The sequence below is a fragment of the Dendrobates tinctorius genome, unplaced genomic scaffold (assembly GCF_039654945.1).
Source record: "Dendrobates tinctorius isolate UK_male_01 unplaced genomic scaffold, ASM3965494v1 ptg000211l, whole genome shotgun sequence".
Taxonomy (NCBI): Eukaryota; Metazoa; Chordata; class Amphibia; order Anura; family Dendrobatidae; genus Dendrobates; species Dendrobates tinctorius.
The window spans coordinates 5,562,018-5,706,196 of record NW_027361878.1 but is presented as its reverse complement, the minus strand read 5'-3'; the positions used below and the strand labels follow the sequence as shown (position 1 = coordinate 5,706,196).

The window sequence follows — 144,179 nt, the reverse complement described above, 5'->3', positions numbered from 1 at the left end:
TCAGGGAGGTTTTAAGATAAAACACAATTATGTTAACTGGACAAATACCTTTCAACATCAGAATAAGACCATGTTCAGACGGTGCTCTGTAATCCCAATTCAGGGCTGAGTACACAGAGTGGCTGCTCCCACTGGAATCCGAAGGTCCTTGTGCTGAAGAAGTATTCTGTTGTAATCCAAGTGAAAAAACGTCCAAAATTGGTATCAAGGGTTAAATGGTAGAATGCCCCTAATGTGATGGCAGATAAATGACGATGCCCCGGCCGGTGACAATCGACCACCCTGTTAGCAAAATCACACCGCAGCACAGTTACAGACATGCTGTGCAAAGGCTGAAAGCCGGCAAGGAACAGGACCTTGCGTGACGTCACAATCACGTGATAGGTCACGTGATCGGCTAAGGAGCGCTAGAAAGACCAAATTTCCTACGCGTTTCAGAAGACTACAGCTTCCTTTGTCAGGGATGGTCCTTGTTTTAACAATAGCGCTTAAATACCTGCCCCATATGCAGAGGAATATTAAACATTAAAAGCAAATAATTCTATTTCGCTATTTAGTCCATTTTGGCATTAAAGTATTCATTTTAAATATCCACTCACTTTCTTCTTTGGACATCTGGTTGATATAGTTGCCCTTTCTCCAACTTTTTTTTAACAATTTTGATCCCAGTTACCTTAATGTCTCTAATAGAACCTCCATGGTGTATAAAAAAGTGATTAGACAAAGGGTGACCACCAGTGAACTTCTTAGTAATATTTCAAAGATGTTCAGCAATCCTTATGCACACTGGACGTATAGTCCTGTCAATATACATTTTCCCACATGGACATGTGATCCCATAGATGACTCCTTTAGTTTCACAAGTGATAAAATCTATAACATTAAATTCAATGTATTTGTTGGCAATTACCATTTGTTTTTTCGTGCCTAATTTTTTGCACGGACCACATTTTTTACATGGAAAAAACCCACTTGGGGGGGGTCTTGATTCACCTATATTATTAGATTATTAGATTTCTTGGAATTGAAGGCGCAATCATAATCCCCAAATTGTTGGCTTTTCTGAAAATGAACCTCGGATGTGTTGGTAATACTTCACCCACAATCTTGTCATTTTGTAAAATATTCCAATGTTTCCTGACAATATTTTTAATTATGTTGACATTGGAATTATATTGAAGGATAATCGGAATTTCCTCTCTAGAGTAAAAATCGACCTTATCCTTTTCTTTAGGGTTCAAAAGTTCTTCCCTTTGCATTTTACCCACCAATTCTGTAGTTCTTATCAGGGAGTCCATATCATAGCCCTTATGTTGAAACCTGATATTAAGAGATTCAGCCTCTAATGAAATCCTGTTTTCTAGAACAATTTCTATAAGCTCTTATGAGCTCACTCTTAGGAACATTAAGGAGCCAATTCGGAAGGTGACAACTATCTAGAGCAATAAAATTATTAGAGTCCGTGGGTTTATGGTACAGTTGAGTCTGAATAGTGTTGTTTTCAATAAAAATTCTCAAGTCTAAAAAATTAACCTCCTTGTAACTGGTGGTGGTGGTAAAATTTAAAAAATAATGATTTTTATTTAACTCACTTAAAAATTCATTTAATAAAACGTCAACACCAGACCAAATAAAAAATATATCATCAATGAAATGACGCCATAGCACCTGGCTCACCCGCAGATCTCCACCTGGGTGGATGGTCTCATGTTCCCATTTTGCCACGTAGAGATTCGCGTAACTGGGGGCGAACCTGGTGCCCATGGCTGTACCCCACTTATGGGAGTAGTAGTTCATCCCGAACCTAAAATAATTATGAGTAAATATAAATTCAATATAATCTAAGATAAATGCAATCTGGTCCTTTGGAACCGTATCATATTTTATCATATCGTATCATATTTTAGATATGAAGTGCTGAACCGCCTCACATCCTTTTCTATCCTGAATGATAGTATACAATGAGGTGATATCGAGAGTTCCCATAATATAATGGTCTTGCCATTCCACCTCCTTTAGAAGTCTTAGTATATGGGTGCTGTCCTTTAAATAAACTGGAAGTAAGGGGATCAATCTTTGTAGATGACAGTCTGCATATTTTGATAAATTAGATGTTAAACCCCCTATGGCCGATATAATGGGTCTTCCTGGTGAGTTGACTAAATTCTCATGCACCTTAGGTAGATAATAAAAATAAGGTATACGTGGATGTTGGGTGCATTTAACCCTTGATACCAATTTTGGACGTTTTTTCACTTGGATTACAACGGAATACTTCTTCAGCAAAAGGACCTTTGGCTTCCAGTGGGAGCAGCCACTCTGTGTATTCAGCCCTGAATTGGGATTACAGAGCACCGCCTGAACATGGTCTTATTCTGATGTTGAAAGGTATTTGTCCGGTTAACATAATTGTGTTTTATCTTAAAACCTCCCTGAGCTTATTTCTTCAGGCACATTAGGGTTTTATTTTCGTCTATTACTTTTTATGGGTATTGCATGCCAAATTTTAGGGTGTTTGTTTTTGGACTTTAGAACACAATTTTTAGTGCAAATATTTATATATTTATAATTAATTTTATATTTCATTATTTTATAATTGTATTTGTGGCTTTAATAATAATAGACACGCACATTATTCATCCTTTATACAACAACTGTAAGAAAGGCAACTAATGCTACTGATCACAAACTTGCCGCAATCTCATTATACTATAAATTGTTTAACACATGAGAATTACAGGTTACAGAATAAAATTCTATATTTATATACATTATTAATAACAAGCTTATGAGGATCCAAAAATCCCTGGATCCAGCAAGGCCTTCCTAAAACAATAGGTACTGACTAGAGTTGAGCGATACCGTCCGATACTTCAAAGTATCGGATCGGAATGGATCGGCCGATCTTAAAAAAAAGTATCGGTATCGCCGATTCCGATACCGGAAGTCCCATTCAAGTCTATGGGACTTCCGGTATCGGAATAAGAAAAATCCTGTTTTTCCCTTGTACAGCCTCTCTGGGGTCTGTACGGGCCTTTCGGGGGGCTGTGCCGTCCTGCCAGGGGGTCTGTGCAGGCTCCGGTGGTCTGTCCCGGCCTGCCGGGGGGCTGTGCAGGCTCCGGTGGGCTGTGCCGGCCTGCCGGGGGGCTGTGCCGGCCTGCCGGGGGGCTGTGCAGGCTCCGGGGGGCTGTGCCGGCCTGCCGGGGGGCTGTGCAGGCTTCGTGGGGCTGTGCAGGCATCGTCCGATGGGACTACAAGTCCCATCGGGCGATGCCTGCTACCATGACAGTGATTGACACATTAGCCAATGATGGGACAGTAGTAGTCCCATCATCCGGCTAATGTGTTGAATGTAAAAAAAAAAAAAAAAAAAAAAATTACATGCTACATACATGCTACATACATACAACATGCATACTACATACATGCTACATTCATACTACATACTACATACATGCTACATTCATACTACATATATACTACATGCAACATACATACTACATATATACTACATGCATGCAACATGCATACTACATATATACTACATGCAACATGCATACTACATATATACTACATGCAACATACATACTACATATATACTACATGCATGCAACATGCATACTACATATATACTACATGCTACATACATACTACATATATACTACATACATACTACATACAATACATTCATACAATACATACATAGACATACAGTACATATAACATAGAGTAACATACTTACCAATACTTGTCACATTGTTCCCCGAAGCCATTGTCTTTTACGGAATAAATATTAACATAACAAACCACAAAAATACTCACCCACGATCCGAAGCAGTCCACGAGTGGGAAATTCCCACACAGCAATGGCATAAAGTGAGACTAGGGACTTTTTTTTTTTAAGTGGCGGAGGAATACAGTGCGAAAGGATACCTACCTTCCATCATTGGATTCCTGCAGCCCGTAGAGAACGGCAGCAACAGCTGATGCTGCAGTTCTCTACCCAAGATCGTCGTGGGACACACTCGTGGACTGCTTCGGATCGTGGGTGAGTATTTTGTAGCATGCATGTAGTATATATGTAGTATGTATGTAGCATGTAGTATGTATGTAGCATGCATGTAGTATATATGTAGTATGTATGTAGCATGTAGTATGTATGTAGCATGCATGTAGTATATATGTAGTATGTATGTAGCATGTAGTATGTATGTAGCATGCATGTAGTATGTATGTAGTATGTATGTGGTATGTATGTAGCATGTAGTATGTATGTAGCATGCATGTAGTATGTATGTAGTATGCATGTAGTATATATGTAGTATGTATGTAGCATGTAGTATGTATGTAGCATGCATGTAGTATATATGTAGTATGTATGTATGTAGTATGTATGTAGTATATATGTAGCATGTAGTATGTATGTAGCATGCATGTAGTATATATGTGTTATGTATGTAGTATGTATGTAGTATGTATGTGGTATATATGTGGTATGTATGTAGTATGTATGTAGTATGTATGTAGTATGTATGTGGTATGTATGTAGTATGTATGTAGCATGTAGTATGTATGTAGCATGTAGTATGTATGTAGCATGCATGTAGTATGTATGTAGTATTTTTTTTTTTTTTTAACATTTAACACATTAGCCGGATGATGGGACTACTACTGTCCCATCATTGGCTAATGTGTCAATCACTGTCATGGTAGCAGGCATCGCCAGATGGGACTTGTAGTCCCATCGGACGATGCTTGCACAGACCCCCGGACATCAGCACAGCCCCCCGGCAGGCCGGCACAGCCCCCCGGCAGGCCGGTACAGACCCCCACAGGGTGCACAGACCACCGGCAGGCCGGCACAGCCCCCCGGCAGGCCGGTACAGACCCCCACAGGGTGCACAGACCACCGGCAGGCCGGCACAGCCCCCCGGCAGGCCGGTACAGACCCCGGGCAGTCCACACAGCCCCCCGGCAGGCCGGCAGAGACCCCTGGAAGGCCCGAAATGACGGCGCATCATGATGCGCACACACCGCGCATCATGATGACGTCAGGCTGTCAATCAACTTTGAACTTCCGATTCCGATGCCGACTTCCGATATTGAAAAAATATCGGAAGTCGGTATCGGAATTCCGATACAGCAAGTATCGGCCGATACCCGATACTTGCGGTATCGGAATGCTCAACACTAGTACTGACTTCCGGAATGGATCCAAACTAAAAGATATTGAAACCTCACTACAGTATTTGTCCAATAATGGTACCTCATGTGTATGATTTGGTCAGACCATCCATTGCCTTCATCAGTATGAGCAATGGGGTACCCTTTAATTGGACAGTATTGTTTGGTCTCATCACTAAACATCATGTGTTGCTATACTGACTTAAAAAATAAAAATAATTTTTTTTATTTTCCTGGTTAATCAATACAAAAATATTTATTACACACCGGAAACATTACCTTATATTTCTTATATTTATAGTGTGCTTTCTCTTTTAGGATGTGTTAGTCCAGATAACGTACCACGCAAGGTTTGTCCATTTTCTTAATCATTTTATTACTTTTTCCACCTTAGTTGAAGGGATTTTTCCATTAAATACATGTATGGACAAGATTCTCAAAATCAGAGGTGCCCAGTATTTGATGTTTGTACTAATCATAAATAAATGCAGAAAATTTAAAGCGGCCATTTACAATACTGGATCAAGACCTCTAAACAACAGCTGATCATCTATATGTGAGCCGAGTGTTTAAAGGGAATCTGTCAGCAGTATTTCACACTCCAAACTATTTGTATGTGCATGTAGCGCCTTCAAAGACAAGTCCAGAAATACCTTTCCTTGACCATTCTGGTTCCCTATTGCTGAGAAATCAGCCTTTGAATTGATGTGCAAAATACTATGGTAGTTTTGAAACCTCTGGCACTCCAGCTCTATTCCCCACTTATCACCGCCTCCTGATTGACTGCTCCTTTGACTGGAATCACACAGGATAGAGGCCGTAAGTCAAGCAGCAAAAGGGGACACTGGGAGCTGAATAGAGCTGGGGTGTCCAGGAGGTGAATAGAGCTGGAGTGACAGAGTCTTCAGATCTACCATAGCAATTTACATATCAATTCAAGCACTGATTTCTCAGTAATGGAGGAGTGAACAGGCCATGTAAAAGTATTGCTGGACTTGTCTTTGAAAAAGATACATGCACAAAAATCTTTTATTTTTTTTGGGTGGGAGGTAAAATCCTGCTGACAGATTCCCTTTAAACAGGACATCCATTCTCATGTGTGCCCAGAATGATTGTTAATACAATCAATCTAGCAGCAGCACATAACCATTTTACACAGAACGTGCTGCTGAGATCAAACCAATGTGCTGTAGATAATGATAATTTTTAGATTTGCTTAAAAATCATCATACCCTAGGACTGTTCACTGTGGGCTGGAAGCTGAAATCTCCGACAATCAGAAGAAACATTTCTCCTGCAGTTACTAATGTAGAGGGAATAATATGGCATTCATTCATATTAATAAATGGTCTGATTACATTTTTAGTACAAGTGAGGGTCTATGCTGTAGCTCATACAGGGGTGAAGCCCAAGCTGGAGAATATCACCTTTCGATACATTCTTCCTTATACTTGGATCGAGAGCATGCTTACTACTACAATAGAGGACATTTTCTATTTGGAGATGTAACTGCATAATTTTAGAAATATTGTTGTAAAAATATTAAATTATTTTAGTGTATTTCTTTCCAGTTTGGAGAAAAATTCCAATTCGGCTGCCAGGATTGCATCTGCCGGGAGGGAGGTAGTGGAATTACTTGTCAAAAACACATGTGTGAGAATATTCCTACAGTACACTGTAACTTAGAAGGGTTCTTCCCCGAAGTCCAGATCAGCCCCACTGACCCTTGCTGCCAAGAGACTGTGTGCAGTAAGTACAGTTGGTCATGATTTCTTAAAAATGAAGTGATATTCTTAGAGGTAGAATTGAAGGGAACCTGTCAGGTCTGATAACACTATTTATCGGCAGATATGGCATTGATCTGCAGGTTAATTCCTTTATGAAGGTGCCAGGTCACTATACTGAAAGTGCGGCACCCAGGAGAAAATGCACTTTATTTCTTCCAGGAGCCACCGGCTTTCAGTCATGCAGGTGTGTCGGATCGATTACAGTCACTGCTCACAGCAGTGAAAATGGCAGTAGGAAGCATGTCCCGGCATTGACTGACAGCCAGCTCTGTACTGATACAGTGCCAAAATGTGGTTACAGTCGCCATTATCAGAGTTGTGAGCGGTGACTATAATTGCTCTCCAGGCACTGCCTGCGTGACTGAAAGCTGGCGGCTCCCGGGAGAAATACAGTTAATTTTCTCCTGGGTGCCACATTTTCATTACTGCAGCTTGGCACCTTCATAACACTATTAACATGCAGATTAACCCTTTATCAACATTTTAATAGGTCTGTTATCGGACCTAACAGATTCTCTTTAATGGCATATCCTATTGATTGATGGATGTGTGATTGGTGAGGTTGTGTGATAAGAATTGGGGGAGAAAAAGAAAAGCAATATGACTGCAGGATCAGACTACACAGGGTTTGTTTGTAGTCTGTTACTATGGAGATGTCTGGATGGAAACTGTGTAAAACAACACAGCATTTTTAATTAAGTCTCTGTGCAAACTTGCTTCTTTTTTAATTTTAGAAGCACTGGGATAATAACAATATTGGCTGCAATTGTTCAGTCATTAAGTCTTTTCTTCTCATAGTCCAGGGATTAGAGGGACTATTAGTGACCAACTTTGATCATGAGAATGAAGTAGCCACGGAGAATGATAAATGTCACTTGAATGTGACTATGCTGCCATACCGGAGACATCTCCTGGACACAAGCGGTGCTTGTGTCCGATGCAGTCAAAAACTCCACTGAGCAGACCCTCTGCCTGAAATAGAAGAATCTTTACTATGGTGCAGGCCTCAAAACAATGTGTGTTTTCATTTGCAGAGTGTAATATAAGTAGATGTGAAACCACAGCCCCCACCTGTGAACTCGGATATGAAGCTGTTGGTAGCATTCAAGATGGACGTTGCTGTATTCAGTATCAATGTGGTGGGTCCATTATTAGGAAACCATGACTAAATGCAAAATCAGTTCAATACTTGTATCTTCTCTTAAACTAGTCTATATCTATCATTTAAACTTGTTTCTTTATACTTTGTACCCCCTTAAATAAGCTGCAGAAGGATTTTGGGTCAAGATCTCAGAAGAGCTCAGCGTGAATGCAGGGTGGTCAGTGTACGGGCTCAATAGAGAGTTTATGAGCCCTTACACCGCTTTATGTGCGTTTTCAAGAAGGAGCTGAACTTTTTAACTTGATGAGATGCTGTTCTTTAAAAGGAACCTGTCATGTCAAGAAATGGTATTAATCTGCAGATATGAGGTTAATCTACAGGTTAATAGCATTCTAAAGCCATGCTGTTGCATTACTGTAAGCCCAGCTACTGGGAGGAAATTAACTTTATATCTCCCAGCAGCCTCCGTCTTCAGTCATATAGGAGCAAGTACGTAGCAAGGAAGTCTCCAGACCTGAAGTGTGCTTTGTTCAAGAGGACGGGAGCCATTAATGGGGAAGACTTTTTGTTTTTTATTTTTATTTGTGCCAGAAAGGCTGTTTTGTGTTTTTACTTTGCTGTATTCCTGTGTCTACCTCGGGGAGCAGCTGAGAGAGCCGACCTGCCACAGGAGGAATAAGTTCTAGCGGGGGTCTAAGTGCAGGTGTCGGAGGACGTTCATAAAGCTAGTAACATGCAGATTAACCCCATATCTGTCACATGACAGGTTCTTTAAGTAATCTTTGGGGGGCTGAAAATCCACTAATTAGCCACACCTGTAAAAATGCTATTCCTTTCTTCGTTGAAAGATTTTGCTAGGCTAGTGCTTTTAAATACAGACAGTTTTGTAGTTTACTGCTTAATTAAAGATTGCAGCCATTCTACAGATATGAGAGTCAATAATGAGCAGTCATAGAGGAGCGCTTAGGAAGAAACCCAGGGGCAGACTAGGATATCAGGTCTCCACCGCAGCTCCAGCCGAAAACCTCCGATGGAGGATAGGAGCAATGAGAAATTGTAAATGGTATTAGGAGCGCAGGGAAGAGACTCAGACAAGAGATGGGGTTAAACCACAACGCGTTTCGACGGAGGATTCGTCTTCATCAGGTGTGCTCCTAAGACCGTTTTCCATATTCTCATTCTAGAGATATTAACACTTTTCATTTGTTTACAGCTCGTTACCTAGGAGACCGCCCACCACTGCTTTGTAACTTGAATACTTTTCACTAAAGTCGTATGGATTTAAGAGGCATGAGCGAGTTCCTGCGATCCTGGCCAGCTTCAAAACAATCCTTACAAGCTCTGTAGAAGAGAGATGTGTACATGTTCTGCTGTCGAGCAGCCGTGGTCGGTCTCCAAGTCAATGAGCTGTAAACAAAAGAGAACTATTAATGTTTCAAGAGTGGATGAAAAATTTAAAAAAGGAAACATGACTAAACTGCTTGTATTTACAAGCAGTATCTGACAATACCCAATTATGAAAATGGGAATAACCCTTTATATACGTTATACATGGATATAGTGGATATATATAGGGAACACTTTTCCATTTGCAACAGGCTGTTTGTGCTCCCTTTATTTTTTTGAGCAGTATATATATGTATGTATATATATATAAACAAGTTGAAATGAGAGCTCCTTCAATAATTAAATATGATACATATGGAATATGATGTATTTTTTAGCATATGATAGTAATTGTACATGTAACATAACTCATGTTGCCTTAGACAAAGGATGTAAAATGAACTTTTCCTGTCTCTACAGTTGCAAAGAATGTTTGTGTGCACAGGAATGCTGAATATACGGTAAGGAAAGCTTGATCGATTTGTAATGCTTGTAGTTATATTTTAATTTTTCCAGAAATGTCAGGTAGGCTCTGAACGAAGCCTCCAGCGCAGACGCGCGTCTGACTGATGTTTGCGCCCTTCTGTATGTTCTATTTACGACAGAAGGAAAACTAAAATTTTATATATAAAAAAATGAACAGTACAAGGAAGCTGCTTGAAATGTCTCAAAGTTTTTGTGCAACTCATATTTTACGCCAGTCCGAGAAAGCGCAACCATTTTTGACAAGTAGTCGGAGCTTGATCGGGATGGGGCATGGCCAAGCACGCCTGAAAAATTCATCATAATTTACAGCACAATTTACTACAGAAATGTATGACATCCTATGATTGGCATGCATTTCTTACGCTAGCACAGCAGTTAAAAGAAGCACAGATTCATTAAGAAGCATGCACTTCTCAACAGATTTGACGCATCTTACTCCAGCTACATGCAAGATTTTTTCCACATTTTGAATGAGACTTGCCTATTCAAGAGCCCCTCCAGTGGGTGTGGCTGACAAGAGGGCGTGGTCTCGCTCCATACATGTATATAGAATGAGGCTGCGCCTACTGGCCGGGCTCTGGCCGGGAGTATGTATAACTTATACATACTGTCCGATCCTGGCTCAGAAACAGAAAGAAGTGGAATACTTGGATTGTAATATTTACACTGTATTTGGATCAATCACATTATGTCAATTCATAGACAATGAAATTAATTTCTTACTGATAAACCATGACATTTTCTCCCCCAGCCTGGAGCTCAGGTATATGCTGATAATTGCCAGAGCTGTGTGTGTACAGAAAGTGCAAACAGGACCACGGGGCCGAGCATCCAATGTACAGATATTTCGTATAATAGTCCGTGCCCATTGGTAAGTAGAAGTATGACAGCAAACTCAGCTCTGAGGGCAGTGGCTTACCCGGAAGCTTGGTAGACCCAATGCAAAATCTGCCCTAACTATCACGGTTCTTTAATAGATATGGCCCTCCCATATGGGTGAAGCAGTCCTTTGGGGTCCTTCTAGACCCCAGGGTCAGGATGTAACTGTAACCTCTGTTTGCAAGAGATCTTCATGGATTGCAATTGCAAATGCAGCAAATTCTATTTTTTTCTAAGCTACCATCAAGGTGGTCCTGCTATCGGGACCCTGGCAAATGAAGGCACTCAACACACCAGTAGGCTTTCCACCATCCCCTTGCCCAGGATGCTTTGCACCGGGAAGTTTGATCATTGCACTATTTAAAGTTAACCTGTGATGTCATTTTTAGCATCTAAACTGTCCCCAGTGCGTTGGTAGTGATGCAGTGTGCGTCACTAACATGTTTTTTAATTAAAAACAGTGGCGTACCGATGTACAAAAAGCACTTTATGTAGTTAGATCATACCTGCTCATTTACAGTAGTCATAGGGGTGCATATCATTTTCATTCAATCACGGGTGTTGATTGATGTTCCGGGTTGAGCGGACATCGCTAGAATCCACTGTAAAATCTCGAGCTTACGCAGTGTGGAGTGTGGGTCTGTGCTTGGGCAGTGTCAAGCGGACAGCTGCACTTGCGAAGTGTGAATCCATGCTTGCGTTGAGCCGCGCTTGTGCAGTGTGTAGCGTTGAGCCGTGCTGGTGCAGTGTGTAGTGTTGAGCCATGCTTGTGCAGTGTGTAGCGTTGAACTGCGCTTGTGCAGTGTGTAGCGTTGAGCCGCGCTTGCGCAGTGTCAAGCAGGGGAGCCACGCTGGCTACATAATGCATAAGTGCAGCTGCCCGCTGGACACTGCGCATGCGTGGAATTTTACAGCGGATTCGAGTGACTTAGGCGCAACCTGGAACATCAATCAATGCCCGTGACTGAACGAAAATGAAGTACACCCCATCACTAAATGAGCAGGTATGATAGAACTATAGAAAGTGCTTTTTGGACATGATTACTGCGCCATTATTAATGAAAAAAATTGCATCACTATCAATGCACTGGGGACGGTTTTGATTCTAAAAATGACATGACAGGTTCACTTTAATAAGTAATGATGTACGACCTGGTGCTTTTCTGTTCAGTTCCCCATCCCCCATGGTGCCTTTAAATATACAATATGCATAGACAAGATCATAGTATTCCCATATAGTGCAAAATCGTTGGATACTGTGCTTGGGAATAAACATGCCATCTTTCCTAGCATAAAGAGATGGAGGATGATGAGCAGCTTATGTTACTTATTAAAATCTTAATTTTGTTTAGTTTATTATTTACTGCTCATTGTCTAGGTTACTGGCCAACTCTGCTGACTAGCAGCGGTGGCTATACATGGATAGTGCTTACAAGCTAATTTTTATAGTGCTTGTAAGTGCTGCTCTAAAGCTATAGTAGATAGAGCAGTTTAGGGCACCACTAGCTCCCAAATCGGCCATCTTCAGTGCTTCTTTGCTCTTCCAATGCTTTAGAGGTTTAGCTGCATCATATAACATCATTAAGGAGCGCTGTCACTCAAACAGGAGCACATTGCCCCTCCAGCAAGCAGAAAGCCGGGAGGCTGGGGAGCTCCTGAAAAATGAAAATGAGACAACCCCTTAAATTCCTGGATCACCTGCCCATATGGGGCCAAGATATTTGATGGCAGCCCTGCCTTTAAAAAAGGCAAAGTTTGAAATCATCAGGATACCACCGGCTACATTTTTTGCTTGTTTAATCACAGGGCTTTGCACTGAAGAAGGGCACAAAACACTGCTGTGGGGGATGTGAGCAGACGCACTGTGTCCTGAGTTTCAACGGTTCCAGCTCTTCTTACCATCTCATTAAAGTATGTCTCTATAAATAAAATACCTATCTGTATCAACTGTAATAATCATCATCATTCTCTCTCACCCATGACAGCACCACGGAGAGAGGGGATCCACCCTTCAGGGACCTTCAGGGACAGGAACCTACAGATAAAAGGGCGGTACCTCTCCTCCGCCTTCAGTTGGGTTCCTGTCCCTGACAGGGGGACCCACAGTATGGCGTACCTGTGATTTCAGAAGAGTCCGGATCTGGGGCCGACCTGTCCAGTATACGGCAGCGGGGAGGCCCCTGTCGCAGCAGGAGCGGTGCCCGAAGTCGCCACCGCTGGGGCCGATGCAGGCTACCAGGTGAGCGGGGGTGAGACATCAGAGCCGCCGCTCCTGAAAGGAGATCGGGGCTCGCGGGGACCCGGTGGAAGTGCGGGCAGCGCGATGGTACAGAGAGTGCCAAGATACCTGCTGCCCCGGAAGTAGAAGAGCGGCTTCCGGGTTCCTGGAACTGACGCATGCGCAGGAGCATGCTCCCCGGCCAGCGCGGTGCAGGATGGGAGCGGTGACGTCACGGGGGCGGCAAATTTAAAAATGGTGGATTCAGAACTCCTGGCTGGAAGCGATCCTGATAATGAGGGATAGCGACCAGCAACAGGAGCAGCATGCCAGGCTGCAGCCCAAGCAGCAGCACCTCCAACACCACCACCGGCAGAAGGAACGAGACAGAGATGGCCGTTCCAGCAGTCACTCCATGCGGCGCAGTATGTCAGCGGCAAGGAGCAAATCGTCACCAGGAGATCAGCCTAAACAGGACCTGACTCCATCTCCCGAACCGGTACCTGCAGCCGCGCCCCTTTGGGGGCCTAGAACAGGGTCTGGCGGTCAACACATTAAAAGTACAAATAGCGGCGTTAGGCGCCCTCTATAACCATGATGTAGCAGGTGACCCTTGGGTAGCATAATTTATTAAGGCCGCAACCAGATCTAAGCCAATAGCTAGTCAAAGGTTACCGTCATGGGACCTGAATCTTGTACTTTCAACACTGACAGGCCCTCCGTTCGAACCAATTTACTCGGCACCCCTAAAAATCCTATCACTTAAAACGGTGCTTCTGGTGGCACTAACATCAGCTCGAAGAGAGAGCGATATTCAAGCCTTATCAGCAGGGCCACCTTTTACAAAAATTCTAGAGGATAGAGTCATACTAAAACCTGACCCTGCCTATCTACCTAAAGTATCATCACATTTCCACAGGTCCCAAGAGGTAGTCCTTCCTTCTGCCCAAATCCAAAAAATAAGGGGGAAGAAAAATTCCACACTTTAGATGTTAAAAGGTGCCTAGTACAGTACTTAGAAGCCACCAAAAAATGTAGGAAGGAAGGCATTCTCTTTGTGTGTTTCCAGGGTCCTCGGAAGGGGCTCAAGGCATCCAAGAGTACCCTGGCAAGGTGGATAAGGGATGTGATTGCCCTGGCATACTCATCCAGTGGAAATACCATCCCGGAGGGGCTGAGAGCTCATTCCACAAGGGCAATGGCGACCTCATGGGCTGAAAGATCTGAGGTAACAATAGAACAAATCTGTAAGGCGGCCACCTGGTCATCAGCTTCGACCTTTTTCAGGCACTATAGATTAGATCTAGCCTCTACGTCTGACCTGACCTTCGGGAGAAGGGTCCTTCAGGTGGTGGTCCCTCCCTAAGCTACCAATCTCTGAAATTCTCTCCGTGGTGCTGTCATGGGTGAGAGAGAATAGCTTAGTTACTCACCGATAACGGTGTTTCTCGGAACCCATGACAGCACCCGCTTATTCCCCTCCCCTTCACCAGTGTGGTGAGCACGTTTTACTGTTAGTAGAGTGTTTCCGTTTAGGCACGGTGCTTTTGATAAATAAGCAGTATTATAATATTATGTATATATTTCTGTTGTCTAACTAACCTGGAGACCCTCTGATGCTCTTTAACCAACTGAAGGCGGAGGAAAGGTACCGCCCTTTTATCTGTAGGTTCCTGTCCCTGAAGGGTGGATCCCCTCTCTCCGTGGTGCTGTCATGGGTTCCGAGAAACACCGTTATCGGTGAGTAACTAAGCTGTTCTTGGGCATAAGTAGTAGGTGGAGGCCGTCTGTTCTTGTTGCATAGTTATTTTTACCATATGCAGTGAAAATATTAAATATTAAAGCTTCTTTAAGCTCTCCTCCTCCTATCATTGTTTTTATCATCTTACTATATTGCAGTCATCATATTATACAGCACTGTGTACTTACAATTGCTCATTTTGTCTTTCTACCCAGCTAATTCTTCTCTTTTCTCTGCTCTCTGTAGAAACAGGAAGTCTCTTGTCCCTGCCTTTATCATTCCCCTCTTCAACTCCTGACCCAGCTGCTTCCTCCTCCCCCCACCAGAGACTTTTGCAGTGACTCATGACTCATACAGAGAAAATTGACCTCCTGTTTCTACATAGAGCTTAGAAGGATTTATCTAGTCTGTTTTTAATCACATGCTGTCATAGACCTAATGGAAAACAAAAAAATAACTGGGTAGAAAGGCAAAATGAGCAATTGTAAGTACACAGTGCTATTTAATATGATGACTTCAGTATATTAAGAGAATGAATACTTTTATTGGAATACTTCTTTATGAAGTCATTGCTTAGGAAGAATAGAAGAATGGAGTAGCAATTTACATAAAAACTTATTCTAGGATGAATGGAGCTCCACAGAGACTTTAGTCATGACACAAAATAAATATAAACTGCACCCTAATGCAAGCTAATGGAGTTACATTGAGACCACTAGAGTTTTTTGACCACGGCAAGCAAGTTTTCAAAAAGTTGGACTAGAAGGTAGCGCCAATCATATTACAGCGTATTTGCTTTGTGCTCCATGTAATCACTCTTAAATATTATATTAGATTTGTGGTATTTCCCACTGCAAGGGGGACATAAATGGAGGAATCCCTCTGTGCTGTATACTCTATAAGAAGGGACAGCCTTTAGTGAGCTAGACCACTGTATATACACTACCGTTCAAAAGTTTGGGGTCACCCAGACAATTTTGTGTTTTCCATGAAAACTCATACTTTTATTAATCAAATGAGTTGCCAAATGAATTTAAAATCTTGTCCAGACATTGACAAGGTTCGAAAAAAAGATTTTTATTTGAAATAATAATTTTCTCCTTCAAACTTTGCTTTCATCAAAGAATGTCCTCTTTGTAGCAATTCCAGCATTGCAGACCTTTGGCATTCTAGCTGTTAATTTGCTGAGGTAATCTGGAGAAATTTCACCCCATGCTTCCAGAAACCCCTCTCAGAAGTTGGTTTGGCTTGATGGACACTTTTTGTGTACCATACGGTCAAGCTGCTTCCACAACAGCTCAATGGGGTTGAGATCTGGTGATTACGCTGGCCACTCCATTACAGATAGAATACCAGCTGCCTGATTCTTCCCTAAATAGATTTTGCATAATTTGGAGGTGTGGTTTGGGTCATTGTCCTGTTGTAGGATGAAATTGGCTCCAATCAAGTGCTGTCCACAGGGTATGGCATGGCATTGCAAAATGGAGTGATAGCCTTCCTTATTCAAAATCCCTTTTACCTTGTACAAATCTCCCACTTTACCAGCAACAAAGCAACCCCAGACCATCACATTACCTCCACCATGCTTGACAGATGGCGTCAGGCACTCTTCCAGCATCTTTTCAGTTCTGCTTCTCACAAATATTCTTCTGTGTGACCCAAACACCTCAAACTTGGATTCGTCTGTCCATAACACTTTTTTCCAATCTTCCTCTGTCCAATATCTGTGTTCTTTTGCCCATATTAATCTTTTCCTTCTATTAGCCAGTCTCAGATATAGCTTTTTCTTTGCCACTCTGCCCTGAAGGCTAGCATCCCATAGTCACCTCTTTACTGTAGACGTTGACACTGGCGTTTTGTTTTTACTATTTAATGAAGCTGCCAGTGGAGGACTTGTGAGGCATCGACTTCTCAAAGTACAGACTCTAATGTACTTGTCTTGTTGCTCAGTTGTGCATCGGGGCCTCCCACTTTTCTTTCTTCTGTGGTTAGAGCCTGTTTGTGCTTTCCTCTGAAGGGATTAGTACACACCGTTGTAGGAAATCTTCAGTTTCTTGGCAATTTCTCTCATGGAATAGCCTTCATTTCTGTCGAGTTTCACATGAAAGTTCTTTTTTTCTTGCCATTTTGAGAGTTTAATGGATCCAACAAATGTAATGCTCCAGATTCTCAACTAGCTCAAAGGAAGGTCAGGTTTATAGCTTCTCTAATCAGCCAAACTGTTTTGAGCTGTGCTAACATACTTGCACAAGGGTTTTCAAGGGTATTCTAACCATCCATTAGCCTTCTTACACAGTTAGCAAACACAAAGTACCATAAGAACACTGGAGTGATGGTTGTTGGAAATGGGCCTCTATACACCTATGAACATATTGTATTACAAACCAGACGTTTGCAGCTAGAATAGTCATTTACCACATTAACAATGTATAGAGTGAATTTCTGAATCATTTAATGTTATCTTCATTGGAAAAAACTGCTTTTCTTTCAAAAATAAGGAAATTTCTAAGTGACCCTAAACTTTTACATGGTAGTGTATATGTACTGTATGTATAAGTCATGTAGCAATTATTTTTTTAATTTTCATAATTAATATTTTTATAAGAATTTTATGAACGTCAAATATCCAATATAACCATCTAGAAAAAAAAATCACTCACATTAACTAAAACAATTTGCTTGAGTCTTTTGTTACATCATATACTGTATATAGGGTAGGATAAAAGCCTCAGATGTGAAATGCGTATACCAGTCTAATATGTCCAGAATCTTCTGTCTCCATTCTCTTACTCTGTAAGTTACTATCCTCTTTTTCACTGAACAGTTCCTCTTCCTCAGCATTCTATCGGCACTATAGTTGCAGGAACCTTTTTTTCCTTACTTCCCAGCATGCATTCCTTCTGCTGTTGTCCAATAACTTGCTTGCCCTGAACTAAAAGCCTGCCTGCATGTTGATTAATGGATCGGAAAGCAGAAACTGAGAATTAAACATCCATCCCCAATTCTCGACTGTAGAACTCAGTGTCTCTGCTGCTAGTAACTGATTACACTTAATAACAGGCAGTGAAGAAGGGAGACACCTAGTGGTCAGCACTCTGCAATGATTTTTAGGCTGAAATGGAAAATTCTATCATTTATCAGGTTACAGTTACAGTCAGTGGTGTAACTAACACGGTCACAGCAGTCGCCACTGCGACCAGGCCAGGGGGAATCAGGGGCCCGGCAGGCAACTGTCCCAATTCTCGTGGGACAGTCCCGTTTTTAAACCCCCCCACCCGGGAGTCTATTTTTCCCGCACTGCACTGAGCCACCACGCCCCCCCATGCACCCCATCCTCGCCCTCCCAGAGCCCCACCGCAGCCCCTTACAGCCTGCAATGACATCGCTAGGCTATTCTCTAATGTGCGCACAGGACCTGTGATGAGGTCACAGGAGGGGAGGAGTCAGGGGTCACATTATCAGGAGCCTCCATGTCTGCAGGACTCTGCCATGCTGGTTGTCATGGTGCACTGCTGGATGAGGGTAAGTTTATGAATGGGGTCAGGAGGGGTTTACAGGGTGGATGTAGCATAGCTGTGTGTGTACGAGGTGCACGATGCGGAGCCGTGTGTGTACAATTTTGGACGGAGCGGAACTGTGTATGTTCAATTTTGGACGGAGCGGAGTCGTATGTGTACGAGGTGTACGGAGCAGAGTCATGTGTGTACAAGATGTACGGAGTGGAGCCATGTGTGTACAAGGTGTACGGAGAGGAGCCGTGTGTGTGATGTGTACGGTGTGGAGCTGCGTATGTACGATGTGTACGGAGCGGAGCCGTGTGTGTACGAGGTGTACGGAGCGAAGCCGCGTGTGTACGAGGTGTATGGAGTGGAGCTGCGTGTGGAAGAGGTGTATGGAGCGGAGATGTGCATTTATTTTGGCATGAGGGGGCCCCATTTGAAAGTTTGCATCGGGCCCATAACTTTGTAGTTACGCCACTGATTACAGTATATATTGTAAATGATTTGTCATTAGTTGGTGGATCTGTTGGCAGTAAGTCAAATGGTAACAGGAATCATCCATATATAATGTGTATTTATAATGCTTATTTCCCCAGCCTGATGAAATAATAATTTCTGAAAATAAGTGCATCGAGTACAGATGTTCTGTCATCAATAATCAGTTTATCACATCATCGTCACGCATCTCTTGCCCCTATTTTAACGAAGATGACTGCAAACCTGTGAGTACGATAACTTAAGCATCCATATGAGGTGAGGACACTTTTTGGGTGAAACTTATCATTCCCTGTATACCAGTGGCACTTGTGTAATTGTTGCATCTTTTTTGCGCCAGCCCTGACATTTTTCTAAACTATGGGTGGGATTTGGCAGCTCGTGGCCGGTGTAAATTTTATTTTCTGGCACATGGACTGCCCAAAAATGGACCAAATTTATTGAGAATCACATGGATGGATAGATTTTTCAGCTGCTATATGCTGCACATAACTACCCAATATCCTCTTATGATTCTCTGTCATGTGTTGCATCATGATGTCCTTTTTGTTTCATGCAGGGAACCATTAAACTATTACCTGATGGCTGCTGTAAAGTATGTAAGTACTTCTAATAATGGTCAATGGAAAGTTATGTAGTATTTTGTAGATGAAGATAAGCACAAGATACATTTTAGATGTTATACAAAAACATTTCTCAAAAGAGAATTGACTAAAACCAATATTCTAGGCCAGGAGGGATGGTAGGTGGTGATGAGTGAATATGCAAGATTTTATTTTGGCAGATTGTGGGAATTTGAAAGGGAAAAGCAATTTGTATTGAAGTCATTTGAGTCAAATCCAATGTTCCTTATTATCCTCTTTCTACACCCCAAAGCATAATACACAGAGTGTAAGAAAAAATAATAATACTCACCTAGCTGATCACCTACCCTGCCACTCCAGTTCTCCGCTTAGTCCAGCCTCTTCTTTCCTCCTTCCTCTGGTGCACAGCGTCCTCTTTGGGCATCTTAACTATGTGAAAGGACTTCCGGCACAAGGTAGACTGCTTACAGTTGTGCTCAAAATTTACATACCCGGCAAAATGTTTGCTTTCTTGGCGTTATTTCAGAGAATATGAATGGTAACACCAAAACTTTTTCTCAACTCATGGTTAGTGTTTGGGTGAAGCCATTTAGTTTCAAACTACTGTGTTTTCTGTTTTGAATCATAATGGTAACCAAAAACATCCTAATGACCCTGCAATTTTTGCCTGAAATCTATGTCTTCTAACAGACATAGATTTCTTTTCCTCAATCAGTTTGTTCCAGAATTGAAAGTGTGTCACTAAGACCAAGTGCACACAGTGGTATTTAGACGCTGGCACAGCCACCAAGTTTTCCCAAGTGAAGCCGTTGTTGAAGTGGCTTCACTAGCGGTCTTGCGAATGTTCTTGTGATGACGCTTTCACTCCATGCTATGAAGTGTAGAGCAGTCGTCTTCCTAGGAGAAGCCAATTAAAGAATGAGCAGATCACTTCTTTTTATCGTTCAGGGTTTCTGAAATTTGAAGTGGTTAAATCTTTAAAAAGTTAACTTAATCTTCTAGGTGTCAAAAAGACAGCGTCCTGCAAGATGTATGAATTTTATGATCATCTCTCACACAACAACTGTCGCACAGCAAACTTGGTGAAGATGTCTCGTTGCATTGGGTCATGTGAAACATTTTCCACGTAAGAACATGGTTCATCTATCTGTTTTTATTAGCAGTTTTTATGGGCAGCATGAATCCGACACCCTCTGTGTTATTGCAGCCATGCATTTTTTACCTTGCAATGCTATGATGTTTTGGAGAAAACATACTTTGATACTTTGACAGGTTTGCCAAGGGTTATGTATCTCAGATGATTAGTTAAAGGCAGATCTCCAGTAGATTCTTGCCACCTCACTCCCCTAGACAGATTAGTCTCTCCATATACAAACATACGCGTATGTGAGAAGCCACCAGGGACCTGCCTTGTAATAGTCATCTGAGTCGAATGGCCCTTGGGCTACTTTTCAAACTATGTTTTCTATTGGGGTGTTTCAGAATAAAGCAATCCTGGCCTGATTCATACTGGCCATAGTTTGGTGACCAGTTCCCTCTAATTTACATTTGATTATATTTGGTGTCCCTAAAGACTTAACACCAGATATTTGTTTATGTGGAACTCTTAAGGTGGAGTTTAGGTTACATCATGACAAGGTCTTACTCCATGAGGTTCTTTTCATGGCCAGAGAAAAGTGATAGATATTAGATGGATGGGAAAAAGAAAAATATAAATATATTATAAAAATATTGAAATTTTGGAAGGTATGGGGGAAGTGGTGTGATTTATTAATAACACAATATAGAGATAGCCCCTCTGTTCCTCAGCGAGTAGCAACATATTGGTGGGGGTCTGTTACAGGTGATTATTGAATTGTACATTCCGTTTTATGAGTGATTAGTAAAGTAAATTAATTTAACTATTTTTTTCAGGTACTCTTCATCGGCCAGAGCCATGTCCCATAAATGTGCCTGTTGCCAGGAGGTGCAGACCAGACAGAAACGCGTCACGCTTCAATGTTCTGATGGGAGTCAGGTAGAGCAGGAGTACATTGCAGTGGAGAAATGTGACTGCGTGAACACAGCATGTGAACCAATGAAAGCAGATGAGGAAGAAATGATCTTGGCATAAACATAATTTTAAGAAAGATAAAAAACATTGTAAAATTATCTGTAATTCTATCTACTTTATGAAGTGTCTTCATTTTGAATATTAAATCACTTATTTCATATTTTGTTTTGTTGCAAGCTCGATTAACTGATATGTAATGTAAGGGTGAGTTGGTCTTCATGGAACACGCACTTACATACGATAAAGCAGAAAGCTACTTTTTAAGATACAGTGCAAGGTATTATTTTGCTTATGCTTTGGAACCTCTACAACCACCAAAACCCTTGCCGTTTCCAGGAAAATATGTCAGGGGACTTCTCGCCCTCAGTTATATAAAGAAATATTGGCACAGGAGGAGGGAGGGTGGAGCTCAGCACGACTATCCAGGTAGTAAAAATTTAAATTTTCTTGAACTCAAAACATAAAAACTTCAAAACAAAACCTGATGCGGTTTTGGCACGTCAATGCCCTTAGTCATAACTTATGTCCTATGACTAAGCACATTGACGTGCCAGAAACGCGTCAGTTTCATGTTAAAGTTTTTATGTTTTGACTTCAATAAAATTTAAATTTTTACTACCTGGATAGTCATGTTGAACTGCACCCTCCCTCCTCCTGTGCCTCTACTTTGCTGCAATCACCGACTGGACAAGCACCCTCCATAACTACAGTGAGTACGGAAAGTATTGAGACCCCTTTAAATTTTTCACTCTGTTTCATTGCAGCTATTTGGTAAATTCAAAAAAGTTAATTTTTCCTCATTAATGTACACTTTGCACCCCATCTTGACTGGAAAAAGAACAGAAATGTAGATGGGTCGCCCTCCCAGGGCCGTGGGGTACTCGGTACCGGGCCGGTGTCGGCGGGATGTGTCACAGCAGTGGTGACCCGGTCCGTGGCCCTGGGTGCCCAATTAATGGGGGGGTTGAAATGGTGGTGGAATGTAGTTAGATGAATAGTTCGTGACGCCACCTGAGGTGTTAGGCCGACGCTGCATGCAGATCCTCTGAGACTGGTGGTGTGTTGCAGCCAAGATGGTGAAGCTCCCCACAGGTGGAGCTGTAGTCCCAGGGCAGTGTAGATGTGGAATTAGAGGAGAGGCACAAGCGGTGTAGAAGCTGGTACCCAGATGTAGCGGTGCTGGGTGCGTTGGCGCGAGAATGAATGGAGGACACCAGGGCTTGTTGTTCCAAAGCTTTACTCACAGTCTGTAGTATACACAGGTGCCTGCCTCCGTGCTGTGTCCTCTGGGTCAGGGACTCAGTTAACCTCCAGACAAGATGGAATGCTCCCTTCCAACGCTTCGCCAACATGTACCTTTCTGAACGTCTCCTCTATAGCGCCTTTAAGTGTGAAGTACTCCTAGTGCTGAATTACACTGGAATGCCTCCTGACAGATGTTCCCAAGAACTCTATTTGTACGGCAGACAGCTGTAGCCTGCTTCGGGGACTCCTTACTCATGAGTCCCGGCTCTCTATCCAAGTTTCTGTTGTGCCCCCAAGTCCTAGATGGGAGTAGTGCATTTACAGCCCACTACTCCACCGGTGTCTGCTGCAGAACCATTAGTGTCCATACAACCTCGGGGACCAGGCACTGGCCTTGCGCTTAGAACTTCTAGGCAGGGTTCTCTCCTAACCCACGTCCTCTCTGTTCCCTTTTACTCCTTTGTTCCGTACTAATCTCTCTCTCTTATGGAAGATCAGGTTGCAGTTCAATGTCTTTCTCCTTCTTTCCTTTCCCGTGCCAGCTGGCTCAGATCATTGAGGCAGCTGCAGCACTCCTTCCTCCATCCCTCTTCCAGGGATCCCCACTCCTCTCCGAGTGGCTTCCTTCCTCAGACTCTCTGTCTGACTGACCTGTAATCCTAAACCTCCCCGCTCTTTTATGTATTCTCAACTCCACCCGCCTCCCAGCACGTTTCGTGTTCTAAGCAGGGAGCCACCAAAGGTGCTCTGCTACTCTCCAAGCAAAGAGCCACAATGTGGCTTTGCTGAACTACTGTGTTGTGTGGGGTGCGGATGTTGGAGCGTGGTCAGGAGCCTCCAACTTACCTGGATGGTGGGGCACCACACCTCAGGAGGAGGTGCAGTACCTCTGTGGCGACTGAGCCTCAGGGGCGCCACATAGACATTTTTGTAAATTTATTAAAAAAGAAAAACTGAAATATCATATAGATATGTAGACTGTGAGCCCTTGTGGACAGGGTCCTCTCGCCTTCTGTACTTGTGTGTGTCTTGTATTGCTCATGTTTATTGTACTTGTCTATATTTGCCCCTTTTCACATGTAAAGCGCCATGGAATAAATGGCGCTATAAAAATGTATATTAATAATAATAATAATATGGTTATAAGTATTCAGACCCTTTGCTCAGACACTCATATTTAAGTCACATGCTGCCTACGCCTTCATTGGAGTCCAGCTGTGTTTAAGTAAAATGATAGGACTTGATTTATAAAGACGCATACCTGTCTATATAAGACCTCACAGCTCACAGTGCATGTCAGACCAAAAGAGAATCATGAGGTCAAAGGAACTGGCCAAGGAGCTCAGAGACAGAATTGTTGCAAGGCACAGATCTAGCCAAGGTTACAAAAGAATTTCAGCACTACTCAAGGTTCCTAAGAGCACAGTGGCTTCCATAATCCTTTAATGGAAGAAGTTTGGGACCACAAGAAGTCTTACTAGACCTGGCCGGAAATCCAAACTGAGCAATCATGGGAGAAGGGCCTTGGTGAAGGAGGTAAAGAAGAATCCCAAGATCACTGTGGTTGAGCTCTATAGATGCAGTAGGGAGATGGGAGAAAGTTCCACAAAGGCAGCCCTCCGCCATTCAGGCCTTTATGGCAGAGTGGTCCGACGGAAGCCTCTCCTCAGTGCAAGAAATATGAACGCCCGCATTGTTTGCTTAAAAAAACACATGAAGAACTCCCATACTATGAGAAATAAGATTCTCTGCTATGATGAGATGAAGATAGAACTATTTGGTGAAAATTCAAAGCAGTATGTGTGGAGAAAACCAGGCACTGCTCATCACCTGCCCAATACAATCCAAACAGTGAAACATGGTGGTGGCAGCATGATGCTATGGGGGTGTTTTTCAGCTGCAGGGACAGGATGACTGGTTGCAACTGATGGAAACATGAATGCGGCCAAGTACAGAGATATCCTGGTTGAGAACCTCTTCCAGAGTGCTCTGGACCTCAGACTTGGCCAAAGGTTGACCTTCTAACAAGACAATGACCCTAAGCACACAGCTAAAATAACAAAGGTGTGCTTCAGAACAATTCTGTGACCATTCTTGACTGGCCCAGCCAGAGCCCTGACCTAAGCCCATTTGAGCATCTCTGGAGCGACTTGAAAATGGCTGTCCACCAACGTTCACCACCCAACCTGACGGAACTGGAGAGGATCTGCAGGGGACAATGGCAGAGGATCCCAAAATCCAGGTGTGGAAAAACTTGTTGCATCATTCCCAAGAAGACTAATGGCTGTACTAGCTCAAAAGGTGCTTCTACTCATTACTGAGCAAAGGGTCTGAACACTTATGACCATGTGATATTTCAGTTTTTCTTTTTTAATAAAGTTGCAAACATTTCTGCATTTCTGTTTTTTCAGTCAAGATGGGGTGCAGAGCATACATTAATGAGAAAAAATGAACTTTTTTTGAATTTACCAAATGGCAGCAATGAAACAAAGAGTGAAAAATTTAAAGGGGTCTGAATACTTTCCGTACCCACTGTAAACTAATCAAGACTTTTCATTACACGGCGTGGTAAGCTAAACCTACCCTCTAAGAAATATTGGAGCTTGCTACAGCACAATCTTAAATATGGAAGTTTGTTAAAAAATCTTCCTAAGATAGCTTATAGAATAGGAAAATCATTGTCAAATAGTCTTGTAAGAGCATATATTAGTATTTGAAAGTTACCAAACCAAATGTTTTTGCGACCTCGAAATAAGGGTACATACCGGTGTTTCAATTGCCAAAATTGCAGTGCTATTATTAACCCCTTCACCCCCAAGGGTGGTTTGCACGTTCATGACCGGGCCAATTTTTACAATTCTGACCACTGTACCTTTATGAGGACATAACTCTGGAACGCTTCCATGGATCCCGGTGATTCTGACATTGTTTTCTCGTGACATATTGTACTTCATGTTAGTGGTAAAATTTCATTTAAATAACTTGCGTTTATTTGTGAGAAAAACGGAAATTTGGCGAAAATTTTGAAAATTTCGCAATTTTCCAACTTTGAATTTTTTTGCCCTTAAATCACAGAGATACGGCACACAAAAAACTTGATAACTAACATTTCCCACATGTTTACTTTACATCAGCACAATTTTGGAACCAAAATTTTTTTTTGCTAGGAAGTTATAAGGGTTAAAAGTTGACCAGCGATTTCTCATTTTTACAACACCATTTTATTTTTAGGACCACATCACATTTGAAGCCACTTTGAGGGGTCTATATGATAGAAAATACCCAAAAGTGACACCATTCTAAAAACTGCACCCCTTAAGGTGCTCAAAACCACATTCAAGAAGTTTATTAACCCTTTAGGTGCGTCACAGGAATTTTTTTGAATATTTAAAAAAAAATGAACATCTAACTTTTTTTCATAAAAAAAATATTTCAGGTTCAATTTTTTTTATTTTACCAAGGGTAACAGGAGAAATTGAACTGCAAAAGTTATTGTGCAATTTGTCCTGAGTACGCAGATACCTGATATGTGGGGGGGAACGACTGTTTCAGCGCATGGCAGAGCTCAGAATGGAAGGAGCGCCGTTTGACTTTTTCAATGCAAAATTGGCTGGAATTCAGATTGGACGCCATGTCACGTTTGAAGAGTCCCTGATGTACCTAAACAGTGGAAACTCCCTACAAGTGACCCCATTTTGGAAACTAGACCCCCCAAGGAACTTATCTAGATATGTGGTGAGAACTTTGAACCCACAAGGGCTTTACAGAAGTTTATAACGTACAGTGGTACAATTAAAAAATCATATTTTTTCCACAAAAATGATCTTTTCACCCCAATTTTTATTTTCCCAAGGGTAACAGGACCCTAAAAGTTATTGTGCAATTTGTCCTGAGTACACTGATACCCCACATGTGGGGGTAAACCACTATTTGGGCGCATGGCAGAGCTCGGAAGGGAAGCAGCGCCATTTGACGTTTTTGGCTGGAATTGAGATCGGACACCATGTCGCGTTTGGAAAACCCCTGATGTACCAAAACAGTGGAAACCCCCCACAAATGACACCATTTTGGAAACTAGACCCCCTAAGGAACTTATCTAGATGTGTGGTGAGAACTTTGAACCCCCATGGGCTTCACAGAAGTTTATAACATAAAGCCATACAATTAAAAAATCATATTTTTTCCACAAAAATGATCTTTTCACCCTCAATTCTTATTTTTCCAAGGGTAACAGGACCCTAAAAGTTATTGTGCAATTTGTCCTGAGTACGCTGATACCCCACATGTGGGGGTAAACCACTATTTGGGCGCATGGCAGAGCTCGGAAGGGAAGCAGCGCCATTTGACGTTTTTGGCTGGAATTGAGATCGGACACTATGTCGCGTTTGGAAAACTCCTGATGTACCAAAACAGTGGAACCCCCCCACAAATGACACCATTTTGGAAACTAGACCCCCTAAGGAACTTATCTAGATGTGTGGTGAGCACTTTGACCCCCCCAGTGCTTCACAGAAGTTTACAACGCCCGGGCGTGAAAATAAAAAATTCGTATTTTTTCCACAAACATGATCTTTTAGTCACCATTTTTTTATTTTCCCAAGGGTACCAGGAGAAATTGGACCCCAAAAGTTGTTGTCCAATTTGTCCTGAGTATGCTGATACCCCATACGTGGTAGAAAACTACTGTATGGGCACACGTCGGGGCTCGGAAGGGAAGTAGTGACGTTTTGGAATGCAGACTTTGATGGAATGGTCTGCGGGTGTCATGTTGCCTTTGGAGAGCCCCTAATGTACCTAAACAGTGGAAACCCCCCACAAATGACACCATTTTGTAAACTAGACCCCCCAAGGAACTTATCTAGATGTGTGGTGAGCACTTTGAACCCCCAAGGGCTTCACAGAAGTTTATAATGCCAGGGCATGAAAATAAAAAAATCGTATTTTTTCCACAAACATGATCAATTAGTCCCCAATTTTTTTATTTTCCCAAGGGTAACAGGAGAAATTGAACCCCAAAAGTTGTTGTCCAATTTGTCCTGAGTACGCTGACACCCCATATGTGGGATAAAACTACTGTATGGACACACGTCAGGGCTCGGAAGGGAAGTAGTGACGTTTTGGAATGCAGACTTTGATGGAATGGTCTGCGGGTGTCATGTTGCCTTTGGAGAGCCCCTAATGTACCTAAACAGTGGAAACCCCCACAAGTGACCCCATTTTGGAAACGAGACCCCCTAAGGAACTTATCTAGATGTGTGGTGAGCGCTTTGAACCCCCAAGGGCTTCACAGAAGTTTATAATGCCCGGGCATGAAAATAAAAAAATCGTATTTTTTTCCACAAACATGATCAATTAGTCCCCAATTTTTTCATTTTCCCAAGGGTAACAGGAGAAATTGGACCCCCAAAAGTTGTTGTCCAATTTGTCCTGAGTACGCTGACACCCCATATGTGGGAGAAAACTACTGTATGGACACACGTCGGGGCTCGGAAGGGAAGCAGTGACGTTTTGGAATGCAGACTTTGATGGAATGGTCTGCGGGTGTCATGTGCGTTTGGAGAGCCCCTGATGTACCTAAACTATTGAAACTCCCCACAAGTGACCCCATTTTGGACACTAGACCCCCCACGGAACTTATCTAGATGTGTGGTGAGCACTTTGAACCCCCAAGTGCTTCACAGAAGTTTAGAACACTTGGACGTGAAAATAAAAAAATCATTTTTTTCCACAAAAATGATATTTTTGCCCCCAATTTTTTATTTTCCTAAGGGTAACAGGAGAAATTGGACCCCAAAAATTGTTTTGCAATTTGTCCTGAGTAGGCTGATACCCTACATGTGGGGGTAAAACACTGTTTGGGCGCATAGCAGAGCTTGGAAGGGAAGGAGCACCATTTGACTTTTTCAACTCAGAATTGGCTGGAATTGAGATCAGACGCCATGTTGCATTTGGAGAGCCCCTGATGTGCCCAAACAGTGGAAACCCCCAATTCTAACTCCAACCCGAACCCCAACACGCCCCTAACCCTAACCCTAGCCCTAACCCTAACCCTAGCCCTAGCCCTAACCCTACCCCAACACACCCCTAGCCCTAACCCTAACCCTAATGGAAAAATGGAAATAAATACATTTTTTTTATTTTATTATTTTTCCCTAACTAAGGGGGTGATAACGGGGGATTTGATTTACTATTTATGGCGGTTTTTATATTTGGCAGCTGTCGCACGCTAAAAGACGCTTTTTATTGTAAAAATAGTTTTTGCATCACCACATATTGAGAGCTATAATTTTTCCGTATTTTGACCCACCGAGTCATGTGAGGTCTTATTTTTTGCGGGACGAGTTGACGTTTTTATTGGTACCATTTTCGGGCACGTGGAATTTTTTGATCGCTTTTTATTCCGATTTTTGGGACGCAGAATGAACAAAAACCAGCGTTTCATGAATTTCTTTTGGGGGGTGCGTTTACACCGTTCCGCGTGCGGTAAAATTGATAAAGAGGTTTTATTCTTCACGTCAGTACGGTTACAGCGATACCTCATTTAGGTCGTTTTTTTATGTTTTTGTCGGTTTTATGCAATGAAAACTATTTTATATAAAAAATAATCGCTTTATTCAGCGAGCTATAACTTTTTTATTTTTTCGCTGATGATGCTGTGTGGTGGCTCGTTTTTTGCGGGACAAGATGACGTTTTCAGCGGTACCATGGATATTTATATGCGTCTTTTTGATCGCGCGTTATTACACTTTTTGTTTGGCGGTATGATAATAAATCATTATTTTTTGCTTCGTTTTTTATTTTTATTTTTTAAGGGGTTCGCTAAAGGGGTTAACTAATGGGACAGTTTTATAGGGCGGGTCGTTACGGACGCGGCGATACCTAATATGTGTACTTTTATTGTTTGTTTTTTTTATTATTTCCAAAAAATGGATTTATTGGGGGAATATTTTTTTTTTCTAATATATTTGGCGATTTTTTTTTAATTATTTTTACACTTTTTTTTATTTTTTTTTTACTTTATTAAATAGTCCCAGGTGGGACATCACTGTCCTGTGACAGATCGCTGATCTGTCACATCACAGATCACTGTGACAGATCAGCAATCTGTCACAGGCATTGATGAAGACTTCCTCATGCCTGCGCTTTGCAGGCACTGAGGAAGCCAGCTTCCTCAGGCCCCCGAAGGCCCCCGTCGCCATCTTGGATTCGGGGGCCTGGAGGAAAGGAGCCCCCCGCAGCAGCGCTGCACATTGCGCTGCCGTGGGGGGCTCAGGGAAGCACGGAGGGAGCCCCCTCCCTGCCGATGCTTCCCTTTAACCCCCGGTACACCGCGATCGTGTTTGATCGCGGTGTGCAAGGGGTTAACGTGTCGGGGGCGGTCCGTGACCGCCCCTGACACATTGTGCCGGGTGTCAGCTGTGATAATCAGCTGACACCCGGCCGCGATCAGCGGCGCTCACCATGTGGGCGCCGCTGATCGCGGTAGACGTACTATCCCGTCCACGGTCATACGGGCCCGGGTACCGTGGATGGGATAGTACGTCGGATGTCAGGAAGGGGTTAAAGGTGACCACAAATTAGGCTACATAGTGAAAAACTAAAGAAATCTGTGGCTACAACCACTAATAACTAACTGTCACTATATGAATGGTCGTAACCATGGATACCTCAGTACTACAATGCCCAGCAGATGGGGTAAGTAACTTAGCTAATCAGGAGAACTATTCTACATTTCTAATTGGAGGTATTTGCTATTATTATTATTTTCCTTTTTTTTTATTATGCCCAGCACATTTTGGAATATGATCTGGAAGATGGGAATACCCCTTTAAGTTACACCACTAAATATTGCCTTGCAGTAACCCCATTATTGATTACAAACCAAGTAGCTAAAATCTTATGTTTTTCTTTTGATATTGCGAAGTACGCTGGCCTATGTGAAGAGTTCCGATAATCTGGTGGCTAGGCATATTTAGGACTATAAACACTGAATAAATAGCAGCTGGTATGGCTTGCACCCTTGTAACTTTTCTATTTGTTTAAGATGTTATTCAAAGACCAATAAATTACTAACAATACATTTTTCACTCCATCAAAAATATGGAAAGCACGTCAAAAACTTCAAAACCAGGTTTCGCCTGCCAACTACAAAGCAAGGGAGCGGGAGGGGATAACATATAGATATTTATTACAGCGGAGACACAAAGAAAAGTCTTCATTCCAGCACAAACGAGATCAGGTCTCATAAATAAAATGATATGGACGTCGTATAATCTTATGTCAACTGAAAATTACACGCTTCATTTGTTTGCTTTTATGGATGGGTGACACCAGAATATACAGACGGAGCTGATAAAATATTCCATCTACTGAACATTTATGTTAAACATAGCAACAGGAGATGGCTTTGCATAACACGTGAGGTTTGTGGAAGGCAATCAAGGAAAACCCTAAAATATGATTGATGGAGGTTCCATTTTTAAAGGGCAGATTATACAGTATAACGGGAAACGGTATCTGGCGGCTTTCCCATGAAAATGTAGACAGTGGCATAGAGCCTCCTCTTTGGTACACTTGAGATATATATTTTATCATTTTATTGATCTTTGTGTCTGTCCTTCTAGAAGGGTTTATCCTGGTTTTGAGTAAATAATTGTATAATAAAAAGTTATATCGATTTTCAGTGTGGACTCAAGACTGACGAATTTCACCAGCAGGGACTGCAGTTTCATGAGTCAGAATACCAGCGTATTCACTTTTAATCAACCTTACTGGTATCATTACACACATAGGACATATTAGTAATAGTATGATATTTGCGAATGAACCCAAAAAATAAACCCTGGAAAGAAGGGGTGTAACTATAAGTGTAGGGGGTGCAATCACCCTGGATGCTAGGGGCGGCCCAAAAGGTCACTTTTCCCCTAAAAGACTTTTACTATTAAAAACCTGTGATAGTTGAGGGACCTGTTGAAGATTTTTTGTAAATAAAAGGTTTACTAGTGTTCACAAATAAATCATAACAGTAGATGAAGTCTTAGATGGTTCCTAACATGAATATAATCAGTGGGTGAACACAAACAATCCCATTGACCAAAATCCACATACATACTTTTTGGAGTTTAAAACTAATCCTTCCAAGACTTCCATAATTAACAATATAATCATATTGTGAAGAAAATGAGGAAAGAAAGAAAGAAAGTGAAAGAGAAGAAAAGAAAAAAAGGGAAAGAAATACAGGATGTGTAAGTATGCAGAAGGAGGGTGGTCTCACACTTATTCAACCAAGTAGCTACGTGTCTAAACATAATCCAAGCTGCCCATGGTCCATACACTTTAGCCCTATTATCTAAGACTTGGCTTATTTTACATTAGGCCCACAAGTTTCAAGTCACGCCACTACTGGCAGGTGATTTTATTCCACGAGACTTCTGAAGATGCCACGTGGTGCCAAGAGTTTAGCCGCATGTATTTTAAAGACAACCTGTCACTAGGTTTGGGATCATGCAGTTATGTATGGTAATCACTTCTCTCGGATCCAGCGCCAGTCGTTAGATCTTCCTCCCACAACCACCAGCTACTTCTATTCCTCTGAAGATCTAGAGCCTCACTTTCCAGGGCATACAGTCCTCTTAGCCGCCAGTGTTCTGCCACCCATCATGGACTGCTTCTGACCTTGGGACAGTAACCAACACTGGCCATCTGTATTATACTAGACTATGTGACAAATCAAGCCTTACTATAAAGCTGCCCAGCTCTGTAATGATCGAATACTAATCTTTGTGACAAACCCACCTCTACTATACCACTGACTTGCTTTGCTCTAGTGGACTCTGTGACAATCCATCTCTCTGGGTGTACTCTGCTAAACCATTGATCAGTTCTGCATTGGTCAACTCTGCTATTTCTAAGTGTACACTGTCATATATTTGCATAATTTTGCTCTGCTCTATTGGTTCCCCATTGCTTCGTTGAGTTTTGTAATTCCCGTTGTTCCTTATGTTGCTCTTTTGCCATCACAGTTTCCATGTTTCCATCTGGATCTCCCTACTGCACCAATGTCATCTATGTGTCCTCCACAACAACTTCTCATCCTTCATACAGACTTCATTGGACAATGCATTGTAACATATTGATGGGATATTAGCTGGAAAACATAACCAGACATTTCTCTGCGCATCACTTGCAAAAGAATAAGTATTGAAGGACAACTTGGAATCTCACGAAGATATTAGTTCAGCGTCTACTCTACCTGTCTACTCTACATCAGCCTCATACTGACCGATACATCCATTAATGTCACTTAGTCCCCAAATTAATGTGATGGGAACAGGTTTATTTGTAATTATTAATAAAAAGTGGTCACATATGCCATAGTTTACACTTCTGTATATTAAAGGTAAGGAAATGGTGGCCTGATTGGCTATGGATGGTCTGCCCGGAACAGCTCATAGAAACTGTGTCCTTTATAAGTGTAATTATGAAAAGAATCTAATTTCAGTTGTTCTGCGCTTTCATAATAGAGAAGTTAATAGATCAACACTTCTATTGTGACGTCACTAGATTCTTGTAAATGGGATTAGCACTTTCAGCTACTTCTTGCAAAACTATTACTCCCCCGGCATAATGAAGGCTGAATCATATCATGGAAACTACTATAACATATTCTAATAAGTCCATGGCGCTTTCAGCAGATTTTCTGCAGCCATTTGGAGTCTCAAACTTCCTTTCTACAGTCTGCAATCATATAATATATAATATAATATAAAATCAAATAAAATAGCATAAATTCAAAGGGCACTTCAACAAAGTATTCGTTTCAGGATGCGCATACTTATGCAAACCACATTATTGTAATTTTTTTATTTTTATTTTCCTCCTCAAAAATAATTTAGTTTGTTTCTTAATGGTTTTGAACACATTATGGGTGACATTAAAAGTGGAAAACGTTCTGAAATGATTCTTCTTGGTGTGATTTTCTTTTTTGTACATGTAAAGATCAGGAAAACTTCACTTAGACCGCATATATATTTGAAATAAAATCATAAATCAGATCGTTGCTGCAAATTGAGTTTGACCACATTCCAGATTAATACCAGACGGTTCGTGAGAGAATCTACAGTGTTGTCCGTGGTCATCAGTTGAATATAGCAATAATTGTGCACACTTACCAATTTTGGCTAATTCTTACACTGTGCAAAACTAGACTACATGGTCTTAATATGCATCGGATTTATCATAGTGGTTCATACTGTTTGTTAAATATGACTAATTTTATCATTGTCTAATCTAAATTTCCATCACTTATTTGCTTGCATACTTTTTGCCAGAAATATGTTCCAAAATTTTGGGCCATTTTTGTAGTAGGTTTGGGTTAAAGTGCAAATTAAACCTACAGTGAATGAACACAATTCCATCATTGCTTTTTGGACATTGTTTTTACGATATTCACTCATTATCATTTATTCCCCTTATGGGCTAAATCAGTATTTAGCACTAGGGGAGCTGAAACTGCGATCATCCAGTTGCTTATACTACAGGTTGGGCCATTTATATGGATACACCTAAATAAAATGGGAATGGTTGGTGATATCAACTTCCTGTTTGTGGCACATTAATATATGGGACGGGGGAAACTCTTCAAGATGGGTGGTGACCATGGCGGTCATTTTGAAGTCAGCCATTTTGGATCCACCTTTATTTTTTCCTATGGGAAGAGAGTCATGTGACCCATCAGACTTATTGAGAATTTCACAAGAAAAACAATGGTGAGCTTGGTTTTAACGTAACTTTATTCTTTCATGAGTTATTTACAAGTTTATGACCACTTATAAAATGTGTTGAAAGTGCTGCCCATTGTGTTGGATTCTCAATGCAACCTTTTTCTCCCACTCTTGACACCCTTTTATGGAGCATAGCCTCCACATTGTCCTCTCCTATAAAATATTGCCTCCACAGCATTCACCGTTACAAACTATAACCTCCACATCATCTACCCTTATGATCTATAACCTCCACACTATATGCCCTTATGACCTACTATATAACCGCTATACTGTCCACCCTTATGAGCTATGGCCTCCACACTGCTCCCTTTATGATCTATAACCTCCATGCTTTCTTATAATAAAAATACACCTGTGCTTCTCCACAATGATAATGATTCCTCTGTGGGCTTCTTTGTAATGATGGCCACTACAGCCCCCATATGAAGTCTGATTGCCCCCACAGCTTTCTACACAGTAAGATGGACCCTACAGTCACCCATAAACAGTATTATGCCCCATAGCACCCCATACACAGCATGATGTCTCTACAGTGTCTCATACACAGTATAATGACCGCTCAGCCCCCCACACAGAGTATGATGGTGACCATAGCTCCTGAATGCACAGTATGATGTCCCACTATTCCCCTTTACACAGTATGATGATGACTAAATATAGTACGTATACTATGATGGCTTCTCCGCTCCTTATACACAGAATGGTGATACATAGCCCCATATACACAGTATGATGGCTCGACAGCCCCTATACATAGTATTATGGCCCCACATACCCGATACACTGTATAATGGCCCCACAGCCCCTATGCACAGTATGATGGCCCCAGAGCCCCTATATACAGTATGATGGCCCCACAGCCTCTATACACAGTATGATGGCCCCACAGCCCCTATACACAGTTTGATGGCTCCATAGCCCCTATACACAGTATTATGGCCCCACAGCCTCTATACGCAGTATGATGGCCACACAGTCCCTATACACTGTATAATGGCCCCACAGCCCCTATACACAGTATGATGGCCACACAGTCCCTATACACTGTATAATGGCCCCACAGCCCCTATATACAGTATGATGGCCCCACAGCCTCTATACACAGTATGATGGCCCCACAGTCCCTATACACAGTATGATGGCCCCACAGTCCCTATATACAGTATGATGGCCCCACAGCCTCTATACACAGTATGATTGCCCCACAGTCCCTATACACAGTATGATGGCTCCATAGCCCCTATACACAGTATAATGGCCCCACAGCCCCTTTACACAGTATTATGGCCCCACAGCCTATACATAGTATGATTGCTCTATAGCCCACCATTTACAGTTTAATGCCTTCATATCCACCTATTCACAGCATGATGACCCCACAACCACTATACACAATGTGATGGCTCAACAACCACCTATACACAGTATGATGCCTCATAACCCCCTATATATAGTATGAAGGTCCAAAACCCCATACATTTCACATTAAATTGCCAACACAGGCTCCCCCTGGATAATAATAACAACAATATCAAAAACCTTATACTCACTTAATCCCGACTCCCTGTCCACCACTCCCTCCATCTCCTATTCTAGCTTGTCTAGCAGTTGGCTTGCTCGGACAGTGCGATGCAGTGATGTCATGAAGCTGCATGATGTCTCCTGTGTGGCGCCGGTCTCCAACAGGTTGAACACTCGAAGTAGTCTATGTCCTGCCTGACTAAGAGGCCGAGCAGAGAGAACATGGCTCTCTTCTCTGTTACAGCTATTAACGGCATCAGCTGATACTGTCAAAAATGATGCGACCCGCTGCCTGACCAATTCTGCTCCAAGGGTGGCGGTAAAATGCTGCCCACTAAGAGTCACCTCAGACCGCCACCTGAGACAAGAAAGTCATCTGACCTCATGGCAGACGCAGGCCTGTCTGTGGTGATAAATCAGCACAAAGGAGTTCAGAAAAAGACAGATTAAAGAGCTACACTGTCTGAATGATAGCTATCTATTTACCTATCCTCATTCTATCTATCTATCTTCTATCTTTCTATCTATCTTCGATCTTTCTAGCTATCTTCTATCTTTCTATCTATCTGTCTATTATGTATCTATCTATCTATCATATATTATCTATCTATCTATCTATCTATCCATTGCCTATCTATCTATCTACCTATCTATCTATCTATCTATCATCTACCTATCTATTATCTATCTAATCTATCCTCATTCATCCTATCTATCGATCTATCTATTATCAATCTATTGTCTATCTATCAAATCTATCCTCATTCATCCTATCTAACTATAGATCTATCTATCTGTCTATCTATTCATTATCTATCTATTACCTATCTATCTGTCTATCCATTATCTATCTATTATCTATATATCCCTTATCTATCTATCAATCTATCTATCTATTTATTATCTATCTATCTATTATCTATCTATTCCATATTTATCTATCTATCTATCTATCTATCTATCTATCAATCTATCTATTATCTACAGTGCCTTGCGAAAGTATTCGGCCCCCTGGAACTTTTCAACCTTTTCCCACATATCATGCTTCAAACATAAGGATACCAAATGTACATTTTTGGTGAAGAATCAACAACAAGTGGGACACAATTGTGAAGTTAAACAAAATTTATTGGTTATTTTAAATTTTTGTGGAAATTCAAAAAGTGAAAAGTGGGGCGTGCAATATTATTCGGCCCCTTTAACTTAATACTTTGTTGCGCCACTTTTTGCTGCGATTACAGCTGCAAGTTGCTTGGGTATGTCTCTATCAGTTTTGTACATCGAGAGACTTGCCCATTCTTCCTTGGCAAACAGCTTGAGCTCACGGAGGTTGGATGGAGATCGTTTGTGAATAGCAGTTTTCAGCTCTTTCCACAGATTCTCGATTGGATTCAGGTCTGGACTTTGACTTGGCCATTCTAACACCTGGATATGTTTATTTGTGAACCATTCCATTGTAGATTTTGCTTTATGTTTGGGATCATTGTCTTGTTGGAAGACAAATCTCCATTCCAGTCTCAGGTCTTTTGCAGACTCCAACAGGTTTTCTTCAAGAGTGGTCCTGTATTTGGCTCCATCCATCTTCCCATCAATTTTAACCATCTTCACTGTCCCTGCTGATGAAAAGCAGCCCCAAACCATGATGCTGCCACCACCATGTTTGACAGTGGGGATGTTGTGTTCAGGGTGATGAGCTGTGTTGCCTTTACGCCAAACATCGCTTGGCATTGTTGCCAAAAAGTTCGATTTTGGTTTCATCTGACCAGAGCACCTTCTTTCACATGTATGGTGTGTCTCCCAGGTGGCTTGTTGCAAACTTTAAACAACACTTTTTATGGTTATCTTTGAGAAATGTCTTTCTTCTTGCCACTCTCCCATAAAGGCCAGATTTGTGCAGTGTACAGTGTGTGATTGTTGTCCTATTGACAGACTGTCCCACCTCAGCTGTAGATCTCTGCAGTTCATCCAGAGTGATCATGGGCCTCTTGACTGCATCTCTCATCAGTCTTCTCCTTGTTTGAGATGAAAGTTTAGAGGGACGGCCGGGTCTTGTTAGATTTTCTGTGGTATGATACTCCTTCCATTTCAATATGATCGCTTGCACAGTGCTCCTTGGGATGTTTAAAGTTTTGGAAATCATTTTGTATCCAAATCCGGCTTTAAACTTCTACACAACAGTATCACGGACCTGCCTGTTGTGTTCCTTGGTCTTCATGATGCTCTCTGTGCATCAAACAGGACCCTGAGACTATCACAGAGCAGTTGAATTTATACGGAGACTTGATTACACACAGGTGGATTATATTTATCATCATTAGTCATTTTGGACAACATCAGATCATTCAGAGATCCACAATGAACTTCTGGAGTGAGTTTGCAGCACTGAAAGTAAAGGGGCTGAATAATATCGCACGCCCCACTTTTCAGTTTTTGAATTTCCACAAAAATTTAAAAATAACCAATACATTTCGTTCAACTTCACAATTGTGTCCCACTTGTTGCTGATTCTTCACCAAAAAATTTACATTTGGTATCTTTATGTTTGAAGCATGATATGTGGGAAAAGGTTGAAAAGTTACAGGGAGCCGAATACTTTCGCAAGGTACTGTATCTATCTATCTATCTATCTATCTGTCAAGTAGTTTATACTCTGACTGCTGAGGCTTATAAGAGACTGATAGTTCCTCCTTGTATTCATCCCATTAGTAATCAATTTTCATTACTTAGATTACTTTTACTGAACTTCAAAAAATAATTCAGAAATTCAGATTCAGAAATTAAAATCTAAATCACATTCCATATTATGAGTCAAATGAGACTCCTAACACTTGTGCAAAAAAAAAAAAAGGGTTATCAAAATGGTCACATCTGATAAATGGAGCTATTTTGATGTTCAAGAGATAATTCACAAGTGTATGATGTCTGATTGGTGGCCCCTATGGGACTTAAATAAAAAGTTAATGAAGCTTGTAACTCCCTTAAACTATAATAGAAACAAACCTTTCCTCTACTATTCTTCTCAGAAGTGTAAGTTCTAGAGGTGGTATTCCGCTATCAGACATTTATCAAAGTGTCTTAGATATTCCATAGCTTCAAAAGCTTTATGAACAAGAAAAGAAACTAAATACTTCTGTTCATCCTTCCACTGTGAGAAGACAAACAACTGGAAAAAAGGCAAAACTAAACAAACAAAAAAAAAACTTTGCAATAAAATATCAAAACCAGTGTCCCGAATTGTGGTGGTAGGTTTCTTAGCTGTGGATTTTACATTAGAAGAGAAGACATCAGACATAACAGATGGTAGTACAAGCCATCTCCACATTTATTAGCCAAAACATTTTTGGTTGTTCACCTTTAGTCTTTTTGCTGAATTTTTGGAGTGGAAACTGAGCAGAAACTCTCCCGAATCCTCCTTGAAACATCAAAACTCTTCAAAAACGTGCAGTTTCCTCTCAATTTCTCCTCCAAAAAGTCATCAAAAAGACTCAACGTGAACGTACTCAATCAATATATGGGGTTCAATAACTTTTAGTGCTGTGGTTATTTATTTTTCAATATTAGGAAACAATTGGTTCAGCTTTTGTCTTGCCATATGAACCTCTTGCATCCGATGTGTGCCTTGTTTTTCGCTTTTGGACCTTTTTATAACAGATTTTTCATTCTACAGGATCTTTTAGAGTCTCATGTGCTATATGCTATGGTGTTATAGTCAAGTCCTACAGTATGTGACCTTTACCACCCTTACCTGGGAGAAAATGTAGCAAATGCTAGATGTATAGTCTGAATTGTTTGCCGAAGGTTTGGTCAGCAGTGACAGAGTTAAGGAAATGAATATCTTGGAGTGTATCCCTCCCAAATGGCTTAATATGAGGAACGAAAAGGAATGTTTACCTTGATTGTAAAAGATTAAAGATTTTCCAGCCCCTCCTGCTGTGATGTCATTTTAGACATCAAATAATCCTATAAGAGCGAGGAGCAAATGCCCCTGACAGTCCTGAAGGTGCATCGCCCCCGGGGCCTACAATGGGGTACTTCACTGCCAGCTTGGGGGTGTTATGGCTGGCTTTGGGCATCTCGAATGCTATAGATGTAATATCAGGTAAATTCTTTCTACAATTTCTGAAATATTTGTTAACAATCCATTTTTGCCATTGTATTTTTGGGATTAACTGTTTGGCAGAAGAAAGCCATTTAGGAGCAAGGGATCAGGAAACACACAGATAATGTATTAGTATTAACGTGAGGTTTTAACTTATCATTGTATACATAGTTTATCAACTTAGTCAATGAGTCTGGTAAGTTTACACATGCTAAGTACCGAGGACAGTAAAGCTTTCGTTGTGGTGTAAGGCAATGTTCACATATAAAGTCTTTTTGCAACTTTTTTTAAATGCAAATTTTTTTTTAGTGTAAATTAAAAGCTTCTTTTTGACAGGTCAAGCAAAAGTTATAAAAATCATAAATATCATGCAAATGTTCGTTTTTTTACCCGACTAAAACTGCATTTTTAAAATGTTTTTTTAATTTTTTTGCAAAGTGAAAAAGTGTTGGAAAAAAAAACGCAACGAGCGTTTTAGCTGAGTTTTTATGCTGCATTTTTGGTGAATAAAACTAACTTTATTGAACATATACTGTAGATAAAACACAAATATAAAAATAAATAAAACACTGCAAAAAATGCGGCAAAACGCAGTCAAATCCTGAGTTTTGAATGCAGCATTTTTATTGCCAAAAGAGCATTTTTTGGTTGCACAAAAACACGGCACGTGAACATAGCTTACGATTTGTTTTACTCAGTACTCATAATTTGATGTTTTACCGAAGTTCTTCCCATACTTTAGACTTTGTCCTTCAAAGGTCCTTGAAAGGTCCTTACTTCGGAAAATTGTTTTTTTACTTACGGAATACATTCTTAGGCCACGTACATACGTTCAGTATTTGGTCAGTATTTTCCATCAGTATTTGTAAGCCAAATCCAGGAGTAGAACAATCCAAGGGGAAGTATAATAGAAACCCATCACCACTTCTGGATTTATCACCCACTCCTGGTTTTGGCTTACAAATACTGATGGAAAATACTGACCAAATACTGAATGCGTGAATGTGGGTGAGTCTCATTCTAACCTATTTTACCAATTGTCAATAGGTCGAATCCGTAATCACGGTCACTACGTCTGCAGTACATGGGGAAACTATCATTTCAAAACCTTCGATGGGGACTTCTACCAGTTTCCTGGCAGCTGTAGCTATAACTTGGTCTCCGATTGTGGAGATTCCTATCCGGAGTTCTCTGTACACGTTCACCGGTCCGAGGACAGCGGTCATCCCCTTATCGACAAGATCACCGTCACCATCAAAGACGTCACCATCCTACTGGAGAGCAGCATAGCCATCGTGAATGGGGACTTGTAAGTTAATTAAACTAATGTTTTTGGTTTAAGTTTGAACACAAATTATGATCTTTATGTTTTCCACACCTTCCGCTTTTACTGATAGACGTGATGGATTCATTACCATCTCCTTGATAAAAACTTCACGATCAATATAATTGTATCAAAAAAGCAAAAAGGAAAATTTTGCTAAAAGATTTTTTTTTTTTTAACTAGATTAAAACACGGTACCAAACCCTTTGTTTTTTTGGGCAGATATACATGTGTAAAAATATATTTAAGAAATCAAAAGACTTGAAAGACGACAAGGCCAAAAAATTGTTAACAGCAGCGCATATAACATTGTAAGATAGGTACAATAAATATAAATTGTAAAGAATTTCAAGTAATATAAAATTGTGAACCTGCGTTTAGGAGGAGGTATTGGGATTATCTAAGTGCTCCCTCTGTCATAGACACAATGGTCATGACCTTCATTATAAATACAGAGCAGAGCAATACAAACGTGAAATACATATGTGTTCTTGATGTTTTTATTCTCTTTGGTCTGTTATTTTACCTCATTTTGCTGTATCGTGCTGTTCTAGTCTACCTAGCAAAGAAAAATGAAATTTGTTTAACCAATTATAAGTAATTTATACTATACCCCCTGAGGAAGCGAGATCAAAACATGCGAAATGCGCCTTGGGAAATATGTCTCTGTAGTAACCATGCATTGTGCATCTCATTAAGGATAAGAAAATTGCTATATGTACATGAATGGGTACATGCATTACTTTGTATATATATATATATATACAGTATATATATATATATATTTTATAGTAATCATGCTCCTGTCCTTAATGAGATGCACTGTGCACGGTTACAACAGAGATATATTGCCCAATGCGCGTTTCGCATGTTTTGATCTTGCTTCCTCAGGGGGTATAGTATAATTTACTTATAATTGGTGAAACAAACTTCATTTTTCTTTGCTAGATAGTCTAGAACAGCACAATAAAGTAAAATGATGTTAAATAACACAAAACCTGAGAGAATAAAAATATCAAGAACAGATATGTATTTCAAGTTTGTGTTGCTCTGTCTGTGAGTTTTGTGACCCATATATCCATATCATTTTTATCAAATACCATCTGATACGTATGGGGAAATGCAACTTCTAAAATTCAATAATAGAATAGCTTTCTATCTTAAATAAATCATATGAATATGATGCCATAGTTTAACTACTAAGAGTATATAATATTCTGTACATTAGATATATAATTCATGTTAAAGGAATTCTTTTTTTTTCAACTTTTCTATGTTTATGGCCTTGTAGATCCTCAACAAATGGGTCTCTTTCACTGCAACCCAAGGACACTGATTTCACAATAGTTCAGCATTCTTTAAAAAGAAACAATGCATTACATTTCCTCGTATTGTGGTTTACGTATAAATATGACTCAGCTTTTCTTTTAAAGTTTCCTTCTGATTCACAGTCAGTTTTAATTTCATGGCTCTACTAATACAAAGTGGCCCATGTAATACAAGCCTTGCATGAGGATTTTCGAAAGTTGAAAAACAACTTTAAAATGCCCAATTTACATACTGTATGTATAGTGACGTTTGATGTACATCATTCCAGATTTTCTACAGTAAATTGTATCTACTATGTTTTTTTAACTATTATTAATTTGCGTTTAAAGACACTTTAAAACCCTTTTAACAAGAGCTGATCTGTAGCACTTGGCGGCGGCAACTATACAGTGTGAGTGAGCGTTGGAGTTCTGCTCCATACATTGTATACATTTGGCTGCTGACAGCTGATTGGAAGCTGTTGGACCAGCTGTTGGACCCCAACCAATCAGATATTGGTGATTTATCCTAATATCAAAGTGATGACAAACTGTCACGCTAGATGAGGGAGAAGTTAGGTGCACAATAACGGGGAGAGGGAGGGAGAAGGTCAAGAACTAGGGAAGGGGCAAGTGGGGACCCTAGGCAGATCTAACAGCACCCTGTCTGCCCTAAGCATCCCTAAATAGGTTTTGAACCTATCATCAAGCAGGAACCTAATCCCTGTCTGACCATAGTGATAGGACCTGGAAAGGGAGGGGATGAGGTAAGTGCTAGTCAGCCCCCACTACAACTAAAGACAGGGAGGGTGAACTAACGAGGGGATACACTTATGCTTGAGAAGACCACCGAGACATCACACTAGCAATCCTCCAAGAGTCCTCTGAGAAGACACTAACCATCTGCTAGTACTTTCAATAAGACAGAGGCCAAATTGAGCTAACACCAGCTTCATGCTACAGAAACTGAATGTATTTAAACCTTCAGCAAAGTGTGTAATTAGCAGCAGAAGGTGGGGGTAACTGTTGGGTCCTAGAGAGAGAAGGATATCACTTCACAACAGAGATGCAAAAAGCAAGAAGGTGCTTGAGATAATCAAAATGACCTTCTATAGCTGGATCCAGGATGACTGTCTGTCACACCTGACACACCTGTGACACAATCCCCTTTAATAGATAGATCTGTATGGAAAAACTTACAGATGTAGCGGATAAACGAGCATTCGATGTGCTACACTATTTAAGTATTGCGCCACAGTGCTCTATTCTGTTTCAGCCTTGCTGTTCGCTGGCGTGGGTCAGCATCTTAGGTTAATGGTGCAGCTTTATCTTTAATAATCTATAATATTTATAATAATAATAGTAGTTATGTATTATATGATTAATGCAACTTTTTCCAACCGGAGTCCCCTAAAAATCTTGGGGTTCCTTGGAAATTGACCATGGGTTAACTATTAGATATCTGAAAAAGAAAGTAAGCTGCAAACTAATTTCTGATGTCTCATAGATGGTATGAGTGGGTAAAATGCGAAACAAATTTGGGCCAGAATATAAAATTATACAATCCTTCAGCCAGCAGAGTATTTTTAGAGGTAGGAATAGGCGTAAGTAAGATTTTTTTTTTAAGTGGAAACATTTCCAGGGATCATACAATTGAGAATAACATTTGAGTATACCAGTATTTCACCAGCCAAGCTTAGGCAAGCAAGCAGGCCCCACTTCAGATATATACTAATAATCTATGTACAAAGACAGCCCTTGTTCTCGGCAGCACAGGTCCTGTTTACACAGGACTATGTGCTGCCGAGAATTTTGATCTTTTAAAGCAAGCCAAAAGTGTGAGTTCATGAACTTTTTACATATTCCATAGAGCAGAAGAAACATTGATATCTCTAAATATTTTTTATGGTAATGGCCATATTTCTGTCTGTATGTTAGAGCCCAGTAATCATAAATATATAACTATTGGTAATAGTTAGACTGTTCATTGACTACTGTCGGAGCGATATGATGGAGGTGCCAAGTCATCACATACTGGTAACAATAAAAAAAAGATTTCTCAAGCCCTCAAATGCTCAGTTTTTACAGTATCAATACGGAATAAATTCTTGGACTTAGAGTGCGCTGCCACTGAAGAAGAAGCGTTATGCTTCGAAACGCGTAGGGATTAAAGGGTTAACTTTTTTAACCTTGTGTGGATATTGAATCTGTCTGGCAGCGCACTCTAAGTCCAAGAATTTATTCCGTATTGAACTGTGGTACGGTTCCGCTGTGGACCGTTGGACGTGCAGCAGGCTGACTTACTATACAAGCTTTATTTTCTCTTTGAGAAGGTGAGTTTAATACTTTCAGTATTTGTACATTTTACCCGGATAAGACCCTATTGCGCTTTTGTTTCAACCCTTTAGTGAAAATAATCCAGTTTTTACAGTATAGTATTCTAGGCAGAACAGCTGTGATCCTGACAGTCTGGGGCATGGACTGACATTTGTATAAGGTGTTCCTTTTGGGTGTTGTCTATTTTTATAAAGCAATTAAAGTGGAGTTTCTTAATGACCGCACCAAGTCTTACTTGTGTCTTTGACCATATGGCGAGCTGCCTGAGGAGGGGCAGATCATCAGATTAATGGGAAGCTATAAACATTTATAGCATTATACGGTGCTAGATTATTCAGTAGAAATAAGGAGGTATAAGCCTTTATTTATTTTTATTTATTATTAATATTTCAAAATCAGAGGTGGTCCAGCTACATCAAGAATTCTATAACATATCATAGTGTTGTTTTTACTAGTACAGCTGTTACACTTATGCTATTGTTTTATTCATCTTATTTCTTGTTGTTGTCTCATTTACGTCATTTACAATGAATCTGAAGCCAACTCAGAGAATCCAATTTATACCAAGGAAGTAGGACATTTTCTAGAAAACGGAATCTTAACTTTGCCATAACTTCATGAAATGGGCAATTAAAACGGTACAAAGTCCCAAGGACTAAGTGTTAAAACATCTATAGTAAAATGTACGATTCTACATTAGTTTAATTCAGACAATTTTATTCATCGTCTACTGATTAAATCATCTTTTCAACTGATATTTTGTCTTCCTTATACTGAAATGTTCGAAGCAATGAATACATCTAATTTAGGCTTAGATGAGCCTATAGTAGGTGAACTCAAGTCCAACACCCTTTTATTGCATCCTAGGAAATGCAGTAGACTGTCTTTATAGATATAAAGAGTATCAGGGATGCAAAAATATAATAGTTTTATGTCCAAGTCACTCTATGACAAGACAAGTGATAGCAAGAAAGAATAACTTTTAACCCTTTCACGACCTTGGACGCATCCAGTACGTCATGGTTGGGAAACGCTTCCCAACCTATGATACTGGGTATGTCATGGCTATTCTGGTAGTACAAAGGATCTGGAAAAGCGAAATGGCTTGTCGCCCCCCCCAAAAGAAATTTTGCATTCCCAAATCCAAATGACTCCCTCCCTTTTGAGCCCCTAAACCACATTTAGCGCCCACATGTTTGGCATTTCTGTAGCGATTAGAGCCTGTCTAATTTACAGGTGCATGTCTCCAGAAGCACGAGATGGGCATAACATACTGGGCACTACAACGTACTGGGCATTACAATGACAGTTTGTATTTTTCACTCAGCAACATCCACAGTTGCTTGTTTCTGGTAATTCCCAAAGGTGTATAATTACCAAAATGTGGTCACTTGAGAGGGGATTATGATCTTCTAGCACCTAGGAGCTCTATATATGAAGAAAATCTGTGCTCCAGGAGACAAATAAAACTGCGTCCTCCCCGAATCTCGCACTATGGCTAAGCAGCACTGTACAGTACAGCCACATATGCGGTATTTCTTCATTCAGAAGAAACTTACCCATATCCGCTTCTGAAAATGTAAAATCTGGGGCTAAAACTAAATTTTGTTGGTAAAAATTCAATTATTTTTTCATCAATGCCCAATGGGGAAAAATTTGGTGATACACCCGTGATGTCAATACGGTCACTGCACCCCTAGATGAATTCATTGTGAGGTGTACTTTGTAAAATGGAGTCACTTCTGCTGTTCTGACACCTCAGGGGCTCCCCCAGTGGACCATGCAACCCGCAAACCATAATAGTAAAATCTGTACTATAATATGGCACTCTTTCTCGCATGAGTTTTGCACTATGCCTCAAAAGTAGTTCCCCATTACATGTAGGATATTGGACTATGACAAACTGAAGTCCATTTTTTCCTATTACCCCTTAGAAAAATTAAAATCTTGGGGCTAAAACAATGTTTTAGTGGTCAAAATATAATTATTCTTTCTTCACTACCCAATGATATAAAACTCTGTGAGGCACATGTGGTGTCAATATGATCACTGCACCCCAAGATTAATACATTGGGGGATGTAGCTTGTAAAACTAGGTCAATTATGGGGGTTCTGCTGTTCTGTCACCTCAAGGTCTCTGCCTATGTGACATGGCATCTTCAAACCATTCCTGCAAAATCTGCACTGTAATATGGTGTTTCTTCCCTTCTGAGCTTTGCACTGTGCCTCAGAAGTAGTTTTCGGCCACTCATGGGGAATCAGTATACTCAGGAGAAATTGCTCAACAAATTTTGAGGCCCATTTTCACCTGTTACCCTTGCAAAAATAAAAAATCGGGGCTAAAAGAACATTTATGTGGGAAATGTAGTGACACGGGGACAGTGTCATTGGGGTTAAGCCTGGATGCACTAACAGGGGAGGTGCGCCACTAGACAGAGTGTGTGGAGACCGAGGAGCGAAGTGCACACAGGACCTGAGCTTAGCCAGTCACGTGATCACAGGGGGAAGCTAGCCGGTCACGTGACCACAGGGGCGGAGCTACTCTGCACGAGGACAGGGAGCTGGCTGAGGGGACAGAATAGAAAGGACAAAACCAATAACGTAGTCAGAGAGCAAAGCCAAGGGTCAGAAGCCAGATGGGAATGAGGTAACCGGGGACAAGACAGACGAGTAACCAGAGGCAAGCCAAAAGGTCAGATAACCAGGAGGGATGAGTCACTACCGAGCAGAAAGACAGAGATAATAGTCAGGGGGCAAACCTGGTCATACACAGCAAACAAACACACGCAGAGAAACAACGATACAGAGAGTAACCTGGGTCAGCAACCTCAAACCGAGTATCACCGACACTGAACCCAGGAAATACCAACATTAAATAGCTGCCCCAGAACCAAAGAGAGGCAGACAGGCTTAACCCTGACCTGACCAGAATGGAGCCAGAACCACCCCGTCCTTCGTCATGACAGGAAAAATGTGATTTTTTTATTTTCACAGCTCTGCGTTATAAACTTCTGTGAAGAACCTGGGAGGTTTGAAGTCCTCATCACACATCTAGATACATTCCTTAAGGGGTCTAGTTTCCAAAATTGGGTCATTTGTTGTGGGGGTTTCCACTGTTTAGGCATATTGGGTCTCTTCAAACAAGACTTAGTGTCTACTAATGATTCCAGCCAATTTTAAGCTCCAAAAGTCTAATGGTGATCCTTCCTTTCCAAGCTCTGCTGTGCGTCCAAACAGTAGTTTCCCCCCACACATTGGATATCAGTGTACTCAGGAAAAATTGCACAATACATTTTGGGTACATTTTCTCCTGTTACCCTTGTGAAAACAAAAAAATTGGTCCAAATAACATTTTTGTGAAAAAAATTACAATGTTCATTTTTTCCTTCCACATTCTAATAATTCCTGTGAAGCACCTGAAGGATTAATAAACCTCTTGAATGTGGTTTTGACTATTTTGAGGGGTGCTGTTTTTAGAATGGTGTCACTTTTGGGTATTTTCTATCATATAGACCCTTCAAAGTCACTCCAATTGTGATGTGGTCCCTAAAAAAAAAGGTTTTGTAAATTTTGTTGGAAAAATGAGAAATCACTGGTCAAGTTTTATCCTTTCTAACTTCTTAATGAAAAAAATACCTATATCAAAAAATTATGCTGATATAAAGCAAATATGTGGGAATTTTTATTTATTAACTATTGAGTGGGATTTAACCCTCTGGCTTAAGGGCATCAAGTTTGAAAATTGCAAAATTTTCCAAATTTTTGCCAAATTTCAGATTTTATCACAAATAAACGCAAGTCATATCTATCAAATGTTACCAATATCATGAAGTCCAATATGTCATGAAAAAAAACAATTTCAGAATCAGTGAGATCCGTTCCAGAATTATTACCACATAAATTGACAACCATCAGAATTGTAAAATTTGGTTTGGTCATGCAGTAGAAAACAGGTTGGGGGTAAAGAGTTAAAGAAGTTGTTCACTATTCGAACAACACCTTTTCAATGGCTATATTCCCAAGTATAACATAAAAACAGCCTATGCTCAACACTGATGCCAAGTGAACAACTACATTGGATCTCCTTGGGCTCATGTGCCGTTATTATGGGATATGACCCCTGCAGCCAATCAGTGGCTTCACTCTCTCTTCCTTCGGGCATAAGTGACATTCGGAGGAATTCAGAGAGCAGCAGTAGTTCTCACTTCTTCAGGATTTCAGTTTCATCCAAAGGATGTGTGAGTGAAGCGATCCATAAGCCGCTGATTGGCTGCAGGGGTCACATGCCAAAATAATGGCATGTGAGCCCCAGGACACGCGGAGCCGATGTTGTTGGAATGGCGTTGACATTGGTAGTGAGAATAGGCTGCTTTATTTTAAACAGCAGAATACTGCTATTGATAAGGGGTTGTCCGAGTGATGGACATCCCCTTTAACAGGTATTGGTATGGTTAGAACAAGTAAATCTCCTATGAAGACTAACCCTTGTGTCCAGTTAATGTGAATGAGGACATAAACAGTATGCTCAACTATGTAACCTATAGTTTTTCTTACTTTATGTGGAACTCCTAGGGGTTGTTCAGCTTTGGGGGCAATTGTTTTTACTTCAAAGTAGGTATTTTTTGGCTAAAAATAAATGTTTTCCACTATTTGCCTTCTATAGCCTCTATGTTGCACTGTCTATTGCTGGTTGCAGAATGAGCTAAATGGGAATCTGTCAGTGAGCTCCTTCTGATGGGCTGATAGAAGAGTTTGTAACTTTTATCTGTCTTTTTCTGAGCTCTCTTGGTTGATTTTTTATGACCACTGACCACATCAAAGTTAAATGCGTAAAGGGAAGCAAAGAGCCTGTAGAAGTAGAACAATGCAAAATTGAATAAAACCCAATTCAAAAAATTATTTTTTAGCACGGATACATGCATTAAAATAGCAAAAAACAATTGTCCCCAAATTTGGACAACCACTAATTTTAGATAAACCTCATAAGTCTATACTTCTCTTTCACTATGAAGACGAAAAGAAAATGGAGATCAATTAGAACAAATATATATTTTTTTTATATTTTGCAGAGCTAAGACACCTTATTACAGTTTTGGAATCCACATTCAGAAAAATGATGAATATTATAAGCTGTACACAAAAACGGGTTTGACCCTCATGTGGAACAAAGAAGATGCTGTCATGGTGAGCTTCATAGGAAGGTCTGATTTGTATAGGGGCAAAGGCTGACTGATTGTTGGGAGAGATGTTGTTCCTGCATGTCTGATTTTGGACTGCTGATTGCATTTTCCTTCCAGAGATAAGCCACCAGCAGAGATGTCTCATAGAGAACACTGGAGTTCTTGGCCAAACAGGCATCCCTGTGGGAGAGTTGTTCGAGATGGCTATTGACTAAAGCCTCATTGAGCAGGGGGTTGAACTAAATGACTCAGGCGGTCCCTTCCATCTCTACCATTCTAGGATTCTATGATCATTCAGCCATCCGCCATTTTATGCATGTCTGACTTACGTCTTGGGTATATTTTTTCATCATTACTGTTTTTTCTCTATTCTTCATAGGTTGAACTAAGTGCAAAGTTTAATAACCGCACCTGTGGTCTGTGTGGTGATTACAATGGTGTCCCTTTTTATAATGAATTTTACTCTCAAAGTAAGTAATCTATAAAACGTAGTTAATTTTTGCTCCATATACAAACCACTGCCCCCCTTGGCCGATCCCAACCCAGATCCATGTAGGAATTGTATCACAGATTAGGGGCTGTCTTGCAAAACCAAATACAGTGCCTCGTTGGGTGCTGCGTGTTGCCAGAAAACTGGCGATGTAGACTTGGATAGAATACACAAGCACTGTCTGATCTGTGGGGGTTCAACTTCTAGGGCCCTCAGCAATCAGACATTGATCGCTTATCATACAAGCAGGTACAGATGAGCGTATTTTCGGTCCGAGTGTGATCTGGCAAAACATCGGATGGCACTTTAGTTAGTTCACATGTCCAATTTTTTCCTTGGCCAGAGTTTGTCCGAGGAAAAAAATTGCTGCATACCCAAGTTTGATCCAATAATTGGTTCGCAGTTGGCCATGCAAGTCAATGAGTTCATGGGAAAATTCGGACTGCCCTCGGATAACATCTGAGTGTAGTCCGATTTCCACAACCTCAAAGAATGGAGAAGATGGAGAAACTTTTTTCTCTATCTTCTCTTCATACTAGAAAATCAGATCAAACTTTGATCAGAGTGTGATTTGCATAATTGATGTGATTTTCTCGGATGACAAAAAATACAATCGTCTGTCCCTGTCCTACCACTATGTCATCAATGTGTTTTATAAGAATACCCCTTGAAAGGGTTTGTACCAACTTGTAAAGTTATCGCCTATCCGTAGATAAGGTGATAACTTCCTGATTGCTGGGGGTTATGAAACAGGATATAGATTCAGCTTCTCACTTCTTGATTCTTCTTCTTAGATATCTTACTTAGCCCCATACAATTTGGAAATTTGCAAAACATTCACGACCCAAAGGATGATTGCACGGACATAGACGAGACTCAGAAGACAGACACAGACCACTGCTACAAATACGTAAGTAAAGGCATTAAATCTTTTAGCTCATGCAGCTTATCCAAATATATACCGCTACCAAAAGTCATATACAAAATGACAGTGTTAGGATAGTCCTTTCTGATATCTATGCGTGTGCCTGGGACTGAGCTGAGTGCTGTGTTATTAATGGCGGCGTATTTGAAATCTCCCAGATTAATATCACTAACATGAAGATACCATCATGATTATGATCACGCTCCCTTCTATATCTACAGATGTAGCAACGGTTATGATGACACATCACCATCTTGACAACTTGTCATAGAAGGTTATCTTATTGATGGGCATTGTCCCGTATAAGGAAATCTTCGTCCCCGGGTACAGTTTGGTTTAAAATAAGAAATTGCGCTCTACCCAATGCGCATATAACCACCGATGGGTCTCCACCACTGCTCCCGGTGTGTGGCACTGGCTGTGGTGCTGATGTTACATCGACAGCCAATCAGAGAGCTCGGAAACTCAGCCAGAGAAGATAGGACACCCCGTTCTGAACCACTCAGATCATTGATTGACTGCCACGCTGTAGACATGACGTCAGCGCCACAGCCAATGCCAGACACCGGGAGCTGCGGAGGAGACGGTCAGTACAGCACGGTTTGTTTTTTTTACACCAAACTGTGCTCTGGAATGAAGACTTACTGGAAGGGTTGACACTTGAAGAGGATTAAGAAAACATTGCTCAATATCAAGTTGGTTTCCACTGATTCTAAACAAAATATATTGCTTCATTTTACCATGTAACAAACATGTAACTAATGTTAATAACGCCATGATATTTTCTCTCTTAGCGTTCGTTGTGTGAACTGCACCTGAGCAATCAGGCATTCACAGATTGTGAGACCCTCCTGAACACAGAAAGCTACATCCAGGCCTGTATGCTGGACATGTGCTCCTGCGATCACTCACAAGACTCCTTCTGCCTGTGTAGCACCATCACTGAGTATTCCAGACAATGCTCTCATGCCGGAGGACGTCCAGGAAACTGGAGAACACCTAACCTCTGCCGTAAGGATTGCTTTTCTACTCCCTTTCGTAACCTGTCAGCATTCTTGTTTATTTAGTAAACTCTTAGATTCCTCATAAAATAATAATTTTGGGGAATTTTGTCTTTGATATTCCATCGTTTTTTTTCCTCGGAATGCGTCTTTTGTCACAAGGGTTTGTCTCCATACAGTCTGGCATTGGATATTGTCACAATGTGTAAGGTCCTGTTTACGTCTAAAGGGGAATAACTTTTTGCATTCATTGGCTTGGTATAAGATGACATCTCTCATTTTCACTGTGTACATTTTATTTACCGCCATGATCTATGGATGACATAGGTAGCTCTTTGTCATACAGTTGTACACTACAAAAACTTACGTCGGAGGTATTATTCTATACGTATACGTCCAACAGTTGCCCTAAACAAGACATGATGAGTAGATCTAATCACAAAATGTACGTTATTCATGCAAGTACACACTGACGTGATCAGATCCTCATATAATATAGACGCATTTAGCCCTTGAGCAAATCGACATAACCGTGATTCTTTTTTTGCTCTACAGGGTTGTGTGCTTATCGATAGGTAGTTGCTAACTGCTTGCCTTTTCTGTGGCGAGATGATCTCTCTCGGCTCAGAGGACTGGTCCTGGTGGTGATTTTCCTGCTTCCTATGACGTCGTCAGAGCAGTTCCTTCTCTTTTTCTCTGCTCTGTTGATGGGACGTCACCGTCGACATCATATTGATTGACAGGTGACTCCCTGCTGCGTTAGGCTGAAACAGCTGTCAATCAACATGACGTCGGCAGTGGTGTCCCATCGATAAAGGAGAGCAGAAGAGGAGGAAATGTTCTGTCAATGTGATGTCACAAGAAGCAGGAGAATTACCACTAGGAACCGTCATCAGCAAGCGCTTGGAGACGAGAGAGATCATCGCATTACAGAACAGGCAGGTAGTTAGCAACCAGTTAGTTAGCAACTACCTGTCGTTAAGTACTTAGCCCCATTAAACAAAAAAATTAAGTCATGAATAACCCCTTTAAGTAGTAACTGCACTTCAGTTTTTTTTCATAAATTAAGAGTACAAGTGAAGATAAGAAACACTGAAGTATATCTGATCTTCCTCACTTATCAGTCACTTCTGATCTCCCTGCACTCATCATTCATTCTCAAACACTCTCAAAAACTGCTCAAATCTGTCTTCACTGAGGGATCGCATTACACCTGCTCCAAATAAAAGCTGATGAAGAGGTGGAGAGAGAACCCAGAGGAAAACAATAGCAGAAAGGAGAAACTTCTGAGGCTTCTAGTACTTTGGAATAAAATGCCACAAGTGGAGGAGTCAACTAATCTAATGGCCAGAAATAGTGTTATTCCTCATGAACACACACATGACATGTCATTCTGAAAAGTCACCGGAGACTGCAACTACAGTTTAAAGCTGAAAGTCAAAGAGAAGAGTGCTAAAAAACAGCAAGGACCCACGATTCAGAGTTACTGATAGTGTCGGTTTGTGCCAATGCTGATGCTTTCTTCTAATATCATCATACATAAAATAAAAATATAACTAAAGCCACAAATTGCAATTAACACAGCATAAAAGTACAGGAAGAGATGGATCAGGCTCTTACTTAATATCTAACATGACATTTATCTGTGTTTTCCAGCTAAGCAATGTCCGGCAAATATGGTTTACCAAGAGAGTGCTTCTCCTTGTAAGAACTCTTGCTCCCATCTGGAGATACACAGCCTGTGTGAGGAGCATTACATGGATGGCTGCTTCTGTCCTGAGGGTAAGTCAAGAGAAAAAATATATTGAATTCCTGCTATGGATAATAAAAAGAGTGATTTACTAGTTCTGTGCAAACATCATAAAACTGCGCTGACTATACAAGGAAGTAAGCAGATACAATACTAGCATTAATAGTAAAAATCTATATATGTTACCTCTGTAACAGTTTACCACTATGCAGTTTTAGGGGACAACTTATTCTGCTGATTGATCTTTATGGCAGTCTGAGTAGGGCCATCGACTGTTTATTCCACATCCGAGAAAAATGGTCCGATTACTCTAATCAGACTTTGATCTGAGTGGCATTAGTTTTTCTCAGACATGGATAGAAAAAAAAAAGTTTCTCCGCCTTCTCCATTCTGTCAGTCCATGAACATCGGACAACACTCAGATGTAAACATTAAGGGTGTCCGATTTTTTCACAGATCCATAGACTTGCATTGCCGAATTTGGATCAAAAACAGACATGTCTCTGACTTTTTTCCACGGACCACTTGGTCCAAGGGAAAAAAATCATACATGTGCACAGCCCCATAGAATATCATAGGTACGAGTGCTATCCGTGAATACCACCACAGTTGACACTCGTCCGAGAATATCGGCTGTTTGCACAAGCTATATTTTTTGTATTTCCAAAAGTGTCCCAATCTTCACCTATCTAAAGTTCAGATTTCAGTTTGTTCTTGGGACTGGAGAACATTTTCTTGGTTGGCATGTTGTCATTTCAGTGTGCGCAGGGGGTGGCTGAATGGCTCACTTCTATAGCTAAAGCAGCCCCCTCTTATTTTGTGGGCTAGTTTAAAGTGATTTTCCCATCTCCAAGATCCTATCGCAATATGTAGAGGTGTAATAATAATAATATTAAAAAATGCCTCCATTTGGAATTGTAGTATAGTTTTTCTAGTTCACTATGTCTCTTTCCTCATGTGTAGACATTGCAGGACCTTAGGTAGCCATGGTTACGACCACTAGCAACTAGCTAACTAATCGTCACCATATCAGTAGTTGTAACCATGGATACCCAAGGTCCTGCAATGCCTGCACATGAGGAAAAAAGCAGGGTGATAGTGCCTGCACTGAGGTCTCTCTTTTTCAAGGTTCATCCATGTTACAAAACATCATATATGATGGTCACATAGAAGTATGATGATGGAAGGGGAACATGCCAACAAGCCCTGTACCCTGCCGCTTTAGAATAGACCATGCAGTTGAATATTCCAGAAGTAGAGAAGTTGCCCAATTTTGATTCTCTGCTTATAAAGTAATACATTTTGGTGTTGTGATAGACAGCAAATGGACAGTAGAACAAACATAGTAACATAGTAACATAGTTAGCATGGCCGAAAAAAGACATTTGTCCATCCAGTTCAGCCTATAGTCCATCAGGATATATCCCCAGATCTACATCCTTCAAAGTAAACAAAGTAAAGTAAGAAGGGGAGTAATGTACTTTACTGTAAAACGCAAGACAGAACAATAAAATATTTTTTATCGACCATTTCTAGGCACAGTACAGGATGATTATACCAATAAGGGCTGTGTACAAGTCAGTGAGTGTCACTGCAAGCATCGAGATACATTATATGCGCCTGGACAATCTGTACAGACTGACTGTGATCAATGGTAAGGACAGAAGTATGAGACATAGCCAGATGCTCTCTATGATTTACCTACCATAGTCTTTGTTTTAGACTTGCGCTCCTCTGGGAAAGTGATGACATTTCTTGCAATAAGTCCTTTAATTAAATACCCTGGCCAACGTAGTGGCTGATAGGCCCACAAGACCTTTCAGATATGTTGTGTCTCCAAGTTATGCACCAGTTTAAACTTGGTTTCTTGAATAATAATCTTTTCAAAACTATATAAATTTTAGCCATTGTGCTGCTGGAAGATGGAGTTGCACGGATCGCGCCTGCCCGGGAGTTTGCTCCATTGAAGGAGGAGCCCATTTCAACACTTTTGATGGAAAAACCTTTACATTTCATGGGAACTGTTACTATGTGCTATCTAAGGCAAGGAACTTAGAGTTATGTTAAAACTATCTATCTATCATCTATCTATCGTTTAAAAACTTTGCCAATTTAAGTGACTATTATTATTTATTTCCCATCCCAGGAGTTTGCAAGTGACTCACATGTCATATTAGGTGAGCTGACACCTTGCAGTTCCTTGGAGAGAGAGACCTGTCTTAAGTCTGTTGTTTTCTTAGCTGACAACAAAAAGAATGTAAGTATGTTATATCAGAAGATGTTATTGGTTTTTACAAAACTGATAGAAAGAATAAGGAATCAAGGCTGTACTTAACTAACTCTGGACCGCCTATAGCCGAAAAACCTCTGGGCAGTCTGCATTCTACTCTGCAGTGATGTTTCAAAATGTCAGTGCATGGTAGGCAGCTGCACGTGATTGTACAGCAGTGGGAAGCTGGCTTTCACACACAGCCAGACTCCCCACAGAAAAGGTACAGATCTTTACGATTTGGACCCAGAGGTCTCAGGACCCAGTCAGTTTTGCTAAGCAGCTAGCAGGCTGCATTTCCACTGTAACTGGGGCTAAAATACTGTACCAGCCCCAGTTAGAATGAAAAACAGTTTAAAAAAATGAAATATTGAATTACCCCCCCCCAAAGGTTACTGGTTACAGGTGTGCACAATATGTGAAATTAATGGAAAATAAACAAATAGATAGAGCAAGAAAAAATAAATTAAATGAAACCGCTGCCAATCCAAATGGCTGTTACTAGCCCTGCCCCATTTAAAAAAAAAATGTGTGTGATATAGAAAAAAAATTGTTATAGAAAGGGAAACATATTTTCAAATATACTTTGGTGGTCCTTTGGGGTCATTATTTATTTATTTTTTTTTACCAGACACGTATTTTCTTTATTTTTCCACCGATATCACCTAATATGTGCGCAAACTGTAAAGCGCTGCGGAATATGTTGGCGCTATATAAATAAAAGATTATTATTATATTGGTAAAATAAAAAAGAAAGAAGGCAATGACATAAAATAAAGTCCTTTATATTATGAAAAAATGCAAGAATTATTTGAATATCTGAACGAAAAATGTTTTGTTTACACCTCTTTACACCTCTGTACATGTACAGAAAAAAAAAATGTGCCTGGTCAGAAACGGGGGATAAATGGCCTGGTTTAAAACTGGTTAAAAAAATATGCTAAAACAACTAATTTAATTTGATTACTCTAGGTTGTGGTCTTCAAGGCAGATGGAACAACGCTATTCAATGAGCTTAAAATAACCCTCCCTCATATCACAGGTAAAGAACACAAATAGCAGATTAATTAACAAGATATCTATTCTGCCTAGGCAATAAAATATTTAGAATTAAAGAGGTAAACTGTGAGAGAGAATTGGGGGTAAGGTGGTGGCATCTTAACTTCAAAGTCATCATAAGGATTTTTCTGTTTTCTCACAGCCAGTTTTACAATTCTGCAGCCGTTGGAAAACCATATAATTGTTCAAGCAGATAATGGCCTTCAGATGCAGATTCAGCTGTCACCCACAATGCAGTTATACATCACCATGCCGAAATCTGCCAGGGGCCGACTGCAAGGTATCGCTAATGAAGAACAATTTTTGTATCCACTAGTTTACTGTTTCTTTGGATCCTTTATAAAATTATCTTGACATCTAAGACAAAGTGATCAATTTTGTAGCAATTGCAATCCCATGGAAATGAGTGTCACAAGTTGTATTCCTTTGTAGTATAAAGCTAAAACTAATATAATCCAGATTCATATCTGACCCTAGGAAATTTCTACAATAAACTACAGTGATACCTGTGCTAACCTCTCCTATGAAATAATATATGACGTTTTTCACATGTCACCACATATCACCACATATCACCAATGTAAAGTTTCTAAATGTTGACCATTGACTTTACTAAAGACGAATCCATACAGAAGCCCAATGTATGGTCATGTGAATACAACATTACAGTCACAGCATGAAGGTCTCAGGTGGCAATTAGTTAACAAGCTTGCAGAAAAAATTACTAGCAAAGTTCCTTCAGAATCTGATTAGCTTCAGTTATTCAGATCTTTCTTCAGATCTCAAACATAGACCTGGTATGAAATTAAAAGTGGTGACATTTTTTTGAATGGCCTTTGGCTAGTCTCGAGCCATGGCAGCTTAATGTATTAACGATCTGTAAGAAGATCGATCTTGTGCAACCCTAGATAGGTCCACCAGTCTTCGCCACCATTGTCTTGATAGTATCAAGCCATCGAGAAGCTCGTTCCTTCTATTCTACCAACCATGATGTCCTTCTCCGGTGATTGCTGTCTTCGTATCATGTGTCCAAAGTAGGCCAATTGTAGCTTTGTGATCTTTTCTTCGAGTGACATGTCTGGCTTGATTTGTAGGCCTGGTATAAAATTGAAATATGGCTCTTAATATTTGTACTGCTTTTTAAGCACATTGTTTCAAATGATCTTAATGATTCACTGTCTTGTCTAGGTCTTTGTGGAGACTTTAATTCCAAGGAAGGAGATGACTTTAAAACATCTGGAGGTCTAGTGGAAGCCACAGCATCAGCCTTCGCCAACACTTGGAAGGCCGATGCCAGTTGTCATGACGCATCTGACTGGTTGGACGATCCTTGCAGCCTCAGCATTGAGAATAGTACGAATACATTTTGCTTTTTTTCATTAGGATGCTAAAGATTTTATCTAAGATCAAAGTTTTACTACGGAAAGCCTTTACTTTAATAAAGATAGGGATACAAGCAGAGTATTAAAGGCAACACTACAAATAGGTAAAAAAAAACAAAACTGTATGGTTAAAAAGTCTGATCTACCTCCAGATCTACAGTGTTTGAAACAGATTCTTACCTCCATTTTATAATATAAAGATTTTAGACATTAGGTTATTTTCTTGCTATTTTCCCGCTATTCAAATACTTTAATCTTCTATTTTTATATTTCAGAAAACTATGCTGACTTTTGGTGTTCCAAGTTGGAAAATGATGAGTCTCCCTTTGCCAAGTGCCATTCCACAATAGACCCTACTGAATATGCAAAGGTTGGTTGTAATTTTTTGTGTCCAATCTCATCCTCATCTGTTTTACTCCACACACTAATTTCATCTCATTTTTCATTCCCCAGAGGTGTCGCTATGACTCGTGTAACTGTAAGGACAGCGAGCACTGTATGTGTGCTGCTCTCTCCACCTATGTCAGAGCCTGTGCTGCTAAAGGGATCATTCTGTGGGGATGGAAGAACGGAATCTGTGGTAAGAACATCCTAATTGGCCAATTTTATAATAAATTGGCTTTAACCTAAACCTTCATCATTATTCATATGTGCATATTAAGAAGAGAGGGACCCATAATAAAATAATCTAAGGAGGAGAACCCCACCTGATTTTAGCCATCTTACTTGCTTTTTGGCCACCCAATTTTTGTCCTTTTTTTCTCCTCTGTTTGGATCTATGCGGGGGTGGAGCCTTATAAAAGATAACACCCATGAGGAACTGGAATTACATCATGCTGAACTAGAGGCTTTGCTCATCACCCTCTCTATGGTAGCATTTAACAAGATACTATTTTTAGATATTTTTTTTTACAAATAATTCCAGTATGCCTAGTTCTACAGTAAATGAAAAAGTACATTATTTTCAATTGTTTCTTTTTAAAATGTGTTGAAACCGTATTGCATAATGAAGTACATTGATGGCAGGAAGAGAGAGATTGAGATAACATCTTGAGAAGAATTTTTTTTATATATTATCGACTTTTAAAATTACAAGGCAAATACAATTTATTGTTTAAAATTAGTGCTGAGTGAATGTACTTGGATATGATGTTACCCGAGCATGCTCGAGTGCTAAGCAAGTGACATAAGCGTGCTCAAATACTATGTTCGACTCCCCGCGGCTGCATGTCTCGCTGCTGTTTGACAGACACAACACGTGCAGGGATTGCCTAACAAACAGGAAATCCGCACATGTGTTGAGGCTGTCAAACAGCCACGAGATACACAGCCATGGGGACTGGAACATAGTTTTTGAGCACGCTGAAGACCCTAGGTTAGCACATGAGCGTGCTCATATAACACCTTATTCTACCACGTTTGTATTTGAAATACAAAGACATAAAAAGTTTTTTTCCCCCTTTGATTCCCTACAGACATGGACATTAAATCATGTGTGTCTTCTCAAGTTTATCTGTACAACTTGACCACATGCCAACCAACATGCCAATCCTTGGCAGAGGGAGAGAAGTCTTGTGCCAGTGTGTTCACGCCAATTGATGGATGTGGGTGTCCAGAGGGAGAATATTTGAATGAGAAGGATCAATGTGTAGATATATCCCAGTGTTCCTGCTATTACCAAGGCACATATGTGGATCCGTTAGACGTCATCTACAAGCACGATGAGCGTTGGTACGTGTTTCCAAAGAGCCTAAACTGTTCAGCGCAGTAAGTCATAGAACTGCAGCGTTGGTAAGGATTAATTATCTTCTCTCTTATTTTCTAAAACAGCTCCTGCCATAATGGGAAACTTCACTGCACCACCCATGTCGATGAAAGTGAGAATATGTTACAATTTTCTTTATTTCCTAGAATAATCTTTCCTAGTCATTTAATTATTGTGAGATCCTGATTTTCCATTAGCTTCCACAACTGCAATCATTTTTATCAATCCCAGTTAGCCTTAAATAATCTGATTACAATGCAGTTACAAGCAAATCCAAGAAATCCAGCTGACAATATTCAGTTTTTCTATTGCATTCCCATAGGGGAAGCAAAACATTACATGGTGCACGCTACAGTCAATAGGTTGAATTTTTGCAATGCACAGACAGACTGGATTCTCTGGAGGGCCCGATTCATTAAGTTGTTTTCACCAGAATTCTGGAGTAAAACACTATAAAAAGTAGTCAAGCTTTTGAGAGATGAGAAGTTACGCAAAAATATTGTGACTTTTGACATTGCTATGCCAATCCCGGCCAACTGCGCCAAAATGGGAGGAGATGGGGCATGGCTAAGGCCACCTATCTAATTCATGAAAATGTGTGCCTCTTCGGTAGTGTAAATTTTGGCAGAAATGTTCTCCAGTCTGACTAGAGTACATCTTTGGTGGAGACGCATGACATTTGTTAAGATGCGCCTAATTCATTAAGTACCATACAAATCTTAAGGAGTCAGATGCATCGTACTCCTGCACACCCCTCATTAAGACTGACATATACAATGAATTGGCCCAAAACCTCTCAATTTATTTAAAAAAACCAAATGATCAATTCATTAAGACTTGCGCTATTCACATCAGTCTTAACGAATGAGTGTAGTGGAATAAGATGCCCTAAACTCAGCAAGAAGAGCATGCTACATATTGAATTAAGCACTCTTACAAATGCCAAGTGCAAGGGCTGGTGGTTGTTTTTTGGCATAACTTTTCATTAAATCGATGGATGGGTGGAGCAACAACTTAGTTGAGCAAAAATATTGCGACTTTTTAAGCTTAGTTATTCCAGATTTCTGGAGTAAACACCTTGATGAATCAGGCATGTGCCTCTCACATGGTCAACATGTCAAGGAGCCATGCGGATAGTCCATAAGGCCACCCTTTTTTTTTTTACAAAGTAAATTATGACTACAGTGAAGAGTCATGAGACGGACAGGTTCCAGTGCTCGGCTGATGTCTCTGGAAGGTTGTCCGTTTATATATAAGGGCTAGCTGTTCAGGAAAGGGATAGGGATATGATTGCTGAAATAATCTGTTTCCCAGTTTATGACCTGGTCGTTAAGGCCGATATTACACTCTTGACTTCTCACTGTGAATTCTATTTAATATTTATCTGATAAAAATGAAATGTTAATTATTCACCAGTGAACATGATCACTAATATACCAGGTAATACAGGTCCATCCTATACCCAGGAGGTTGGCACCACTCTTGTCAATGAGCTGCAACTGGTATTGCAGACTATTCCCATGCACTTGGGCTGCAAAGCCAAGGACATCTCATCATTGACAAAGGTGCCACTGTTTGTGGAAGAATGATGACCTGTTTTACTGTCATGCAACCATTTTTAGTAAATATATATGTATATATATTTCACCTGTACTACATACTCATCCAATGTCTCCTCACAGCTTGTCCTGAGAGCAAAGTCTACTTCAGCTGCAACAATCACACAGGTGTCTCCATACACAGGAGCTGCAAGACTATGGGGGTTGATTACGTAAGTTGAGTCTCTCTCACTATTTTTATTAGTATAATTATTATTAGTGGTGTCTTAGCCTTAGCATTATTTTTTACTACTATGATTGTTTATTTCTTATGAGTTCTTATTATTGTTTGTATTATGTAATTATTAGTAATAAAAATAAATATTATGTTGAATTGAATTGTAAATCCGGAATTGAATCATTAGTTTTTCCTGTAATACAGTTCCAGACAGAGTGCATCTCTGGATGTGTCTGCCCCAATGGACTTCTAGATGATGGAGCTGGAGGTTGTGTCCCTGAGGAAATGTGTCCTTGTATCCATAATGAAGACATTTATCCCCATGGATCACAGATTAGAGTGGACTGCAATACCTGGTAAAATGACAGATTATTAGACAAAGTTATATCATGAAAAGCTAAAGATAAAACTTTAAGTAGTCTTTGGTTGCTCAATATAGACGAGCCCAAGGAGTCAGCTCCTCTAAAGAGCCAGGCTTTATGGGGACGATTCCGCCTTTGGTTTTCTATGTCTCATTTTTTTTTCCAGCTGTTCTTAATTTGTGGCATTTTTTCAGTGACTTCAAAAGGGCTCAGAGTTTGACTATAAATCTGCGCTTAAAGAAGCATTTCCATCCTCTTAATATATTGAAACATCATATTATACAGCACTGTGTACTTACAATTGCTCATTTTGCCTTTCTACCCAGATTATTCTTCTCTTTTCTATGACATCACATGATTAAAACAGACTAGCTGAATCCTTCTAAGCTCCATGTAGAAACAGGAAGTGTCTTTTCCCTGCATAAGTCATCATTAGAACTACTATTCTACATCACCGTAAAATTCTTGAGGGGTGGAGCAGAGCAGCTGGGTCAGGAGTTGAAGAGGTGGTGGAGCTGCTATACTGTGATGAAGACTTGTAGTTTTATTTGATGACTCATGCTGGGAAAAGAGACATGGTACTCAAGCGCCCGTCACACACAGCGATCTCGCTAGCGAGATCGCTGCTGAGTCACAAGTTTTGTGACGCAACAGCGATCTCACCAGCGAGATCGCTGTGTGTGACAGCTATCGGCAACCGGCCCCCCTGCCGGGTATCACTGATCGCTGTTGAAATGTCTGGATATTTTTGGGGTCGCTGGTCTCCTGCTGGTCAGCATGCGTGTGACAGGCGGGAGACCAGCGACCAGCGAGCATGAGCTGGTAACTAAGGTACCCATCGGGTTTCTAAGGGGGCGCGCTGCGCCTAGAACCCCGATGTGTACCTTAGTTACTAGCGCGCTGATGCAGGGAGCTGGTAACCAAGGTACACATCGGGCTTCTAAGTGCTGTGCGCCCCTTAGAAACCCGATGTGTAGCTTGGTTACCAGTTCCCTGCATCAGCGCGCTGGTAGCTAAGATACACTGCGGGTAACTAAGCGATGTGCGTCGCTTGTTACCCGCATGTCGCTGGTTCTGATTGCTGGTGAAGATGCCTGTTTGACAGCTCACCAGCGATCACATAGCGACTCACCAGCAATCCTGACAAGGTGATATCGTTGTCGGGATCGCTGGTGAGTCGCTATGTGTGATGGGGCCCTTAGAAAGATGCAGGTAGTCTGTTTCCAATCACAAGAGGTCATTGACCTAATGGAAAAAAAGAAGTACTAGTTGGGTAAGGTAAAATGAGCAGTTGTAAGTACACAGTGCTATATAATATGATGACTGCAATATATATTGGATAAAAACTTTCATGGACATGCTTCTTTAATGGTAGACACGACCCATCTGTACATTCTTTACATGATTTTCAATGTTATAAAAACAATCAGAAATGAAAATGTGGTGGTGAGGACTAGAACAGAAAGGGAGAAATACACGAGATCTGGAAGAGGTTAGATGAAGTAGAGCTGGATAGACCTTCCAATGATTACATCATGGCAAGTCAGTAATGAAAGGTTGCATTTTTGCTTGAAGTTTTAACTGGCAACACTTGGGCTTACATGGATTCCCATTGATCATGTTCCTATAACTACCTACAAAAAACATGGGATGATTTGTGCAAACTATTTTCTACTATTTCTTAATAATAAATTTGCCTTTTAGAGTCTGCAGGTCTTTCTTAGGTTATTCTTGCTGCAACTGCAAAAAAAGGCAATAGTGATCAGAGTGAGGTGCATGATCATTTCATTGTTTTTTTGCCGCAACCCCTTGCATCCCCCTTATGTACACAACACTCACCCATAACAGCTAGAAAGTCACATTCTCTTGCAGGTCTAAAAATATTTGAAAACCCCACACGAGTGGCAGAACATCTATTTTTAGGCAAAATTTGCAACAGGGTCCTTTACCTACCATGTAGGGAAGTTAAAGACATCAATCAGTTGAGATTGTTCCACTGGGACTAATTTTGATGTTATTTGCTGCCCCCAAAAATCCTATGTGCCTTATCCTTTAGATATATTCTGCACTTTACTTGACAAGGGGGAGTGACCTATTGGGAAAGGGTGTGGTTTCACGCAAAAGTTGGCTTACGTTACAAAGTTGTGCACTAAAATTTGTGCCAAAATGTTGGCACAATTTTTTTGATACAAAGTGTCCCCTTTATTGCAGTACCCCCATAAGTCAAAAACAAAAAAGTGCATAAGAGATTGACTGCCTCTCTCTTGCATTGCATAAACAGACATTCACCTGCAGGGTCTATCTGGAATTCCCTTCATTGGTTGATTGCCAAGAATTGGAAAAACCAAATTCATGACTGTTCCTGCGTATGTAGAAAAATGAATGAAGAAGATTCTTCATGGGATATTAATAATGCTAGTAGGAAAATGAGATATTCTAACCAGATGTTTTCACTTTTATAGCTCGTGTAATAGAGGAAGATGGACGTGCACCAATGCTATATGTTATGGAACATGCACAATCTATGGAAACGGTCATTACATCACGTTTGATGAAAAATTTTACGACTTTGATGGAAATTGTGAATTTGTGGCGGCCCAGGTAAGAAATAAAATTGTAATGTAACTATAATTAACAACTCTCTAGTGTTTGCTCCTGTCGCTCTAGTATTTGTTCAGCTATTATTATGCACTATGTTATTATACTGTAACATTCTCAGGTTTGTCACTCGCTAATAGAATATAAGGCATTTGTCATATTCTGAATTCCTACACATTACCCTACAATGGAGAACCCTGCGAGCTGAAGGTGGGGTTGTATTTAGTATGGCTTTAGAGGAGGTGAAAGATTATTATTTTTTCCTTCTTAACTTTTTAAGTAAATATTCTTCTGGAAATGAAAGCCTATATTAGTTTCTTTCAAAATATGTACATATTATGGCTGTAGAAACCATTCATATCTAACAATAGCTCAGAACTAAGTGCAATAAACTAAAATGATCAAGTGAAAAATGAACTGCGTGGTGAAGGCATGAAAAGATTAATTTGTGATTAATGGGTTAACCACTCAAATTAAAAAGAAAAATTAAAAATGTAATTTTCTAGCAGAACACATTGTGGCAGACTAACTAAAAGTGGCCAATTTTTACGCTGTGTAAACTGAGACTACATAAAATTTATAAAAGTGGTGCATGCTGAATGGTAAATTATACTCATCTCTAGGGCTCGTGCGGACGACCGTAATAATCGGATGGGTGCTATCCGTCATTTTGATGGATAGCACTCGTCATCGTGTTATTCTATGGGGCCAAGCACATGTCCGATTTCTGTCTTGGACAGATTCAATCCGGGGATAAAAATCACAGCAGGCTCAAGTTTGATCTGATATTCGGATCACACTCTGCCATCGAAGTTAAAAATTTCCACAGGCTGACAGAACAGAGAAGATGGAGACATTTTTTTTCTCCATCTTCTCTTCATACGAGAGAATAGGATCACACTATGATCAAAGTTTGAGAATGCGATTAGCATAATCGGACTGATTTCCTCAAATGAGAGAAAATACGGTAGTGTGACCCTAGACTTATACTAGATAGTCTAAATTTACACCACCATTAGTTGACACATTTTGTATCAAAAATTTGCTCCAAAAATTTTTGGCACATATTTCGGTGACCAACTTTGTCTCTCAAGCCAACTTTTGCATTAAGCCATACTATTTCCCACGTGGCCATTCCCTCTTGGCAAGTAAAGTGCAGAAGGTGTGTAAAAAAACATATGATAAATATGATGCAAAGCATAAAGGATAGTTTTTTAAGCACCAAAATTCAGAATTCTCTCTTACTAGGTTATAAAATGGAATATGGATCTGTCCCAAGGGTCATGTAAAATGCTGACTAGTCTACACAATAAGTATTTAAGATTGGGTCTATCATGGTATAAATATTTGTTTAGAATTGACTCATGCAAAGTGCTTTCCGTCACATTGTTACAAACCTGAATAATGTCACTTATGCAATTGCAGGATTATTGTGGCTCTCACAATTCTGTGGGAAACTTTAGCATAATCAGCGAGAATATCCCATGTGGCACAACCGGTGTTACCTGTTCAAAGTCTATAAAAGTCTTCCTTGGGGTATGTACGTTGTTACCTGATGATTTGGATTGTTGTTTTTTTTTAGACATTCAATTATTATTAAGCAATCTCTATATTATTTATTCGTTTATTGTATTTTTTATTTCTACAGACATTGTACTTTGTTTTTTCTTATTTTGCATATATTCTTAGAATATTAAGCTGGCATATATACAGTATTTAACATTTATGTTAAACATTTACCATCACTAATTTTTAATGTCAAAATAATACAAACACATTATTACATTATATCGAGCCAATGATGAAAATATGCCAAAAAAAAGTAACAATGTTGTCTCATCACATATAAACTAAAGTCTCCAAATAAAAACTACTCTTCCCTATGGTTTTTGCCTTGTTTTCTGACTTGGTTGTCCTACTGGGTTTTCAGCTGAAGGTCAATTATTATATTGTGAAATACAACAGCAAAAATAGTATAAATAGGGACAATAATATAGAAGTTTCAACTCTGCCCCTACTTATGAGAAATCCATAAAGACCCCAAAATTACAGTCTTACAAGTGAAAGATGAATGTCTTTAGGCTAATTGATCCAATCTAGGTTATATTACTATACAAATGGGAACTTGAATTTAGTATTGTCTATAGCTCTTATACGTCATTTTATATATAATTACACCATTAAAACTTTAGGTGGTGGGTCCAGGTTATGGGAACACATATCATAAAAGATAGTCTGTGCCAAGCTTATGGAACCAATGGGATGGGAATTTTAGTGTATTGAACCTGACCAGTTCTTTAATGGCTCAAAAGGTTCTAAGGGGGTAATGTTTTATCTTGTGAAGAGCGTCAAGCTGGCGTAAGGAGACTTAGAGGCCATACACTGCTTCTCAGACCCTAATTCAGAAGCCTCTCGCCTAGCCATATCGGATATCCTACTTTGCACTGACAAAGGGCAAACACCTAGAAACACTTGTCTTCAAATAATGTATCTTGTTTGCGTTTTTTTACCCTAAGTAATATGGCAAGAGTTGCTATTGACTTTTAGGATTGATACCCCAATGGGTGGCACTAGAGTTCTTGTCCTTTTCCCCTCTTTATTAGATTTGTAACAATGGAACCCACTGTAGAAGACCAGACCAGATGACACTTCCACCAACCTCAGTTGTTGGTCTCTAACAAAGCTGGCATGTGTTTCTAATCTTGAACAATCTAAAATTCTAAAATGCAATAAACTATGTACAATCTGAAGTAACAGTGTATCACTCTGCTGATATTTTGTTACCTTGCAGAGCACCGTACTGAAGTTAGCAGACAAGCACATAGAGGAAACAGTTGGTGAAGGCGCTAAGTCTGTGAAATACCTAACCCGCGAAGTGGGCATTTATCTGGTCATCGAAGCAAGCAATGGAATTCTTTTAATTTGGGACAGAAAAACCACTATTTTCATCAAGGTGTCTCCAGCATACAAGGTAGGGAGATAATATTCCTTACACCTTTCTCCCATCTACTCATTGATTTTCCCCTCTGCAAATCCCTTCATTGCCTCCCATTTCCCCAAGATATCCAGCTAAAACTACTAACATGAACCTACAAAGCCGCCCATAATCTGTCTTATACCCATATCTACGAATAAATCTATCAATATGGGTCGCCCTCCCAGGGCTGTTGGGTACTCGGTACCGGGCCGGTATCAGTGGGATGTGTCACAGCAGCGGTTACCCAGACCGTGGCCCTGGGCGCCCAAACGATAGGAAGATGTGAATGGTGGAATGTAGTTAGATGAATAGTTCGTGACCCCACCTGTGGTGTTCGGCAGGGAGGTGTTAAGCCGACGCTGCATGCAGATCAACTGGGACTGATGGTATGATGCAGCAAAGCTGTAAAAGCTCCCCACAGGTGAAGCTGTAGTCCCAGGGCAGTGTAGATGTGGTTGGCACAGGGATGTAGCGGTGCCGGAAAGGTAGGAAGCAGACAAGACACAGCGGGGTGCAATTTCTGTACCTTTACTTAATAACTGCAGTCCAGGGTCCTGATTACAGATGGTACCGGAGCAGGCTAGCCTGGAAGCAACTCAGGGATTCTCTCTCAGCAGATGGGCTGTGCAGTCTCCTTCCTAGCGCTTATTTGAGGGATCTCCAGTACCGAGTTACACTGAAGTTCCTCCTGTCAGATGTTCCCAAGAACTCTACTTGTACGGCAGACAGCTGTAGCCTGTTCCAGGGACTCCTCACTCCTAAGTCCCGGCTCACTATCAGTGTTGCTGTTGTGCCCTCAAGTCTTAGATGGGAGCATTGCATTTACAGCCTTTTACTCCTCTGGTGTCTGCTGTAGGACCATCAGTGTCCATACAGCCGTGGAGACCAGGCTCCAGTTCATGTGCTCTTGCGGGAGACAAGCTTTTCCTCTCAGCTCTATCTCAGCGCTCCTTCCTCACGTCTGCACACTTCACCCTCCGCAGACTAACTAACCACTCCTTCCTCTTGGCCCCCAGAGGGCACTCCTCCCCTGAGTTCCGGTTAAGAGCTCCCCCTGCTGGCCTGGAGTGGAACTGTGTTGCATGCATAGATAAACTTCGAGAGAGACCCGTCATTGCCTCTAAGCCTGGCATTACCCTCCCTGGAGGAAGGCAAAGCCACTGTGGCAGCCATACTCCTGGGGGCGCCACAAATATCTTCCAACATGTAATCTCTGGGCCCCTAAAGACCTCCTTTTCTACTCCACACTCATATGTTTCTCACCTAATGTTTCTCCTGAGTATCTCTAATCCTCTGGAATTTACACATCAATTTTTTGCACATTAAATAAAGTAGAAACATGTCCGAACCTACCTCATACATCTCTATGAACATATACATTTATGGTAACCAAACTTATTTTTTTTGCCTTTTTTTCTTTTTGTTCTAGGGAAAACTTTGTGGTTTATGTGGAAACTTTGATGACAATGCACAAAATGACTTTAAAACCAGCCATATGTTGCAAGTCACTGATGTGTTGGAATTTGGAAACAGCTGGAAAGTTGATTCATCCTGTCCTGATGCTTCAGACGTAGTCGATCCCTGTAGTAAAAATCCACATCGCCACTCCTGGGCAGAAAAGCAGTGTGGACTTATCAAAAGCCAAGTTTTCAAAGTCTGCCATAGCAAGGTAAGGAGATGAGACCATTGTGTGTCATGTATGTACAGTACCAAGATTTTCTTCTGTAGTAATGCAGTGACTCTAGAGCATTGCTTCTCAAAAGTATTAGGCTGTCGTCACTTGTAATGCATCACAAATTTCGTGATGAGGCAGAGGATGCTTCTTAAGTGTTGGAGGGTCAGTAGAAGAGACTCGCTCTTAGAGAACATGGCTCTTCTGTCCTGGCCAGAATTATCCAAGAAGACAATCTCCAATACAGACTAGTACTAAAACAGTAAGCTAAGTATCTTCTCGAGAGGCAGGAACATGAAGACTAAAGAGTCTGTGACTGATCCTGGGAAGACATTGGCGCTGTGCAAAAGTAGAAACAGACAGAAGGAGACAGATGACAGAAGAAGACCCCTGTGCAAGAACAATATATTGGCCCTTTACGGTCCAATAGGTCATCATATAATGCACAATCCCACATGCTTTGGAGCCAGAAGTGTCCAACTTTACCGATTGGGACCCTGCATGACTGCACAATTGCACCAGCGGCTTGTGCGTTCTTGCCGCTGTGGTTGTCCCTGATGATATACCTCAGATCCTTCTTTTGAATCCCTCAAAGTGAAAATATTTGTGAGTTATTTTGAAAATGTTTTTGAAAAATTCTAACTGACTGCATCAACATCAACTTTCATTTAGGTTGATCCAATACCCTTTTACGAGGCCTGTGTACTTGACGCCTGCTCATGTGACACTGGTGGAGACTGTGAATGCTTCTGTACTGCAGTCGCTGCATATGCTCAGGAGTGTACCAAAGCCGAAGCCTGCGTCTACTGGAGGACACCAGACATATGCCGTGAGTAAATCATTATCTACCATTAGTTTGGGCCCACACTTTTTCAGTAGCCGGAGGGTTTAGGAGGAATGTTAGTAACTTAGTATGTCAGTTGATAGAGATAAAGGACTCTTGTCCAAATGTTGAATGAAGCCATAATACAGCATCTATGAGATATTCTCCCCAGAAATTTTGTTAGTCCGGCATCATATTGGTCCTTGGGTTGTATTTTAGGATTCTATGTGAGAGCACTTTCTGTATGAATGTGTTGGATCACCGATATAAACAATATAATTTATGGATTGTTTTGTGAACTGGGCCGCCATAAAAAGTTGGTAAAAATAAAAGGAACTAGAGAATGGAAGGACTCTCATTGCCAATATATACGAGATCTGTGTTGTACAGCCAAAAAGACTAAATGAAGAAGGAGGCGACGGTGTATGAATGGCGCCAGTACACTTGCATGTGAAAAATGAAAATTACTTTATTAACTAATCAAGGAGACATTAAAAACATTAAAAAGCAAATAAAAAAATTTGGAGGGGGGAAGTGGGTGTTTTGGAGGAATTCCTGATTTGGGCAGGTGCAATACCAGAATGTTATGAGGAGCTTCAATGTCCCAAATTTTGCATTGTTAATATTGGTAAGTTTGGAACCAATGCACAGATGTGTTGTCCATTTAAACAGCTACAAAATTTGTCAATACACATAACCCAAAAATTGACTGGAAATTTTTTTCCACATTTATTTCAGCTATATTTTGTGACTACTACAACCCTACGGATGAATGTGAGTGGCATTATCACCCATGTGGCAATCACAGCATACAAACCTGCCGCTCCATTAACAATGTCTACACCAATGTCACCATTACTTATCTGGAAGGTAAGCATTGTGCTATATTAAATGTAAGCTTCACCAATAATATTTAGGTCGCAGGTCTATGTTCTTTATAGTTATGTTTAAAGTATTAAAGAGATATACCAATTCTAGCAAATTCCATTTTGTCCTGGTAATAATATGAAGGACACCCAGGTGCTTGATCGTTGGAGCAGAAAACTTTGATAACTCTACTTTCACTGCCATGTATCAAACATCATACATAAAGATTTCTGTTCAATGACTTTAAGCAGAGGACTTTAAAGCTATGAAAATAGGTTTTATTTAAAAAAAAATGGAATACCCCTTTAAAAGTAATCTTTGCACTGTAATAAGCTCTCTCTCCATCCATACTAGTAGTGAGGATATAAATTTACTTACAGCAGATTGTTGCAAATCAATTTACTTGTGTCTGAACCCGAAAAAATAGCCATTCAGAAAAAATTATAAAATAATTCAATTTATTTAGACCATACAAAAAAATGACATAAAAAGCGATATTAATAATGGGGAGGATCATACAGCGGAAAATAATGGAAAAACATATCATGTATATGGGTATCAAATACATGGTCAAAAAAGCTCAATATTAACTGAGTATTATCATTGATATCAGTATAAAAAGATTAGTTGAGTAGAGTGAAGGGAAACCCAGAACTCTGAAGTACGTTTCGCCATTAGCTTTCTCAAGGAGTCGAAAATGACGAAGCGTATATCGGCATTCTAGGTTCTTTTTCACTCTGGTCAACTACTCTTTTGATACATGTTATGTCTGAATCTGAGAGTTAGATCTACATATATATATATATTCGTTATCATTTTATATATATAGTATACCATAGTGGGATAAAATGCAGATAAATAATTGTAACTGTCAGATGCAGACATAACATTTATTAAAAGAACAGTTGACCAGAGTGAAAAAGAACCTAGAACTCTGATATATGCTTCAACGTTTTTGACTCATTGAGAAAGCTAAAGGCAAAACGTACTTCGGAGTTCTGGGTTCCCTCTAACTCTACTCAAGTACTCTTTTGATATTGATATCAATGATAATACTCAGTTAATATCGAATATTTTTGACCATGTATTTTATACCCACATGCGATACGTTTTTCCATTATTTTCCTCTGTATGATCTTCCCCTTTATAATTTTTGCGTTTTATGTCATTTTTTGTATGCTCTACATGAATTGAACTATAATATATATTTTTTTATAGCAGACTATTTATTTTCTGTAGGTTTTTATCCTTTAATAACTACTCATCCTCTATGTGATTGATTTAGTTTGTTGTAGGTGTTGTTTGTATATGAATACAATATATAATTGGTATTTTTTTTAGGTTGCTACCCTACTTGCCCAGAGGATCGGCCCATATTTGATGAGTCGAATAGAATATGTGTAACTGAGGAGGAATGTGGCTGTTATATTAACAATACTCACTATGAGATTGGTGAAGAAGTGCCACCTACCGAAACATGTACCACTTGGTAAGAAATACTGTTTCCTGCAAGTAACGGACTTTACCTACTAAAAAGACAAACTATTGATACACTTGGTTCCCCTGTAGATCATTATCATTTTCACCTTATGGCAGGGCTAGTATTCAGTAATGGGCTAAAATTCACAAATATGTTCAACAGAGATGCACATCACTCTGTGTAAAGATAGGTGCCTAGATAAGATACCGCTCCTTACTAAATTCTGAACAAAAATCTGGCACTCTTTCAGATTGCAAAGAATAAGTGTTTATTCAACTGGGAATGCTTCACTTGAATAAGTACTTATTCTTTGTATCTGAAACAGTCCCATATTTTTATTCATAATTCACAAATACAGTCTATAATTATTGACAGATAAATGTTAATCAAAGGGAAGCAGTCGCTAAATTCATATAGTCCCAACCACATGCTCAATTAACCAGATTTTGGCATTAAGATTGGAGCCTGGTATGGTTTTCTCTAAAATGCTGTGGGATTTAAGGGGATACATAGTGTGAAATAGTTGGGAAGAGACCTATAGGAAGAGACCTGACTAGTCCAATATGACACCAAACTGACATTTCCCCACCCAGCTACAGTTAATTGACAGGTCTTTGCCATGTATGTACATTACATAGAAAAGCACATGAAGAGAAAATAAGTGCAGGATAGAAGCTGAGCTGATATATGAGCTAATGTAGATAGCAGTACCATATATGCACACATCTTTCACATCCAGCCTATATTACTGGGAGAGACACTCATACAAGAGAAAAATTGATACTTGAATCCGGCTGAAAATTGCATATCCAGAGGTCTTAAAAATAATGAAATAATGGAGAGTGAAACTGCTTTTGTATTAACTAGAGTTAAGTGGAATCTGTCATGGAAGTATATTCTATTAAAGGGGTTGTCCACTACTTGAACCACCCCTTCTTGATCAAAATGTTTGACCCCCATAAAATAAAAAGCCTATAGTCACCTTCAATGCCAGCACCGTTATCACGGTGTCAGTACTCACTCTTCCCAGGGCCCTCGTGCGGTGTTGTGACGCGTCACGCGGACTCTCAATCAGCGCTGGCGTCACTGTCTTCCCCTTCGGACAAATCGAACATGAGCAGGAAGTCAGGACTGCAGCTGATTTCGGACTTCCTCTTCATGTATGATTTGTCTGAAGGCGAGGACAGTGACGTGGGCACTGATTGGGCATTGGCTTTACGTGTCACAACAACAGCACAGAAGCCTTGGGAGAACAAGTGCTGACACTGTGACAATGGCACCAGCATGAGAGGTGAGTATAAACTTTATTATTTTATTGGACTCAAGTGAGGGGTATGATAAGAAGTTGTCCAAGTAGTGGACAACTTCTTTATTCTGCAGATTTAGGGTTAATCTATAGGTTAATAGAGTTCTAAAGCTGCTCTGCATCTGCACTTAGAGCCCCGCTGCCGGGAGGAGATTAACTTTATTCCTCCCTGAAGCCTCAGGCTTTCAGTCATTGAGGCGCGGCCAGCGCGTGCTCAGTCACCACTCTGTGTATAGAGAGTGGTGACTATAGCTGCACCTCCGGCACTAACAGCTCACTCATCATTAGAGCTTCAGAACACTATTAACCTGCAGATTAACTCCATATCTGAAGGTTAGTGTTTTTTTTACATGACAGATTCCCTTTATCCACTAAAATTTCTCATGTGGTGTCCATAGTCTTTCAGCAAATTAACATGTTTAACAGATGTAATTAATATACAGCAGATGCTCCGGTGCATGAACAATATAACAATATCATGGAGTATTTGTCCTTTATAAAACCTACAACAGACATCATTGCACGAATACATTTGCTTTCTGTTTCAGCATCTGTACCACAGACGCAAAGGTGACCTGCAGCTACAATCAATCAGGTAGACGGAGTACTGTCATTATAAATCTTGTAGCATGTTTGTACATTACATACTTGGATTTTATGAGGGGCTGTTGAACTTCTGTAGATCAGGGCTCTGTAGTTCAGTTTCACAGATGTTTTGTGATCGATAAGCAATTATTGGTAATTAGTGATGAGTGGACGTGCTCGGATAAGATGTTATCCAAGCACTCTCGGCTGCTAACCGAGTGTCTTCATCGTGCTCGAATAATATGCTTGAGACCCCGCCGCTGCATGTCTCGCGGCTGTTAGACAGCCACAACACATGCAGGGGGCCTAACAAACAGGCAATCCCTGCATGTGTTGTGGCTGTCTAACAGCTGCAAGACATGCAGTCGCGAGGTCTTGAACATATTATTCGAGCACGACGGAGACACTTGGTTTGCATCCGAGCATGTTCAGATGACACCTTATCCGAGAACGTTCACTTGTCACTATTGGTAATGAAATGAAAGACCAGCATTAAGACAACGTCTAAAGGCCATGCACATGATTGGCTAGAATGTAGCCAATTAGCGATCCTTTAGATCATTCCTAAAAGTGATCCAGCCAGATTAATCTGTCGGATCAGAAAGACAGTTTGAAATAAAAAATAAAACAAAAGCAAGCAATATTCAGCCTATTATACCAACAGAAACTGGTGAAAATATCCAAACCTGATGAAAATCATTCATTCCTGCAGACTTTTATCTTAACTGTATGGGCATCTTTAAGGGATGATCCTGATGACAAACTTTATTCTAAGAGGCATATGATGCTATGTATCAGGGGTGTTTGAAGGATTACGGTATATAAAAGGGGGATTATGGATATTGGTATACCCATGTGCCCATATTATGACAATACTATTAGATTGCCCTTATGAAGAACTTGCACCTTAGCAGTGCCATGATAGCCAACAAATAGTCTGTAAAGTGCCCGCTATACACATTGGCGCCCTCTAACATAGCAATGGGTTCAGTGGCTATGTGAACGCTACATAAATAGAGGTGAGTGTAGTGGCATAATGTGTAGTGGTGGTCGATGACCAGGAATGAGTATTGGGTATATTCCTGAGAATCTAGAGTATGAGATCACAGCCAACATATTTGGCTATTCAATGACTACTGCTAATTATTAAAATTTTGTGAATTAAAAGACAGCGATGCCTTCCATGTCATACCATTATGATTCTATATGTGGTAAACAGATTTTAGCAATTTAATTTCCACTTGTTGATTCCAGCATGTTTCTGTATCATCAATGGAACAAGATACGAAGAAGGTGAAATCATATCCAAAGAAGAGCAATCTGGAATTTGCATTGAGATAAGATGTGAAAATGGGACAGAAAAGGTATATTTCGAAGTCTGCCCTATGTCGGTACCCACCACTACATCAACCACTACCATTTCTACTACTCCTATTGTATCCACCACAACAGGTAATAATAACTCAATGGCTATCCTTCTCCGGTATGTCAGTACTACAGCTCCGTAACTGTTGAGACCAAGTGGAAAATTTGCTAAAATTGGTTTTGACCTTCTAAATAAAAAAGTTGGAAATTGTTGTCTAAGGCTCTGTTCACATGTCTATTAGTTATTCATTTGTAATTCATCAAATACTTGAACACAAAAACAACAAAATAGAACTGTAACAAAAGTATCAAGAAGGGATGAAAAATGGGAAGCAAAGTTTCCATTTTTCAGTGGATACGTTGAAAAATGGACACTGTGATTTCCGTTTTGCATCAGGTTCTCGCCCTTTACTGGAGCTGCCTTACCTGTTTTGGGTAAGTACATTTCTAGAAAAATGGATCTTTTATTCAATGATATAAAGAATGGCCATTGGTTATGATCAATTTCCCATGGACTGCAAAGTTAAAAATGGATCCGTTTCCTAACCATTCTTTTGGCTGGTCAAAAAGATTGTGTAGACTACGTTTTTTTGTTCCAGACATAAAATTAATATCAAAAGTAAAGGAGGCAAACAGAAAACATTTTTAATTCTTATGTTCCCATTCAGGTAAATATGGTCTGGTCCTAGAACATTTATATTTCTGTTTTGTCCCAAAATGGATCCAAAAATAGAAATAACTACAGGATATGTGAACACAGTCTTACTATTTTTCAGCAGAGGTTTTTCATAACCCAATCAATAAATGTCCTATGGTTTATAACTAGAGATGAGCGACTTTGCCTTTTTTTAGGGTCGAGTCGGGTTTCATGAAACCCGACTTTCTCAAAAGTCGAGTCGAACGAATTCGTCCGACTATTGGGAAAAGTTGGAGGTCCGACTGAAACATGAAACCCAATGCAAGTCAATGGGGAAGCATAGTCGTCAGGGAGTGAAGGACACCTACATGCCGGACCGCGTTTTTAAAGTGCGCAAAATCTCTCTCTCCGGACACTGCACATGTCATCTTGTTGCCCACAGTGTGTGTCCTTGCTCATTGGCTGAAAAAAAAGTCACGTGCTGAAGAAAAAAAGTCACGTGCAAGCATTCTGTGAAATCCGACTATCCGACTTTGGCGCTCGAGTCGACGACCGCATGGCCGCCCTCACGCTATGGTCGGGTTTCGCTCGGCGAAGCCCGACTTTGGCAAAAGTCGGCGGCTTTTGAATCTGACCGACCTGTTTCGCTCAACTCTATTTATAACTAATATGTAATATAATACTTTAAAGTATAGAGGTTTCTTGCTGGCTGAAATTTTTAATTTTCACTAACATTTTTTAAGAGAAGATAAGAACAATATTTATTTTTTCAGTCATCACCACAACTCCATTGACATCAACACCACCTCCATCTTCAAGTAAGTACTTACTACTAATGTAATTATTATGTATGAAGTATTGCATGTTTCACATAAACCAAATTAGATAGTAAACATAATTTTTAATACATTTCTACAGTCAAACAGATTTGTTAGCACCTTGGCTTCTCCAATGTTATTCCAGCCAGACTGGTGCAGCCGTATACTTAGCTGTGACTGGTACTGGTCCGAAGAAGGAAGCTCCTTCATGCTCCTGATTATAGGGGTCCGTGGAATGGATTATAATCAATCACACATAGGTGGTCCTGTAAGGACCCCGTTACACATAGCGACTCACCAGCGGTCCCGACAACGATATCAACTTGTCAGGATCGCTGCCAAACATGCAGCTTCACCAGCGATCAGCACCAGCGACAACGAGCGCTAGCGTCGCTGTGTACCTTAGTTACCAGCGCGCTGATGCAGGGAGCTGGTAACCAAGGTAAACAGCGTGTTTCTAAGTGCCGCGCGGCGCTTAGAAACCTGATGTTTACCTTGGTTACTAGCTCCTTGCATCAGCACGCTGGTAACTAAGGTACACATCGGGTTTCTAAGTATCGCGGGGCACTTAGAAACCCACTGTTTACCTTGGTTACAAGCTCCTGCTCGCTGATTGCTGGTCTCCCGCCTGCCACACGCAGCGATGCGTGCTGGCCAGCGGGAGACCAGCGACCATAAAAATGTCCTGGCCATTCCAGCACGATACCCAGCGGGGGGGCCGATCGCTGATACCTGTCAAACACAGCGATCTCGCTAGTGAGATCGCTGTTGCGTCACAAAACTTGTGACTCAGCAGCAATCTCGCTAGCAAGATCGCTGTGTGTGACGGGGGCTTAAGAGTCAGTGTGGAATTTTTTCACTGCAGTAAATTGGCTTAAGCCAGTTAAGTGTTTGTTCCCTTCCTCTAGATAAGTTAGGCTTAGTAAGTATGAAAGGTTGAACTTGAAGAGCTTATACGTATTTTTTTGAGCTACTATGAATGGAGCTTATTGTTCCCTTTTCCTTATGAGGTTAAAGACAACATTTTGGCAAAATAGCTTGTGTCATTTTATATATAATTTTCACTAAATATATACTACATGAACATTGCCTGAATATTTTGTGCAACTCACATATTCTCTCTTATAGCTTGTGTTTATGAAAAAGTGTGCCGATGGACCGAATGGTATGATGTGAGCAAGCCAGGAACTGATTTGGGAAGTGGTGATTATGAAACATATGATGAGATAAGAAAGCATCATGATGATCTCTGTAAAGTCCCAGAGCAGATTCAATGCAGAGCGGTAAATGCTCCTGACGTCAGCTTGAATGAGTTGAATCAAGTTGTATATTGCAATGTATCCTATGGACTCGTCTGCCGGAATAGTGACCAAAACAGTGAAAACAGCCTTTGGTCACACTGCTATAACTATGAGATAAGAGTGGACTGTTGTGATTATGAGTGTGCTCTACCCACAACAACTACACCAACTACAACTACCACATCTACTACCACAACAACTCCTTCGACAACAACTCCACCGACGACAACTCCTTCAACAACAACCCCATCAACGACAACTTCACCGACGACAACACCACCAACTACAACTCCACCAACAACCACCCCACCAACAACAACTCCACCAACAACCACCCCACCAACAACAACTCCACCAACAACTCCACCACCAACAACACCTTCAACAGTTGCTACTCCAGTAGAAACAACTACAGGTAAGAAATATGATTCAATATTAACAAAATAAATAGATGGCAAAGTATTTACCATAATTTAAATGGTTAAGGATTCTAAGGAATTATCTTTCACATTTAGCATAGGTTAGATGAGCAAAAAGAAACGAGAAGCAATGCAGAAACGGGGATCATTTGTAAAGAGAAAGAATATGCACACTGATTGCTTGTGAGGTATAAAAAACAATACATGCAGTACTTATACTAATAGTGGGTAATTAGGAGTTTCATTTGTCAAATTGTAATCCATCCCTGAAATCCTTCTGGCTCCTTTTACTCAACCCAGGCTGTGAAACATCAGTGTTGGACTGGGGCGTCAGGGGACCTCCAGTATCATTGATATTAGGGGCTTACTGTTTACCTACCTGTAATTACTTTACCTTCATTTATGTACTCCATAGTGTATATAGTAAACTGGGAAGTTGTTAAATAAATGATGAGATGATGTTTTTGTCTATAAATTATGCATGAAGTGTATTAAGCCAAGCACTGTTCATGTGGGAAGCCCAATCCTGAAGAGAGACCCATCGGAGAATTCTCCTGTTCCCCTGTCAAAAAACTTTTAAACAAGAACCAGTCATCAGTAAATATTTACTGATCGCCTATCGTTTAGTGCCGCCAATCTGTGTTTGTATGGGCTTTAATCCCGCGCCATACATCAAGTTTATAACTACTACCAGATAATAATCAGTAGACAATATATTGCATAAAAGATGCAATGCCATCTCCTATATTAGACCCGACGATCATGGTCAGATCTAACAGTGAATCATCTCAAGACATGAGTCTGTTCTCCTCTGTATCTGGATGTTTCAGTTTCAGGTTGACAGCTGCAAAATAGTAATAAAAATATAGTTAAATAAAGAGTGAATGACTCCCCGAGCCTCTTGGAGACCATATTATATTAAAAAAAATCCTAAAAACAAAAGTAAGAAATATATAAGGTACAGTAATATGAGACCATAAATATTCATTTAAATCACTGAAACAATTAGGGAACCTATTTGTAGTTTAATTTAGTGTAGAAATCCAAATTTTCAAATAAAAAGGGATGGTCAACGCTGAATTACACTTTTTTTTTCAGGGCTTGAATAGTTTAAAAAAAACAAAACAACAAAACCTCACCTTTCAACATCACCTTTCAACACCCCTGCAGATTCAGCAGAGACCGCTATGGAGGCCTGCACTGACTCCATAACAAGTGATGTCTACTTTGTTTGGAAGGCACCAGGTTCCCTGTAGCCAGTGATTGGCTGCAGCAGTCAGGTGACTACAACAGCGAAACATTGGATGTTTTGCTGATGAAGCACTCGGAAGTTACCAGAAGCGCTGCAGTCTGAGACTGATCCTGGGGACTTCCGAACGGAGCAGACATCACTTCCTGAGTCAGCACAAATCTTGGGAGCGATCTATAGGGGTGATGAGTATTTGTCTTTGTTTAATGTAGCTGATACTGGGAAAAAAATTTTTCAGTGTCAGACAACCATTTTAATTAACCTATAAATCAAATTAAAAAAAGCTGTAAAAATCATTGTGGTAGTCCAAGAATCATAAAAAGTTAACAATTATTTTGTTGTCATCTTGTAAAGTGATGGCATTTTACTACTATATGCGCCCACTTCATTATCGATGGGGATCTGGAGGATTCCCACGAATCCCAAGAAAGTAGAGTTTGCATTGCATCTCTTTCTGAGGTTCTTAGGTTGAGCATCAAGCTACATTTGGTCTCAGTTACTGGGATGGACATTTGCGGTAGTTCCCTGCACAGTGGATGGGATCCAGGACTAAATAAGCATTCAACGTCTTCATTTTTAGAGTTGATGGTGGATTATCCTTGTGTTATGCTATCACTTTACAAGATGATCACAACCATTAAGAGGAGCCACACAGTAAGGAAAACACTTTTTGTGTATTTTTAGGTATATATGGTAGCAAAAAACCTAAATCTATCTCCCTTACTGCTGCTTGGCTATACCTCACAGTGGCAATAACTGGAGTGGGGGGGTTGATTTGTGCTTTCCTTCTGGACACTATTTTATTCTAAGGGCCTTATTTATATCAGATTATTATTCTACAGCGGGGAAAATAAGTTTTTGATTCACAGCTAATTTCGCAACTTTTCCCACCTACAAAGACTGGAGAGGTCTGCAATTTTTATCGTAAGTACACTTCAACTGTGATAAACAGAATCTTAAAAAAATATTCCAGAAAATCACTTTGTATGATTTTTACATAACTAATTTCCATTTTATTGCATGAAATAAGTATATGATACAATAAAAAAGCAGAACTTAATATTTGGTACAGAAACTTTTGTTTACAATTACAGAAGTCAGTTGTCTCCTGTAGTTCTTGACCAAGTTTGCTCACACTGCAGGAGGGATTTTGGCTCACTGCTCCATAAAGATCTCCAGATCTATCAGGTTTCAGGGCTGTCGCTTGGCAACATTGAGTTTGAGCTCCCTCCAAAGATTTTCTATTGGGTTCAGATCTGGAGACTGGTTAGGCCACACCAGGACCTTGAAATGCTGCTTACAGAGCCAATCCACAGTTGACCTGGCTGTGTGTTTTGGGCCATTATCATGCTAGAGGACCCAACCATGATCTATCTTTAATGCTCTTACTGAGGGAAGGAGGTTGTTGGCCAAAATCTTGCGATACATGACCCCATCCATCCTCCTTTAAATATGGTGCAGTAGTCCTGTTCCTTTTTCAGAAAAGCATTCCCAAAGTATGATATTTTCCCACATCAAGCTTCACGGTTGGGACGGTGTACTTTTGGTTGTACTCATTATTCTTCTTCCAAACACGGCGAGTGGAGTTGATACCAAAAAGTTCTATTTTGATCTCATCTGACCACATTAATTTCTCATATTCCTCCTCTGGATCATCCAGATGATCATTGGCGAAATTCAACTGGGCCTGGACATGTGTTGGCATGAGCAGGGAGACCTTGCGTGCTTTCAGGATTCTAACCCATGATGGCATAGTTTGTTACTAATGGTAATGTTTGAGGGTGAGGTCCCAGTTTTCTTCAGATCATTGACCATGTGCTCCTGTATAGTTCTGGGCTGATTCTTGACCTTTCTCAGAATCATCCTTACCACACGAGGTGAGATCTTGCAAGGAGCCCCAGACAGAGGAAGATTAACAGTCATCTTGTGTTTCTTCCATTTTTTAATCATTGCTCCAACAGTTGTTGCCTTCTCACCAAGTCGCTTGCCTATTGTCCTGTAGCCCATCTCAGCCTTATGCAAGTCTACAATATTGTCGCTGGTGTCCTTAGACAGCTTTTTGGTCTTGGCCATGATGGAAAGATTGTAGTGTGGTTGATTGAGTATGTAGACAAGTGTCTTTTATAGAGGTAAGGCTTTCAATCACGTGCAATTAATACAGGTAATGAGTGTAGAGTAGGAGGGCTTTTTAAAGAAAAACTAACAGGTCTGAGAGAGCCAGAATTTTTTATTGGTTGGTAGGTGAGCAAATTCTTATTTCATGCAATAAAATGCAAGTTATGGTAATTATGCAAAAATCATACAATGTGATTTTCTGGGTTTAATTTTTAGATTTTGTCACCCACAGTTGAAGGTACCCTTCAAGGTACAATAACAGTTACAGACCTCTCCATTCTTTGTAGCTGGGAAAACTTGCAAATCTTCAGTGTATCAAATACATATTTTTCCCCCTCTGAATAGTGGATATACCATACTTGAATGTAACGTAAAATGTCTCATTCTTTTTTTATGATAAAAACTCTAGTTTAGCAGAACATTGTATTAAGCATAAAGAAGTTATTTTTTTCATTAGCATTAATGTTTAGTGTCTCTTCACTTATTACCGTAATCATTACCCCACTTTAAAATACAGTATATAGAACCCCCAACTTCCACTACCACATCAACAGCGACAACTTCGAGACCCACCACTACCACAAGTGTTACAACATCACCACCACCAACATCAAAGAGTAACACCTGACATGTTTCTATTCGAAAGTAAAATGTCCTTAAAAGAAGAAAGATGTTTGCTGATCTTGTACTTTTACATATGTCTGATAGATGTGGGTCCCAACGATGTGCTCAGCAATTTCAGAACTCCCATACAAATACATGGTCAGCTTTGCATGTGCCGCCACCTCTCCACTCACAGCGGCATTCGATGGGACCCTGTTCTCAAGATAATGCCCGAGACTCAGATATATTAGGGGTTGTTGGATCTTGGATCAGAAATATCCGAGGTCAGGCAACCCATTTAACTAAATTTTCTTTTTTCCTCCATGTGCCAGCTATTGTATAGTAACACCACAGTCACAGACAAAAGCAGCACCACCCAGATCTAAATAGAAATATGGTGGTAGGGAAGTGCTTAAAGTGTAAAAAAATAGAAATTATTGTAGTCTAGAAAAAGATAAACTTGTATTATAGTTCCTTTGACTTTACACATTCATTAACCTTCCCTTTTTCATCATCACTCTTTCCTCCACATCCCAGTTCTATTCTCATTTTGCTTTTTTCCGTTTTGCTTTTGTTCTATCCATTCCACCATTTCCTCCATAACTCTACACAATTTTTTTCTGTTCTTTTTCTTTCTGTTCACTTTTTCTCTACGATTTCTTGCTATGAGCTTTCCATTCCTCCCCTTCATTTTCCCTTCCCCTGGACCTCCCCAACACTCTGCGTTTTTTTAATCCCTTTGTAGGTGTTTTTCAGTCACCCTTGGAACTCATTTCAGGCTTTTTAATCCCATCTCTTTCAATGTGTGCTGTTCTGTTCTTTTTTACACTACACTTGAGAAATATGGCAGTTTAGTGTTGAAATGCGTTGTGGAATGAAAACCGCTCATCTACACTCGGCAGGGATTTTAATTTTGGTAGCGCAATATCTTGCATCATCCTAATTTGGTCAAGTATTATAGGTCAACATTTTCTACTCAAAAGGACCCTCTAAACACAATATTACCAGTTCATAATTAGAAAGTCACTTGGGACTCATGGCCAATTCTGGAAAGCTTATATGTCCCAGGGCCACGCTGGATCCCATTTGTATCTGATAATTGCATCTCCATAACAGACAGATCGTCAAGAGCCACTTTGATGTCTGATAAGTAGCTGAAATCTGTTGCGGGTTTTTGCTTAAAAAATTAGAATTTCTTTAAGTAAAGATGTTGGGACAACTTGCTGATGAGTTCACAAGTCTGGACCCTAATTCAGGCTTATTAGATTAATCTGCAGAAAAGAGCTATTGCCTATTTGAGGTGACAAACCCTGAAGACCTGATGGATTCTCCTTATGATTTGGTCAAGGCAGAAGTACCCTGGACATCAGAGATGTCCTCCAGAGATGTCTACCCTTGAATCCTAAAAACTTTCCCTGAAGAGCCACCAAAAAAGAAATTCTGCATTTTACAATGCTCATTCAAATCAGTGGGTTTTCTGTAATGTGGACAAAAAAAGAAAAAAATATATCATGTTTTCTTTTCCCAAGTATGGTATGTAAATAATTTTCCCTAATTTAGGCATCACCGACATAAATTGAATACATGAGTATTTAGGTTCTTACCTTGGATAGTTGTATCTCAGGCGAAGTTTAAGATCACAACATGTATGCAAACGTGTTTAGCTTTGTATACTCATCCATACATGTTTTTACATGAATTTAATTTTTAAGGAAATCAAAATAAAGGATTTTTTTTAGCATTACAATTGGAAGCTGGATTGTCTTTCTCTTTTCAATATTGTCTGTGATATGCAGGGCAGGATGGGTCCTGCAAGGCAAGAGATGCTCTTATAACAATTCTCCACAATAGCCAAGATTCCTTTACAAAAAAGTTTTATTCTGTATCCTGTAGCAAATAAGTTTATGTCATGCACATATGTTTTTTTATTCTGTTATCTATAACAAATCTGATTCACAAGAACATTATGCAAAGCACACTTCATTGTTTTCTTACTAATAATCTGTGGTGTCATTCCAGTTATTAATTCCTACTCTGCTTCTCAACACATAGAAACTCCAACTCCAACAACCACATCAACTACATCAGAGACAACGACGAGCCCCACCCCTACCCCGAGTGTGACAACATCACCACCAATAGTGACGAGCACAACTCCAACTACCACATCAACTACATCAGTGACGATGAGTCCCACCACTACCACTAGTGTGACACCTTCCCCACCATCAGTAACGACGACAGGACCAACTCCAACCCGTAAGGAACACTTGCACATCTTTCTGTTAGAGACTAAACAGAAAAAGCAAATAATAGTCTAAAAGAAATGTTAATTTAGCTTCTAATTTGTGTACATATTGTCGTTCTCTGTAAAATCAAATTAGATTTTCATGTCCAGAGATGTTGAATATTATTCATGAACACAATATTACCAGATTATGTTCAGAAAGTCACCCAGGACTTAAAAATCTCTTTTTGAAATCTAATATTTCCTGCTGGCTTACTGGTTAAACTTGTATCTGAAAACTAAGTTTCTTCAGTAGATGGACTTTACTTTTTGCCTTTCTGCTGGAGCCTCCAGCATTATTCTCCTGGCTTCCTGAAGATGGAGGCTCTGAGCCAAAGAGAAATCCTTAGAGGCTTCTACTCTTCTTTCACACAAGTGCAATAAAATTGATCTATAGAGGTCAGGGAGATGAGCTCTTAAAGGAGCTGTTGCTTTGAGCGTTAGGTAGATTACAAAATGTCCCTCTGCTGATACCTCCAAATCTATAAATTTGAAACCAATATTGCCTGAATTTATATTTTATATCATATATCTTAGGAACAGACAGGCATTAAGATTAGTTTTAGATTTATTTAAAAATGTGATTGACGGCTTCAGTGTAAAATGTTTCCTTATTTCTGTAGATGGCTGTAACCTGGATTGCAAGTGGACAGAGTGGTTCGATGCGAGTTATCCTAAATATGAACCCGATGGAGGGGATTATGAGACCTATGACAACATCAGGGATAAAGGACATGAATTGTGTGAGAAGCCAGAGAATATATCCTGCAGAGTAGTAAAAGTTCCAGATATACCACTAGACCAGGTGGGACAGATACTGACATGTGATGTCTCCACTGGACTAATCTGTCACAACAAAGACCAGACAGGGCACTCGCCTGTGTGCTACAACTATGAGATCAGCGTGTGCTGCCCACCTCCTTTACCCGATTGGTGCAAAACTACAACCACTGAAATCACTACTACTACAAGTACAACGACTACAACAACTGAGAGCACGCCAACCCCAGGTAAATGAAGGGTGGGTTTATGGAATTCAATGAACGTTGTTGACGACTAAGTGAAATACTTGGGCCTTCAGCAGCTATCATCTTCATTATGATAACCTGATGGATTACAATAAAGAAACTACACAAAGTAAAGAGGTCAAACAGTAAAATCTAAAGAGGAACTACACACATATCAAAAGTCTGTAACAGTTGACTCCAGACCATGAGCTGACTGCACTTTATATTCTCCTAGCATAAACCAACAGCTGTTGTATATTCTAAAGGAGCCATCACTAAATGATTAGTAAGAGATCAAACCTATGGCTCACCCAACAATCTGAAGAATGAAGGAGCCACAGTTCTGCATTAGTGTTGCTATTAATCTACATCTCTTTCTATATTTTCCAGTCTGTGTAGCAACTGCAGCAATGTCCTTTTATATGTATGGAATTACAAAGCATTCCCCTATGCAGTGAGTGGCCAAGGATATGTCAGAATAGAAAGAATGACAAATCATGGTAGAGAAGTGTAAACAAACCAAATTTACTTTTTGGTCCATAAGAGTTAGTGTGAGAGATACAGTGCTTCGACATGGCTTAGGGTATGTTTTCACGGTCAATATTTGTTGTAGATTGGACACTGCGTACAGCCACAGCTTCCAATCCGCAGCGGCCAGATGTTACAGCATAGTAGAGGGGATTTTTATGAAATCCCATCTCCACTATGCATGCAGGGGTGCATCCGGCATCCCTGCATATATGCACATGTGGTGCGTCTTTCTACACCGCAGCATGGCTATTATCTTGCGGAGACACTCAGTCTCTGCAAGATAATAGCACCATCCTATGTATAGGATGTCGTGATTCCGCATGTGTTCAATGAACACATGGGGTATCACCGCGCATACGAAAGCCGCCAGCGCTTTGAACGGAGCGGGTATCTGCTGCATTCAAAACACTGCCAATACTGACCGTGGGAACATACCCTAATAATCTATATTTTTATTCTCTATCAAATAAGTGTATGTCATGCATAGTTTTTTTTATTTTGCTCTGTATAACAAATGTGATTCACTATTATGCAAAGAGCAGTTCATTGTTTTCTTAGTAATGATCTGTGGTGTCAATCCACTTATTAATTCCTAATCTGCTTCTAAACACATAGAACCTCCAACTTCAACTACCATATCAACTACATCAGAGACAACGACGAGCCCCACCCCTACCCCGAGTGTGACAACATCACCACCGATAGTGACGAGCACAACTCCAACTACCACATCAACTACATCATTGACAACAACAATGAGCCCCACCACTAGCACTAGCGTGACAACTTCCCCAACAGTAACGACCACAGGATCCACTCCAACCGGTAAGTAACACTTACACATCTTTACGTTAGAGACTTAATTATAATGAACAAATAATAGTCTAGAAAAAATGTTAATTTAGCTTCTAATTTGTGTCCATATTTTGATGATCTCTGCAAAATTAAATTAGACTTTCCTGTCAGGAGATGTTGAATACTGTTACTCATCACAATATTATCAGATCATGTTCAGAAAGTCACCGAGGACTTAAGATCCCTTCTTCAAATCTAATTACTTCTGCAGACTTGGTGGTTAAACTAAGACTTACCTTTCTTCAGTCGATAGGCCTTGCTTTTTTGCTTTTCTGCTGGAGCCTCCAGCTTTCTTCTCCTGGCTTAATGAAGATAGAGGCTCTGAGCCAAAGAGAAGTCCTCCAAGGCTTCTACTCTTTCATACAAGTGCAATTAAATTGTTCAATAGAAGTCAGCGAAATGACCTCTTAAACGAGCTGTTGCTGTGAACGTTAGGCAGATTAGAATCATAGAATCGTAGAGTTGGAAGGGACCTCCTGGGCCATCTGGTCCAACTCCCTGCTCAAAGCAGGATTCGCTAAATCATCCCATTACAAAATGTCCCTCTGCTGATACCTTCAAATCTCTAACTTTGAAACCAATATTGCCTGAATTCATATTTTGTATCATACATCTTAAGAAAAGGCAGGCATTAAGGTTAGTTTTAGATTTATGTAAATATTTGATTGGCGGTTTCAGTATAAAATGTTTCCTTATTTCAGTAGATGACTGTAACCTGGATTGCAAGTGGACAGAGTGGTTCGATGTGAGTTATCCTAAATATGAACCTGATGGAGGAGATTATGAGACCTATGACAACATTAGGGATAAAGGATATGCATTGTGTGAGAAGCCAGAGAATATATCCTGCAGAGTAGTAAAAGTTCCAAATATACCACTAGACCAGGTGGGACAGATACTGACATGTGATGTCTCCACTGGGCTCATCTGTCACAACAAAGAACAGACAGGGCACTCGCCTGTGTGCTACAACTATGAGATCAGCGTGTGCTGCCCACCTCCTTTACCCGATTGGTGTAAAACTACAACCACAGAAATAACTACTACTACACGTACAACAACTACAACAACTGAGAGTACAACAACTGAGAGCACGCCAACCCCAGGTAAATGAAGGGTGGGCTTATGATATTCAATAACCACTAAGAAAGTATTAAGTTTCTAATATATTATTAACCTTTCCTAGTCATCAGGTTCTGCAACAAAAGTATAGAAATATTTCCTTATCTTGGTCTAATGGTATTTTTCTACATTAAGGCTATGTCCACATGTTGTGTTTTTGCAGTGTTTTTTTGCAGATTTTTTAAGCAAATTTTCAGCAGTACCAGCAAAGTCTATGATATTTCAGAAATGTCATGTACACAAAAATGCAGGTATCAGGTTTTTGCTGCGTTTTTGGTGCCAAAACCAGATAAAGTTTAATTAGATTTTTATTATGCATTAAACTTTATCAACATGTACAAGAGACAAATATACCCTGACAAAAAAACAGCACAAAAAAAGCTGAAAAAACACATCAAACACTATGCAAAAAACACAGTAAAAACCAAGTACAAGATTCTTTTTGTAAGCAGCTTAAACACAGTTTAAAATTGGCATTAAAAAAATAAATGCTGCAAAATTGCAGCGTGTGAATATAGCCTAAGCCTGTTGCAGATTTCAGCTTTCTGCAGAATTATCAGCACTCAAAGATAATGGTTGCTTAGTTCCAAGTAAACCAGTTATTCTCCCGCAGTGTCTATCATCACAACCTGGAGGATTTAAGTAAAGCACTGACACAAAGTATAGCAGTCAAACAGGTCAGTCTAGAACTGCATACACTACCACAATCCGCAGCAAACAAAACGTAAGATAGAAACAAAATAAGCAAAAATCCATCTGTAAGTACGTAGAGTAATAGTACATATAAATAACATGGGACACATATCAAACACTGCTTTTCATAAAAAAGTGTAAAAGCCATCCTATCACAAAAAGATGTACCCAAACCGGAACTCTCCTATCCTATCTCTAGTATTAAAACTTTACCATGTGTCAAAATAAAGCATCAAATTGAATAAGGGCAAAGTAGGACCGGAGTCTGACTGAGCTTACAAGAAAACAAAAAAAAGAACAGGAGTATAAGTTGGTATACATTCAATGTATAGGAGCATTGTTCACACTGGCCATTAAATTAACCCAGTCCAAACAAGAGTTTTGGCTCACTTTCTTTGAGCTGGGTATTGCATTTATATAGCTTCCCATTGCTGGTTGTCCACAGTTGGACTCTGGTCCTGCTCTGCCCTTGTTCACATTTGAGTTCATTTTTGACACATGGTAAAGTTCTAATATTAGACTGTGGTCACACTTGTGAATGCAATGCGAAAAACTCGCGCAAGTCTCTCGCCTCAATACTCGGTACTCGGAATCGGAGTATGCGGCTGCCAGTATTTCTATGCGGCCGCACACCCCAGTCCCAAGTGCCAGCGGCAGGGCCAGGTATTGAGGCGAGAGACTCACGTGAGTTTGAGTTGCATTGGCGTACTACTATGCTGCGATTGGCATGGACCGTAGAATACGCCGGTGAAATATACGGCTGTTGGGAGCAAACCCATAGAGAATAATTTGTCCGTGTGTAATGCGTGCTTTTAACTCCTCTCACTCGTCCGTATTCCTCGCCAGTGTGACCCCCGCCTTAGAGATAGTATAGGACTATATTTGGGTACACGTTTTCGAGGTGGGATGGCTTTTTCGCTTTTTTTTTTTAAATAAAAGCAGTGTTTGCTGGGTGCTCTATGTTATTTATTTGTACTATTAGTTTTTACTTACTTACAGCAGAATTTTGCCCATTTTGTTTCTCTTTTAGGTTTTGTCTGTTTAATGGCTAGTGTGTTATGGAGCTTTTTTTGGACTTCGTGCGCTGCTTAACATAATGCACAATTACTGATGTATTAAAAGATCAATGTTTTTATTCACAACGCATTTCGAAGCATGAGCTACTTCTTCCTCAGGGGATGACACGTATGTCACCCCCTGAGGAAGAAGTAGTTCATGCTTCAAAACGCGTTGGGAATAAAAACATTGATCTTTTAATACATCAGTAATTGTGCATTATGTTAAGCAGCGCACAAAGTCCAAAAAAAGCTCCATAGGATTAAATGTGTCGGCGGTCACTTGTTTCACCCTTGGACGTGCAGCAACTGATCACTAACTCTATGTGTTTTAACCTCTTCTATAGCAGGTGAGTAGATTCTGCATACGTTTATAATTTTATCATCGGATAAGACCCTATTTGCGCTTTTGTGTTCCTATAGTGCAAAATATTAATGGCCAGTGTGAACATGCTCCTATATGTTGCATGCATACCAACTTCTACTCCAAATGATTTTTTTTTTAGGTTTTGCTTTAGGAACAAGTCATCATATTTAACGATTGCAGCACCATCTGCTGTCTTATGAACATAGTCCCCTGTTGTATTTTCCAACAAAGTCATCACTAAAGGATTCATGAGTGACCACAACTACGGATCCTCTACCAATCCTCACACTACTGCATTATTGTTGCTTTTATTCTGCATTTCTTTTTACGTTTTCCAGGCTGGGCAGAAACTGCAGCCTGTGCCATTTACATGAATTTAGCATCAAAATATTTCTCTGCACAGCAGGTGGCTAAGGACATCTCAGGATAGAAAGAATGACAAATCATGTTCTAGAAATTTCAACAACTTTACTTTTGGCCAGTAGTGAGCAAAGCATGACACAACTAAGGAAGACAAGACTTCCTGGCTAACTATACTGCCAAACATCACTTGGTTTGACAGTTGCGCATCAGACATAGAGAACCTACAAACTCATAAGTTCCAGGGCGAGTGATGCAGTGCTCCTACAATATTGTTTATTTTTTATTCTATGTCCTGTAGCAGATACTTGAATGTAATGTATATATTGGTTTTTATTCTCTTCTTTCTAGTTTACCAGAACATTATGTTATATGCACAGTTCATTGTTTACTTATTATTTATCAGTAGTGTCATTCCAGTTATTAATTACTATTCTGCTTCTAATTATATAGAATCTCCAACACCAACCAGCACATCGACTACAACAGAGACGACAACGACGAGTCCCACCACTACCACTAGTGTGACAACGTCACCTCCAATAGCATCGAGCACAACTCCACCACCTTCATCAACAACAAGCCCCTCCACTACCACAACTACTAGTGTGACAACATCACCTCCAATAGTAACGAGCACAACTCCACCACCTACATCAACTACAATCCCCACCACTACCACAACTACTAGTGTGACAACATCACCTCCAATAGTAACGAGCACAACTCCAACACCTACATCAACAACAAGCCCCACCACTACCACTAGTGTGACAACGTCACCTCCAATAGTGACAAGCACAACTCCACCACCTACATCAACTACAATCCCCACCACTACCACAACTACTAGTGTGACAACGTCACCTCCAATAGTAACGAGCACAACTCCACCACCTACATCAACAACAAGCCCCACCACTACTACTAGTGTAACAACTTCACCAATAGCAACGAGCTCAACTCCAACTACTACATCAACTACTCCAGGGACAACAACGACGAGTCCCACCACTACCACTAGTGCGACAACTTCAACACCAATAATAACGACCACAGGATCAACCAGTAAGTAACACGTGATATAGCTTTCCTTTTCAAATTAAAGAAGGAGCAAATAATAGTCAGGAAAAAAGGTTAATCCAGCTTTTGCTTTTTTTCTATAAAATTATAGTTCCTTGTTGTCCGGAGATGATACATTTTGTAAACGGGGCCGCTAAATACAATATTAGCATATCACGTTCAGAAAGTCACCTAGAACCTTTGGTCTCTTTCACAAAGCATCTATCTCCTGGGGTCTTCAAGCGTCAACTTGTATCTGAAAATTACTTCTCCACAATAGATTGGCTTTGTCTTATTGTCTGTCATTCTTCTTTTGGCTTGCTGAAGATAGAGGCTCACTTGGACTAAGAGACATTCGTTAAGGATTCTCCTCTATCATACAAGTGCAATTTTCATTAATTAATAGAAGTCAGGGAGATAAGTTTTAAAAGGAGTTGTTCCCTTTGGAGAATAAGCAGACTACCCAGTGTCCTGTTGATACATCTCTAAAGTAATTTTAAAACAAATAATGCCTGACTTTATCTTTTACATCATGTCTCTTAGGAACAGATAGGCATTGAGATTATGGTAGTTTAAGATTTATTAGCGTATTTAATTTACTGTTTAATTACAAAATGTCTCCTGATTTCTGTAGCTTGTAACTGTAACCTGGATTGCAAGTGGACAGAGTGGTTTGATGTGAGTTATCCTAAATTTGGAGCTGATGGAGGGGATTTTGAGACCTATGACAAGATCAGGGATGAAGGACATAAATTGTGTAAGAAGCCAGAGAATATATCCTGCAGAGCAGAAAAATTTCCAGATAAACCACTAGACCAGGTGGGACAGATTGTGACATGTGACATCTCCACCGGGCTCATCTGTTACAACAAAGACCAGAGTGGCATACCTGTGTGCTACAACTATCAGATCAGCGTATGTTGCCCACCTCCTTTACCTGATTGCTGCCAAACTTCCACCCCCAAAACCACCACTACAACAAGTACAACAACTACAACTACTGAGAGCACAACTACAACAACTGAAACCACAACGCCAACCCCAGGTAAAAAAAAAAGAATATAAAAATATATAAATTTAGATGTCTACTAAGGAAAATTATACATTTTTAAGATGTTATTAAGCTGTCCTAATCAATAAGTTTTTCAACAAATGTGTATTTAATATTTTCAACTTTGAAATATCTGAGACACCCACCGATCCTAAGATTTAATACGCCACAGTGCTGTTTTGGCGCGGCATCCTTTTCTAAGCAATTCAGGCTCTGTAGGATCTACAGCTGGTCCCATTCACTTTAAGGCCACATTCACATGTTCAGTATGTGGTCAGTATTTTACATCAGTATTTGTAAGCCACAATCAGGAGTGGAACAATCCTAGGAAAATTATACATTTTCACCCACTCATGATTTTGGCTTATCAATACTGATGAAAAATACTGACCACATACTGAACATGTGAACTTGGCCTAAGGGATAATGCTGTGGTGAAGTCATTTTTAAAATCGTGCAGAATTCTACTATTGGATCATGAAGTGATCGCTTTTCAATATTATCAGGATCTATCATCACTTAACAAGGTGGGAACACCCCTTCAATATGTGGTTGCACATAAAATGAAACCTTTTTGGGGTATGTTCTTAAAGAATGGGTTTATCAGAGGCATAATGAAAATAGACTTTGCATCTGCTGCTCAGTCCTATTTCTCTATTCTATGTGCCTAAAGGCAGATTTTTCAATTTATATAATATGCATTTATACAATGTGTATAATGTCTTTGGAATTCAGCTCTGTATTACATCAACTTAAAAGAACAGTAGGAAAACATAGTTAATTTTTCTTTTTTCATCAACCCAATTATTGTTAATTATTGCCCCACTTCAAATTATACAGAGCCTATAACTCCAACTACTACTTTAAATACAACTACGAGCCCCACTACCACTAGAGTGACCACAACTCCACCAACCACAGAATCGACTACACAATGTCAGAGACTGAAGAAACCACTCCAATAGCATTGAAAAAAAGCTGCAAAAGTGCAGCGTGTGAATATAGCCTAAGCCTGTTGCAGATTTCAGCTTTCAGCAGAATTAACTGCACTCAAAGATAATGGTTGCTTAGTTCCAAGTAAAACAGTTATTCTCCCGCAGTGTCTATCATCACAACCTGGAGGATTTCAGTAAATCACTGACACAAAGTAAAGCCGTCAAACAGTTCAGTCTAGAGATGAACTGCACACACTACAACAAGCCACAACAAACAAAACGTAAGATAGAAGCAAAATAAGCAAAAATCCATCTGTAAGTACATAAAGAGTAATAGTACATATAAATAACATGGGACACATATCAAACACTGCTTTTCATAAAAAAGTGTAAAAGCCATCCCATCACGAAAAGGTGTACTGTTATGATTGGGTCACCAAGGAGGAAAACAAGACCAAGCTAAGCCACAGAAAACCAGAGAGGTTGGTAACTAAGCGGATTGCAGACCCCTGATCCTATCCACACAACTAGCAGTAGCCGTGGAGCGTACCTACGATGATTCTAGATGCCTCGATACAGCCGGAGGACTAAATAAGCCTAAAGCAAGAAAAGGGGAAATCTAAACTCCCCCAGAGCAGACCCCAAAGGAATAGATAGCCCCCAAACAGGTATTGTCGGTGAGACAAGATGAAAACAGAAACACAGGTAGGAAAATAGGCTGAGCAAAGAATGGGGCCCAGAAAGGACAGGAAAGGAAAGATACTGTCTGCAATCACGCCAAAAAACCCCTGCAAAAATGTCCAACACTTCTGATAGCAAAAAAACCCTGAAGTCACTAGACTTCACCCACTATATCAGCACTCTGGTATATTCTGAAAGCAGAGCAAAAAGAGGCCAATCTAATAAGGGACAAAAAGCAAACTGGCACAAACAGTAACATAAGAATGGAAATTCAGCACAGCCCCAGCCGGGGCTAGCTGACCACACACAACTGAGTAGACAAAACCAAATCAAATGTGAACAATAGCAAAGAACACTTAGCTTGAGAAGGCAGGATCTGAACTGGAAACTAAGACCTCAGGAGGCAGGAAAAATCACCAGCAGGGGCTAGAGGAGTCGGCTGTCTTAAATCCAGTCTGAGACTCCAGATGTCCAATCGTCATCCTCATTATCAGGTGGCAGGTATCTGTTAATTAGATCAGCTCCTGCAAACACCAGAGGGAGCCTGGAAAGAGAACTCACGACTCCTCTGTCAATACACCCAGCTCCACTACCCTCACCAGCAACCAGAGGCAGACCAGAAAGTGAATTCACAACAGTGTACCCAAACTGGGACTGTCCTATCCTATCCCTATTATTAAAACTTTACCATGGGTCAAAAAAAGCCTCAAATTGAATAAGGGCAAATAGGACCGGAGTCTGACTGAGCTTACAATAAAACAAAAAAAATAACAGGAGTATAAGTTGGTATACATTCAACATATAGGAGCATTGTTCACACTGGCCATTAAATTAACCCAGTCCAAACAAGAGTTTTGGCTCACTTTCTTTGAGCTGGGTATTGCATTTATATAGCTTCCCATTGCTGGTTGTCCACAGTTGGACTCTGGTCCTGCTCTGCCCTTTTTCACATTTGAGTTTATTTTTGACACATGGTAAAGTTCTATTATAAGACCGGGGTCACACTTGCAAATGCAATGTGAAAAACTCACGCAAGTCTCTCGCCTCAATACCCGGCACTCGGGATCGGAGTGTGCGTCTGCATGTATTTCTATGCAGTCGCACACCCCAGTCCCAAGTGCCGGCGGTAGTGCCGGGTGTTGAGGCGAGAGACTCGAGTGAGTTTCTCGCATTGCACTCGTAAGTGTGACCCCGAACCTTATAGATAGTATAGCACTCTACTTGGGTACACCTTTTCGAGGTGGAATGGCTTTTTTGCTTTTTTCAATTAAAAGCAGTGTTTGCTGGGTGCCCTATGTTATTTATTTGTACTATTAGTTTTTACTTATTTACAGCAGAATTTTGTCCATTTTGTTTCTCTTTTAAGTTTTGTCTGTTTAATCGCTAATGTGAACATGCTCCTACAGTATATGTTGCATGCATACCAACTTCTACTCCAGCTCATTCTTTTGGTTTTTCTTTAGGAACAAGCAATCATATTTAACAATTCCAGTACCATCTGCTGTCTTATGAACATAGTCCCCCGTTGTATTTTCCAACAAAGTCATCTCTAAAGGATTCATGAGCGATCACACCTACAGAACCTTTACCAATCCCCACAGTACTGCATTAGTGTTGCTTCTGTTCTGCATTTCTTTTTACGTTTTCCAGGCTGGGCAGAAACTGCAGCCTGTCCTATTTACATGAATTTAGCATCAAAATATTTCTCTGCGCAGCAGGTGGCTCAGGACATCTCAGGATAGAAAGAATGACAAATCATGTTCGAGAACTTTGAACAACTTTACTTTTGGCCAGTATTGAGCACAGCAAGACACAACTAATGCAGACAAGACTTCCTGGCTAACTATTTTGCCAAACATCACTTGGTTTGACAGTTGCACTTCAGACATAGACAACCACTCATAAATTCCAGGGCGAGTGATGCAGTGCTCCTACAATATTGTCTATTTTTTATTCTATGTCCTGTAGCAGATACTTAAATGTAATGTATATACTGGTTTTTATTCTCTTCTTTCTAGTTTACTAGAACATTATGTTATATGCACAGTTCATTGTTTCCTTATTATTTATCCCTAGTGTCATTCCAGTTATTAATTACTATTCTGCTTCTAATTATATAGAACCTCCAACACCAACCAGCACATCGACTACAACAGAGACGACAACGACAAGTCCCACCACTACCACTAGTGTGACAACGTCACCTCCAATAGTAACGAGCACAACTCCACCACCTACATCAACAACAAGCCCCAACACTACCACTACTATTGTGACGTCACCTCCAATAGTAACGAGCACAACTCCACCACCTACATCAACAACAAGCCCCACCACTATTAGTGTGACAACTTCACCACCAATAGTAACGAGCACAACTTCACCACCTACATCAACAACAAGCTCGACCACTACTAGTGTGACAACGTCACCTCCAATAGTAACGAGTACAACTCCACCTCCTACATCAACAACAAGCCCCACCACTACCACTACTACTAGTGTGACAACGTCACCTCCAATAGTAACGAGCACAACTCCGCCACCCACATCAACAACCGGCCCCACCACTACCACTACCACTAGTGTAACAACATCACCTCCAATAGTAACGAGCACAACTCCACCACCTACATCAACAACAAGCCCCACCACTACTACTAGTGTGACAACTTCACCACCAATAGTAACGAGCACAACTCCACTTCCTACATCAACAAGCCCCACCACTACTATTAGTGTGACAACTTCACCACCAATAGTAACGAGCACAACTCCACCACCTACATCAACAACAAGCTCCACCACTACTAGTGTGACAACGTCACCTCCAATAGTAGCGAGTACAACTCCACCACCTACATCAACAACAAGCTCCACCACTACCACTACTACTAGTGTGACAACGTCACCTCCAATAGTAACGAGCACAACTCCGCCACCCACATCAACAACAGGCCCTACCACTACCACTATTGTAACAACATCACCTCCAATAGTAACCAGCACAACTCCACCATCTACATCAACAACAAGCTCCACCACTACCACTAGTGTGACAACGTCACCTCCAATAGTAACAAGCACAACTCCGCCACCCACATCAACTACAAGCCCCACTACTACCACTACTACTAGTGTAACAACTTCACCAATAGTAACGAGCTCAACTCCAACTACTACATCAACTACTCCAGAGACAACAACGACGAGCCCCACCACTACCACTAGTGTGACAACTTCAACACCAATAATAACGACCACAGGATCAACCAGTAAGTAGCACGTGATATATTTTTCCTTTTCAAATTAAAGAAGAAAGAGCAAATAATAGTCTGGAAATAAAGGTTAATTCAGCTTCGTTTTTTTTCTATAAAATTATAGTCCCTTGTTGTCCGGAGATGATACATTTTGTAAATGGGGCCGCTAAATATAATATTAGCATATCGCTTTCAGAAAGTCACCTAGAAACTTAGGTCTCTTTCGCAAAGCATCTATCTCCTGGGGTCTTCAAACGTCAGTTTGTATCTGAAAATTACTTCTCCACAATAGATTGGCTTTGTCTTATTGTCTGTCATTCTTCTTTTGGCTTGCTGAAGATAGAGGCTCACTTGGACTAAGAGACATTCTTTAAGAATTCTCCTCTATCATACAAGTGCAATTTTCATTAATTAATAGAAGTCAGGGAGATAAGTTTTAAAAGGAGTTGTTCCCTTTGGAGAATAAGCAGACTACCCAGTGTCCTGTTGATACATCTCTAAAGTAATTTTAAAACAAATAATGCCTGAATTTATCTTTTACATCATGTCTCTTAGGAACAGATAGGCATTGAGATTATGGTAGTTTAAGATTTATTAGCGTATTTAATTTACTGTTTAATTACAAAATGTCTCCTGATTTCTGTAGTTTGCAACTGTAACCTGGATTGCAAGTGGACAGAATGGTTTGATGTGAGTTATCCTAAATTTGGAGCTGATGGAGGGGATTTTGAGACCTATGACAAGATCAGGGATGAAGGACATAAATTGTGTGAGAAGCCAGAGAATATATCCTGTAGAGCAGAAAAATTTCCAGATAAACCACTAGACCAGGTGGGACAGATTGTGACATGTGACATCTCCACCGGGCTCATCTGTTACAACAAAGACCAGAGTGGCATACCTGTGTGCTACAACTATCAGATCAGCGTATGTTGCCCACCTCCTTTACCTGATTGCTGCCAAACTTCCACCCCCAAAACCACCACTACTACAAGTACAACAACTACAACAACTGAGAGCACAACTACAACAACTGAAACCACAACGCCAACCCCAGGTAAAAAAGAAGAATATAAAAATATATAAATTTAGATGTCTACTAAGGAAAATTATACATTTTTAAGATGTTATTAAGTTGTCCTAATCAATAAGTTTTTCAACAAATGTGGATTTAATATTTTCAACTTTGGAATATCTGAGACACCCACCGATCCTAAGATTTAATACGCCACAGTGCTGTTTTAGCGCGGCATCCTTTTCAAAATATTTCAGCTGTGTAGGATCTACAGCTGGTCCCATTCACTTTAAGGCCACATTCACACGTTCAGTATGTGGTCAGTATTTTACATCAGTATTTGTAAGCCAAAATCAGGAGTGGAACAATCCTAGGAAAATTATACATTTTCACCCACTCATGACTTTGGCTTATCAATACTGATGAAAAATACTGACCACATACTGAACATGTGAACTTGGCCTAAGGGATAATGCTGTGGTGAAGTCATTTTTAAAATCGTGCAGAATTCTACTATTGGATCATGAAGTGATCGCTTTTCAATATTATCAGGATCTGTCATCACTTAACAAGGTGGGAACACCCCTTCAATATGTGGTTGCACATAAAATGAAACATTTTTGGGGTATCTTCTTAAAGAATGGGTTTATCAGAGGCATAATGAAAACAGACTTTGCATCTGCTGCTCAGTCCTATTTCTCTATTCTATGTGCCTAAAAGCAGATTTTTCGATTTATATCATATGCATCTATACAATGTGTATAATGTCTCTGGAATTCAGTTCTGCATAATATCAACTTAAAAGTACAGTAGGAAAACATAGTTAATTATTCTTTTTTTATCAACCCAATTATTGTTAATTATTGCCCCGCTTCAAATTATACAGAGTCTACAACTCCAACTACTACATTAACTATAACTACGAGCCCCACTACCACTAGAGTGACCACAACTCCACCAACCACAGAAACGACCACGCAATGTCAAACAGAGACTGAAGAAACCACTCCAATATGTGAGTAACCACCTGAAATTTCTTTATTTTTTAGATAAAGTTTTCTTTAAGAAAAAAATGAAATTCAATTAGTCTGGAAAAAGGATAAATTGACTTACAAGATGTTTCATAGGTAGATCTCTGCTCTTCAAATTGTGGTAACTTGTAGACCATAGATGGGGAGAAATTGTAGTTTTGATATTGGAATTTTGTAGAGATTAAAACAATGTACTGCTTAATGCATTACTATGACCAGTAAGTAAAACTGTATGCATTGCGGTCAAGTGTTGGGCGTATATGTCAGGTGTGTTTTAATAGGCCCCAATTCACCTGACGGATGTGAAAAGTTTGCTTTTTTATCTTCAACGGGCTGGTATGCATCTGCATACAATATACTGTTTTATGTAGAGTCTAATGGTGGATGGATAGAACAACATTTATTAAAACTGTCACTGTTGTTGGAAGTTTACCTTATGAATGCATTGGTGAGACACTAGGCACAAACACAACACGCAGGCACTTTTATTTAGGTCTATTAGCTTAGAAGGGATAGGGAGGTGAAGGTTTTTTGGAAGGAGCAAAACTAAAAAACCTGCTAGATTTTCCTTGAGTCTTGTTGAAGCTGAGGAACACTGGACATTAATAATGTCCTCATGAGACTTCCAACTTATGCTGGATTCTCCTTGTGTCTTGTTGAAGTTGAGGAACACTGGAGATTAGTAATGTCCTCCTGATACTTTCAACTCCTGCTGGTTTCTCCTTGTGTTTTGTTCAAGTTGAGGAACACTGGACATTAGTAATGTCCTTCTGAGACTTGCACTTCCAGATGGATTCTCCTTGTGTCTTGTTGAAGTTGAGGAACACTGGGCATTAATAATGTCCTCCTGATACTTTCAATTCCTGCTGGATTCTCCTTGTGTCTTATTGAAGTTGAGGAACACTGTACATTAATAATGTCCTCTTGAGTCTTCCACTTCCTGATGGATTCTCCTTGTGTCTTGTTGAAGTTGAGAAGCATTGAACATTAGCAATTTACTCCTGAGACTTCCAACTCTGAATGAAGCAAATGCTACATTATTGTTATCAGAATAGATTAGATCGATAAGTCTTTAAAGTATATCTGTCATTTTTTTTCCATAAATCATTGCTACACATGAATATAAAATATTGTGTTATATATCTTAATAGAGAAATCCCCATCTTTCTCTTCCTGGACTGATGATTCATTCTCAAAATTCTCAATTCATGCATAAAGTCTGTATTCAGTGAATACTGACTTTCCCATTAGTGTTTCAGCTCAATGTCTACGTGTCTCCAGCTCCTCCCTCCTCCTCCCATCACCAAAAATTTTTAAAACCACCAACTGTCATCTTATTCCTTGTTAGTGGGAAAGTCTGTCCTTACTGACTACAGATTTAACCTATGAATTGAGAATGAATGATCAGTTTTCGAAGAGAAAAAAGCAGATTTTTCTCATGAGATATATAACAAAGTTGCTTATTTTCATGTGTACTATTAATTTATGAAACAACAATTAAAGCGATGTTTACTCTTTAAAGATTTTTGCCTGTACAGTTTTTATACCAGAGAAGTCAGATGGTTGAAGAACTGTACGTAGTCCACTTTAGCATTTCTATTCCATTATTTATCATCTGTATTTCTGTAAAAAAGAAGAAAACGTAACAAATGTGGATGAGAAATGAACAACTCACTACTCCATGTAGAACAAACACTTATAATACAGAACTTGGAACAATAAAATACAGCATGCACAATTTAGTATTTTTAACGGGAAAATCCATTAAGCAAAGGTTATATAAAATATTGGTTAAATGTGATTGAGATATAAAAGATTGTAATGAAGTGGTGAGTATTCTAAATGCATTTTCCAACTAAGAAAATAAAAATTCTCACCAGTAAAGAACAAAGTACATATCCTGCAGCGATGATCCTGCTGCTAAAGCCAAGAATCAAAAATCACAATTATATATGAGGGCACGTTTTAACCCTTTTATAAACAGCTCTGAAAAAGCCTTAATGACTGAGCATTGTTTTTTCACTAATGTGGACTTATGAGGCCTTGTTGTATCCTTAAGAGCTCCAGATGTGTGAGATCAGTCACTTGTAGAGCGGATACAATTCCCAGCGTCTTTCCATTAATGAGCTCCTATTTACTATGTTGTGGTTTCTAGGCAGTTATAAATGCCTTATTACAAAGGGAGTGGGACAGACACTACATTATGCCTGCTCCTCCATCATAAAACTGATAAGCAGTAAAATTGGATCCAAACCAACCAAATTTTCATGGTGTTTTCCTAGGGCCAGAACTTATTTTGCAGCCTGCTTTGAGCATTAAGAATGCACATTTGTTTTATCTCTGAATTACAAAAGACATGTTTTATTTTTTAATGTTTTGAAGTTTACCATATCGTATATAGTCTATTATGATGATGGCAAAACCACATTTATATTGTCTATATTTCATTAGTTTGGCTTAATAAAAACACTATGTTTCTACTTTAGGGTTCACAACTACCCCGGAGGGGCCACCTAGCTCCACTACAGAGATCACAACATCTGTAACACCAACACCAACAACCACAACCACTACAACGACTGAAAGTACAACTACTCCAGAGTTAACAAGTACTCCAGAGCTAACAACTCCAACCACTCCTGAGACTACAACAACTATAACCACAAGACCAACACCAACTACAACAACTGAAAGTACAACTACTCCAGAACTAACAACTCCCACCACTCCTGAGACTACAACAACTGTAACCACAGCACCAACAACAACTACTACCGAAAGTACAACTACTCCAGAGATAACAACTCCCACCACTACTACCACAACTGAAAGTACAACTACTCCTAAGGTCACAAGTACTACAGTGGCAACAACTCCTACGACTACGTCATCTGGGCCAACAAGTAAGAGAAAACTATGGATAGTAAATATTTATGTTCTGTTGTAGTGCATTGGTTTATTGGTGGCATTTCATTAATGGCAGACTTTTTAGCTGAAGTATTATGTTTACATTAAAAAACAAATAGAAATCTATTACTAATTTATTACATAGAAAATTATTATATTGTACTGCAGTCATACAATGCAATTTTTTTAGCCCTCAAACACTTTCTATTATTGGACCCCTAAATTATCAAACCTCAGACCCTCCTAAATCGAACCTCTAAATTATTAGACCCAAAATTACGAAATGTTAGGACCCCAGACCCCTACTTTTTTTTTCCAAAGAGTTACATTGGGCTTATCAGTAACAACAAAGATAAAGCAGGACTCAAGTCAGTGTCTGACACAAGTATACATTAAGTGTTCTCTGCTTCTGTCCCTTATCTGATTACTGCTTCACTACAAACTTTCAAACTACTAGAACATCTGCTCAAAGTACAACAAAGGTATATTCCCTCTGCACAATTATTGGGTTAGAGCCTTCCAAATGTTTATTTTGTAAGGATGCAATTACACTGCACAATTGTCACAAATGAGCGCTCTTATCATTTTCTGATAATCGAGCAGTGTAAACAGGCTGCCATTAACAAGACAAACCCTTAAAGGTTTTATAATCTTGCTTAAAAATCATCAAAGATAGCGCTATGTAAATGGGAGTTATGCTGCCTAGAAAACTGGCAGTCTATGCGTAAGGTATTAGATGACCGCCGAGTGGGTCGGCCACTGTAAAGGAGTCCTCAGACCACCACTCCTGTCTATGCAAGTACAGTGTTACTAAGCTTTCAGCACCAAACATTAAAACAACAACAATGACTACATTTGTGACCACCTCTAAAGTAAGAAAAAAAGCATAGGATAGTGAGAATATAGCAGAAAGAACACATCTAAATGACAGCTCTTTCATGGACAAAGAACATGAACATAAGGATCTATGCCTACATGTGTAATCATAGAATGCAAACTAATATACTGTAAATAAGACTTTACTGTAGTATACACTTTGTATTGTAATGTCCAAAAAGATGAAAGAGGTGGCACTCACCAGATTAAAATCCATGCTTTTTTAATCCAACTTGCAAAATGACATCATCAGCTGGAGGGAGGGCAATGGAAACATTGTAGAAACATTTAGTCCTGGCAGAAAACTCTGGGTCTGGTGGTGCTGAGGCTAATAGCCCTTCTGTTTCCAGAGGTCTTGGTATGAATTCTTTTTCATACCATACTTTCCAATAGTAGTTACTTGGTGTTTTTTGAAGATTCCACCCAACTCTTTATTGTCAGGCAATTTCATTATAAAATCATCCAAATCGAAGACACCAAAAATCTTTATAACTAAAATCGAAAAGAAAAAAAAAGTCATAATGAAAGTTGTATTATAACCCATACTGTGTTTGCGATCATAAAACAGATCTTATGTAACAATACTTCTGTTGTTTCTTTCAATTTTTTACAGCATTTACTGTACATATTGAGTCCCCATCACCTCTAACTGGCCAACCCGTAGGTAATTATAACAACAAGCTGCAACTGCTGGCACCATCATCATACTTTGCAGCCACTACAGCAAAGTATTACTCTACTGTCTATCTATTATCTATCTATCTATCTATCTATCTATCTATCTATCTATCTATCTATCTATCTATCTATCTATCTATCTATCTATCATATTTTGGCAATGCATCTACTCATTTAAAGGGAGTTTTTCACCCCCAAAATGTATTTCCATCAAGATATACCATGATATAGCGAACCTCGCGCATATAAATATCATACTAGCATCCTACTTTACAAATAATGTGGATTGGGTGCACCTATAAGCCCCTTGATTTGCGCATTGGGGGCTTCCCCTGCTTTAGGTTGACAGCTCTTACTTCCAATAACAAGTGCTGCCAAAAGTCATCCGGCACTGGCGCTGTGCCCGGCCGCACGCACCCACTATGGCCACTGTTCTCCTCCCTGGTTCCCCTCTGTTGACATCACTCACTACACTAATACACCCGTAAGTATAGCGTGCAGTGTCAGCAAAGAGGAACCAGGGAAAAGAATGTGCCAGGCCGCCGTATGCGCTTGCGGCAGCACCGGTAGTGTCAGTGCACGTGCGCTCACACGCCAGCTGAATTTAGGAAGCACTCACTCTTGGAAAACGAGGGGGCGTAAGGGTGTACTGAAATCTTGGCCACACCAAGGGTGCACTGAAACGTCCTCATTTGCAAACGAATTAAAAGTCCTTTTCTTAGTCACTTTACTAGGGACATATACAGTGCTGGTATGATTTCTATAAGGGCTAAGCCCCTGTATCATGGTATAACTTGCTGAATATGCATTTTGGTGGTGATAGACTCCCCTTGACATTTCATTTTTGAGTAGCTAAAAGTAAAATAGTTCTGTCGATAATTCGTCTACCAAGAGATTTCAGCACAAAATGTTACCCTATAGGCTCTTTACCTATTATGGCTTTCTGCAGGAATATTATGGGATTTTGAGAAAGCATAGTCTGAATTTTAAAAAAAGTAAAGTTTTTTTTGTTTTCTCAAAACATGTTAGAACATTTGTTCTTGGGCTACTACTGTTCAGATACTTGCAATACCGGAATACCGATAGTGTCCGCAGATAGCGCATGAAAAAAATTAGACTTTTTTTTCTAACCCCAGACATTTTTTGTAAAGATTTTTTTCATCTCATATAAACATTAGACTCCTGCATTCTTTGTAAGGCTGCAGTAGCCAACAACACAATATTTTTTTCCTCTTTTCGCCAATGATTTTTCACATGGACCAATGATCCATTTGGAAAAAATGGCAGCAGATGAATGCATGCCATTAACCATCATCCGGTGCGCTCATCTGCTATGTGGATAAGTGCACGGCGCTACAGACAGTTCAAGCGACATCCTCAATATGCGGACATGACTGACCTGAGTTTTAGTATGGCCAACTGACCCCTGCCTTAAAGGGCTTCTGTCAAACCAAGTATACTGTAGGTGTTTGGCATGGCCAAACATTTAAGTGCACCGTCCCGCCTCAGCAACTGTATATTTGTGAACCTTGACATCTACCTATATGGCTCTGTGTAAGGGAAATACTATGGATGGGCCAAAGGAATTTTTTTAAGTAACATTTAGGTTTTTGAAATGTAAATTATTTATTCTTTCCATTATTATCTTTGAAGAAAATAATGAATAATGAGATGGGACATGATAATTTCATACATATACTGTTTAGATTTTATTGTTACAAAACTACATTGTTTGAATAAATAAATAAAATATAATACACAGCCACAAAGCTGCAACATTTTTGTCGCTGCAAGACCAATAATGTACAGTATTTCTACCATTTATTATGATGTATTAATAAAGAATGTGATTTTTTCCTTTATTTTGCTAGGGCAAAGTACGACCACCACAACAACTTCTATGCCAACTTCCACTACACATAAAAGCACTATAATAATAGATACTGTTACACCTGAAATCAGTACTACTACCTCTACAACCACCCCTACTACACCTGAAATCAGTACAAGTACCACCACTACAACCACCCCTACTATCACACCTGAAATCAGTACTACTACCTCTACAACCACCCCTACTAATACACCTGAAATCAGCACAACTACCACCACTACAACCAGCCCAACTACCACACCTGAAATCAGTACTACTACCTCTACAACCACACCTACTACCACACCTGAAATCAGTACTACTACCTCTACAACCACCCCTACTACTACTACACCTGAAATCAGTACTACTACCTCTACAACCACCCCTACTAATACACCTGAAATCAGCACAACTACCACCACTACAACCAGCCCAACTACCACACCTGAAATCAGTACTACTACCTCTACAACCACACCTACTATCACACCTGAAATCAGTACTACTACCTCTACAACCACCCCTACTACTACTACACCTGAAATCAGTACTACTACGTCTACAACCACCCCTACTAATACACCTGAAATTAGCACAACTACCACCACTACAACCAGCCCAACTACCACACCTGAAATCAGTACTACTACCTTTACAACCACACCTACTATCACACCTGAAATCAGTACTACTACCTCTACAACCATCCCTACTACTACTACACCTGAAATTAGTACTACTACCTCTACAACCACCCCTACTAATACACCTGAAGTCAGCACAACTACCACCACTACAACCAGCCCAACTACCACACCTGAAATCAGTACTACTACCTCTACAACCACACCTACTACCACACCTGAAATCAGTAAAAGTACCACCACTACAACCACCCCTACTATCACACCTGAAATCAGTACTACTACCTCTACAACCACCCCTACTAATACACCTGAAATCAGCACAACTACCACCACTACAACCAGCCCAACTACCACACCTGAAATCAGTACTACTACCTCTACAACCACACCTACTACCACACCTGAAATCAGTACTACTACCACCTCTACAACCACCCCTACTACTACACCTGAAATCAGTACTACTACCTCTACAACCACCCCTACTAATACACCTGAAATCAGCACAACTACCACCACTACAACCAGCCCAACTACCACACCTGAAATCAGTACTACTACCTTTACAACCACACCTACTATCACACCTGAAATCAGTACTACTACCTCTACAACCACCCCTACTACTACTACACCTGAAATTAGTACTACTACCTCTACAACCACCCCTACTAATACACCTGAAGTCAGCACAACTACCACCACTACAACCAGCCCAACTACCACACCTGAAATCAGTACTACTACCTCTACAACCACACCTACTACCACACCTGAAATCAGTACTACTACCTCTACAACCACCCCTACTACTACTACACCTGAAATTAGTACTACTACGTCTACAACCACCCCTATTAATACACCTGAAATCAGCACAACTACCACCACTACAACCAGCCCAACTACCACACCTGAAATCAGTACTACTACCTTTACAACCACACCTACTATCACACCTGAAATCAGTACTACTACCTCTACAACCACCCCTACTACTACTACACCTGAAATCAGTACTACTACGTCTACAACCACCCCTACTAATACACCTGAAATCAGCACAACTACCACCACTACAACCAGCCCAACTACCACACCTGAAATCAGTACTACTACCTTTACAACCACACCTACAATCACACCTGAAATCAGTACTACTACTTCTACAACCACCCCTACTACTACTACACCTGAAATTAGTACTACTAACTCTACAACCACCCCTACTAATACACCTGAAATCAGCACAACTACCACCACTACAACCAGCCCAACTACCACACCTGAAATCAGTACTACTACCTTTACAACCACACCAACTATCACACCTGAAATCAGTACTACTACCTCTACATCCACCCCTACTACTACTACACCTGAAATCAGTACTACTACATCTACAACCACCCCTACTAATACACCTGAAATCAGCACAACTACCACCACTACAACCAGCCCTATTACCACACCTGAAATCAGTACTACTACCTCTACAACCACCCCTACTAATACTCCTGAAATCAGCACAACTACCACCACTACAACCAGCCCAACTACCACACCTGAAATCAGTACTACTACCTTTACAACCACACCAACTATCACACCTGAAATCAGTACTACTACCTCTACATCCACCCCTACTACTACTACACCTGAAATCAGTACTACTACATCTACAACCACCCCTACTAATACACCTGAAATCAGCACAACTACCACCACTACAACCAGCCCTATTACCACACCTGAAATCAGTACTACTACCTCTACAACCACCCCTACTAATACTCCTGAAATCAGTACTTCCACCAGCACTACAACCACCCCTACTGCTACACCTGAAATTAGTACTACTACCACTACTACAACCACAACTACTCCTGAAATCAGCACTACTACCATCCCTACTACAACACCAGAAATCATCACTACTACCACCCCTACTACAATTACTAGTTCTGTTACAACAACTCCAGAAATCATAATCTCCACTGAAACAACCATCAAGTCTTCCACTGTATGTGTCTGTTTGTACAACGGGAAACCATATCTACCAGGTAGGTCATTCCCAGATCTGTAAAATTCTGCATTTAAAACCAATTTAATACTAATAACTGTGTTGACAAGTTTTTAATTTAAAATGTACTCATCATTAAGACTTGCAAACATAAAATAGGTGATAACTGGTAGAGGAAGTCTGACAGCAGGGCTCCCCTTAACAACAAAATGGAAGTGGAACAGTGGTCAAGCATGAATGGCACTACTTCATTTAATATCTCTGGCACTGCTGAATAGCTACCTGAATGAAGTTTTTGATCATCTCCTCTGGTGCCATAGACAGTGAATGGAGTGGTTCCATGCATACTCAATAGCCTCTTCACTCATCTATTGAGCATAGGACTCCCTATTCTGGCGATGTGATAGTGTGGGGGCAGCTGTCTGGCCTTCACAGTTATCGCTTTTGCATTGTATTTGAAAATTTGACAACTTTCTACATCCAAGAAACACCACTTTAACCCCTTCCATTTTTTTTATTTTGTTTTTTCCTTACTCTTTTTCCATGAGTCATAACTTTTTCTTTATTCCTTGATGCAGCTGACTTAAAAAGATTTTAGACTAAAAAACAGCTCCAACCGCTATAAACATACAGTATATTATAGAATTAATAAGCCCATAATGGTTTAAGGAAGCTCCATTAAAAGGTGGACAATTACGTACAAAATAATTGTACTTTCAACAAACTTTGCATGAATCAATAGTTCAGGTAAATAGAAGAAACTTGTAACACATCTAATCCGAAAAATCAGCTTCATTCCCCACTTAGCTTCTTTTTCCCTTCCCTCTTGATTACTGAACTCACCACTCTGAAAACCCTCCTCAAGTCAGCTTTGCTCAGACCAGATGGACCGCAGGTGTCATGTAATGCAGTCCATTATCCTCTATAGTGGAGGAGAAATAAATAAGTAGCTGGGAGAGGAAACAGGCAGAAGAGAGAAATAAACATCAAGCAGGGCTCTATTACAACTCTGCAGGATAAAAGTCATTTAATGGCCAAATATAGTGTTATAGCTCATGTACTGTACACACATACTGTATACAAACAAGCTTATTCTGACAAGTTTCTTAAAAAGTACAGATACCCTTTAAATGAACTTGTGGCACATTGATACAGGTATTGTCTATTTATATTTGGACAGAGACAACATTTTTCTAATTTTGGTTCTAGATATTACCACAATGAATTTTAAACAAAAAAATTCAGAAGCAGTTGAAGTTCAGACTTTCAGCTTTGTTTTGAGGGTATCCACATTAAAATTGGATGAAGGGTTTAGGAGTTTCAGCTCCTTAACATGTGCCACCCTGTTTTTAAAAGGGACCAAAAGTAATTGGACAATTGAATCCAAGGCTATTTCATGGACAGGTGTGGGCAATCCCTTCGTTATGTCATTCTCAATTAAGCAGATAAAAGGCCTGGAGTTGATTTGAGGTGTGGTGCTTGCATTTGGAAGGTTTTGCTGTGAAGGAAACATGCGGTCAAAGGAGCTCTCCATGCAGGAGAAACAAGCCATCCTTAAGCTGCAAAAACAGAAAAACCCATCCGGGAAATTGCTACAACATTAGGAGTGGCAAAATCTACAGTTTGGTACATCCTGAGAAAGAAAGAAAGCACTGGTGAACTCATCAATGCAAAAAGACCTGGGCGCCCACGGAAGACAACAGTGGTGGATGATCGCAGAATAGTCTCCATGGTGAAGAGAAACCCCTTCACAACAGCCAACCAAGTGAACAACACTCTCCAGGAGGTAGGCGTATCAATATCCAAATTTACCATAAAGAGAAGACTGCATGAAAGTAAATACAGAGGGTTCACTGCAGGGTGCAAGCTACTCATAAGCATCAAGAATCAAAAGGCTAGACTGGACTTTGCTAAAAAACATCTAAAAAAGCCAGCACAGTTCTGGAAGAACATTCTTTGGACAGATGAAACCAAGATCAACCTCTACCAGAATGATGGAAAGAGAAAAGTATGGCGAAGGCGTGGTACAGCTCATGATCCAAAGCATACCACATCATCTGTAAAACACGGCGGAGGGAGTGTGATGGCTTGGGCATGCATGGCTGCCAGTGGCACTGGGTCACTAGTGTTTATTGATGATGTGACACAGGACAGAAGCAGCCAAATGAATTCTGAGGTATTCACAGCCATACTGTGTGCTCAGATCCAGCCAAATGCAGACAAACTGATTGGTCGTTGTTTCATACTACAGATGGACAATGACCCAAAACATAAAGCCAAAGCAACCCAGGAGTTTATTAAAGCAAAGAAGTGCAATATTCTTGAATGGCCAAGTCAGTCACCTGATCTCAACCCAATTGAGCATGCATTTCACTTGTTAAAGACTAAACTTCAGACAGAAAGGCACAAACAAACAGCAACTGAAAACCACCGCAGTGAAGGCCTGGCAGAGCATCAAATAGGAGGAAACACAGCATCTGGTGATGTCCATGAGTTCAAGACTTCAGGCAGTCATTGCCAACAAAGGGTTTTCAACCAAGTACTAGAAATTAACATTTTATTTACAATTATTTAATCTGTCCAATTACTTTTGGTCCCTTTAAAAACAGGGTGGCACATGTTAAGTAGCTGAAACTCCTAAACCCTTCATCCAATTTTAATGTGGATACCCTCAAATGAAAGCTGAAAGTCTGAACTTCAACTGTATCTGAATTGTTTTGCTTAAAATTCATTGTGGTAATGTCTAGAACCAAAATTAGAAAAATGTCTCTGTCCAAATATATATGGACCTAACTGTACCAGTTCATTGATGGTCCTAATGACAGGTTATACTTCTAAATGCCAAACTAAAATGATCTCCTTCAATCGTACTGTAAATTGAAATACATTACATAGTATATCCCATATAGCAGTGTAACTAGTTGAATTTGCCACTTCATCCACTACAAAAAGTGACAGCTGCTTTAAGGACTGTAATAGTCGTCAACCAACTTTTATACCTTCATATACCTTTGATTTCACTAGGAGGCATACAGAGGCTTTGCTATTGGACTTCATACAAATGCTTTATGTATGTAGGGCATTCCCAGTTAGAAGTAATGTTATCTTTGCTATCCAAGTAGCCATACAGCCTCCCACCCAAGCGATATGCCCTAAGCCAAAGACCATATGGCAATTGCAATTTCAAACCAGACTATGCAATCAATCAAAAAACACCCATGTGAATTTCATCTCAAATTGTACTTGATTATCAATTGCTAAATAGCCTTTGCTGAAAAACTGATTTTCACAGCTGCTTCACTTACTCTTTAGGTGAAATGCTTCAACACCTCCATATAAACTTTGGAACCTTCCTGTAATATCTCTAGATGAACTGTAAATGAGCATATAGAAAGTGACTGTTTAAACCTTTGAGAATCAAGGGACATATTTGTCCCATAATTTTAGACTGCCTCCCTCCAATTTGAATGAATAAACTCACGCTTTGGAAAAGGCTAAAGCAGGAAACCCATCAACTGTCTTCTGCAGAAAAGAATATTTTTTCACTTGTACAACAGCTAGAAGTTACCTATTGGCTATAAATATCCTTGTTATATTTTTCTATTACAGGTGAAACGGTAGCTTCTGGGGTTGCAAATGGGACTTGGTGCTATGAAGTTATTTGTACCACGGAATGCATTATACATGTTAATCATTGGAATTGCTACTCATCTACCACCCAGATTCCTTCAACATCTACTCCAGAAATAACTACTGAATCAACCACCACTCGACCTACAACACACACTTCTGAAATCTCTACACTAGGAAGCACACCAACAACAATTTCCACTACCACAACAACAACCACAATAACAACAGAAAGCACTCCCACACCAAAGGTGACAACAACACCAGTAAGCACAACATCTACCATCAGCACACCAAAAGAGACTACCACAACACCAACCACTACAAAAAAGTCCACAACTACATCTATGGTTGTTTCCACAAGCAAAAAACCTGGTTGCCCATTTGAACCATATCGTGAGGTGAGTGAATTTCATATGTTTATGTTCATTTCTTATCTAGCTTTCATTAGTGAAGCTGATGGGCCTTTACAGTCCCATTTTTCCTGTAAGACTGCAGTGCAATGTTATATACCCGCTTGGATTTTTATGATTACCCAGAATACAATCAGCACTAATCACATTGCAAGAAATGAAATACAAAAAAATAATAAAAATGTTATGATAACTATACCTAATTCCCCATCCATGAGGCACCATGAATCTCTAAAAATTAACTGACAATTAGGTTGTCGTTGTTTAGGTAACTAAAGAAAGCAAAAAGGAGGAGATGGGTCCAGTATTGTAACCACAAGTCCCTTCATTGTTTTTCTGTCTTAAAAGTTTGGATAGATCTAACAGTCTGGGGTACATCTACAAATTGTTGAGTTGCTCCTCTCTTTTTGCTCAACTTCCTGTGCTACCTATTTTCCGAGCTGCTCATAACTTGTCAGAAGTCTATGTTTGAATATACTTTAGTAATAGGGCAGACAAATTTTCTCACATCTATAATATCAGAGATGACAGGGATAAAAAAATGAAGATATGGAGACTCCACGCTGCCAATTATTGAAGATGCTGGTTTTCAGGAATTTACTAAACACACATTTTGAAGTGACATGCACTTCTTCCTCAGGAAACAACCACATATTGAAGAAGTGCCTGTCACTTCAAAATTCGTTGAATAAAAACAGCATGTTTAATAAATTCCTGAAAATTGACGTCTTCAATAATCAGCAGCATGGGAGGTACCTACAAAATTTCCATATCTTAATTTCATCACTTTTTCAACCTGTGGATCCGCAGCAGCTGAACTTTCCAAAAGCGCATTAATTTATGGATCAAAAAATTATACAGAAAAAACACACTGCGCTCACAGACTGATACAAGGTTGGTAGATGCAAGTGATAGTGCAGGCTCTGTGTAAATCCTGCTACACAAGTTGTCCAATAAACAGTAAGAAAATCACTGCGCTTTACACTTCAACCTATGTATGCTGGGTATTACTATACTAATAGGTAAAGGTAATACAGGGCTGCGGTGTGCTACCAATAAGTAGTTAATAGTGGCACTTCTGCTATCCAGGCTTGTGAAGCTGGTGCCGTGCTGGTGTTGCTAGGGTACAGAGAGACCTGAGCATAAGGAGCGTCCTCCCTTGGTAGCAGTTAGCGTGGGTGCACGAGACCTCAACAGGGGTGCGACGGGACAGAAGCTGACGGGCGGGCTCCGGCAGGAAGCGCCTTCGCTGCAGCAAGCTGATATTACCAGAAATACGGAAAGCGTGACGTTACGTGATTAATAGGTTGCACCCTTCTACTATTAACTACTTATTGGTAGCACACCGCAGCCCTGTATTACCTTAACCTAGTAGTATAGTAATACCCAGCACACATAAGTTCCTTGAAGAGTAAGAGCAGTGAAGTTTTTTCCTTCTTATTGGACAATTTATGGATCAAGTTAGCCCAATTGGATACGTTTTTAGAGTTGTTTGTTGGATAAGACCCTATTTGCGTGACTTAGGATGAAAAAACACAAGTCAATCAAATTCAACCTCTAATCCCAATGTGTTGATAGAGAGGAAAACAGTCAACCCAATGAGAGCCAATTTCCCCCACATTAGGCAAAATATTTCTTCCCGACTCCAAAATATCAATGAGAATAAATCTCTGGATCAGTGTCCCATCTGCATAAATCTAGAACCCATAGCCATAACCTGTATTATTATACTTTTCAAGAAAAACATGAAGGATTTTCTTGAACTTTTTCAATGAATCAACCCTCACAACATCACGTCCCAGAGATTTTCATGTCTCACCTGTCATGGTCGTGACCTTTTCTTTTGTCTTGATTTGAAGGATGTCTTCTTGTTATTATTACAGGTCTAGATAATTTATATTTGATTTATACCTTTCACTTCCAGGCATACTTTACGTATATCTTTTTGTTTTTTCAGCATAATGAAACCTGGTTTTTATGTAACTGTACCATGGCTAGATGTTTGGAAAACAACACAGTAGAGATCATTGAACTCAAGTGTGAACCACCACCTAAACCCAGATGTGCTAATGGACTTCAACCAATAGCTGTACCAGATGATGACCTTTGTTGCTGGCACTGGGAATGTGATTGTGAGTTTCTCTCTTTTGGATCATGACAACATTTGGATTTTTAAAACCATATAATATAATATGTAATCTAATATTTCATAACTTATCATTTTTTCCATTTAGGTGTTTGCAATGGCTGGGGAGATCCCCATTATGTCACATTTGATGGCACCTATTATAGTTATCAAGGAAACTGCACCTATACCCTAGTGGAGGAAATTGAAAAGCGGATTGACAACTTTGGAGTATACATCGATAACGTTGATTGCGGAGCACGAGACAGAGTCTCCTGCCCTCGCGACATCATTGTCAGCCATGAAACTCAGCTGATACGCATTAAAGCAACGAGCTTGATGCCAATTAGTTTACAGGTAGGAAGGACCAATGGAGTATATGTCAGAAATCGTCATTTTATAGTGGAATAGTTCCATAAACTAGAAGATAAAAGGTGTGTATAAAAGTTTAATAATAATTGAACAAATCTAACTTTGCTAGCAGTTAGGATGGCCCCATTGCCATACATGGTTAACACCTAGCATGGAAGGATTAAGGAGAGGGTCATATGAATATCCAGATATAGTTAGGACTAGATGGTGGTCCAATTCTAACGCATCGGGTATTCTAGAATATATATGCAGTTTATTTTTGAAGATTTAATAATAATGCAATAATGCACCCCCCAATCCTGATATGTATGGTTCTCTCACCCCCAGTCCTGATATGTATGGTTCTATCACCCCCAATCCTGATATGCATGCTACCCCTCAACCCCCTATCCTGGTATGCATGGTCCCCTGACCCCCCAATCCTGGAATGCATGGTCCTCTCACCCCCTAATCCTGGTATGCATGGTCCTCTCACCTCTCTTTCCTGGTATGCATGGTCTTCGTACTCCCCTTTCGGGGTATGCATGGTCCCCTCACCCCCCAATCCTGGTAAGCATGGTCCTCTCACCCCCCAATCCTGGTATGCATGGTCCCCTAACCCCCATATCATAGTATGCATGGTCCCCTCACCCCCCTTTCTTGGTATGCATGGTCCCCTCACCCACCTTTGCTGGTATGCATGGTCCTCTCACACCCCAATCCTGGTATGTATGCTCACTGTCACCCCCCTTTCCTGGTAAGTATGGTCCCCTCACCCCCCATTCCTGGTATGCACGGTATCTTCACCCCCCCTTTCCTGGTATGCATGGTCCCCTCACCCCCTATCCTGGTATGCATGGTCCCCTCACCCCCCTTTCCTGATATGCATGGTCCCCTCACCCCCCAATCCAGGTATGCATGGTCCCCTCACCCCCCTATCCTGGTATGCATGGTCCCCTCACCCCCCTTTCTTGGTATGCATGGTCCTCTCACACCCCAATCCTGGTATGTATGCTCACCGTCACCCCCCTTTCCTGGTATGTATGGTATCCTCACCCCCCTTTCCTGATATGCATGGTCCTCTCACCCCCCAATCCTGGTATGCATGGTCCCCTCACCCCCAATCCTGATATGCATGGTCTCCTCACCCCCCTTTCCTGATATGCATGGTCCCCTCACCCCCCTTTCTTGGTATGCATGGTCCCCTCACCCCCCTTTCGTGGTATGCATGGTCCCCTCACCCCCCTATCCTGGTATGCATGGTCTCCTCACCCCCCCTTTCTTGGTATGCATGGTCCCCTCACCCCCCAATCCTGGTATGCATGTTCCCCTCAACCCCCTATCCTGGTATGCATGGTCCCCTCACCCCCCAATCCTGGTATGCATGGTCCCCTCACCCCCCAATCCTGGAATGCATGGTCCCCTCACCCCCCAATCCTGGTACGCATGGTCCCCTCACCCCCCAATCCTGGTATGCATGGTCCCCTCACCCCCCTTTCCTGGTATGCATGGTCCCCTCACTCCCCTTTCCTGGTATGCATGGTCCCCTCACCCCCCTTTCCGTGTAGCCACGACCAATCAGCGTCGCAGCCCTCTGTCCGCGACCAATCAGCAACGCGGCCCTATAGCTGCGACCAATCACTGCCGCGGCCCTGTGCAAAAATAATATTAAAAAATAAAAAAGCTATTCTCACCTTCTGACGGCCTCCTGTCTTCTTTCCACACGCCCGGCCTCGAGTTCCCAGTAATGCTTTGCGGCTTAGACCGCTGATGACGCCAGTCTTCTTTCTCGCACTCGCGAGAGTGACGTCGGTCTTCTTTCTCACTCTCGCGAGAGTGACGTCATCAGCGGTCTAAGCCGCAAAGCATTACTGGGAACTCGAGGCCGGGCGCATGGAAAGAAGACAGGAGGCCGTTGGAAGGTGAGAATAACTTTTTTTTATTTTAATTCTCTTTTTTACAGATTAAGACCTGTGCCTGCCGCTGATTGTCACAGCCTAGCGGCCGCGACCAATCGGCGGCAGGCGCAGCTTACCGTTACAAACAGCTGCGCCTGACGCTGATTGGTTGCGGCCTAGCGGCCGTGACCACTCAGCGGCCCGCGATTTTGGTTACAGACAAACACGATAAGGCGTTTATATATATAGATGAGGTCAACACCTATATTGAATGATTTTCTGCAGTAGATCCTCTAAAAAGTAGTTGTTTTGCAAACTTTAGTACTTTATCCTGTTAATTTTTAAATTCTTTTAGGTTCTTGTAAATGATGAAATTGTAGGAACGCCCTATAAAAAATATGGGGTGAAAGTGTATACATCCGGCATCAATTATGTTGTGGAAATACCAGAGTTAGAGGCCAATATCACATACAATGGTTTGTCTTTCTCGGTTAAATTGCCCTACAGACTTTTTGGACATAACACCCAAGGACAGTGCGGTAAGTTTCCTCTTTTGAGATATGATAGTTCTTAAACTCTTGTATCGATTTACTTGTGTAATTTCCAGCAACACTCATTGTATATAGAGTCAACTCTTGCCTCTACTTCCAACCTACAGTAGTTATCACAAAATTGTTGTTCCCTGGTGCATGATATGGTCATTTCTGTATGTTGTAGTGCCCCAGCTTATGCACAAATTATTTTATGCATGTAATCTGAAACTTTTCATTAGTGACAAGCTTTCACAACAAACCTAAAAAATGCTTATGTGATGTTTACTGTAGTTCCACAAATTTCCACCATTTAAATTACCTTTCCAAATGTTCTCAACAAATAGAAATCTGAAAAGAGGTTCACGTTAAAGAGGTTGTCCACTACTTTTATATTGATGACCTATCCTTAGGCTTGCACATCCGTCTCCTATTCAAATCAATAGGAGGTGGATGTACAGTACCCGTCCACGGCCACTAGAAGTAGATGGAGCAAGCGAAAAGTGAGTACTCAAACACCGATAATAGCTGATCGGCAGGAGTGTCGGGTGTCGAACTCCAGCCGACCAGACATTGATGACCTAGCCTGAGGATACTTCATCAATGTTAAAATAGTGGGCTTCTTCCCAATGCATTGCATATATCACATGACAAGGAATCGTTAATCAAGAAGAACATTACATAAAGTTTCCAAATACCAGTAAGTCGCAACGAAAAATCCAAAATTCTTATTAGTTTCTCCTTTAAAGGAAATCTGTCACCAACATTTTGCCAACTAATCTGAGAACAGCATAATGTAGAGACAGAGACACGGATTCCAGCAATGTGTCACTTACCGGGCTGCTGTAGTTTTGATAAAATCACTTTAGCAACAGGAGATTATCACTAGAGGCCTAGTAAACCTACAGCCAGGTAGTCCTCCATATTTATGAGCTTTGTATAACTCCACTGTTAAGGACGGCGGAACGCACCAAATATAAATAATAGGAGGTGCGTTCGCCGCCCGGGGTCCACCGTGCGGTAGGTGACTAGACCGCTGCTGGACAATGGCAGACGCAACAGAAGAAGAAGTAGTGCGCACGGGTTAACGTCACCCGAACGCTAGGAGCGGCTCTGTTCAGACACAGAGTCGCTGGGCATAAGTAAACGTAACGCCGCTAGCCCTGTTAACCTCACAGGAGCTGGCATGTGGCGTCGCAGCCGCGAACACCAATAGCTGCTGTTAATGCAGCGTAGCGGCAACTATAGCCGCAAGCGTCGGCGCCGAGAACCAGGCACCGACGGACGCTAGTGTAGGCGTGGAAAGCACAGTGGCGTGTAGCTTGCCACAATCTGGAGCTGACTAACCCGACACACAGTCACCATTCGTAATATCCAAGGGAAGGGGTTTCATAATAAGTCAGACACCAGTCCATGCATCCATCACCATACACACACAGCATAATATGCTACACTAGCGCATGGCCGAGCCGCCATGCGGGCTTTTTATAGCCATGCGCTTCCGGGACCTTCCAGTACCCTGGAAAGGACCAATCAGATCCGACGCAGGACCTGAGCATGTGACCCCTGCTCTCCAGTGAGAGGTCACCTTGCGGGCATGCCCAGTAGCACGGCATGAGGACTTAGCCTCTGGAGCGGTTCCCTGCAGAACAGGATGCGCTACCATTGCTGCACCAGAGGTGGCAGCAACATCCAGGCTGTCAGAGCAAGTCTGAGTAGCACGCCTGGCTCGCCGTGATTGCTGAGCAGCACCCGGAGCGGTCGGAGGAGAATGGGAGACCGCTGGATGTCTGGCTATGGATTCCCGCTGTGCAGTGTCAGGAATCCGACGCCTAACATTACGCCCCCTCCCCACTGCGCTCAAAAGCCGCGATCAGGAGCGGTGCGTGGATATTCTCCACCGGCTCCCAGGTTCGAGCCTCAGGCCCATGACCCTTCCAATCCACTAAATAAAATTTTTTGCCACGGACAAACCTGTGCCCTATGATGGCATTAACCTCAAACTCGTCAGATGATAAGTCTGACGACCCGGCCGATGACTCAGAAAACCGGGCCATGTGAATTGGTTTAAGGAGGGACACATGAAACACGTCCGAAATGGCTAAATGTGGAGGAAGAGCCAGACGGTAGACCACTGAGCTAATTCGCTCAAGGACCTTGAATGGTCCAATATATCGCGGCGCGAACTTAGGGGACTCGACCCGTAGTTTGATGTTTCGGGTGGAGAGCCACACCATGTCGCCAGGGGAGAAGCTTGGAGCGGGTCGCCGATATGTGTCGGCGGATGCCCTCATCCTTTCCTTAGAAGCACGAATAGCATCCTGAGTACGATCCCAAATGTCCCGGGCCTCCACTGCCCAGTCTGCCACCCTGGAGTCAGTGGAGGACACTGGCATCGGAACAGGAACGCGTGGATGTTGACCGTAGTTCAGGAGGAAGGGCGTCTGACCAGTGGAATCAGCCACCGCATTGTTTAGGGCAAATTCAGCCCAAGGTAGCAAGGATGCCCAGTCATCCTGCCTGGCCGAGACAAAATGCCGCAGGTAGGTAACCAAGGTCTGATTGGCTCTTTCGACCAAGCCGTTCGTTTCGGGATGGTAGGCGGAGGACAGATTTAGCTCGATGCTGAGTAAGCTGCAGAGCTCCCTCCAGAACCGAGATGCAAACTGGGGACCTCGGTCACTCACGATTTTGTCCGGCATGCCATGAAGACGGAACACGTGCTTTATGAACAAAGTGGCAAGACCACGGGCGGAAGGCAGCCGTGCAAGTGGCACCAGATGCACCATTTTGGAAAAATGGTCGGTGACCACCCAGATGACCGTACTGCCACCAGACTTGGGCAGGCCAACTATGAAATCCATGCCAACCATCTCCCACAGTCTATCCACCACTGGCAGGGGATATAACAGCCCCGCCGGCCTCTGTCTAGAGGGTCTGTTCCGAGCACACGAAATGCATGCCTGTACGTATTCCTTAACGTCTCGAGCCATATGTGGCCACCAATATGACCTTGCCAGGAGTTCGGTGGTCCGTTTATTGCCAAAATGACCACCTACCCTGGAGGCGTGTGCCCAGGCGAGGACCTCCGGGCGTAGCTGAGGAGGAACCAAGGTCTTGCCCGGTGGCACCGACTCGAGTGAAACTGGAGCTACGGTTGTAAAACTCTCCGAGTGGAGAATAAGCCGAGGCTCAGCCTCTCCCTCTTCCGCCGAAACCACCGAGCGTGAAAGAGCATCCGCACGGACGTTCTTCTCTCCGGAGAGATAATGCAGGGTGAAGCGGAAGCTGGAAAAGAAAAGCGACCACCTAGCCTGACGGGAGTTCAGGCGCTGGGCCGTTTGCAAATAGACCAGATTCTTATGGTCCATGAATACCTGGAAGGGAAACCGAGCCCCCTCCAGGAGATGTCTCCACTCAGAAAAGGCCAACTTCATGGCCAGCAGCTCCCTGTCACCGATGGAGTAATTCTTCTCCGCCGGTGAGAAGGTCTTTGAGAAAAAGAAGCAAGGATGCTTCCGACCTTGAGCATCCTTCTGGGAGAGGACTGCTCCTGCACCGACGGAAGAGGCATCTACCTCCAGAATAAATGGCTTGTTCACATCGGGACGATGCAAGATGGGAGCGCCAGCAAAGTGGGATTTGATAGACAAGAAGGCCTTGGAGACCTGTTCTGACCAAGCATTAGGGTTAGCTCCTTTCTTGGTGAGAGCAACCAAAGGAGCCACCAATGTGGAGAAGTGCGGTATAAACTGGCGGTAATAATTTACGAACCCTAAGAAGCGCTGCACCGCTTTGAGTGAATGGGGTTCTTGCCAGTCCATCACCGCTTGAAGTTTGGCCGGATCCATAGCCAATCCCTGGGCCGAGATGATATAGCCCAGGAACGGCAAGGACTCCTGCTCAAACTGGCACTTCTCCAGCTTGGCGTATAGAGAGTTCGCCCGTAAACGGTCGAAGACCCTGCATACGTCTCTCCGGTGAGTGGTCAAATCTGGCGAGAAGATGAGTATATCATCCAGATAGACCACCACCGAAGTAGACAGCATATCGCGGAAGACGTCATTGACGAAGTCTTGAAAGACAGCTGGCGCATTACATAGGCCAAAGGGCATGACCAGATATTCATAGTGGCCATCCCTGGTGTTAAAGGCTGTCTTCCACTCGTCTCCCTCGCGAATGCGGATCAGGTTGTATGCCCCCCGTAGATCTAGTTTTGTAAAGATCCGGGCCCCTCGCAACCTGTCAAACAGTTCAGAGATCAAGGGAAGAGGGTACTTGTTCTTCACTGTTATGGCATTGAGACCTCTGTAATCAATGCAGGGACGTAACTCTCCGCTCTTTTTCTGAACGAAAAAGAACCCTGCACCAGCTGGCGACACCGACTTCCTGATAAAACCTCTAGCCAGGTTCTCCCGGATGTATTGTGACATAGCTTCTGTCTCAGGGAGTGATAATGGGTATACACAGCCTCTAGGAGGTTCTGTGCCTGGCATGAGATCTATCGGGCAATCATATGGGCGGTGTGGCGGAAGCGTCTCCGCAGATCTTTTGGAGAAGACGTCCGCGTACTGATGGTAGGGTTTAGGAAGTGCGGAGAGATCCGCAGGCACTTCAGTGGAAGCCACCTGAAGACTGCCCTTCAGACACTTTCCCTCAAAACTTTTGCTCCAGGCCAGTATTTTCCCTGATGCCCACTCAATATGAGGAGAGTGGCAACGGAGCCAGGGAAGACCAAGTAGCACCTGGTCAATACCGTCTGGCAAAATGAGCAGGGATAGGATCTCTCGATGGGACGGAGAGAAAGAAAGCCCGAGTGGGACTGTCTGATGGGTCACCTGGGTAGGCAAACGCACCCCATTAACCACCATGATGGTCAGTGGTTGAGGCAGCAACACCTGAGGGATAGCGTGTTTCTGGGCGAAGGTTGAGGACATAAAATTCCCTTCGGCCCCAGAATCCACGATAACATCCGCCTCCCAGGTGAGGGGACCACTGTCTAAAGTACCCCGGAATACCGGTTTGGGTGAGAAGGGTTTCATGCTGGACTGACCACCTCCTATGACCACAGGACGTGGGCGTTTTTTCACCCGCAAAGGACACGTGCTGGCCGAGTGTCCAAGTTGTCGACACTGGTAGCAGCGTACATAACTACGCACCGGTGGTGACTTGGAGTCGGTGCGGGACACCTCCATAGGTTCGGAGGGTACAGGCTCCTGTGCGGGGTATCTCAGCGGCTCGGTGAAGGTGGGAGCCAAATTAACCCTTCGTCTGGATTGTGCACGTTCCAGCCCGCGCTCCGTAAACCGGAGGTCAATGCGGGTGGAGACTGCAATCAATTCCTCCAGACTTGTGGGAACCTCCCTGGTAGCTAGAGCGTCTTTAACGTGCTCAGCCAACCCTCTCCAAAACACCGGGACTAAAGCTTTGTCAGGCCACTCTAATTCGGAAGCCAATGTCCGGAACCGGACGGCATAATGGCTGATCGAGAGCGACCCCTGTGTTAGGGAGAGTAATTGTAAAGAGGTGTCGTGCGTGATCCGCGGTACTAAAAAGACCTGCTTCAGAGCTGCGAGGAACTGGGCAGCACCCTGAACCACCGGATCATCACGTTCCCACAAAGGTGTAGCCCACTGTAATGCCCGGCCAGACAAGAGTGACACAATAAAGCCCACCTTAGCCCGCTCTGTAGGGAACCGTGCAGCCAGCAGCTCGAGCTGAATTGAGCACTGGCTCACGAATCCCCTACAGATGGCGCTGTCACCCGAAAACTTGTCGGGAAGCGGGAGGCGGGACAGTGTTGGCGTGGGCAAAAGAGTAGGCACACGTGAGACAGCCTCTGCGACTGTCTGAGCAGCAGCCAGCGTGGTATTCGCAGCTGAGTTGGCGCTTTCAATAGCCACCAACCTGCTCTCCAGCTGCCGAATATAGCGCTGCAATTGCTGCACGTCAGCCATTACCAGCCAGACCCTGGCGCTAGTGTAATGTTAAGGATGGCGAAACGCACCAAATATAAATAATAGGAGGTGCGTTCGCCGCCCGGGGTCCACCGTGCGGTAGGTGACTAGACCGCTGCTGGACAATGGCAGACGCAACAGAAGAAGAAGTAGTGCGCACGGGTTAACGTCACCCGAATGCTAGGAGCGGCTCTGTTCAGACACAGAGTCGCTGGGCATACATAAACGTAACGCCGCTAGCCCTGTTAACCTCACAGGAGCTGGCATGTGGCGTCGCAGCAGCGAGCACCAATAGCTGCTGTTACTGCAGCGTAGCGGCAACTATAGCCGCAAGCGTCGGCGCCGAGAACCAGTCACTGATGGACGCTAGTGTAGGCGTGGAAAGCACAGTGGCGTGTAGCTTGCCACAATCTGGAGCTGACTAACCCGACACACAGTCACCATTCGTAATATCCAAGGGAAGGGGTTTCATAATAAGTCAGACACCAGTCCATGCATCCATCACCATACACACACAGCATAATATGCTACACTAGCGCATGGCCGAGCCGCCATGCGGGCTTTTTATAGCAATGCGCTTCCGGGACCTTCCAGTACCCTGGAAAGGACCAATCAGATCCGACGCAGGACCTGAGCATGTGACCCCTGCTTTCCAGTTAGAGGTCACCTTGCGGGCATGCCCAGTAGCACGGCATGAGGACTTAGCCTCTGGAGCGGTTCCCTGCAGAACAGGATGCGCTACCATTGCTGCACCAGAGGTTGCAGTAACATCCAGGCTGTCAGAGCAAGTCTGAGTAGCACGCCTGGCTCACCGTGATTGCTGAGCAGCACCCGGAGCGGTCGGAGGAGAATGAGAGACCGCTGGATGTCTGGCTCTGGATTCCCGCTGTGCAGTGTCAGGAATCCGACGCCTAACATCCACCCCATCACAAATTGACAGCTTTCTGCAATGTACACAGAAAGCTGCCAATCAGTGGTGTGGGTGGGGTTATACAGAGATCAGCATTCAGAGAACTGGTAAACCTGCAGCAGTTAAAAAGTTTTATCAAAACTACAGCAAGCAGCCCAGTAGGTGACACATCGCTGGAATCAGGGTCTCTCTTTCTACATTATGCCACTGTATCTTGTATCTTGTATTAAAACTAAACGATTAGTTTATATTACAGCAGAATTTGTATTCACATGCATCCATCCTTTATAGGTACTTGCACCAACAACACAAGTGATGACTGCCGGCTGCCTGATGGTACCGTTATCTCAAACTGTGAAATCATGGCTGACTCCTGGGTTGTGTCAGATCCAAGGAAACCTGAATGCGATCACTTAAGGCCAACTGTTGCCCCTAAAGTCACAGTGCCTTCAACACAATGCAAACCATCACCTTTATGTGAACTTCTTTTGCAAGAGTAAGAATTTTAGGAGATTTTATTGAGACATGATATCAATTGTATCAATTGGCCCTGAATATTTTTTTGTTGTATTTCTAATTAAAAGACCCTTTAAGGAATGCCACAAGACTCTGTCACCTGACGCCTTCTACAAGGCATGTAATTATGATAGCTGCCATGTTCCAAACTCCAATATGAAATGCACCAGCTTGCAGCAATACGCTTTTCTCTGCGGGGACCAAGGAGTTTGCATTGACTGGAGATCTCGAACTTCAGAATGTTGTAAGTTTTAGTTTTGTAAAAATGGCTGTTCCAAACAGATAAGCAGATAAGTGACAAACTAATATTAATGGATGGTTTTCCTTTATTCCAGCTATGTCCTGCCCCTCTCACAAAGTTTACAATGCCTGTGGCCAAGCTTTACCTAAAACATGTGCAACCACGTAAGTGTTACAAACATACATTCATTACCTGTATGAATATACACATGAGATGGTCACTATATGTGTATACACCTGAGATGGTCACTATATGTGTATACACCTGAGATGGTCACTATATGTGTATACACCTGAGATGGTCACTATATGTGTATACACCTGAGATGGTCACTATATGTATATAAACCTGAGATGGTCACTATATGTGTATACATCTGAGATGGTCACTATATGTATATAAACCTGAGATGGTCACTATATGTGTAGACACCTGAGATGGTCACTATATGTGTAGACACCTGAGATGGTCACTATATGTGTATACACCTGAGATGGTAACTATATGTGTATACATCTGAGATGGTCACTATATGTGTATACACGTGAGATGGTCACTATATGTGTAGACACCTAAGATGGTCACTATATGTGTATACACCTGAGATGGTCACTATATGTGTATACACCTGAGATGGTCACTATATATGTATACAGGTTACAGCAGCAAAAACAATATTCCTGGTGTCATTAAATGCAATACGCTCTGCCCCATCTGCGTATATGAAACTTATCTTTTAAGAACTTCCAAAAAGAGCTTTAAAAGAAGAAGTCATGTAAAATAATAGCTATGAGCAAAATTAACATGAAAGTAAATGGTAATCTATGTAAAAAAATAGTAGTCCAACACTTGGGGATTAAAAACTTTTGTAACTTTATTCACATCTTCAGATAAATGTCATACTTGCAATCAGAGGAGCATGTGCAAAACATCATATAATTTCGGGCTAAGTGTCGCCCTTGATCAAAGCCCATCTATGTAAATCGTTTGTGTGGTTTTTATTTTTACTAGTCTTAAAGGGGTTTTCCACTTTAGTAAAGTGGACCCCAAACTTTTGCTGTCAAGTAAAGAAAACAGATAATTTTCATCCTTCCCTCCCGCCTGTTACTTCAGCCTCAGTATTTTGTCACACTGACAGCGCACTTTTCCGCTGAAGCCAATCACTGACCTCATTAGCTAATGCCATCTACATAGGCATGAGCCACTATGTACCGGAGATGTGGTGCCTCTGCTGCATCCAAAACACTGAGCCTAGAGCAGCAGCAAAAGCTGGACCCAGACCTGGGGAGAGTGGGTTGTATCTGACCATTTAAGGTCCACTTCTCTACAAGTGGAAAACACTTTAATGGGTCAAAAAATATTTTTGATAAATTTTTTTTCTACTCCAAAACCCTTGAATACAGTGAAAACATTATTGTCAGTTTACACACTTACTGCATACAATTCATATAGGAGCTTAATAGACAGAAAATGAAGAACCTACAAAGAGTAAGGTGGACATTCACTTCATATTTTATGGTACCACCAAGAGTTCATGTCACATATCTATACAAACACCTAAACATGTTCTCTTTTAGTCCAGAAGAAGAGGATTTGAATAAAAATAACAACCGTTTGGTTGAAGGATGCTTCTGTCCAAAGGATACAATGCCCTTTAGCGATGCTGTGGACGTCTGCGTGCAAAATTGTGGTGAGAATAAATAGGATATTATTTGATTACCAATTGGAACATCCATCAGACAGATGTGTCCATCATTACCTTTCCATAAATTCTTTTGGATGCCATTTTCTCACAATACAAATTCATTAAGTTATTGAAACATGTCAGGGAAACTCTGAAGAGGCTGCAAGCCCTATTACAACCACTGGGAGGCGACATACAATGTAGACACATATAGGATAATCATATCCCAAAAGAGTGTCTCAAAATCACATTTTTTAAAACCTGATCCTCTCATGTCTCAGCCAAGCTGCTGCTAAGTTTCATCTAATTTGGGAAATATGAGGTCAGAACTCTTCGGTTGACAACAATAGAGTCTCTGAATTATAGTACAAACTAAAAGAATGTAAAAAAAGTGTAATATTAATGCATTAAATATTTATACTCTGGCATCATACTTGTAATGTTCTGCTCTTTCAGGATGCGTCGGACCTGACAACATACCACGAGAAGTAAGTCATTCTTGTTGTGACCTTTTAAACTGTTTAAAGGGGTTTTACCATGAAAAAAAGTTAATTTTAATCAATAGATCCTGGAAAAATGATAAGTTCCACAGTTGGATGTGTTTAATAAAAATGTTCCTGTGCTGAGATAATCTTATAAATGTGCTCCAGCTGTGTACTGTGTAATGGCTGTGTCTGGCCGTACAGGAACATGGTCTGATCATATCACACATCCTGGCCAAGGGAGGAAGAAAAAGAGTATACAGACAGGACAGCACGGTATCACAGCTGATTCTTTCTTTGAGGTGAAACATTTCACTGCCTGTTTTTGAAGAATGTTTTACCTCAAAGAAAGAATCATCTGTGCCCCCATACTGTCCTGTCTCTATTCTCTCTTTTGCTTCACTGCCCAGGAGCTGTGGTATGATCAGACCATGTCTTTGCACGGCTTTGTTGGCTCACCCAGGCTCTACCGTGTGTTTTGATGTTTCTTCTTACTTTGTTAACTACAGAAGTGAAATTTGATTATGTTACCTGTTGATTAATGTTGTATCCTTATAGTTTGGGGAAGAGTTTGAGTTTGATTGCCAGGATTGCGTTTGCCGGGAAGGTGGTAGTGGTATCACTTGTCAAGAACATAAATGTAAGCCATTGTTGAAAGACCTGACATGTGAGCTGGATGGTTTCCAACCTGTGATCCTGATCAGCCCCACTGATAGCTGCTGCAACGAGACTGTGTGCAGTAAGTGCATGCTAGAATTTCATGGTGTCGCCATAAAGAGCGAACTATAGCAAATCAAATAATATAAGGGATTAACATAGGACTAACTGTCATCTGCTTCTTTCCATTTAGAGTGCGACACTAAATTTTGCTCAACCAAATCACCCAACTGTGACCTCGGCTATGAAATTGTTGGGAGCATTCCAGATGGACACTGCTGTCCTGTGTATACATGTGGTACGTGATCTTATCTTATAATTCCATAGATTTCTTATTTGGAAATATAAAGAAATAATTCGATTTGCAGATCAGGATAAATTGCATAAGGTCAAGTAGTTTTGTGATCTGAGGAAATACAGTGATACAATAATTGCTTTATTTAGTATAGAGGTAAATATGAGTAACCTTATCTCAAGTGATACGGTTAGTGTGACATGATGTGGATACAAACTTAGACTTTGTCTACAATTGTAAACATGATCTGTTTGAAAGTCTAACTGTCATGACTCAGCTGTTGGGTGACCCGGGACCAGGAGCCCCTTCCCTGTTCCTAACACTAGTGGGCGCCCTAGCTCAACCTATTTCCCGGGATCCTTCTGAAGGTGAAGATGCCGGAGGAGCCACCCTTGAGATGAAGAGGACTAGCACTCTAGTGCCACCTATTGGAAGTAGCAATCCTAAAAGTCAATGTTTACCCTTTAACGAGCCTTGTCACATGACTTAGGGTAAAAGCCAAACCAGAATCACAATTTGCAGACACGGTGTTTCGGTGTATCCTAAGTCATGTAACAAGGCTCATTAAAGGGTCGACTTTGACTTACAGGATTGCTGCTTCCAATAGGTGGCACTAGAGTTCTAGTCCTCTTCCTCTCTAAAGAGACAATTTGCATATTTCCCAGAGGAGCATTGCGGCTTTAAGCCTCCTCATCTCGGCATGCTTAGCATGTCAGTCTTCGCAAGGAGAAACGATACTTATTGGATACCAGTAGGGTCAGCAAATCCAAATAGTTGTATACTAATTAAGAATAATTGATATATTTTTTCTGTTTTGCAGTCCGTAAGAATGTCTGTGTTCATGGAAATGCAGAATATATGGTAATTTTTTTTTCTTGTTTTAAGTAGATTTAAGTAAATTCTAATGTGATTTGAGGATATCACAGACCTCTTTTTCCAAATCACCTATTTGGGAATTTTATCAATTAGAAAGAGTGACTAAAAAATGACGTTACACAGAAAGGAAGTTGATTTCATTGGGCACCATTCCATGCTTCATTTTGCTTGTGGTAGTCCTGAAATTAATAGAACATTTACTGCCAGGTTTCCATGCAAATGCCAGCAGAAGGGCAGGAGGGAAAGCTGGGGTGCACCCTCAGAACCATTTAAAGTTATCAAAATAAAGTAGTTACAGATGCAGCCGTGCTTTACACTCAACTATCAGCAACATATAGTGTATGCGGCTGGTCAGCAGAAATTTAAATGGTATTTATTACTGTCTATTAGGTCCAAATTGTGTCTTCACAGAGGAAGAACACTAGAATTATTAAATGTAGCAATCCTAAAAGACAGTATCAACCCTTTAACGAGCCTTGCCTCAAGACTTAGGACAAGAATTCAAACCAGACAATCTATTTGCAGACATGTGTTTCAGAATGTTTGCCCACCCATTAGCGCAATGCAAGGGATCTGATTTGGCTGAATTACACATTTTTTTGGTCACTGCTTCCAAACCACACTATGGCCAAATTGGGGATGTAATATAAAATGGATATAATAATATGTACGGTAGGTCTTTTCTCATTCCAAAATCTAATGTTGAGGTTTTAGGGTACTGGACTGGACATTGCTTCCCACTTTTGATCTGAACATGATGACATTGTGTTTCCGCAGCCTGGAGCACCCGTGTTCTCTGACAAATGCCAGGACTGTGTGTGTGCAGAAAGTGAAAGTAGTCCGACAGGACTAGAGATAACATGCACACATGTACCCTGCAATGTACAGTGCCCTATGGTAAGTACAATCTATATTTAGTATGCAATGAGGATAAAAAAAACCCTTTCCCAGCACCATTTCCCGCAAATCATTTGACATTACCGTGCAGACTTCCCATAATGCCCTGCAGCTATGACATCTTTGCGGATTATCATGCTTTGTACAGTGGTGATGAGTACCTGGAACATCACAAATCAGCGGTTCCCAATGTAGCACAGTTTATATGGCAGAGTCATTTTCCATTACCAGCGTTACTGGATAAGTCTTTCTCTTATGTAGCATGTTAGCTCTTTTGGTCAACAGGGTCCTCTCTTATGTATCATGTAAGCTCTTATAATCAGCAGGGTCCTCTCTTCTGTAGTGTGTAAGCTCTTATAATCAGCAGGGTCCTCTCTTCTGTAGAGCGTAAGCTCTTATGATCAGCGCGGTCCTCTCTCTCTCTCATGTAGCGTGTAAGCTCTTATGGTCAGCGGTGTCCTCTCTCATATAACGTGTAAGCTTTTATGGTCAGCAGGATCCTCTCGTGTAATGTGTAAGCTCTCATGGTCAGTGGGGTGCTCTCTCTTTCATGTAGAGTGCAAGCTCTTATAGTCAGCAGGGTCCTCTATCTCCTGTAGAGAGGAAGCTCTTATGATCAGTGGGGTCCCCTCTTTCTCTCTCCTGAAGAGTGAGTGTAAGCTCTTATAATCAGCAAGGTCCTCTCTCTCCACTGTAGAGTGTAAGCTCTCTTATAATCAGCGAAGTCCTCTTATGATCAGAGGGGTCATCTCTCTCTCTCTCGCCTGTAAAGTGTAAGCTCTTATGGTCAGTGGGTTCTCTCTCTTGTCCCCACTTGTATTTTGTGAGCAATTGCAAGATTCGTGCAAATTCATTCCTCACATATTGAACTTTGGGGGAAAATTCAGCAAAGTCGGCAGATTAGAATTTCAAATGTTCCGCTCATCTCTACCACTCATAGTTCATAGTGGAAAATTTAGGCGGGAAGAAGTTTTGCTGACTGCTTTGTTACAATAGTGGCGTCCTGTTTCTGGAACATACTCCAAATCAGTGAACATTTTAGAATGAGACATTCTAGTATAAATGTTTGTAAAGTCAGACGACAAGGCTGAGGACAGGGAACCGGATTTTATACATCTGTGAGATTGAATGATCAACCTAAATTTAAGGATTTAGAAGCATCCCAGTACTTTTTCCCATACAGTTCTTAATGCTCTTAATGCAGTGGCTTCTTATAATATTTTCTGCTTCTCGTCTCTTTTAATCACAGGGCTACGAGCTGAAAAAGACCGAACAAGACTGTTGTGGAGTGTGTGAACAGACCCACTGTATCCTAAATCAGAATGGCGTCTACCAACTCATGAAGGTTTGTTCATGCCATACTTTCCCATACCATTGGTAATCTGATTTTGGGAGACTCTGATTTTTGTACATACAATACATGTTGATGGGGGCTGCCACTATGAATAAGATAAATTGGCATAGCAAGATGTCAAAAACCAAAAATGTAGAAATGTAAAAAATAAAATAATATTAACATTGTGCATGGTGTTTTGAGGTGGATTTGGTCTTGGCAAGTAATTCTAAATGAACCCCAGTTTATACAACTTTTTTATATCATAGTACTCTCACAGCACCTACCAATCACACAGCATAAGAACATGCCAAGAGACTTAACTTGTGCCCCTTATCGCATCCTAATATTTCATGCAGGGTAGGGTCAAGATCTATTAACACCACTGAAAAAAATACTGTAGAGCCGATTCATCAAACATTTTGGCCTGAAATCTGGTGTAAAACTGTTCAAAATATTGCCACATTTTTTGGCCAACTCGTGTTTAGCAAAGCTTTAGTGGCTTTTGGTAATTTTACACCTGATCCACTCACATTTTGAAAACTGAGTGGCATTTAGCGTCAGAAGTGTGGTCAGCAAATTCATTATATATCATAATTTACTCTACAAAATTGGTGTAAATTAACAGTTGCACAATCGTATTAATCCGTAATGATGAACTTGGAGAACACAGAGAATGGAGAAGATGGAGAAATTATCTTTCTTCTCGGCACCTGTGATACGATTATGTCATGCGAGAAAATGGGATAACACTAACATGACATCTGGCTCAAACTCTGACAGATCCAATTGAATTTAGCATAATCTGCCCAATTTTGTCGCATGAGAGAATGGTCGGGTGACCCCAACCTTAGGGCAAGTACAGTAAATGTGTTAAGTCGGAAAATACATTGATTCCTTCAATTAATGAAGAACGCAATAAAAATTCAATAAAGACCTTAGAATCCAAAAAATATATATGCTATTACTTTTTTACTGTTTTCTACAGCCTGATGAAATTCGAAATGCGGAAAATGACAACTGCACCTTGTACAGTTGTACTAGGATCAGGAAGCAGTTCATCACATCCATCTCACAAATCTCATGCCCTCTTTTTAATGAAGCATCGTGTGAACCAGTGAGTAACTTTGACAAAAACACCTAACAAATGAAAAAAAAAGGATCATACAAAGCATTTCTCATGCTTTTTTTTACTTAAAAAAGCTGTAAAAATGCTGCAATTTTATGTTTTGGAAAACTAAGGCAAAAAATTGCATCGACATAATAGGTCTAACAAACCTATTATGTCTGTCGTAAATAATTGTATTTGCAAAATGATTTCTCATCCACCTTCTTAATCAGCACCTCCCAGTTATCTGACATCTGATGTCAACATTTGTACAATGACTTCTACCCAAAATATATCCTTCTTGTATAAAAAGTTGATCACTACACTGTTATATACCTATATTTTATTTATATTTATTTCCATCTTTTCTGGGGCATTCTCAGTTTTTTTTTTCTTAAAGTGTCTTTTTGAACAAATTATAAATGTTCTTTTTTTTCAGGGAACCATTCAATTTTTACCCAATGGGTGCTGTAAAGTATGTAAGTATAGAAAATATTTATACTGTTGTTCCTGTGTTTTATATATTTTTTATAATTTATTCTCTCTATACTGTGAAAATATAAGAATTACAGAACTTGTCTTGTTTTTCTGCCAATGTAAGACTAATGGGACATAACTTATTGTGCAGGTATTGAAAAGACGTCTTCCTGCCAACTGAAAATAAACTATGACTATCTGCTCGTCAACAACTGCCGATCAGAAAATAAGGTTCAGACGTCTCGCTGTGATGGAACATGTGGAACCTATTCCATGTAAGTTATAATGAAATAATTATTCATCAGATTAAATGCACCAGATTCTGGGGAATTTTGCAGGGGGGTCATTCATGATTTGCACTACAAATATGTTTTTAGACACTTTTTGTGTCTTGCCCAACAAGGGAGCTTGACTTTGCAACACTGAAGCAAAAACATAAACTAAAATTTTGGTGTAAATTTCTCCAGTGACATCCTACCCTTGACAGTTATTGCATTTTTGTTCTTCTGGTGCAGGAAATCTGACTAGTAAACCAAGTGTGCAAAAAAAATATATTTACGAGACGCACAGTTTACACAGTCACAGATAAATGTCTGGATTTTGGGGAATTTTCATTTGTATTTTTTAAAAAACAATTATTCTACGCCTTCACAAAAAAAGATTGCACAAGAAATGAAAACTCAATACAGTCACTTGTGACAAACAAGCACACCATCTCTTACTGACATTGATTTCATATTTGTTTCTGCGGTTTGCTGCTGCTTTCTAGAATGAAGAAAAAAATGTGTAATTTTAATTGAAATGCCGCAGGACTGATGCCAGCTACATCATAGCACACTGAGTCTAAAACTCCTGCTGTCACCTTTCTTATCTTTCTCCCCCTATCAATTAAATCTCTGCAGACTACTTCTATCATCTGCTTCAGTTATAGAACACATTACTATTTGTCCAATGTTTTAGGGTTTTCTTCCTTCATCTATTGCTGAGCTGTGAGCTCTGACATCCTCCCATTATCTCAAATCACCCAAAATGGCTGCTGCATTCAGTTTCTAGGCTTTTATATAGGCTATGATGACGGTGTACATAGAAATCATGGGGCCCCATAGCAAAAGTTTTAATTGGGCCCCTTCAAGAAGAAACCTTAAATATTTAGCGGGGTTACAGAAGAGCATATCTCACAACTTTGCAGCCCTCACAAAGTAAATTTCCTCCTATTGAAGCCCCTAGATTGCCATTTCATTGCCCCCCAAAAAGAATGATATAGTTGGCTATAGTGTCCACAGTATGATATCCTTACAGTGAATTCTTCCACAGTACCCTCCACACATACGACATGATGACCCTACTGTACCCACCTCCCCCTCAATCCTTCCCCAGCAAACTATGGTGACCTCTACACAGTATGATGCCCCAACTGTGATCGCCACACAGCCCTCCATACACTATAATGCAGTATATTGGCCCCCACACCTCTCCACTCTGTAAGATGGCCCCGATACAACCATCCACACTGTATAATGGCCTCCACTAACCCACAATACAGTGCAATGGCCCACACCCACGCAGCCCTCCAAACATCATACTGACTCCCACACAGCTCTCTACACATTATTATTGACCCGACATAAACTTTTACACTGTATGATTGCTGCATACAGTATAATTGCCCCCATATACTCCTACAAACAATCTAATAGCCTACACATAGCCCTTCAAAGAGTATAATGACCACCATATAGGCCTTCAAACAGTATAATGGTCCCTACATAGCCACCTAAATAGTATAATAGCCCCCACATAAGTCTTCCAAATAGTATAATGACACAACATAGCCCTCCATACAGTATACTGGCCCCATGTAGCCCTCCATACAGTACTATGGACATCACATAGTCCTCCATACATTATAATTGATCCCCTATAGTGCTCCATACAGTATTATGGGCAATACAAATTCCTCCATACAGCATTATGAGAACCACATTGTCCTCCATTTAGAATTATTAGCTCCATATAGTCCCCCATACATAAAAAATAAATAAATACTCACCTCTCCGCATTCCCCGTTGTTCTGGTCTCTGCAGCGTGTCTTTTGACCCTCTGCACTACTCAGCAAAAAGGGCGTGCTGTTGTGACATCATCGTGCCCTCTGTGCTGAGACGTGACAAAGCTCAGATGCAGAGGGAGAATGATGGGAGAGGGAGCATCAGATGATGACTCCCATCATTGTTTTAAACTGTATCAGCATCCAGAACCAAGATGCCAATACAGTTAAAAGTATGATGCCGCACAGGGATGGGGGGCGGGGGGGCAGTGCCAGTGATGGCATCGGGCCACCCAGACTCACAGGCCCCGTAGCCCCATGACTTCCTTCTCATTTGCTATGTTTTACCATGACATGTGATACCTGCAGGCATTATGGGGAATCCCGTGCAGTCACGCTTGATGTCTTGTCAGCCTTTTGTGGTTGATGCATCTTCTAAAATGTATAAAATGATGGTAGGCCTTTTTTTGGTGATTAGCAGGAATCAAATTACAAATTGTTCACATTTGTCAGGTCCTGTGAATTTAATAAAATTTGATTAAAATTTGATTTGCATGCAATTGATTCAATCATCGCAAAACCACTACATATTTGGTCTATCCATATTCCAAAGACTCTACCCTACAAATGTATACATGTCACTTGTGTCAAAAGTGAAAAGAAAGAATGAATAAAATACAAGGCTAACAACAAGGCCTCAATTAAAAGCACTGATGAGAAAACAAAAAAATGATAAAGTGGAAAGAAAGGGGTAACACAATTCTGGCATTTACACCCATAAATGGACTGATCCTTGGGGGAGGTTAAGCTCCAGAATAAAAATGGATATAGAATAGCTCCATAATAAACCCTAGTGGTGATTGCATGCCTTCAAAAATTTTACTCATGTCTTCCACACTCATATAGTACTCATTTTACTATTTTACTTTGCAGTCATAAAAAATAATTGTTATACTAATGCTAAAAACATGAATTCCTTTTACATACTGTAGGTACTCGGCAGACGCCAGAGCCATGTCCCACAGATGTACCTGCTGTCAGGAGGTGCAGACCAGCCAGAAGAATGTCAAGTTGCTGTGTCCTGACGGCAGTGACGTGGATCATGGATACATTGATGTGGAGAAATGTGACTGCATAAGTACAGACTGTGGACACGAGAATGCAAATGAATATCAGAGCCCTGTCCGAGCTCGGCGAGCCGCAAGGAGAAAAGGTCTTCATTAGGAAGAAGCTACCTGAATTCAAAATGGGAAATACTATTAAAAGCTAAATATATTTTTCCATAATTAATGTAATTTGTGTTTTCCTTTTGTTTTATTTTCCTGCCTTGAATTAAAAGCACTTACATCATATTGTTGTTATGGTTTCTTTCCCAACCCAAGGCCACACTCACACGTTCAGAATTTGGTCAGTATTTTTCATCAGTATCTGTAAGCCAAAACCAGGAGTGGGTGATAAATACAGAAGTGGTGATATGTTTCTATTATACTTTTCCTCTGATTGTTCCACTCCAGGTTTTGGCTTACAAATACTGCTGGAAAATACTTAGCCTAAGTGATGTTCAAGCATGGGTGATTTTCAGTATTTAGTTAGATACATGGTTATTTCTTTGCACGTTTTACAATTTTGAAGGTGCAAATTTAAAGAAAATGAACACCTTTGCATGGAATTTTTGTTAATTGTTCAATTGCTTCCTAAATGCAAAGTTATGCTACTTTCTAGGAAATCTTCACTAAAAACTTTCTTCCATTTCCCTGTTGCAATGTGTTTTTAAGGGGACCTGTCACTTTGAAAAATGCTATTGCAGATGTATTGTTAATCTGCAGATAAAAAACATTACAATGCTGCCTGGCTGTCTTACTGAAAGTATGGCTACCAGGAGAATGTGCATGTAGCCACCAGGTACCACTCCTAGGCAGTCCTCATTACTGCAGCTAATGACCCCAAGGGCTCGGAGTACTTGGCATGACAAGATTAGGATTTTGTTCAGACTACACAGGTTCTAGATCCTCACACAGAAAGAATACTGACAACCTAGAGTCACAGACAAGGCTAAATTCAAATCCTGGAATAGGCTCTGTCAGGTTCTCATACTGACAAAATGGTTCCAGGTTTGGATACCACCGAAGTGGTTTCAGGTTCACATACTGCTGATTCAGCTTCAGGTACAGCTGGTGCTGCTTCAGCGAACATGTACCAATGACGCAGCTTCAGGGTTCAGATACTTCTTCAGGAACTGGCCACACACGGACCAGGGGAGCAGGTTCAGGCCTGGCCACAGAAGAACCAAGGATTTAGGTTCAGGAACTGGCCACAGAAGAACCAGGGATTTAAGTTCAGGCACTGGCCACACACAGGCAAGGTGAGCAAGTTCAGGCACTGGCAGCACAAGCATCAGGGGTTTGGGTTCTGACATAGGCCACACAGGGACCAGGGGAGCAAAGGGCTCGGATACGGCTTTAGGGAATGCGATTAATTTTATTACAATAATTAAATGATTGCAGAAAACAGGAAATGGTGTGATATTGCAAACACTTTTGCATAATATAAATCACAAAGATAAAGTACTTACAATTGAACACTACATAAGCAAAAAGCAAAACTTCACCAGTAATAGCGACATCATCTGTCTGAAAACATCAACTGTGAGAAGCGAAAAGGCAAAGACAGAGAAATTCCTGGGATATGCACACTGTAGACCCACACGGGCATCCCCTTCAGTCTGCAGGTTAACAGACATCTGTCTTATCTGCAGTCTTCCCCAGCTTATGTATTTTTTAGAATCAACAATGCTTGCGTAACCAAGTGTTATGCAAACTCTAACAAATTCTATTTGTCCAATATAGTATCTCTCTTCTGAGTGGCCAGCTCTTCAGATGTTAATCTACACCAGACAAATACATCACCGGATATGACATGCCAAAGACCTTCCTGGTTCCGGATGTTCTAACAAACTATAAACACGACATTTCTCACCAAACATTAATAGCAAAACTATGCAGCAATTATAAACATACACTTTCCAACTGAAGAATATAAGCATACACTGTTGTCACCAAACAGTGATAAAAGAACTATGTGATAATTGGATGATACTATAAACAAGCATGTTCTCACTAGAAACTATGCAGCCCAGGTGTTGGGAAAATTACAGAAAATACAAAGCTAAACTATTACTGTCTAATATCTTAAAGGGGTCTTTAAAGACAGGCTATCAATATGAATTCCCAATGGTCATTAATATCTTAGCAATACACAGGTGTGCTCTGCTCTTTTAAGAACAGAGGAGCATGCTCGTACTAGGAGCGCCACCAGAAGCATACAGAGCAGGAAGCAAGTAACAAGCCAAGCAGGAGGTAAATGCGCTGCCTCAGTGGTGAGTATGTCATATCTCTATGGGGGAAGGGGAGCCTAGTTGGGACATCGGCAATAGCGCTACATCAAAATCCAGAACTCCTAGACATAGTTGGAAATGCATTTTCCAAAACCCCTTAAAAATAGTACAAAGGACTGGTAGTTAGAGTTGAGCGAAACGGGTTGAAAAAATTCAAAAGTCGCCGACTTTTGGCAAAGTCGGGTTTCATGAAACGAAACCCGACCCTAGGATGAGGTCGGCCACGAGGTCGGCGACTTACGCGCCAAAGTCGCGTTTCAAAAGTTTGTTTTGCGCTCTTTTTCAGCCAATCAGGATCCACGGACACTGTGGGCAACGTGATGACATAGGCACGGGTCACCACCATCTTTCAGAAGGGCATGCAAGTGATTGGCTTGCTTTGGTGGGCGTCACAGGGGGTATAAAAGGGCGTGCACGCCGACCGCCATCTTACTTCTGCCGATCTTAGTATAGGGAGAGGTTGCTGCTGATTCTGTAGGGAGAGCGTTAGGCAGGGAAGAAGACAAAAGAACTGCTTCTGCTGCTAGCGATTTGGCCTGCACAACACACAAGTCACTGTGTGTGCAGTGCAAGGGGAGGCTATATTGTGGTGTATCAGTGGTGTTGGTTGTTGGGCTGCCTTCTAAGGCTTCCTGACACGCTGGCATTGCTGTTTACCCACTGCTCCGCAAACTGCTTTTTTAAAAGCAATCCAATCTCCCTTATCCTCTAGTCACTTTTGTCACAGCTGTGCCATCGAGCGTGTCACATAGCGCTCAGATATCAGTGGGCCTCACACAATCTACAAGTGTCCAGTGTCCAAAAGTGTACGCAGAGATTCAAAATCTCCATTATCCTCTCGTCACTTTGGTCACAGGCAGCTGTGCCATCGAGCGTGTCACATAGCGCTCAGATATCAGTAGGCCTCACACAATCTACAGGTGTCCAGTGTCCAAAAGTGTACGCAGAGATTCAAAATCTCCATTATCCTCTCGTCACTTTGGTCACAGGCAGCTGTGCCATCGAGCGTGTCACATAGCGCTCAGATATCAGTGGGCCTCACACAATCTACAAGTGTCCAGTGTCCAAAAGTGTACGCAGAGATTCAAAATCTCCATTATCCTCTCGTCACTTTGGTCACAGGCAGCTGTGCCATCGAGCGTGTCACATAGCGCTCAGATATCAGTGGGCCTCACACAATCTACTAGTGTCCAGTGTCCAAAAGTGTACGCAGAGATTCAAAATCTCCATTATCCTCTCGTCACTTTGGTCACAGGCAGCTGTGCCATCGAGCGTGTCACATAGCGCTCAGATATCAGTAGGCCTCACACAATCTACAAGTGTCCAGTGTCCAAAAGTGTACGCAGAGATTCAAAATCTCCATTATCCTCTCGTCACTTTGGTCACAGGCAGCTGTGCCATCGAGCGTGTCACATAGCGCTCAGATATCAGTAGGCCTCACACAATCTACAAGTGTCCAGTGTCCAAAAGTGTACGCAGAGATTCAAAATCTCCATTATCCTCTCGTCACTTTGGTCACAGGCAGCTGTGCCATCGAGCGTGTCACATAGTGCTCAGATATCAGTAGGCCTCACACAATCTACAAGTGTCCAGTGTCCAAAAGTGTACGCAGAGATTCAAAATCTCCATTATCCTCTCGTCACTTTGGTCACAGGCAGCTGTGCCATCGAGCGTGTCACATAGCGCTCAGATATCAGTAGGCCTCACACAATCTACAAGTGTCCAGTGTCCAAAAGTGTACGCAGAGATTCAAAATCTCCATTATCCTCTCGTCACTTTGGTCACAGGCAGCTGTGCCATCGAGCGTGTCACATAGCGCTCAGATATCAGTAGGCCTCACACAATCTACAAGTGTCCAGTGTCCAAAAGTGTACGCAGAGATTCAAAATCTCCATTATCCTCTCATCACTTTGGTCACAGGCAGCTGTGCCATCGAGCGTGTCACATAGCGCTCAGATATCAGTAGGCCTCACACAATCTACAAGTGTCCAGTGTCCAAAAGTGTACGCAGAGATTCAAAATCTCCATTATCCTCTCGTCACTTTGGTCACAGGCAGCTGTGCCATCGAGCGTGTCACATAGCGCTCAGATATCAGTGGGCCTCACACAATCTACAAGTGTCCAGTGTCCAAAAGTGTACGCAGAGAATCAAAATCTCCATTATCCTCTCGTCACTTTGGTCACAGGCAGCTGTGCCATCGAGCGTGTCACATAGCGCTCAGATATCAGTGGGCCTCACACAATCCACAAGTGTCCAGTGTCCAAAAGTGTACGCAGAGATTCAAAATCTCCATTATCCTCTCGTCACTTTGGTCACAGGCAGCTGTGCCATCGAGCGTGTCACATAGCGCTCAGATATCAGTGGGCCTCACACAATCGACAAGTGTCCAGTGACCAAAAATGTGTACGCAGAGATTCAAAATCTCCTTTATCCTCTCGTCACTTTGGTCACAGGCAGCTGTGCCATCGAGCGTGTCACATAGCGCTCAGATATCAGTAGGCCTCACACAATCTACAAGTGTCCAGTGTCCAAAAGTGTACGCAGAGATTCAAAATCTCCATTATCCTCTCGTCACTTTGGTCACAGGCAGCTGTGCCATCGAGCGTGTCACATAGCGCTCAGATATCAGTGGGCCTCACACAATCTACAAGTGTCCAGTGTCCAAAAGTGTACGCAGAGATTCAAAATCTCCATTATCCTCTCGTCACTTTGGTCACAGGCAGCTGTGCCATCGAGCGTGTCACATAGCGCTCAGATATCAGTGGGCCTCACACAATCCAAAAGTGTCCACTGTCCACAAGTGTGTGCAGAAATTCTAAATCTCCCCTGTCCTATAGACACCTTTTACCTTGTTTTACATTACTATATAGTTTGTTGGATTTTGTCTACATTTCTACCAAAAATGAGGAAAGCTGGTGGAAGAGGCCGTGGAATTGGGCGGGGGTTGGCAGCTGGTAATGATGGTGTTGGTGGTGGATCTGATGGTAGTGGCAAGAGCAAAATAGGACCGAATGCAGGAGGTGCTGACCCTGCGTCATCGTCTGGCTACATAAGGCCTCGAACGCTTAGTTTTCTAGGAGTTGGCAAACCGCTTTTAAAGGCAGAGCATCAGGAAAAAGTTTTGTCTTACATTGCTGACTCAGCCTCCAGCTCTATCGCCTCCTCTTCTTCAGTTGTAAAAAGTAAAAGCACTGAGTCGTCATTGGAGGCTCATGTTCATGAACCACACCTTTCCTTGTGTCCTTCACCCCAACCAAGATTGAAGGATGACGCAGGCCATCCTACTGATTACTCCATGGAGCTGTTTTCACATACCATGCCTGGATTATCAAGTCAAATGGTGAATTACCCAGGCCAAGATGAATCTGACATGGAGTGCACTGATGCACAGCCGCTGATGGATGATTCTGCTGGTACATTCACTCAGAGCACTACATTGTCCTCGCAGTGTACAGAGCCAGATTTTGACCCTGATGAGACTCAGGTGCCCCTTCCCGCACACTATACCACCATACACGGTGACACAGAGGAAGGTGCACATGACATAGAAGAGGAGGTGATGGATGACCCAGTTGTTGACCCAGATTGGCATCCATTGGGGGAAGAGGGTGCTGCTTCCAATAGCTCAGATGAGGAGCATCCACAGCAGACATCGACATCGCAACAGCTGTTATCTGGCAGGCCCGGAGCACTCCAAAGACAGGTTCCAAACATCAAAAGAGTTGCTGGACAGCTTGTCCAGAGGGTCAAAAGATCACAGCATGCTAGGCCGCAAAATGTCTGCCAAAGTAGGAAGAGTGCAGTGTGGCACTTTTTTGAACAAAATCCTCATGATCAGGCCAAGGTTATCTGTAAGAAGTGCGCAAAGACCTTTAGCCGAGGGAAAAATCTGAAAAATTTGAATACCAGTTGCATGCTTAGACATTTAACCAGCATGCACTTGCAAGCGTGGACACAACACCAAACCTCAAGTGCCACATGTGCAACTGATCACAACGAAGGTAGTCAGCAACGCTACATTGTTTCCCCCACTGTAAGCCCACCGGTTAGCACAGCAGCAAATGTTGAGGTGTCGTTGCAAGGCCACAGCAGTCAGGGAATCCCACTGTTATATCAACGAAAGACTGATTCTAGGCCATCAGAAAGAACACCAACTCCATCACCATCATCAACCCTCTCTCAGTCCGCCCTGTCCACCGCTACTTCCACCATATGCAGCTCTCAAGTCCAGCT

General features: G+C 41.0%; 1 protein-coding gene across 3 annotated transcripts; it reads left to right on the top strand.

Annotated features, from left to right (window-relative positions):
* The first annotated feature begins 39,967 nt into the window (after positions 1-39,967).
* On the top strand, positions 39,968-137,901 carry MUC2 (mucin 2, oligomeric mucus/gel-forming). 3 transcript variants are annotated; one of them, XM_073554347.1, is made up of 60 exons: positions 39,968-40,066; positions 41,114-41,375; positions 50,104-50,218; positions 50,594-50,684; positions 51,499-51,614; positions 52,424-52,640; positions 54,287-54,412; positions 55,917-56,034; positions 56,285-56,423; positions 56,527-56,637; positions 57,622-57,691; positions 57,851-57,988; positions 58,897-59,061; positions 59,366-59,460; positions 59,544-59,670; positions 60,566-60,821; positions 60,921-60,967; positions 62,538-62,626; positions 62,836-62,987; positions 65,456-65,594; positions 67,017-67,127; positions 68,383-68,562; positions 69,998-70,237; positions 70,913-71,069; positions 71,802-71,933; positions 73,272-73,419; positions 75,265-75,311; positions 76,556-76,753; positions 78,077-78,121; positions 79,250-79,837; positions 85,861-86,067; positions 86,719-87,105; positions 88,249-88,458; positions 89,193-89,594; positions 92,539-93,153; positions 93,782-94,192; positions 97,935-99,089; positions 99,721-100,131; positions 100,976-101,104; positions 103,607-104,023; positions 105,517-105,567; positions 107,453-110,167; positions 113,737-114,158; positions 116,128-116,302; positions 116,405-116,652; positions 118,900-119,083; positions 126,233-126,437; positions 126,526-126,701; positions 126,793-126,862; positions 128,276-128,388; positions 128,839-128,870; positions 129,423-129,603; positions 129,715-129,819; positions 130,637-130,677; positions 131,470-131,589; positions 132,839-132,934; positions 133,911-134,039; positions 134,470-134,509; positions 134,659-134,782; positions 137,544-137,901. In XM_073554347.1, exons 1-60 carry the CDS (start codon positions 39,991-39,993, stop codon positions 137,773-137,775), a joined length of 14,298 nt encoding a protein of 4,765 aa, XP_073410448.1. In that variant the 5' UTR covers positions 39,968-39,990; the 3' UTR covers positions 137,776-137,901. The 3 variants fall into 3 exon arrangements, with proteins under 3 accessions (XP_073410448.1, XP_073410447.1, XP_073410449.1); XM_073554346.1 differs by having other exon boundaries at positions 89,190-89,594; XM_073554348.1 differs by lacking the exon at positions 85,861-86,067 and having other exon boundaries at positions 89,190-89,594.
* The last annotated feature ends 6,278 nt before the right edge of the window (positions 137,902-144,179 follow it).

Bases quoted from the DNA above. Each gene is read 5' to 3' on its own strand.
- MUC2 (XM_073554346.1), top strand. From the start codon at position 39,991: ATGGGGTACTTCACTGCCAGCTTGGGGGTGTTATGGCTGGCTTTGGGC. The intron at 40,067-41,113 runs GTAAATTCTTTC...AATTGTCAATAG, and splicing joins TGCTATAGATGTAATATCAG to GTCGAATCCGTAATCACGGT. The intron at 79,838-85,860 runs GTAAGAAATATG...CTCAACACATAG, and splicing joins TCCAGTAGAAACAACTACAG to AAACTCCAACTCCAACAACC.